The sequence below is a fragment of the Salmo trutta genome, chromosome 31 (genome assembly GCF_901001165.1).
Source record: "Salmo trutta chromosome 31, fSalTru1.1, whole genome shotgun sequence".
Taxonomy (NCBI): Eukaryota; Metazoa; Chordata; class Actinopteri; order Salmoniformes; family Salmonidae; genus Salmo; species Salmo trutta.
The window spans coordinates 43969340-44113518 of NC_042987.1; the positions used below are offsets into that span (position 1 = coordinate 43969340).

At 44.6% G+C, this 144179-nt stretch overlaps 4 protein-coding genes and 1 long non-coding RNA gene across 9 annotated transcripts; 1 reads left to right on the plus strand and 4 right to left on the minus strand.

Moving 5' to 3' along the window:
• Window positions 1-20296: 20296 nt before the first annotated feature.
• Window positions 20297-21821, minus strand: LOC115170250 (neuroblast differentiation-associated protein AHNAK-like). The gene is made up of 2 exons (XM_029726648.1): window positions 21552-21821; window positions 20297-21497 (listed from the first exon to the last, which is right to left on the minus strand). Exons 1-2 carry the CDS (start codon window positions 21681-21683, stop codon window positions 20304-20306), a joined length of 1326 nt encoding a protein of 441 aa, XP_029582508.1. The 5' UTR covers window positions 21684-21821; the 3' UTR covers window positions 20297-20303.
• LOC115170251 (FYVE and coiled-coil domain-containing protein 1) lies at window positions 21331-76469 on the minus strand. Its single transcript, XM_029726649.1, has 19 exons — window positions 76379-76469; window positions 75702-75826; window positions 74725-74831; window positions 74313-74438; window positions 70914-71020; window positions 70252-70395; window positions 67411-67495; window positions 67000-67338; window positions 65218-66867; window positions 59361-59447; window positions 58783-58901; window positions 55753-55920; window positions 49171-49326; window positions 48455-48663; window positions 46567-46702; window positions 46350-46454; window positions 36769-36979; window positions 23598-23707; window positions 21331-21898 (listed from the first exon to the last, which is right to left on the minus strand). The coding sequence occupies exons 2-19, from the start codon at window positions 75760-75762 to the stop codon at window positions 21829-21831; spliced, it is 3990 nt and encodes a 1329-aa protein (XP_029582509.1). The 5' UTR covers window positions 75763-75826; window positions 76379-76469; the 3' UTR covers window positions 21331-21828.
• LOC115170252 (uncharacterized) lies at window positions 27236-36042 on the minus strand. The gene is made up of 3 exons (XR_003871012.1): window positions 36003-36042; window positions 29800-30248; window positions 27236-27520 (listed from the first exon to the last, which is right to left on the minus strand). It is a non-coding gene; the product is annotated as an uncharacterized LOC115170252 (long non-coding RNA).
• A 21304-nt stretch (window positions 76470-97773) lies between the features above and the next one.
• LOC115170253 (chemokine XC receptor 1) lies at window positions 97774-114705 on the plus strand. 3 transcript variants are annotated; one of them, XM_029726650.1, is made up of 5 exons: window positions 97774-98363; window positions 98801-99018; window positions 101634-101791; window positions 103590-103868; window positions 112543-114705. In XM_029726650.1, the coding sequence occupies exons 2-5, from the start codon at window positions 98841-98843 to the stop codon at window positions 113059-113061; spliced, it is 1134 nt and encodes a 377-aa protein (XP_029582510.1). In that variant the 5' UTR covers window positions 97774-98363; window positions 98801-98840; the 3' UTR covers window positions 113062-114705. The 3 variants fall into 3 exon arrangements, with proteins under 3 accessions (XP_029582510.1, XP_029582512.1, XP_029582511.1); XM_029726652.1 differs by having other exon boundaries at window positions 98822-99018; XM_029726651.1 differs by having other exon boundaries at window positions 98839-99018.
• Window positions 114706-128496: 13791 nt separating this feature from the next.
• LOC115170254 (chemokine XC receptor 1-like) lies at window positions 128497-133612 on the minus strand. 3 transcript variants are annotated; one of them, XM_029726656.1, is made up of 5 exons: window positions 133525-133612; window positions 132786-132965; window positions 130197-130354; window positions 129591-129869; window positions 128497-129370 (listed from the first exon to the last, which is right to left on the minus strand). In XM_029726656.1, exons 2-5 carry the CDS (start codon window positions 132961-132963, stop codon window positions 128852-128854), a joined length of 1134 nt encoding a protein of 377 aa, XP_029582516.1. In that variant the 5' UTR covers window positions 132964-132965; window positions 133525-133612; the 3' UTR covers window positions 128497-128851. The 3 variants fall into 3 exon arrangements, with proteins under 3 accessions (XP_029582516.1, XP_029582514.1, XP_029582515.1); XM_029726654.1 differs by having other exon boundaries at window positions 132786-132982; XM_029726655.1 differs by having other exon boundaries at window positions 132786-133326.
• Window positions 133613-144179: the final 10567 nt, after the last annotated feature.

The window sequence follows — 144179 nt, forward strand, 5'->3', positions numbered from 1 at the left end:
CAACTGACTAGGTATCCCCCCCTTTCCCTGTACAACTGACTAGGTATCCCCCCTTTCCAACTGACTAGGTATCCCCCCTTTCCCTTTCCAACTGACTAGGTATCCCCCCTTTCCAACTGACTAGGTATCCCCCCCTTTCCCTTTCCAACTGACTAGGTATCCCCCCTTTCCCTTTCCAACTGACTGGGTATCCCCCTTTCCAACTGACTAGGTATCCCCCTTTCCCTTTCCAACTGACTAGGTATCCCCCTTTCCCTTTCCATCTGACTAGGTATCCCCCCCTTTCCAACTGACTAGGTATCCCCCTTTCCAACTGACTAGATATCCACCTTTCCCTTTCCAACTGACCAGGTATCCCCCCTTTCCAACTGACTAGGTATCCCCCTTTCCAACTGACTAGATATCCACCTTTCCAACTGACTAGGTATCCCCCCTTCCCCTTTCCATCTGACTAGGTATCCCCCTTTCCAACTGACTAGGTATCCCCCTTTCCCTTTCCAACTGACTAGGTACCCCCCTTTCCCTTTCCAACTGACTAGGTATCCCCCCTTTCCAACTGACTAGATATCCACCTTTCCAACTGACTAGGTATCCCCCCTTTCCAACTGACTAGGTATCCCCCTTTCCAACTGACTAGATATCCACCTTTCCAACTGACTAGGTATCCCCCCTTCCCCTTTCCAACTGACTAGGTATCCCCCCCTTTCCAACTGACTAGGTATCCCCCCTTCCCCTTTCCAACTGACTAGGTATCCCCCTTTCCAACTGACTATGTACCCCCCCTTCCCTTTCCAACTGACTAGGTATCCCCCTTTCCAACTGACTATGTACCCCCCTTCCCTTTCCAACTGACTAGGTATCCCCCCTTTCCATCTGACTAGGTATCCCCCCTTCCATCTGACTAGGTATCCCCCTTTCCAACTGACTAGGTATCCCCCCTTTCCAACTGACTAGGTATCCCCCATTCCAACTGACTAGGTATCCCCCTTTCCAACTGACAAGGTATCCCCATTTTCCCTTTCCAACTGACTAGGTATCCCCCTTTCCAACTGACTAGGTATCCCCTTTCCAACTGACTAGGTATCCCCCCCTTTCCCTTTCCAACTGACTAGGTATCCCCCTTTCCAACTGACAAGGTATCCCCCCTTTCCCTTTACAACTGACAAGGTATCCCCCTTTCCAACTGACTAGGTATCCCCCCCTTTCCCTTTCCATCTGACTAGGTATGCCCCCCATTCCAACTGACTCGGTATCCCCCCCTTTCCAACTGACTAGGTACCCCCCCCTTTCCCTTTCCAACTGACTAGGTATCCCCCTTTCCAACTGACTAGGTATCCCCCTTTCCAACTGACTATGTATCCCCCCTTTCCAACTGACTCGGTATCCCCCCTTTCCCTTTCCAACTGACTAGGTATCCCCCTTTCCCTTTCCAACTGACTAGGTATCCCCCTTTCCAACTGACTAGGTATCCCCCTTTCCAACTGACTATGTATCCCCCCTTTCCAACTGACTAGGTATCCCCCCTTTCCCTTTCCAACTGACTAGGTATCCCCCCCTTCCCTTTCTAACTGACTAGGTATTCCTCTGTTCCCATTCCAACTGACTAGGTATCCCCCCTTTCCCTGTACAACTGACTAGGTATCCCCCCTTTCCAACTGACTAGGTATCCCCCCCCTTTCCAACTGACTAGGTATCCCCCCCTTTCCAACTGACTAGGTATCCCCCCTTTCCCTTTCCAACTGACTAGGTATCCCCCCCTTTCCAACTGACTATGTACCCCCCCTTTCCTTTTCCAACTGACTAGGTATCCCCCTTTCTCTTTCCAACTGACTAGATATCCACCTTTCCAACTGACTAGGTATCCCCCCTTTCCAACTGACTAGGTATCCCCCCTTTCCAACTGACTAGGTATCCCCCTTTCCCTGTACAACTGACTAGGTATCCCCCCTTTCACTTTCCAACTGACTAGGTATCCCCCTTTCCCTGTACAACTGACTAGGTATCCCCCCTTTCCCTTTCCAACTGACTATGTATCCCCCTTTCCAACTGACTAGGTATCCCACTTTCCAACTGACTAGGTATCCCCCCTTTCCCTTTCACACTGACTAGGTATCCCCCTTTCTCTGTACAACTGACTAAGTATCCCCCCTTTCCCTTTACAACTGACTAGGTATCCCCCTTTCCAGCTGACTAGGTATCACCCTTTCCCTTTCCAACTGACTATGTATCCCCCCTTTCCCTTTCCAACTGACTAGGTATCCCCCTTTCCCTTTCCAACTGACTAGGTATCCCCCCCTTTCCAATTGACTAGGTACCCCCCCTTTCCCTTTCCAACTGACTAGGTATCCACCTTTCCCTTTCGAACTGACTAGGTATCCCCCCTTTCCAACTGACTAGGTATCCCCCCCTTTCCAACTGACTAGGTACCCCCCCCTTCCCTTTCCAACTGACTAGATATCCACCTTTCCCTTTCGAACTGACTAGGTATCCCCCCTTTCCAACTGACTAGGTATCCCCCCTTTTCCAACTGACTAGGTATCCCCCTTTCCATCTGACTCGGTATCCCCCCTTTCCCTTTCCATCTGACTAGGTATCCCCCCATTCCAAATGACTAGGTATCCCCCCCTTTCCAACTGACTAGGTACCCCCCCTTTCCAACTGACTAGGTATCCCCCTTTCCAACTGACTAGGTATCCCCCCTTTCCAACTGACTAGGTATCCCCCCTTTTCCCTTTCCAACTGACTAGGTATCCCCTTTCCCTTTCCAACTGACTAGTTATCCCCCCTTTCCCTTTCCAACTGACTAGGTATCCCCCTTTCCCTTTCCAACTGACTAGGTATCCCCCCCTTCCCTTTCTAACTGACTAGGTATCCCCTTTCCCTTTCCAACTGACTAGTTATCCCCCCTTTCCCTTTCCAACTGACTAGGTATCCCCCTTTCCCTTTCCAACTGACTAGGTATCCCCCCCTTTCCAACTGACTAGGTACCCACCCTTTCCCTTTCCAACTGACTAGGTATCCCCCCCTTCCCTTTCTAACTGACTAGGTATCCCCTTTCCCTTTCCAACTGACTAGTTATCCCCCCTTTCCCTTTCCAACTGACTAGGTATCCCCCTTTCCCTGTACAACTGACTAGGTATCCCCCCTTTCCAACTGACTAGGTATCCCCCCTTTCCAACTGACTAGGTATCCCCCCTTTCCCTTTCCAACTGACTAGGTATCCCCCCTTTCCTTTTCCAACTGACTAGGTATCCCCCTTTCCATCTGACTAGGTATCCCCCTTTCCAACTGACTAGATATCCACCTTTCCCTTTCCAACTGACTAGGTATCCCCCCTTTCCAACTGACTAGGTATCCCCCCTTTCCAACTGACTAGGTATCCCCCTTTCCAACTGACTAGGTATCCCCCTTTCCCTTTCCAACTGACTAGGTATCCCCCCTTCCCTTTCCAACTGACTAGATATCCACCTTTCCCTTTCGAACTGACTAGGTATCCCCCCTTTCCCTTTCCAACTGACTAGGTATCCCCCCTTTCCTTTTCCAACTGACTAGGTATCCCCCTTTCCATCTGACTAGGTATCCCCCCTTTCCCTTTCCTACGAGACTAGGTATCCCCCTTTCCAACTGACTAGGTATCCCCCTTTCCAACTGACTAGATATCCACCTTTCCCTTTCCAACTGACTAGGTATCCCCCCTTTCCAACTGACTAGGTATCCCCCCTTTCCAACTGACTAGGTATCCCCCTTTCCAACTGACTAGGTATCCCCCTTTCCCTTTCCAACTGACTAGGTATCCCCCCTTCCCTTTCCAACTGACTAGATATCCACCTTTCCCTTTCGAACTGACTAGGTATCCCCCCTTTCCAACTGACTAGGTATCCCCCCTTTTCCAACTGACTAGGTATCCCCCTTTCCATCTGACTAGGTATCCCCCCCTTTCCCTTTCCTACTGACTAGGTATCCCCCTTTCCAACTGACTAGGTATCCCCCCCTTTCCCTTTCCTACTGACTAGGTATCCCCCTTTCCAACTGACTAGGTATCCCCCTTTCCAACTGACTAGGTATCCCCCTTTCCAACTGACTAGGTATCCCTCTCTTTCCCTTTCCAACTGACTAGGTATCCCCCTTTCCAACTGACTAGGTATCCCCCCCTTTCCCTTTCCATCTGACTAGGTATGCCCCCATTACAAATGACTAGGTATCCCCCCCTTTCCAACTGACTAGGTACCCCCCCTTTCCAACTGACTAGGTATCCCCCTTTCCAACTGACTAGGTATCCCCCTTTCCAACTGACTAGGTATCCCCCCTTTCCAACTGACTAGGTATCCCCCTTTCCCTTTCCAACTGACTAGGTATCCCCCCTTCCCTTTCCAACTGACTAGGTATCCCCCCTTTCCCTTTCCAACTGACTAGGTATCCCCCCCTTTCCAACTGACTAGGTACCCCCCCTTTCCCTTTCCAACTGACTAGGTATCCCCCTTCCCTTTCTAACTGACTAGGTACCCCCCCTTTCCCTGTACAACTGACTAGGTATCCCCCCTTTCTAACTGACTAGGTATCCCCCTTTTCCAACTGACTAGGTATCCCCCTTTCCAACTGACTAGGTATCCCCAACTTTCCAACTGACTATGTACCCCCCCTTTCCTTTTCCAAATGACTAGGTATCCACCTTTCCCTTTCCAACTGACTAGGTATCCCCCCTTTCCAACTGACTAGGTATCCCCCTTTTCCAACTGACTAGGTATCCCCCCTTTCTCTGTACAACTGACTAGGTATCCCCCCTTTCCTATTCCAACTGACTAGGTATCCCCCTTTCAATGTACAACTGACTAGGTATCCCCCCTTTCCCTTTCCAACTGACTAGGTATCCCCCCTTTCCAACTGACTAGGTATCCCTCTTTCCAACTGACTAGATATCCCCCCTTTCCCTTTCCAACTGACTAGGTATCCCCCTTTCCCTGTACAACTGACTAGGTATCCCCCCCATTCCCTTTCCAACTGACTAGGTATCCCCCTTTCCCTTTACAACTGACTAGGTATCTCCCTTTCCAACTGACTAGGTATCCCCCCTTTCCCTTTCCAACTGACTAGGTATCCCTCTTTCCCTTTCCAACTGACTAGATATCCCCTCTTTCCAACTGACTAGGTACCCCCTCTTTCCCTTTCCAACTGACTAGGTATCCCCCCTTCCCTTTCCAACTGACTAGATATCCACCTTTCCCTTTCGAACTGACTAGGTATCCCCCTTTCCAACTGACTAGGTATCCCCCCTTTCCAACTGACTAGGTATCCCCCCCTTTCCAACTGACTAGGTATCCCCCTTTCCAACTGACTAGGTATCCCCCCCTTTCCCTTTCCAACTGACTAGGTATCCCCCTTTCCAACTGACTAGGTATCCCCCTTTCCAACTGACAAGGTATCCCCCCTTTCCCTTTCCATCTGACTAGCTATCCCCCCCATTCCAACTGACTAGGTATCCCCCCTTTCCAACTGACTAGGTATCCCCCCCTTTCCAACTGACTAGGTATCCCCCTTTCCAACTGACTAGGTATCCCCCCCTTTCCCTTTCCAACTGACTAGGTATCCCCCTTTCCAACTGACTAGGTATCCCCCTTTCCAACTGACAAGGTATCCCCCCTTTCCCTTTCCAACTGACTAGGTATCCCCCCCATTCCAACTGACTAGGTATCCCCCCCATTCCAACTGACTAGGTATCCCCCCGTTTCCAACTGACTAGGTACCCCCCCTTTCCCTTTCCATCTGACTAGGTATCCCCCTTTCCCTTTCCAACTGACTAGATATCCACCTTTTCAACTGACTAGGTATCCCCCCTTTCCAACTGACTAGGTATCCCCCTTTCCCTGTACAACTGACTAGGTATCCCCCCTTTCCCTTTCCAACTGACTAGGTATCCCCCTTTCCCTGTACAACTGACTAGGTATCCCCTTTTCCCTTTCCAACTGACAAGGTATCCCCCCTTTCCAACTGACTAGGTATCCCCTTTTCCCTTTCCAACTGACAAGGTATCCCCTCTTTCCAACTGACTAGGTATCCCCCCTTTCCCTTTCCAACTGACTAGGTATCCCCCTTTCCCTTTACATCTGACTAGGTATCCCCCCTTTCCCTTTCCAACTGACTAGGTATCCCCCTTTCCAACTGACTAGGTATCTCCCTTTCCAACTGACTAGGTATCCCCCTTTCCCTTTCCAACTGACTAGGTATCCCCCCTTTCCCTTTCCAACTGACTAGGTATCCCCCTTTCCCTTTCCAACTGACTAGGTATCCCCCTTTACAACTGACTAGGTATCTCCCTTTCCAACTGACTAGGTATCCCCCTTTCCCTTTCCAACTTACTAGGTACCCCCCCTTTCCCTTTCCAACTGACTAGGTATCACCCCTTCCCTTTCCAACTGACTAGATATCCACCTTTCCCTTTCGAACTGACTAGGTATCCCCCCTTTCCAACTGACTAGGTATCCCCCCTTTCCAACTGACTAGGTATCCCCCCCTTTCCAACTGACTAGGTATCCCCCTTTCCATCTGACTAGGTATCCCCCCCTTTCCAACTGACTAGGTATCCACCTTTCCCTTTCCAACTGACTAGGTACCCCCCTTTCCCCTTTCCAACTGACTAGGTATCCCCGTTCCAACTGACTAGGTATCCCCCCTTTCCAACTGACTAGGTATCCCCCCCTTTCCAACTGACTAGGTATCCCCCTTTACAACTGACTAGGTATCCCCCCTTTCCGTTTCCAACTGACTAGGTATCCCCCTTTCCTTTTCCAACTGACTAGGTATCCCCCTTTCCCTTTCCAACTGACTAGGTATCCCCCCTTTCCAACTGACTAGGTATCCCCCTTTCCAACTGACTAGGTATCCCCCCTTTCCAACTGACTAGGTATCCCCCCCTTTCCATCTGACTAGGTATCCCCCCTTTACAACTGACTAGGTATCCCCCTTTCCCTTTCCAACTGACTAGGTATCCCCCCCTTTCCCTTTCCAACTGACTAGATATCCACCTTTCCAACTGACTAGGTATCCCCCTTTCCATCTGACTAGGTATCCCCCTTTACAACTGACTAGGTATCCCCCTTTCCAACTGACTAGGTATCCCCCCTTTCCATCTGACTAGGTATCCCCCCCTTTCCCTTTCCAACTGACTAGGTATCCCCCTTTCCAACTGACTAGGTATCCCCCCTTTCCAACTGACTAGGTATCCCCCCTTTCCCTTTCCAACTGACTAGGTATCCCCCTTTCCCTTTCCAACTGACTAGGTATCCCCCCTTTCCAACTGACTAGGTATCCCCCCTTTCCCTTTCCAACTGACTAGGTATCCCCCTTTCCCTTTCCAACTGACTAGGTACCCCCCCTTTCCCTTTCCAACTGACTAGGTATCCCCCTTTCCAACTGACTAGGTATCCCCCCTTTCCCTTTCCAACTGACTAGGTATCCCCCTTTCCCTGTACAACTGACTAGGTATCCCCCCTTTCCAACTGACTAGGTATCCCCCTTTCCCTTTCCAACTGACTAGGTATCCCCCCTTTCCAACTGACTAGGTATCCCCCTTTCCCTGTACAACTGACTAGGTATCCCCCCTTTCCAACTGACTAGGTATCCCCCCTTTCCCTTTCCAACTGACTAGGTATCCCCCTTTCCAACTGACTAGGTATCCCCCCTTTCCCTTTCCAACTGACTAGGTATCCCCCTTTCCCTTTCCAACTGACTAGGTATCCCCCCTTTCCCTTTCCAACTGACTAGGTACCCCCCCTTTCCCTTTCCAACTGACTAGGTATCCCCCTTTCCAACTGACTAGGTATCCCCCCTTTCCCTTTCCAACTGACTAGGTATCCCCCTTTCCCTTTCCAACTGACTAGGTATCCCCCCTTTCCAACTGACTAGGTATCCCCCCTTTCCAATTTCCAACTGACTAGGTACCCCCCTTTCCAACTGACTAGGTATCCCCCCTTTCCAACCGACTAGGTATCCCCCCCTTTCCAACTGACTAGGTATCCCCCTTTACAACTGACTAGGTATCCCCCCTTTCCGTTTCCAACTGACTAGGTATCCCCCTTTCCCTTTCCAACTGACTAGGTATCCCCCCTTTCCAACTGACTAGGTATCCCCCTTTCCCTTTCCAACTGACTAGGTATCCCCCCTTTCCAACTGACTAGGTATCCCCCCCTTTCCATCTGACTAGGTATCCCCCCTTTACAACTGACTAGGTATCCCCCTTTCCCTTTCCAACTGACTAGGTATCCCCCCCTTTCCCTTTCCAACTGACTAGATATCCACCTTTCCAACTGACTAGGTATCCCCCTTTCCATCTGACTAGGTATCCCCCTTTACAACTGACTAGGTATCCCCCTTTCCAACTGACTAGGTATCCCCCCCTTTCCAACTGACTAGGTATCCCCCCTTTCCCTGTACAACTGACTAGGTATCCCCCCTTTCCAACTGACTAGGTATCCCCCCCTTTCCAACTGACTAGGTATCCCCCCTTTCCCTTTCCAACTGACTAGGTATCCCCCCCTTTCCAACTGACTATGTACCCCCCCTTTCCTTTTCCAACTGACTAGGTATCCCCCCTTTCCAACTGACTAGGTATCCCCCCTTTCCCTTTCGAACTGACTAGGTATCCCCCTTTCCCTGTACAACTGACTAGGTATCCCCCCTTTCCCTTTCCAACTGACTAGGTATCCCCCCTTTCCAACTGACTAGATATCCCCCTTTCCAACTGACTAGGTATCCCCCCTTTCCCTTTCCAACTGACTAGGTATCCCCCTTTCCCTGTACAACTGACTAGGTATCCCCCCTTTCCAACTGACTAGGTATCCCCCTTTCCCTTTCCAACTGACTAGGTATCCCCCCTTTCCCTTTCCAACTGACTAGGTATCCCCCCTTTCCAACTGACTAGGTATCCCCCTTTCCCTGTACAACTGACTAGGTATCCCCCCTTTCCAACTGACTAGGTATCCCCCTTTCCCTTTCCAACTGACTAGGTATCCCCCCTTTCCCTTTCCAACTGACTAGGTATCCCCCCTTTCCATCTGACTAGGTATCCCCCCCTTTCCCTTTCCAACTGACTAGGTATCCCCCTTTCCAATTGACTAGGTATCCCCCCTTTCCAACTGACTAGGTATCCCCCCTTCCCTTTCCAACTGACTAGGTATCCCCCTTTCCCTTTCCAACTGACTAGGTATCCCCCCTTTCCAACTGACTAGGTATCCCCCCTTTCCCTTTCCAACTGACTAGGTATCCCCCCTTTCCCTTTCCAACTGACTAGGTATCCCCCTTTCCCTTTCCAACTGACTAGGTACCCCCCCTTTCCCTTTCCAACTGACTAGGTATCCCCCTTTCCAACTGACTAGGTATCCCCCCTTTCCCTTTCCAACTGACTAGGTATCCCCCTTTCCCTGTACAACTGACTAGGTATCCCCCCTTTCCAACTGACTAGGTATCCCCCTTTCCCTGTACAACTGACTAGGTATCCCCCCTTTCCAACTGACTAGGTATCCCCCCTTTCCCTTTCCAACTGACTAGGTATCCCCCTTTCCAACTGACTAGGTATCCCCCCTTTCCCTTTCCAACTGACTAGGTATCCCCCTTTCCAACTGACTAGGTATCCCCCCTTTCCCTTTCCAACTGACTAGGTATCCCCCTTTCCCTTTCCAACTGACTAGGTATCCCCCCTTTCCCTTTCCAACTGACTAGGTACCCCCCCTTTCCCTTTCCAACTGACTAGGTATCCCCCTTTCCCTTTCCAACTGACTAGGTATCCCCCCTTTCCAACTGACTAGGTATCCCCCCTTTCCCTTTCCAACTGACTAGGTATCCCCCTTTCCCTATCCAACTGACTAGGTATCCCCCCTTTCCCTTTCCAACTGACTAGGTATCCCCCTTTCCCTGTACAACTGACTAGGTATCCCCCCTTTCCCTTTCCAACTGACTAGGTATCCCCCTTTCCCTGTACAACTGACTAGGTATCCCCCCTTTCCAACTGACTAGGTATCCCCCTTTCCCTTTCCAACTGACTAGGTATCCCCCCTTTCCCTTTCCAACTGACTAGGTATCCCCCTTTCCCTGTACAACTGACTAGGTATCCCCCCTTTCCCTTTCCAACTGACTAGGTATCCCCCTTTCCCTGTACAACTGACTAGGTATCCCCCTTTCCCTTTCCAACTGACTAGGTATCCCCCCTTTCCAACTGACTAGGTATCCCCCCTTTCCCTTTCCAACTGACTAGGTATCCCCCCTTTCCAACTGACTAGGTATCCCCCTTTCCCTGTACAACTGACTAGTTATCCCCCCTTTCCAACTGACTAGGTATCCCCCCTTTCCCTTTCCAACTGACTAGGTATCCCCCCTTTCCAACTGACTAGGTATCCCCCCTTTCCCTTTCCAACTGACTAGGTATCCCCCTTTCCCTGTACAACTGACTAGGTATCCCCCCTTTCCCTTTCCAACTGACTAGGTATCCCCCCTTTCCAACTGACTAGGTATCCCCCTTTCCCTTTCCAACTGACTAGGTATCCCCCCTTTCCCTTTCCAACTGACTAGGTATCCCCCCTTTCCAACTGACTAGGTATCCCCCTTTCCCTTTCCAACTGACTAGGTATCCCCCTTTCCCTTTCCAACTGACTAGGTATCCCCCTTTCCCTTTCCAACTGACTAGGTATCCCCCCTTTCCCTTTCCAACTGACTAGGTATCCCCCCTTCCCTTTCCAACTGACTAGGTACCCCCTTTCCCTTTCCAACTGACTAGGTATCCCCCCTTTCCATCTGACTAGGTATCCCCCTTTCCAACTGACTAGGTATCCCCCTTTCCAACTGACTAGGTATCCCCCCTTTCCATCTGACTAGGTATCCCCCTTTCCAACTGACTAGGTATCCCCCTTTCCAACTGACTAGGTACCCCCCTTTCCCTTTCCAACTGACTAGGTATCCCCCTTTTCAACTGACTAGGTATCCCCCTTTCCAACTGACTAGGTATCCCCCTTTCCCTTATCCTAATACCAGAAAGACAGTCACTACCCAGTCAGGCTCAACCAAACTCAGCAACGTAATCTGATTACTTTCAGTAACTTTCAGAGGCATTAGAAGACAAAACATATCATTTATACGCATAGTGGTCTCTGATTGGTGGTCACCATAGTGGTGTGTCATCATAGTGGTCTCTGATTGGTGTGTCATCATAGTGGTCTCTGATTGGTGTGTCATCATAGTGGTCTCTGATTGGTGTGTCATCATAGTGGACTCTGATTGGTTTGTCATCATAGTGGTCTCTGATTGGTGTGTCATCATACTGGTCTCTGATTGGTGTGTCATCATAGTGGACTCTGATTGGTGTGTCATCATAGTGGTCTCTGATTGGTGTGTCATCATAGTGGTCTCTGATTGGTGTGTCATCATACTGGTCTCTGATTGGTGTGTCATCATAGTGTTGTCTGATTGGTGTGTCATCATAGTGGTCTCTGATTGGTGTGTCATCATAGTGTTATCTGATTGGTGTGTCATCATAGTGGTCTCTGATTGGTGTGTCATCATACTGGTCTCTGATTGGTGTGTCATCATAGTGGTCTCTGATTGGTGTGTCATCATAGTGTTGTCTGATTGGTGTGTCATCATAGTGGTCTCTGATTGGTGTGTCATCATAGTGGTCTCTGATTGGTGTGTCATCATAATGTTGTCTGATTGGTGGTCATCAGGTGAACGTCAAGGCACTGGAGCAACAAACCGCCCTTGCTGTCTCTGCCTGGCCGGTTCCCCTCTCTCCACTGGGAGTCTCTGCCTCTGACCCTATTACAGGGGCTGAGTCACTGGCTTCCTAGTGCTCTTCGTCCCTTCGTCCCTAGGAAGGGTGAGTCACGTCGTGCCAGGATTTGTTTTTCTTCCCGCTATACTTGACTTAAGTCACTGACGTGATCTTCCTGTCTGGTTTTGTGCCCCCTTGGGCTCATGCAGTGGAAGGAGATCTTCGTGGACTATACTCAGCCTTGTATTAGGGTAGTAAGATGGTGGTCTGTTTATATCCCTCTAGTGGTGTGGGGTCTATACTCAGCCTGGTCTGTTGATATCCCTCTAGTGGTGTGGGGTCTATACTCAGCCTGGTCTGTTGATATCCCTCTAGTGGTGTGGGGTCTATACTCAGCCTGGTCTGTTGATATCCCTCTAGTGGTGTGGGGTCTATACTCAGCCTGGTCTGTTGATATCCCTCTAGTGGTGTGGGGTCTATACTCAGCCTGGTCTGTTGATATCCCTCTAGTGGTGTGGGGTCTATACTCAGCCTGGTCTGTTGATATCCCTCTAGTGGTGTGGGGTCTATACTCAGCCTGGTCTGTTGATATCCCTCTAGTGGTGTGGGGTCTATACTCAGCCTGGTCTGTTGATATCCCTCTAGTGGTGTGGGGTCTATACTTAGCCTGGTCTGTTGATATCCCTCTAGTGGTGTGGGGGTCTATACTCAGCCTGGTCTGTTGATATCCCTCTAGTGGTGTGGGGTCTATACTCAGCCTGGTCTGTTGATATCCCTCTAGTGGTGTGGGGTCTATACTCAGCCTGGTCTGTTGATATCCCTCTAGTGGTGTGGGTCTATACTCAGCCTGGTCTGTTGATATCCCTCTAGTGGTGTGGGGTCTATACTTAGCCTGGTCTATTGATATCCCTCTAGTGGTGTGGGGTCTATACTCAGCCTGGTCTGTTGATATCCCTCTAGTGGTGTGGGGTCTATACTCAGCCTGGTCTGTTGATATCCCTCTAGTGGTGTGGGGTCTATAGTCAGCCTGGTCTCAGGGTAGTAAGTTGGTGGTCTGTTGATATCCCTCTAGTGGTGTGGGGTCTATACTCAGCCTGGTCTGTTGATATCCCTCTAGTGGTGTGGGGTCTATACTTAGCCTGGTCTGTTGATATCCCTCTAGTGGTGTGGGGTCTATACTCAGCCTGGTCTGTTGATATCCCTCTAGTGGTGTGGGTCTATACTCAGCCTGGTCTGTTGATATCCCTCTAGTGGTGTGGGGTCTATACTTAGCCTGGTCTATTGATATCCCTCTAGTGGTGTGGGGTCTATACTCAGCCTGGTCTGTTGATATCCCTCTAGTGGTGTGGGGTCTATACTCAGCCTGGTCTGTTGATATCCCTCTAGTGGTGTGGGGTCTATAGTCAGCCTGGTCTCAGGGTAGTAAGTTGGTGGTCTGTTGATATCCCTCTAGTGGTGTGGGGTCTATACTCAGCCTGGTCTGTTGATATCCCTCTAGTGGTGTGGGGTCTATACTCAGCCTGGTCTGTTGATATCCCTCTAGTGGTATGGGGTCTATACTCAGCCTGGTCTGTTGATATCCCTCTAGTGGTGTGGGGTCTATACTTAGCCTGGTCTGTTGATATCCCTCTAGTGGTGTGGGGTCTATACTCAGCCTGGTCTGTTGATATCCCTCTAGTGGTGTGGGGTCTATACTCAGCCTGGTCTGTTGATATCCCTCTAGTGGTATGGGGTCTATACTCAGCCTGGTCTGTTGATATCCCTCTAGTGGTGTAGGGGCTGTGCTTTGGCAAAGTGGGAGGGGTTATATCCTGCCTGGTTAGTCCTGTTCGGAGGTATCTAACACCCCCCCTCTCAGCCTCCAGTATCTATGCTGCATTAGTTTGTGTGTCGGGGGGCTAGGGTCAGTCTGTTATATCTGGAGTATTTCTCCTGTCTTATCTGGTGTCCTGTGTGAACCCAAGTATGCTCCCTCTAATTCTCCCATCTCTCTCTCTCTCTCTCGCTCTGCAATTGGCATGCTGACTACAGGAATGCCCACTTGAGCTGTTGAGAATGTAATGTTAATTTCTCTACCATAAGCCGCCTCCAACGTCATTTTAGAGAATTTGGCAGTATGTCGAACCGGACTCACAACCGAAGAACATGTGTAACCATGGCAGCCCAGGACCTTCACATCCGTCTTCTTCACCTACAGGATCGTCTGAGACCAGCCACCCGGACACCTGATGCAACTGTGGGTTTGCACAACCAAAGAATTTCTACACAAACTGTCAGAAGCCGTCTGAGGGAAGCTCATCTGCGGGTCTTGACCATACTGCAGTTCGGCATCATTACCAACTTCAGTGGGAAGAGACCGTGGTCACCTTCGATGGCCACGGTCTCGCTGGAGAAGTGTGCTCTTCACGGATGAATCCCGGTATCAATTGTACCGGGCAGATGGCATACAGTGTGTATGCCATTGTGTGGGGCGAGCAGTTTGCTGATGTCAACGTTGTGAACAGAGTGCCCCATGGTGGCGGTGGGGTTATGGTATGACATAAGCTACGGACATGTCTCAAGGATCTGTACACAATTCCTGGAAGCTGAATATGTCCCAGTTCCTCCATGGCCTCCATACTCACCAGACATGTCACCCGTTGAGCTTGCTTTGCATTGTCGTGCACGACAGCGTGTTCCAGTTCCCACAGCCATTGAAGAGGAGGTGGGACAACATTCCCACAGGCCACAAACAACAATCTGATCAACTCTATGCAAAGAAGATTTGTCTTTGCTGCATGAGGCAAATTACAGATACTGACTGGTTCTGATCCACACCCCTACCATTTTTAGGGTATCTGTGAACAACAGATGTATATCTGTATTCCAATGTGAAATCCATAAATTAGGGCATAATGAATTTATTCAAATTGACTCATATCAAATGGAACTGTAACTCAGTAAAATCTTTGAAAATATTGCATGTTACATCTATATTTCTGTTCAGTGTAATAAAAACATGTAAGCTGAATAGTCAATAAGTATTCAACCCCTTTGTTATGGCCAACTTAGCAAGCTTATAAACACATGCTTAACAAGTAATAAGTTGCATGGACAGTTTCTAACATGCTTCTTCTGTATGAGGAGTCATCATTATTTCTGTACCCCACACATACAATTATCTGTAAGTTCCCTCAGTCGAGCAGTGAATTACAAACACAGATTCAACCACAAAGACCAGGGATGTTTTCCAATGCCTCGTGAAGAAGGGCACCACTTGGTAGATGGGTAAAAAAAAAGCAGACATTGAATATCCCTTTGAGCATGGCTAAGTTATTAATTACTGGATGGTGTATCAATACACCCAGTCACTACAAAGATACAGGCGTCCTTCCTAACTCAGTTGCCGGATCAGAAGGAAACAGCTCAGAGATTTCACCATGAGGCCAATGGTGACTTTAAAACAGTTACAAGGTTTAATGGCCGTCATTGGAGAAGTCTGAGGATGGATCAACAACATTGTAGTTACACCACAATAGTAACCATAGTAACCATAGTAACCAATAGTAACCTAATTGAAAGAACGAAAACAAGGCACTAACGTAGTACTGCAAAAAATGTGGCAAAGCAATTCACTTTTTGTCCTGAATACAAAGTGCTATGTTTGGGGCAAATCCAAGCTTTTACCACATTTTGTTACGTTACAGCCTAATTCTAAAATTGATTAATTATACATACAATACCCCATAATGGCTAAGTGAAAACAGGTTTAGACATTTTTGCAAATGTATTAAAAACAAAAATGCCACATTTACATAAGTATTCAGACCCGTTGCTATGAGACTCGAAATTGAGCTCAGGTCCATCCTGTTTCCATTAGTCATCCTTGAGATGTTTCTACAACTTGATTGGAGTCCACCTTTGGTAAATTCAATTGATTGGACATGATTTGGAAAGGCACACACATGTCTATATAAGGTCCCACAGTTGACAGTACATGTCAGAGCAAAAACCAAGCCATGAGGTCGAAGGAATTGTCAGTAGAGCTCTGAGACAGGATTGTGTCAAGGCACAGATCTGGGGAAGGGTACCAAAACATGTCTACAGCATTGAAGGTCCCCAAGAACACAGTGGCCTCCATCATTCTTAAATGGAAGAAGTTTGGAACCACCAAGACTCTTCCTTAAGCTGGCCGCCCCGTCAAACTGAGCAGATAAGGGCCTTGGTCAGGAAGGTGACCAAGAACCCGATGGTCACTCTGACAGAGCTCCAGAGTTCCTCTGTGGAAATGGGAGAACCTTCCAGAAGGACAACCATCTCTGCAGCACTTCACCAATCAGGTCTTTACGGTAGAGAGGCCAGACGGAAGTCACTTCTCAGTAAAAGGCACAGGACTGCCAGCTTGGAGTTTGGGGTGAAGGATAACCTTCCAACAGGACAACGACCCTAAACACACAGCCAAGAGAACGCAGGAGTGGCTTCGGGACAAGTCTGAATGTCCTTGAGTGGCCCAGCCAGAGCCCGGACTTTAACCCCTATCGAACATCTCTGGAGAGACCTGAAAATAGCTGTGCAGCAACGCTCCCCATCCAACCTGACAGAGCTTGAGAAGTTCTGCAGAGAAGAATGGGTGAAACTCCCCAATTACAAGTGTGCCAATCTTGTAGCGTCATCCCCAAGAAGACTCAAGGCTGTAATTGCTGCCAAAGGTGCTTCAACAAAGTACTGAGTAAAGGGTCTGAATACTTATGTAAATTTAATATTTCAGTAAAAAAAAAAAATGTTTTTTTGCTTTGTCATTATGGGATATTATGTGTAGATTGAGGTAAAAAAAACGATTTAATCCATTTTAGAATAAGGCTGTAAAGTACTAAAATATGGAAAAAGTCAAGGGGCCTGAATACTTTCCGAATGCACTCTAGTGGTGGCTGTGAGATGAATTCACATTTCAGCAGAACATTAACCTAAAACACAAGGGCAAATCTACACTGGAGTTGCTTACCAAGAAGACGGTGAATGTTCCTGAGTGGCCGAGTTACAGTTTTGACTTAAATCTGCTTGAAAATCGATGGCGAGACCTGGAAATGGTTGTCTAGCAATGATCAACAACCAATTTGACAGAGGTTGAATGTTGCAGAATCAACGTGTGGAAAGCTCTTAGAGACACAGCTGTAAATCGCTGCCAAAGGTGCTTCTACAAAGTATTGACTCAGGGTTGTGAATAGTTAAGTAAATTAGATATTTCTGTATTTGCCAACATTTATAAAAACATGTTTTCACTTTGTCATTTTGAAGGGGTGTAGAGAGACATTTTTTGATAAATGTTTTATGCTGTAACCCAACAAAATGTGGAATAATTCAAGTGGTATGAATACTTTCTGAAGGCTTCTGCACACTGCTACATTATAGCCCTCTGCACCCATAACACACTTAGAAAGGCTAATCAGGTAAAAAACAGAAAGGTCTGGGAAGGCTTTACACTAGATGTTGGCGCATTGCTGTGGGGACTTCCTTCCATTCAGCCACAGGAACATTAGTGAGGTCGGGCACTGATATTGGGCGATTAGGCCTGGATCGCAGTCGGCGTTCCAATTCATCCCAAAGGTGTTTGATGGGGTTGAGGTCAGGGTTCTGTGCAGGCCAGTCAAGTTCTTCCACACCGATCTTGACAAACCATTTCTGTATGGACCTCGCTTTGTGCACGGGGGCATTGTCATGCTGAAACAGGAAAGCGCCTTCCCCAAACTGTTGTCATAAAGTTGGAAGCACAGAATCATCTATAATGTCATTGTATGCTGCAGCGTTAAGATTTCCCTTCACTGGAACTAAGGGGCCTGAACCATGAAAAACAGCCCCAGACCAGTATTCCTCCTCCACCAAACTTTACAGTTGGCACTATGCATTGGGGCAGGAAGTGCTCTCCTTGCATCCGCCAGTACCCAGATTCATATATCGGACTGCCAGATGGTGAAGCATGATTCATCATTCCAGAGAACACGTTTCCACTGCTCAGCCGATGCTCCCAACGAAGAGTTATTGTGCTGACGTTGCTTCCAGAGGCAGTTTGGAACTCAGTAGTGAGTGTTACAACCGAGTTGTTGGTTGAGAGAATGAGAATTATTTGAGCTGTTCTTGCCATAATACGGATTTGGTCTTTTACCAAATAGGGCTATCTTCTGTATACCACCCCTTCCTTGTCACAACACAACTGATTGGCTCAAAAGCATTAAGATGGAAATAAATTCCACAAATTAACTTTTAACAAGGCACACCTGTTAATTGAAATGCATTCCAGGTGACTACCTCATGAAGCTGGTTGAGAGAATGCCAAGAGTGTGCAAAGCTATCATCAAGTTAAAGGGTGGCTACTTTGAAGAATCTAAAATATATTTTGATTTGTTTAACACTTTTTTTGGTTACTACATGAATCCATATGTGTTATTTCATAGTTTTCATATCTTCACTATTATTCTACAATGTAGAAAATAGTAAAAATAAAGAAAAACTATTGAATGAGTAGGTGTGTCCAAACTTTTGACTGGTACTGTACAGTGTATGAGACATTCTTTTTGGCAATACATTACCATGAAAAAAAAAACTACTTCTCATTTGGAAGAATGTATCAATATATACAGTAGTATATATATTTATGGTACTGTGTAGACGTGTTCTATCTGTAGTGTAGTTAATAAACTGTGGAGACGTGTTCTATCTGTAGTGTAGTTAATAAACTGTGTAGACGTGTTCTATCTGTAGTGTAGTTAATAAACTGTGTAGACGTGTTCTATCTGTAGTGTAGTTAATAAACTGTGGAAGACGTGTTCTATCTGTAGTGAGTTAATAAACTGTAAATATGGATGTATAGTAATTTACAATAATTTGATTAAAAAAGGTGAAATTATGCAATTGATCTATTTCAACTGCTGACTTTCATACATTCTTCCAAATGAGAAACACAATGTAGTGTTACAGCTAAGCTTTACACTATGTAGTGTTACAGCCACGCTTTACACTATGTAGTGTTACAGCCACGCTTTACACTATGTAGTGTTACAGCCACGCTTTACACTATGTAGTGTTACAGCCAAACTTTACACTATGTAGTGTTATTGCCACACTTTACACTATGTAGTGTTACAGCCACACTTTACACTATGTAGTGTTACAGCCACGCTTTACACTATGTAGTGTTACAGCCAAGCTTTACACTATGTAGTGTCACAGCCAAGCTTTACACTATGTAGTGTTACAGCCACGCTTTACACTATGTAATGTTACAGCCACGCTTTACACTATGTAGTGTTACAGCCACGTTTGACACTATGTAGTGTTACAGCTTTACACTAAGTAGTGTTACAGCCAAGCTTTACACTATGTAGTGTTACAGCCACACTTTACACTATGTAGTGTTACAGCTTTACACTATGTAGTGTTACAGCCACGCTTTACACAATGTAATGTTACAGCCACGCTTTACACTATGTAGTGTTACAGCCACGTTTGACACTATGTAGTGTTACAGCTAAGCTTTACACTATGTAGTGTTACAGCCACGCTTTACACTGTGTAGTGTTACAGCCATGCTTTACACTATGTAGTGTTACAGCTTTACACTATGTAGTGTTACAGCCACGCTTTACACTATGTAGTGTTACAGCCACGCTTTACACTATGTAGTGTTACAGCTTTACACGATGTAGTGTTACAGCTTTACACGATGTAGTGTTACAGCTTTACACGATGTAGTGTTACAGCTTTACACTATGTAGTGTTACAGCTTTACACTATGTAGTGTTACAGCCATGCTTTACACTATGTAGTGTTACAGCCAAGCTTTACATCTCCTTACACACTGAGTGTTTCCACTTCATGACCTTTCTCTGGGTACTATTGATCTAAACCAGACCAGTTCAGACCAGTTCAGACCAGTCCTGACCAGTTCAGACCAGTCCTGACCAGTTCAGACCAGTTCAGACCAGTTCTGACCAGTCCTGACCAGTCCAGACCAGTTCAGACCAGTCCAGACCAGTCCTGACCAGTTCAGACCAGTTCAGACCAGTCCTGACCAGTCCTGATCAGTGTTGGTGTTTGGTACAGGTAAACCTATTGACATAGCAGCTAAGAGAAACATTTTAACTCTGATTCTGCAAGTTACATGCTTTAATTTGATCAATAACATACCAGTGTTTTCATATGACCTTTCTCTGCCTACTATTTTCTAAACCAGTGCAGACCAGACCAGACCAGACCAGGCCAGGCCAGACCAGACCAGGCCAGACCACACCACACCAGATCAGACCAGGCCAGACCAGGCCAGGCCAGACCACACCAGACCAGGCCAGACCAGACCACACCACACCAGGCCAGACCAGACCAGACCAGACCTGACCACACCACACCAGACCACACCACACCAGACCAGGCCAGACCAGACCACATCAGACCAGACCAGGCCAGGCCAGACCAGACCAGACCCACACCAGACCAGACCAGACCAGGTCAGACCAGACCAGGCCAGACCAGACCTCCTGATACAGCAGCTGAGAGGAACGTTCTAACCCCGTGTTTTACATTACAACTCTCCAGTCTGTCTGGGTCCATTCAACTCTCCGGTCTCTCTGGGTCCATTCAACTCTCCAGTCTGTCTGGGTCCATTCAACTCTCCAGTCTGTCTGGGTCCATTCAACTCTCCAGTCTGTCTGGGTCCATTCAACTCTCCAGTCTGTCTGGGTCCATTCAACTCTCCAGTCTGTCTGGGTCCATTCAACTCTCCAGTCTGTCTGGGTCCATTCAACTCTCCAGTCTGTCTGGGTCCATTCAACTCTCCGGTCTCTCTGGGTCCATTCAACTCTCCGGTCTGTCTGGGTCCATTCAACTCTCCGGTCTGTCTGGGTCCATTCAACTCTCCGGTCTCTCTGGGTCCATTCAACTCTCCGGTCTCTCTGGGTCCATTCAACTCTCCAGTCTGTCTGGGTCCATTCAACTCTCCGGTCTCTCTGGGTCCATTCAACTCTCCAGTCTGTCTGGGTCCATTCAACTCTCTAGTCTGTCTGGGTCCATTCAACTCTCCAGTCTGTCTGGGTCCATTCAACTCTCCAGTCTGTCTGGGTCCATTCAACTCTCCAGTCTGTCTGGGTCCATTCAACTCTCCAGTCTGTCTGGGTCCATTCAACTCTCCAGTCTGTCTGGGTCCATTCAACTCTCCGGTCTCTCTGGGTCCATTCAACTCTCCAGTCTGTCTGGGTCCATTCAACTCTCCAGTCTGTCTGGGTCCATTCAACTCTCCAGTCTGTCTGGGTCCATTCAACTCTCCGGTCTGTCTGGGTCCATTCAACTCTCCGGTCTCTCTGGGTCCATTCAACTCTCCAGTCTGTCTGGGTCCATTCAACTCTCCAGTCTGTCTGGGTCCATTCAACTCTCCAGTCTGTCTGGGTCCATTCAACTCTCCGGTCTCTCTGGGTCCATTCAACTCTCCAGTCTGTCTGGGTCCATTCAACTCTCCAGTCTGTCTGGGTCCATTCAACTCTCCAGTCTGTCTGGGTCCATTCAACTCTCCGGTCTGTCTGGGTCCATTCAACTCTCCGGTCTCTCTGGGTCCATTCAACTCTCCAGTCTGTCTGGGTCCATTCAACTCTCCAGTCTGTCTGGGTCCATTCAACTCTCCAGTCTGTCTGGGTCCATTCAACTCTCCGGTCTCTCTGGGTCCATTCAACTCTCCAGTCTGTCTGGGTCCATTCAACTCTCCGGTCTCTCTGGGTCCATTCAACTCTCCAGTCTGTCTGGGTCCATTCAACTCTCCGGTCTCTCTGGGTCCATTCAACTCTCCAGTCTGTCTGGGTCCATTCAGCTGAAGGCACAGTTCATTTGACCTACAGATACACAGACCAGTCGTAGAACCATGACTGACACACATGACCTCTACTTTAACAACACAAACAAACCTCCCTCTCATATAACGACAACAGCCAGATGGAGAAAAGAGAACAGAGTTCTTCTCATTTTAGTCAGTCCCATTGTTTCAAACACCCTCTCATCTAACAACAACAGAGAGACTGTGGAAAAAGGACCAGAAGTCTTCTCCTCTCCTCTCCAGACAGTCAATGTGTTCCATCGTAGACCACTGGCTGCTCAACACTCAGACGATACAACACCTTCTTAGAGATGAACCTACACCACAGAGGACAGGATAGAGAGGAGACAGAACGGGGTGAGGGGGGATAGAGAGGAGACAGAACGAGGTGAGGAGGGATAGAGAGGAGACAGAACGGGGAGATGAGGGATAGAGGAGACAGAACGGGGTGCGGGGGGGTTGAGAGGAGACAGAACGGGGTGAGGGGGGGTTGAGAGGAGACAGAACGGGGTGAGGAGGGGATAGAGAGGAGACAGAACGAGGTGAGGAGGGATAGAGAGGAGACAGAACGGGATGAAGAGGGATAGAGAGGAGACAGAACGGGGTGTGGGGGGATAGAGAGGAGACAGAACGGGGTCAGGAGGGATAGAACATACAGACTGTTACATCCACCATGTTATAGATGTGTGTGGGTATAGATGTGTGTAGTATAGATGTGTGTTGGTATAGATGTGTGTGGTATAGATGTGTGTTGGTATAGATGTGTGTGGGTATAGATGTGTGTGGGTATAGATGTGTGTGGGTATAGATGTGTGTGGGTATAGATGTGTGTGGGTATAGATGTGTGTGGGTATAGATGTGTGTAGTATAGATGTGTGTGGGTATAGATGTGTGTGGGTATAGATGTGTGTGGGTATAGATGTGTGTAGTATAGATGTGTGTAGTATAGATGTGTGTGGGTATAGATGTGTGTAGTATAGATGTGTGTGGGTATAGATGTGTGTGGGTATAGATGTGTGTGGGTACAGATGTGTGTAGTATAGATGTGTGTGGGTATAGATGTGTGTAGTATAGATGTGTGTGGGTACAGATGTGTGTGGGTATAGATGTGTGTAGTATAGATGTGTGTGGGTACAGATGTGTGTGGGTATAGATGTGTGTAGTATAGATGTGTGTGGGTATAGATGTGTGTGTGTGTATAGATGTGTGTAGTATAGATGTGTGTGGGTACAGATGTGTGGGGGTATAGATGTGTGTAGTATAGATGTGTGTGTGGGTATAGATGTGTGTGTGTGTATAGATGTGTGGGTATAGATGTGTGTGTGTGTGTGTATAGATGTGTGTGGGTATAGATGTGTGTAGTATAGATGTGTGTGGGTATAGATGTGTGTGGGTATAGATGTGTGTGGGTATAGATGTGTGTAGTATAGATGTGTGTGGGTATAGATGTGTGTGGGTATAGATGTGTGTAGTATAGATGTGTGTGGGTATAGATGTGTGTGGGTACAGATGTGTGTAGTATAGATGTGTGTGGTTATAGATGTGTGTAGTATAGATGTGTGTGGGTACAGATGTGTGTGGGTATAGATGTGTGTAGTATAGATGTGTGTGGGTACAGATGTGTGTGGGTATAGATGTGTGTAGTATAGATGTGTGTAGTATAGATGTGTGTGTGTATAGATGTGTGTGTGTGTATAGATGTGTGTAGTATAGATGTGTGTGGGTACAGATGTGTGGGGGTATAGATGTGTGTAGTATAGATGTGTGTGTGGGTATAGATGTGTGTGTGTGTATAGATGTGTGTGGGTATAGATGTGTGTGTGTGTGTGTGTGTATAGATGTGTGTGGGTATAGATGTGTGTAGTATAGATGTGTGTGTTTGTTTAGAAGTGTGTAGTATAGAAGTGTGTGTGTGTATAGAAGTGTGTAGTATAGAAGTGTGTGTGTGTATAGAAGTGTGTAGTATAGATGTGTGTGTGTAGTATAGAAGTGTGTAGTATAGAAGTGTGTGTGTACCTGGAGAAGGAGTTGTCGAAGATGAGTGTGTATTCTCCAGTGTTTCTGACCATCAGCTCTCCTGTCATGGTCTCTTTGTGGGAGTGACAGCGAGTCAGAGGGATCAGTACCTGGAATACAGAGAGACAGGACAGAATACCTTAACCTTAGAACAACAGATTATTAAACCTAAACCTAACCCTTTAATAACACATTATTAACCCTATCATTTAGAACACATTAATCATAACCATATACATTATAACACATTAATCCTAATCCTAACCCTATACCTTAGAACACATTAAACCTAACCCTTGTCACCAAAAATGTCATACTTGTCGTTGAAGATGTCGTATGGTAGATAGAAGGACCAAGGCGCAGCGGAAGTGTGGATACTCATATTTATTACTGCAAAAAACATGTAAGGTATCCACTTGAAAAAACAAAACAATAAACAAAACAATGGACGGTACTCACAATGTGACGGTGTGGCAGGCTCAACCAAACAAAGCAGTGCTCACAACAATTCCCCACCACCCCAAAGACAAACACACACACCTATATAGGACTTCCAATCAAAGGCAACTATACACACCTGCCTTCAATTGGAAGTCCCAATCATCCAACCAACATATATAAACACAAACCTGCCACGTCCTGACCCCAAAACTAAAACCCTAGCTCCATCTGCTGGTCAGGACGTGACAGTACCCCCCTCAAGGTGCAGTCCCCGGAATGCACCTAAAAAGAAAAACACAAGAAAAACACAAGAAAATCCCCAATACCCCAACAAAAACCAACAAACAATAACCCCTAAACCATAAGGGAGGGAAGGGAGGGTGGCTGCCGTCACCGACGGCACTGTGCTACACCCTCCCTCCCCAACCCACCTATCATGGAGGTGGCTCCGGTTCTGGCCGTTCCAGGCAGTCGGGCCACTTTGGCAGTTCGGGGCAGTCGGGGCAGTCTGGCAGCTCGGGGCAGTCTGGCAACTCGGGACAATCTGGGCAGTCTGGCAACTCGGGACAGTCTGGGCAGTCTGGCCACTCCGGCAGTTCAGGGCAGTCTGGCCACTCCGGCAGTTCAGGGCAGTCTGGCCACTCCGGCAGTTCAGCGCAGTCTGGCCACTCCGGCAGTTCAGCGCAGTCTGGCCACTCCGGCAGTTCAGGGCAGTCTGGCCACTCCGGCAGTTCAGGGCAGTCTGGCCACTCCGGCAGTTCAGGGCAGTCTGGCCACTCCGGCAGTTCAGGGCAGTCTGGCCACTCCGGCAGTTCAGCGCAGTCTGGCCACTCCGGCAGTTCAGCGCAGTCTGGCCACTCCGGCAGTTCAGCGCAGTCTGGCCACTCTGGCAGTTCAGCGCAGTCTGACCACTCCGGCAGTTCAGCGCAGTCTGACCTCTCTGGCGACTGTTGACTGGCGGGCAGCTCTGACGACTGTTGACTGGCGGGCAGCTCTGACGACTGTTGACTGGCGGGCAGCTCTGACAACTGTTGACTGGCGGCAGCTCTGACGACTGTTGACTGGCGGGCAGCTCTGACGACTGTTGACTGGCGGGCAGCTCTGGTGACTGTTGACTGGCGGGCAGCTCTGACGACTGTTGACTGGCAGGCAGCTCTGACGACTGTTGACTGGCGGGCAGCTCCGTCACACAGCCCTTGTGCCCCCCCCCTAAAAAATTATTGGGGGTGCCTCTCGGTCTCCCAGTCCTTGCCAGCCTTCTTCCGCTGCTTGGTCCTGTGTTGGTGGGGAATTCTGTCACCAAAAATGTCATACTTGTCGTTGAAGATGTCGTATGGTAGATAGAAGGACCAAGGCGCAGCGGAAGTGTGGATACTCATATTTATTACTGCAAAAAACATGTAAGGTATCCACTTGAGAAAACAAAACAATAAACAAAACAATGGACGGTACTCACAATGTGACGGTGTGGCAGGCTCAACAAAACAAAGCAGTGCTCACAACAATTCCCCACCACCCCAAAGACAAACACACACACCTATATAGGACTTCCAATCAAAGGCAACTATACACACCTGCCTTCAATTGGAAGTCCCAATCATCCAACCAACATATACTAACACAAACCTGCCACGTCCTGACCCCAAAATTAAAACCCTAGCTCCATCTGCTGGTCAGGACGTGACAGTACCCCCCCCTCAAGGTGCAGTCCCCGGAATGCACCTAAAAAGAAAAACACAAGAAAAACACAAGAAAATCCCCAATACCCCAACAAAAACCAACAAACAATAACCCCTAAACCATAAGGGAGGGAAGGGAGGGTGGCTGCCGTCACCGACGGCACTGTGCTACATCCTCCCTCCCCAACCCACCTATCCTGGAGGTGGCTCCGGTTCTGGCCGTTCGGGGCAGTCGGGCCACTTTGGCAGTTCGGGGCAGTCGGGGCAGTCTGGCAGCTCGGGGCAGTCTGGCAACTCGGGACAGTCTGGGCAGTCTGGCAACTCGGGACAGTCTGGGCAGTCTGGCCACTCCGGCAGTTCAGGGCAGTCTGGCCACTCCGGCAGTTCAGGGCAGTCTGGCCACTCCGGCAGTTCAGGGCAGTCTGGCCACTCCGGCAGTTCAGGGCAGTCTGGCCACTCCAGCAGTTCAGGGCAGTCTGGCCACTCCGGCAGTTCAGGGCAGTCTGGCCACTCCGGCAGTTCAGGGCAGTCTGGCCACTCCGGCAGTTCAGCGCAGTCTGGCCACTCCGGCAGTTCAGCGCAGTCTGGCCACTCCGGCAGTTCAGCGCAGTCTGGCCACTCCGGCAGTTCAGCGCAGTCTGACCACTCCGGCAGTTCAGCGCAGTCTGACCTCTCTGGCGACTGTTGACTGGCGGGCAGCTCTGACGACTGTTGACTGGCGGGCAGCTCTGACGACTGTTGACTGGCGGGCAGCTCTGACGACTGTTGACTGGCGGGCAGCTCTGACGACTGTTGACTGGCGGGCAGCTCTGACGACTGTTGACTGGCGGGCAGCTCTGACGACTGTTGACTGGCGGGCAGCTCTGACAACTGTTGACTGGCGGGCAGCTCTGACGACTGTTGACTGGCGGGCAGCTCTGACGACTGTTGACTGGCGGGCAGCTCTGACGACTGTTGACTGGCGGGCAGCTCCTTCACACAGCCCTTGTGCCCCCCCCTAAAAAATTATTGGGGGTGCCTCTCGGTCTCCCAGTCCTTGCCAGCCTTCTTCCGCTGCTTGGTCCTGTGTTGGTGGGGAATTCTGTCACCAAAAATGTCATACTTGTCGTTGAAGATGTCGTATGGTAGATAGAAGGACCAAGGCGCAGCGGAAGTGTGGATACTCATATTTATTACTGCAAAAAACATGTAAGGTATCCACTTGAGAAAACAAAACAATAAACAAAACAATGGACGGTACTCACAATGTGACGGTGTGGCAGGCTCAACCAAACAAAGCAGTGCTCACAACAATTCCCCACCACCCCAAAGACAAACACACACACCTATATAGGACTTCCAATCAAAGGCAACTATACACACCTGCCTTCAATTGGAAGTCCCAATCATCCAACCAACATATACAAACACAAACCTGCCACGTCCTGACCCCAAAACTAAAACCCTAGCTCCATCTGCTGGTCAGGACGTGACAACCCTATACCTTATAACACATTAAACCTAATCCTAACCCTATACTTTAGAACACAGTAATCCTAAACCTAACCCTATACTTTAGAACATATTAAACTTAATCCTATACATTAGAACACATTAATCCTAATCCTAATCCTATACTTTAGAACACATTAATCCTAACCCTATACATTAGAACACATTAATCATAATCCTAACCCTATACTTTAGAACATATTAATCCGAATCCTAACCCTATACTTTAGAACACATTAATCCTAATCCTAACCCTATACATTAGAACACATTAATCCTAATCCTAACCCTATACATTAGAACACATTAATCCTAATCCTATACCTTAGAACACATTAATCCTAATCCTAACCCTATACTTTAGAACACATTAATCCTAATCCTAACCCTATACCTTAGAACACATTAATCCTAATCCTAACCCTATACCTTAGAACACATTAATCCTAATCCTAACCCTATACTTTAGAACACATTAATCCTAATCCTAACCCTATACTTTAGAACACATTAATCATAATCCTAACCCTATACATTAGAACACATTAAACCTAATCCTAACCCTATACCTTAGAACACATTAATCCTAATCCTAACCCTATACTTTAGAACACATTAATCCTAATCCTAACCCTATACATTAGAACACATTAATCCTAATCCTAAACTTTAGAACACATTAATCCTAATCCTAACCCTATACTTTAGAACACATTAATCCTAATCCTAACCTTTAGAACACATTAATCCTAATCCTAAACCTTTACATTAGAACACATTAATCCTAACCCTATACTTTAGAACACATTAATCCTAATCCTAAACCTTTACATTAGAACACATTAATCCTAACCCTATACTTTAGAACACATTAATCCTAATCCTAACCCTATACTTTAGAACACATTAATCCTAATCCTAACCCTATACTTTAGAACACATTAATCCTAATCCTAAACCTTTACCTTAGAACACATTAATCCTAACCCTATACTTTAGAACACATTAATTCTAATCCTAACCCTATACTTTAGAACACATTAATCCTAATCCTAACCCTATACTTTAGAACACATTAATCCTAATCCTAACCCTATACTTTAGAACACATGAATCATAATCCTAACCCTATACATTAGAACACATTAAACCTACTCCTAACCTTATACTTTAGAACACATTAATCCTAATCCTAACCCTATACTTTAGAACACATTAATCCTAATCCTAACCCTATACTTTAGAACACATGAATCATAATCCTAACCCTATACATTAGAACACATTAAACCTAATCCTAACCCTATACTTTAGAACACATTAATTCTAATCCTAACCCTATACTTTAGAACACATTAATCCTAATCCTAACCCTATACTTTAGAACACATGAATCATAATCCTAACCCTATACATTAGAACACATTAAACCTAATCCTAACCCTATACTTTAGAACACATTAATCCTAATCCTAACCCTATACCTTAGAACACATTAAACCTAATCCTATACTTTAGAACACATTAATCCTAATCCTAACCCTATACTTTAGAACACATTAAACCTAATCCTAACCCTATACTTTAGAACACATCAATCCTAATCCTAACCCTATACTTTAGAACACATGAATCATAATCCTAACCCTATACAACAGAACACATTAAACCTAATCCTAACCCTATACCTTAGAACACATTAATCCTAATCCTAACCCTATACTTTAGAACACATTAATCCTAATCCTAACCCTATACATTAGAACACATTAATCCTAATCCTAAACTTTAGAACACATTAATCCTAATCCTAACCCTATACTTTAGAACACATTAATCCTAATCCTAAACCTTTACCTTAGAACACATTAATCCTAACCCTATACTTTAGAACACATTAATTCTAATCCTAACCCTATACTTTAGAACACATTAATCCTAATCCTAACCCTATACTTTAGAACACATTAATCCTAATCCTAACCCTATACTTTAGAACACATGAATCATAATCCTAACCCTATACATTAGAACACATTAAACCTACTCCTAACCTTATACTTTAGAACACATTAATCCTAATCCTAACACTATACTTTAGAACACATTAATCCTAATCCTAACCCTATACTTTAGAACACATGAATCATAATCCTAACCCTATACATTAGAACACATTAAACCTAATCCTAACCCTATACTTTAGAACACATTAATTCTAATCCTAACCTTATACTTTAGAACACATTAATCCTAATCCTAACCCTATACTTTAGAACACATGAATCATAATCCTAACCCTATACATTAGAACACATTAAACCTAATCCTAACCCTATACTTTAGAACACATTAATCCTAATCCTAACCCTATACTTTAGAACACATTAATCCTAACCCTATACATTAGAACACATTAATCCGAATCCTAACCCTATACTTTAGAACACATTAATCCTAATCCTAACCCTATACCTTAGAACACATTAATCCTAATCCTAACCCTATACCTTAGAACACATTAAACCTAATCCTATACTTTAGAACACATTAATCCTAATCCTAACCCTATACTTTAGAACACATTGAACCTAATCCTAACCCTATACTTTAGAACACATCAATCCTAATCCTAACCCTATACTTTAGAACACATGAATCATAATCCTAACCCTATACATCAGAACACATTAAACCTAATCCTAACCCTATACCTTAGAACACATTAATCCTAATCCTAACCCTATACTTTAGAACACATTAATCCTAATCCTAACCCTATACATTAGAACACATTAAACCTAATCCTATACTTTAGAACACATTAATCCTAATCCTAACCCTATACATTAGAACACATTAATCCTAATCCTAACCCTATACATTAGAACACATTAAACCTAATCCTATACTTTAGAACACATTAATCCTAATCCTAAACCTTTACATTAGAACACATTAATCCTAACCCTATACTTTAGAACACATTAATCCTAATCCTAACCCTATACATTAGAACACATTAATCCTAATCCTAACCCTATACTTTAGAACACATTAATCCGAATCCTAACCCTATACTTTAGAACACATTAATCCTAATCCTAACCCTATACTTTAGAACACATTAATCCTAATCCTAACCCTATACATTAGAACACATTAAACCTAATCCTATACTTTAGAACACATGTGTTTCCGGTCACAACTTGCAGACTTGTTTACGCTGCTGTGCGTTTTTGTTGCCGTTTTTACTTTGCTACCTGACGGTTTTTACTTTTTCATTACCGTATATTTTTACTTTTTCCCTCACTCAACTTTTTTTTTCATTCAACTTTCCTATCCCGGAGGTTTTATCTGGACATGGTTCGTCAGGACTTCAAACAGCTGAAGCTAAGTAACATTAACATGATGCCTTCTAATTGCAGTCGTTGTACTCATAATATACAGGAGAACGATCGCCTTACGGCAAGGATAGCTGTGCTGCAAGCCCAGCTTCAGACGCAATCGTTAGGCAAGGGTCATTTCAGTGTAGGAAAGGATGAAACAGCGTCTGTGCCACCAGCAAGTACAGATAGTAACGTTAGTATAAACCCCCTCGCACGGTCCCCGCAGCCGGACATCTTTCTCATGGCGTCTGGAGGGAAACGCTGTAGGAATGCTCAACCGGTGTCGCTTATTCAGCTGACAGAAACTTTCAACCGGTTCTCCCCGTTAAGCGAGTCGGAGTCGGAGGCCGAGACTTCTCTGGTCTCTGCTCCTCCCGTTGTGGGGTCTGAGACGCCGACGGCTCCCACCATTAGCTCTGACAAATTGAAAACCCTAGTCATTGGCGATTCCATTACCCGCAGTATTAGACTTAAAACTAATCATCCAGCGATCATACACTGTTTACCAGGGGGCAGGGCTACCGACGTTAAGGCTAATCTAAAGACGGTGCTGGCTAAAGCTAAAACTGGCGAGTGTAGAGAGTATAGAGATATTGTTATCCACGTCGGCACCAACGATGTTAGGATGAAACAGTCAGAGGTCACCAAGCGCAACATAGCTTCAGCATGTAAATCAGCTAGAAAGATGTGTCGGCATCGATTAATTGTCTCTGGCCCCCTCCCAGTTAGGGGAAGTGATGAGCTCTACAGCAGAGTCTCACAACTCAATCGCTGGATGAAAACTGTTTTCTGCCCCTCCCAAAAGATAGAATTTGTAGATAACTGGCCCTCTTTCTGGGATTCACCCACAAACAGGACCAAGCCTGGCCTGCTGAGGAGTGACGGACTCCATCCTAGCTGGAGGGGTGCTCTCATCTTATCTACGAACATAGACAGGGCTCTAACTCCTCTAGCTCCACAATGAAATAGGGTGCAGGCCAGGCAACAGGCTGTTAGCCAGCCAGCCTGCCAGCTTAGTGGAGTCTGCCACTAGCACAGTTAGCGTAGTCAGCTCAGCTTTCCCCATTGAGACCGTGTCTGTGCCTCGATCTAGGTTGGGCAAAATTAAAAATGGCGGTGTTCGCTTCAGTAATCTTACTAGTATAAAGACCTCCTCCATTCCTGCCATTATTGAAAGAGATTGTGATACTTCACATCTCAAAATTGGGTTACTTAATGTTAGATCCCTCACTTCCAAGGCAGTTATAATCAATGAACTAATCACTGATCATAATCTTGATGTGATTGGCCTGACTGAAACATGGCTTAAGCCTGATGAATTTACTGTGTTAAATGAGGCCTCACCCCCTGGTTACACTAGTGACCATACCCCCCGTGCATCCGGCAAAGGCGGAGGTGTTGCTAACATTTACGATAGCAAATTTCAATTTACAAAAAAAAAAACAATGACGTTTTCGTCTTTTGAGCTTCTAGTCATGAAATCTATGCAGCCTACTCAATCACTTTTTATAGCTACTGTTTACAGGCCTCCTGGGCCATATGCAGTGTTCCTTACTGAGTTCCCTGAATTCCTATCGGATCTTGTAGTCATAGCAGATAATATTCTAATTTTTGGTGACTTTAACATTCACATGGAAAAGTCCACAGACCCACTCCAAAAGGCTTTCGGAGCCATCATCGACTCAGTGAGTTTTGTCCAACATGTCTCTGGACCTACTCACTGCCACAGTCATACTCTGGACCTAGTTTTGTCCCATGGAATAAATGTTGTGGATCTTAATGTTTTTCCTCATAATCCTGGATTATCGGACCACCATTTTATTGCGTTTACAATTGCAACAAATAATCTGCTCAGACCCCAACCAAGGAAGATTAAAAGTCGTGCTATAAATTCTCAGACAACCCAAAGATTCCTTGATGCCCTTCCAGACTCCCTCTGCCTACCCAAGGACGTCAGAGGACAAGAATCAGTTAACCACCTAACCGAGGAACTCAATTTAACCTTGCGCAATACCCTAGATGCAGTTGCACCCCTAAAAATTAAAAACATCTGTCATAAGAAACTAGCTCCCTGGTATACAGAAAATACACGAGCTCTGAAGCAAGCTTCCAGAAAATTGGAACGGAAATGGCGCCACACTAAACTGGAAGTCTTCCGACTAGCTTGGAAAGACAGTACCGTGCAGTATCGAAGAGCCCTCACTGCTGCACGATCATCCTATTTTTCCAACTTAATTGAGGAAAATAAGAACAATCCGAAATTTCTTTTTGACACTGTCGCAAAGTTAACTAAAAAGCAGCATTCGCAAATGGAGGATGGCTTTCATTTCAGCAGTAATAAATTTATGAACTTCTTTGAGGAAAAGATCATGATCATTAGAAAGCAAATTACGGACTCCTCTTTAAATCTGGGTATTCCTCCAGGGCTCCATTGTCCTGAGTCTGCACAACTCTGCCAGGACCTAGGATCAAGGGAGATACTAAAGTGTTTTAGTACTATATCTCTTGACATAATGATGAAAATAATCATGGCCTCCAAACCCTCAAGCTGCATACTGGACCCTATTCCAACTAAACTACTGAAAGAGCTGCTTCCTGTGCTTGGCCCTCCTATGTTGAACATAATAAACGGCTCTCTATCCACCGGATGTGTACCAAGCTCACTAAAAGTGGCAGTAATAAAGCCTCTCTTGAAAAAGCCGAATCTTGACCCAGAAATTCTAAAAAACTATCGGCCTATATCGAATCTTCCATTCCTCTCAAAAATTTTAGAAAAAGTTGTTGCGCAGCAACTCACTGCCTTCCTGAAGACAAACAATGTATACGAAACGCTTCAGTCTGGTTTTAGACCCCATCATAGCACTGAGACTGCACTTGTGAAGGTGGTAAATGACCTTTTAATGACGTCAGACCGAGGCTCTGCATCTGTCCTCATGCTCCTAGATCTTAGTGCCGCTTTTGATACCATCGATCACCACATTCTTTTGGAGAGATTGGAAACCCAAATTGGTCTACATGGACAAGTTCTGGCCTGGTTTAGATCTTATCTGTCGGAAAGATATCAGTTTGTCTCTGTGAATGGTTCGTCCTCTGACAAATCAATTGTAAATTTCGGTGTTCCTCAAGGTTCCGTTCTAGGACCACTATTGTTTTCACTATATATTTTACCTCTTGGGGATGTCATTCGAAAACATAATGTTAAATTTCACTGCTATGCGGACGACACACAGCTGTACATTTCAATGAAACATGGTGAAGCCCCAAAATTGCCCTCGCTAGAAGCCTGTGTTTCAGACATAAGGAAGTGGATGGCTGCAAATTTTCTACTTTTAAACTCGGACAAAACAGAGATGCTTGTCCTAGGTCCCAAGAAACAAAGAGATCTTCTGTTCAATCTGACAATTAATCTGGATGGTTGTACAGTCGTCTCAAATAAAACTGTGAAGGACCTCGGCGTTACTCTGGACCCTGATCTCTCTTTTGAAGAACATATCAAGACTGCTTCAAGGACAGCTTTTTTCCATCTACGTAACATTGCAAAAATCAGAAACTTTCTGTCCAAAAATGACGCAGAAAAATTAATCCATGCTTTTGTTACTTCTAGGCTCGACTACTGCAATGCTCTACTTTCCGGCTACCCGGATAAAGCACTAAACAAACTTCAGTTACTGCTAAATACGGCTGCTAGAATCCTGACTAGAACCAAAAAATTTGATCATATTACTCCAGTGCTAGCCTCCCTACACTGGCTTCCTGTTAAGGCAAGGGCTGATTTCAAGGTTTTACTGCTAACCTACAAAGCATTACATGGGCTTGCTCCTACCTATCTTTCCGATTTGGTCCTGCCGTACATACCTACACGTACGCTACGGTCACAAGACGCAGGCCTCCTAATTGTCCCTAGAATTTCTAAGCAAACGGCTGGAGGTAGGGCTTTCTCCTATAGAGCTCCATTTTTATGGAATGGTCTGCCTACCCATGTGAGAGACGCAGACTCAGTCTCAACCTTTAAGTCTTTACTGAAGACTTATCTCTTCAGTAGGTCCTATGATTAAGTATAGTCTGGCCCAGGAGTGTGAAGGTGAACGGAAAGGCTGGAGCAACGAACCGCCCTTGCTGTCTCTGCCTTGTCGGTTCCCCTCTTCCCACTGGGATTCTCTGCCTCTAACCCTTTTACAGGGGCTGAGTCACTGACTTACTGGTGTTCTTCCATGCCGTCCATGGGAGGGGTGCGTCACTTGAGTAGGTTGAGCCACTGATGTGGTCTTCCTGTCTGGGTTGGCGCCCCCCCCTTGGGTTGTGCCGTGGCGGAGATCTTTGTGGGCTATACTCGGCCTTGTCTTTGGACGGTAAGTTGGTGGTTGTAGATATCCCTCTAGTGGTGTGGGGGCTGTGCTTTGGCAAAGTGGGTGGGGTTATATCCTGCCTGTTTGGCCCTGTCCGGGGGTATCATCGGATGGGGCCACAGTGTCTTCTGATCCCTCCTGTCTCAGCCTCCAGTATTTATGCTGCAGTAGTTTATGTGTCGGGGGGCTAGGGTCAGTCTGTTACATCTGGAGTATTCTCTTGTCTTATCCGGTGTCCTGTGTGAATGTAAATATGCTCTCTCTAATTCTCTCTTTCTCTCTTTCTTTCTTTCTTTCTCTCGGAGGACCTGAGCCCTAGGACCATGCCTCAGGACTACCTGGCATGATGACTCCTTGCTGTCCCCAGTCCACCTGGCCATGCTGCTGCTCCAGTTTCAACTGTTCTGCCTGCGGCTATGGAACCCTGACCTGTTCACCGGACGTGCTTGTTGCACCCTCGACAACTACTATGATTATTATTATTTGACCATGCTGGTCATTTACGAACATTTTAACATCTTGACCATGTTCTGTTATAATTATCCACCCGGCACAGCCAGAAGAGGACTGGCCACCCCTCATAGCCTGGTTCCTCTCTAGGTTTCTTCCTAGGTTTTTGGCCTTTCTCAGGAGTTTTTCCTAGGGAGTTTTTCCCAGCCACCGTGCTTCTTTCACATGCATTGCTTGCTGTTTGGGGTTTTAGGCTGGGTTTCTGTACAGCACTTTGAGATTTCAGCTGATGTACGAAGGGCTATATAAATACATTTGATTTGATTTGATTAATCCTAATCCTAACCCTATACATTAGAACACATTAATCCTAATCCTAACCCTATACTTTAGAACACATTAATCCTAATCCTAACCCTATACTTTAGAACACATGAATCCTAACCCTATACCTTAGAACACATTCATCCTAATCCTAACCATATACATTAGAACACATGAATCCTAACCCTATACATTAGAACACATTGATCCTAATCCTAACCCTATACCTTAGAACACATGAATCCTAACCCTATACTTTAGAACACATTAATCCTAACCCTAGACTTTAGAACACATTAATCCTAATCCTAACCCTATACATTAGAACACATTAATCCTAATCCTAACCCTATACTTTAGAACACATTAATCCTAATCCTAACCCTATACTTTAGAACACATTAATCCTAATCCTAACCCTATACTTTAGAACATATTAATCCTAATCCTAACCCTATACATTAGAACACATTAATCCTAATCCTAACCCTATACGTTTGAACACATTAATCCTAATGCTAATCCTATACATTAGAACACATTAATCCTAATCCTAACCCTATACTTTAGAACACATTAATCCTAACCCTATACTTTAGAACACATTAATCCTAATCCTAACCCTATACATTAGAACACATTAATCCTAACCCTATACCTTAGAACACATTAATCCTAATCCTAACCATATACATTAGAACACATTAATCCTAATCCTAACCCTATACCTTAGAACACATTAATCCTAACCCTCTACATTAGAACATATTAATCCTAATCCTAACCCTATACTTTAGAACACATTCATCCTAATCCTAACCCTATACGTTAGAACACATTAATCCTAATCCTAACCCTATACGTTAGAACACATTAATCCTAATCATAACCCTATACTTTAGAACACATTATTTTAAACACTAATAACTGACCTACTCCAGCAGCGTGTTAAATATACCTTAGAACACATTAATGCTAATCCTAATCCTATACATTCGAACATATTAATCCTAATCCTATACTTTAGAACAGCAGTGTGTGTTAAATATACCTTAGCCTCGTCCAGAGGTGTGTGCGTGTCCTCTCTGTACAGCACACTAAATGAGATGCTCTTGGGATGTGAGGTGAACAGCCAGTGTATGGAAGCACCAGGGGTAGACCCAGTAATGGGGATGGAGCTGTAACAACCAGACCTGATGAACAGCTCCCTCAGATCGTCACCAAACACACTGATCTCCTCCTCACTGAACGGAACACACAGCCTGGAGAGGAGGACACACGCATCATAACAACAACACATTAATAACAAAACACCACAGACAGATTCACAGACAGATTAACAGACAGATTCACAGACAGATTAACAGACAGATTCCCAGACAGATTAACAGCCAGTACATGCAGCCAGAATCACAACCAGATTAACAGCCAGTACATGCAGCCAGAATCACAGCCAAATTAACAGCCAGTACATGCAGCCAGAATCACAGCCAAATTAACAGCCAGTACATGCAGTCAGATTAACAGCCAGTACATGCAGCCAGAATCACAGCCAAATTAACAGCCGGTACATGCAGCCAGATTCCCAGCCAGTACATGCAGCCAGATTCCCAGCCAAATTAACAGCCAGTACATGCAGCCAGAATCACAGCCAAATTAACAGCCAGTACATGCAGCCAGAATCCCAGCCAGTACATGCAGCCAGATTCCCAGCCAAATTAACAGCCAGTACATGCAGCCAGAATCACAGCCAAATTAACAGCCAGTACATGCAGCCAGAATCCCAGCCAGTACATGCAGCCAGATTCCCAGCCAAATTAACAGCCAGTACATGCAGCCAGAATCACAGCCAAATTAACAGCCAGTACATGCAGCCAGATTAACAGCCAGTACATGCAGCCAGATCAACAGCCAGATTAACAGCCAGTACATGCAGCCAGAATCCCAGCCAGTACATGCAGTCAGATTTCCAGCCAGATTCACAGCCAGATTCACAGCTAGATTCACAGCCAGAGGCAAAGATGAGAGAAAAAAAGAAGCCGCAGAAAGATAACTCCAGGGAGAGCCAGAAAGATAACTCCAGGGAGAGCCAGAAAGATAACTCCAGTGAAAGCCAGAAAGATAACTCCAGGGAGAGCCAGAAAGATAACTCCAGGGAGAGCCAGAAAGATAACTCCAGGGAGAGCCAGAAAGATAACTCCAGGGAGAGCCAGAAAGATAACTCCAGGGAGAGCCAGAAAGATAACTCCAGGGAGAGCCAGAAAGATAACTCCAGGGAGAGCCAGAAAGATGGGCTTGTTTTTGTCTCAAATGACACTACGTCTTTCCCCTTCTTTTGACTAGATCTTTATGGGAGGTGGTTCTGGTCATACAGGGTAACCAATTCAAATACCTCATTCACATTACCCATAAATCACTCTGTTACGTTGCGCCAGATGTCATTCACTTCAAACAGGAAGTTTCCAAACCACAGAAGATGAAAATGTGGTTTCGACGATGGGTTAATGGGGATAGCTGGCAACTTGTAAATAATTAGCCACTCCTATAAGTGAGTACTTTTTTAATAGTATGTTAAACATAATACACATTGCCTGTGTGGCTCAGTTGGTAGAGCATGGTGTTTTTTGCAACGCCAGGGTTGTGGGTTCGATTCCCACGGGGGACCAGTACGGGGAAGAAAAAATTATATTAAAAAATGTATGAAATGTATACATTCACTACTGTAAGTCGCTCTGGATAAGAGTGTCTGCTAAAAGACTAAAATGTAAAATGTAAATGAAATATCAGCCCATGCAGAGAAGCATGAGAATAAACTTCACTCAAGATTCTACAGTTTTCTCCTTTGACAGTATCAACGTTTAGCTCTACTTTGGGAATTGTGCTCAAATCAACACAATATCAGTCACTTTTAATGTAACATAATGAAAACAAAACAAACTACGCAAACTTAGTATACAAAACTAACTGTGCAAGAGATTTTCTTGTAGGCAGAGCACATTGGAGTAGGATTCTATTGCATTGACAGGCACAACAACACTCTACAAAGACAGGTGCACCATAACCAATCAGAGCTGCAGTAGGCCTATATGCAAATAGCCATTGTTATATATGGATCTGTGCCATTAACTTTGAACTGGACTGTGTTTACAGTATGAGTGGTCGCGACTAGATGCGCTTGTTTGAGATCAAAGCGAGAGCTGCATGTAGCCACCTGTGCCCATTTGTGACCGACCAGGCTGATGTTTTGTAGCAAAATTTTATTTTTTTAAAAATGTTTTATACATTGGATAAAAGTAGACACTCCAAGCTAGAAAGTGGTATATCATACACTACAGTTAAGGAACAATGGGGAAGTAATAATGCTTTCAAAGTTGATACATTTGTAACCTCACTTTGAGAAAATGGCCTTTGAATGTTTTGGTACCTACTGGAGAGCTCTTCTTTGTCTACACCCATTCAGCATCGTTCACACCCTCTTAAGCTTTAGCCGCACCCGTCTCTTTAAGGATTCAACCAAAGATTTCAAGACTAAAGGCTGGTTTATACTATGGGTGTGTTCGTAAATTGAATCTAGAGTGCCAGAATGTGCTCTAGTATAGTAGTATAACCCAGCCTTTAGTCTTGAAAGTACAGTATAGCTATAGCCTAGCTACAGTGAGGGGAAAAAAAGTATTTGATCCCCTGCTGATTTTGTACTTTTGCCCACTGACAAAGAAATGATCAGTCTATAATTTTAATGGTAGGTTTATTTGAACAGTGAGAGACAGAATAACAACAACAAAAAATACAGAAAAATGCATGTCAAAAAATTTTGTAAATTGATTTGCATTTTAATGACTGTATGTACAGTACCAGTCAAAAGTATAGATACACCTACTCATTCCAGGGTTTTTCTTTATTTTTACTATTTTCTACTTTGTAGAATAACGTAACGTTCGTCGTATGAGGTAGTTGAAGTGGACCAAGGCGCAGCGTGGTAAGTGTTCATGATTACTTTATTCATAAACACACTCAAACAAAAGCGAAAACGCACAGTTCCGTCAGGTACAGACACTAAACAGAAAACAACCTCCCACAAACACAGGAAGAAAACAGGCTGCCTAAGTATGATTCCCAATCAGAGACAACGATAAACAGCTGCCTCTGATTGGGAACCACACTTGGCCCAAAAACATAGAAACAGAAAACATAGACTTCCCCACCCGAGTCACACCCTGACCTAACCAAACATAGAGAATAATAAGGATCTCTACGGGGTGTGACAGACACACCTACTCATTCCAGGGCTTTTCATTATTTTGTAATATTTTCTACATTGTAGAATAATAGTGAAGACATCAAAACTATGAAATAACACATACGGAATCATGTAGTAACTGTCACACCCTGATCTGTTTCATCTGTCCTTGTGCTTGTCTCCACCCCCCTCCAGGTGTCGCCCATCTTCACTACTTATCCCCTGGGTATTGATACCTGTGTTTTCTGTCTGTGCCAGTTTGTCTTGTTTGTTCAAGTCAACCAGCGTTTTCCTCCTCTTTTTCTCGTCCTCCTGGTTTTGACCCTTGCCTGTCCTGACTCTGAGCCCACCTGCCTGACCACTCTGCCTGACCCTGAGCCTGCAGTCCTGTACCTTTGCTCCTACTCTGGATTATCGACCCCTGCCTGCCTTGACCTGTCGTTTGCCTGCCCTTGTTGTTGCAATAAACATTGTTACTTCAACACAGTCTGCACTTGGGTCTTACCTGAAACGTGATAGTAACCAAAAAAGTGTTAAATCAAAATATATTTTAGATTCTTCAAAGTAGCCAACCTTCGCCTTGATGACAGCTTTGAACACTCTTGGCATTCTCTCAACCAGCTTCATGGGGCAGTCACCTGGAATGCATTTCAATTAACAGGTGTGCCTTGTTAAAGTTAATTTGTGGAATTTCTTTCCTTCCTAATGTGTTTGAGCCAATAAGTTGTGTTGTGACAAGGTAGGGGTGCTATACAGAAGATAGCCCTATTTGGTAAAAGACCATGTCCATATTATGGCAAGAACAGCTCAAAAAAGCAAAGACAAACGACAGTCCATCATTATTTTATTTATATTTTATTATTTCACTGTAGAGCCTCTAGCCCTGCTCAATATGCCTTAACCAACCATGTTCTTCCACCTCCCACATATGCGATGACATCACCTGGTTTAAACGTCTCTAGAGACTATATTTCTCTCATCATTACTCAATGCCTAGGTTTACCTCCAATGTACTCACATCCTACCATACCTCTGTCTGTACATTATGCCTTGAATCTATGCTATCGTGCCCAGAAACCTGCTCCTTTTACTCTCTGTTCCGAACGTGCTAGACGGCCAGTTCCTATAGCCTTTAGCCGTACCCTTATCCTACTCCTCCTCTGGTCCTCTGGTGATGTAGAGGTTAATCCAGGCCCAGCAGTGCCTAGCTCCACTCCTACTCCCCAGGTGCTCTCATTTGTTGACTTCTTGTTTGAATTCTGGCTTTGGAAAACCACCAAAAACCATGATATCTCCATCCCTAACTTTAACATTTTCCGCCAAGATCGAACTGCCAAAGGGGGCTGCGTTGCAATCTACTGCAAAAATAGCCTGCAGAGTTCTGTCTTACTATCCAGGTCTGTACCCAAACAATTCGAGCTTCTACTTCTAAAAATTCACCTTTCCAGAAACAAGTCTCTCACTGTTGCCGCTTGCTATAGACTACCTTCTGCCCCCAGCTGTGCCCTGGACACCATATGTGAACTGATTGCCCCCCATCTATCTTCAGAGCTCGTGTTACTAGGTGACCTAAACTAGGACATGCTTAACACCCCGGCCATCCTACAATCTAAGCTTGATGCCCTCAATCTCACACAAATTATCAATGAACCTACCAGGTACAACCCCAAATCCATAAACACGGGAACCCTCATAGATGTCATTCCTAACTAACTCGCCCTCCAAATACACCTCTGCTGTTTTCAATCAAGATCTCAGCGATCACTGCCTCACTGCCTGCATCCGTAATGGGTCAGCGGTCAAACGACCTCCACTTATCACTGTCAAACGCTCCCTAAAGCATTTCTGCGAGCAGGTCTTTCTAATCGACCTGGCCGGGGTATCCTGGAATGACATTGACCTCATCCCGTCAGTAGAGGATGCCTGGTTATTCTTTAAAAGTGCCTTCCTCACCATTCCCCATTCAAAAATGTAGAACTAGGAATAGATATAGTCCTTGGTTCACTCCAGACCTGACTGCCCTTGACCAGCACATAAACATCCTGTGGCGTTCTGCATTAGCATCGAATAGCCCCCGTGATATGCAACTTTTCAGGGAAGTTAGGAACAAATATACACAGGCAGTTAGGAAAGCTAAGGCTAGCTTTTTCAAACAGAAATTTGCATCCTGTAGTACAAACTCAAAAAAGTTCTGGGACACTGTAAAGTCCAAGGAGAATAAGAGCACCTCCTCCCAGCTGCCCACTGCTCTGAGGCTAGGAAACACTGTTACCACCGATAAATCCACAATAATTGAGAATTTCAATAAGCATTTCTCTACGGCTGGTCATGCTTTCCACCTGGCTACCCCTACCCCGGTCAACTGCTCGGCACCCTCCACAGCAACCCGCCAAAGCCCCCACCATTTCTCCTTCACCCAAATCCAGATAGCTGATGTTCTGAAAGAGCTGCAAAATCTGGACCCCTACAAATCAGCCGGGCTAGACAATCTGGACCCTCTCTTTCTAAAATGATCTGCCAAAATTGTTGCAACTCCTATTACTAGCCTGTTCAACCTCTCTTTCGTATCGTCTGAGATTTGCAAAGATTGGAAAGCTGCTGCGGTCATCCCCCTCTTCAAAGGAGGGGATACTCTTGACCCAAACTGCTACAGACCTATCCTGCCCTGCCTTTCTAAGGTCTTCGAAAGCCAAGTTAACAAACAGATCACCGTCCATTTCGAATCCCACCGTACCTCCTCCGCTATGCAATCTGGTTTCAGAGCTGGCCATGGGTGAACCTCAGCCACGCTCAAGGTACTAAACGACATCATAACCGCCATCAATAAGAGATATTAATGTGCAGCCGTATTCATCGACCTGGCCAAGGCTTCGACTCTGTCAATCACCACATTCTTATTGGCAGACTCGACAGCCTTGGTTTCTCAAATGATTGCCTCGCCTGGTTCACCAACTACTTCTCTGATAGAGTTCAGTGTGTCAAATCGGAGGGCCTGTTGTCCGGACCTCTGGCAGTCTCTATGGGTGTGCCACAGGGTTCAATTCTCAGGCCGACTCTCTTCTCTGTATACATTAATGGTGTCTCTCTTGCTGCTAGTGAGTCTCTGATCCACCTCTACGCAGACGACACCATTCTGTATACTTCTGGCCCTTCCTTGGACACTGTGCTAACAAACCTCCAAACGAGCTTCAATGCCATACAACACTCCTTCTGTGGCCTCCAACTGCTCTTAAATGCAAGTAAAACTAAATGCATGCTCTTCAACCGTTCGCTGCCCGCACCTGCCCGTCCGTCCAGCATCACTATTCTGGACGGTTCTGACTTAGAATACGTGAACAACAACAAATACCTAGGTGTCTGGTTAGACTGTAAACTCTCCTTCCAGACTCACATTAAGCATCTCCAATTCAAAATTAAATCTAGAATCGGCTTCCTATATCGCAACAAAGCATCCTTCACTCATGCTGCCAAACATACCCTCGTAAAACTGACCATCCTACCGATCCTCGACTTCGGCGATGTCATCTATGAAATAGCCTCCAACACTCTACTCAATAAATTGGATGCAGTCTATCACAGTGCCATCCGTTTTGTCACCAAAGCCCCATACACTACCCACCATTGCGACCTGTACGCTCTCGTTTGTTGGCCCTCGCTTCATACTCGTCGCCAAACCCACTGGCTACAGGTTATCTACAAGTCTCTGCTAGGTAAAGCCCCGCCTTATCTCAGCTCACTGGTCACCATAGCAGCACCCACCCGTAGCACGCGCTCCAGCAGGTATATCTCACTGGTCATCCCCAAAGCCAATTCCTCCTTTGGTTGCCTTTCCTTCCAGTTCTCTGCTGCCAATGACTGGAACGAACTGCAAAAATCACTAAAGCTTCAGACTCATATCTCCCTCACTAGCTATTACCACCAGCTGTCAGAGCAGCTCACAGAACACTGCACCTGTACATAGCCCATCGGTAAACAGCCCATCTACCTACCACATCCCCATATTGTTATTTATTTATCCTGCTTCTTTGCACCCCTGAATCTCTACTTGCACATTCATCTTCTGCACATCTACCATTCCAGTGTTTAATTGGTGTATTGTAATTACTTCGCCACCATGGCCTATTTATTGCCTTAACTCCCTTAACTTACCTCATTTGCACTCACTGTATATAGACTTTTGTTTTCTTTTGTTCTACTGTATTATTGACGTATGTTTTGTTTATTCCATGTGTAACTCTGTGTTGTTGTATGTGTCAAATTGCTATGCTTTATCTTGGCCAGGTCGCAGTTGCAAATGAGAACTTGTTCTCAACTAGCCTACCTAGTTAAATAAAGGTGAAATAAAAAATAAATAAAAAATTATTTTAAGACATGAAGGACAGTCAATGTGGAAAATTTCAAGAACTTAAAGTTTATTCAAGTGCAGTCGCAACAACCATCAAGCGCTATGATGAAACTGGCTCTCATGAGGACCGCCACAGGAAAGGAAGACCCAGAGTTCCCTCTGCTGCAGAGGATAAGTTCATTAGAAAGGGAAAGGAGGATACCTAGTCAGTTGTACAACTAAATGCCTTCAACTGAAATGTGTCTTCAGCATTTAACTCAACCCCTCTGAATCAGAGAGAAACCCAACAACAACAACTTCGAAAGTTTAACTGTCAAGCGCTATGATGAAACTGGCTCTCACGAGGACCACCACAGGAAAGGAAGACCCAGAGTTACCTCTACTGCAGAGGATAAGTTCATTAGAGTTAACTGCACCTCAGATTGCAGCCCAAATAAATGCTTCACGGAGTTCAACATCAACTGTTCAGAGGAGGCGTGAATCAGGCCTTCATGGTCTAAGTGCTGCAAAGAAACCCCTACTAAAGGACACCAATAAGAAGAAGAGACTTTCTTGGGCCAAGAAACACGATCAATGGGGTTATATCCTGCCTGTTTGGCCCTGTCCGGGGGTATCATCGGATGGGGCTACAGTGTCTTCTGATCCCTCCTGTCTCAGCCTCCAGTATTTATGCTGCAGTAGTTTATGTGCCGGGGGGCTAGGGTCAGTCTGTTTCATCTGGAGTATTCTCTTGTCTTATCCGGTGTCCTGTGTGAATTTAAATATGCTCTCTCTAATTCTCTCTTTCTTTCTTTCTTTCTTTCTCTCGGAGGACCTGAGCCCTAGGACCATGCCTCGGGACTACCTGGCATGATGACTCCTTGCTGTCCCCAGTCCACCTGGCCATGCTGCTGCTCCAGTTTCAACTGTTCTGCCTGCGGCTACGGAACCCTGACCTGTTCACCGGACGTGCTTGTTGCACCCTCGACAACTACAATGATTATTATTATTTGACCATGCTGGTCATTTATGAACATTTTAACATCTTGACCATGTTCTGTTATAATATCCACCCGGCACAGCCAGAAGAGGACTGGCCACCCCTCATAGCCTGGTTCCTCTCTAGGTTTCTTCCTAGGTTTTTGGCCTTTCTAGGGAGTTTTTCCTAGGGAGTTTTTCCCAGCCACCGTGCCTCTTTCACATGCATTGCTTGCTGTTTGGGGTTTTAGGCTGGGTTTCTGTACAGCACTTTGAGATTTCCGCTGATATACGAAGGGCTATATAAATACATTTGATTTGATTTGAATGGACATTAGACAGGTGGAAATCTGTCATTTGGTCTGATGAGTCCAAGTTTGAGATTTTTGGTTCCAACCGCCTTGTTGTTGTGAGACGCAGAGTAGGTGAATGGATGATCTCCTCATGTGTGGTTCCCACCGTGAAGCATGGAGGAGGAGGTGTGATGGTGCTTTGCTGGTCACACTGTCTGTGATTTATTTATAATTCAAGGCACACTTAACCAGCATGGCTACCACAGCATTCTGCAGTGATACGCCATCCCATCTGGTTTGTGCTTAGTGGGACTATTATTTGTTTTTCAACAGGACAATGACCCAACACACCTCCAGGCTGTTTAAGGGCTATTTGACTAAGAAGGAGAGTGATGGAATGCTGCATCAGATGACCTGGCCTCCACAATCACCTGACCTCAACCCAATTGAGATGGTTTGGGATGAGTTGGACCGCAGAGTGAAGGAAAAGCAGCCAACAAGCGCTCAGTATATGTGGGAACTCATTCAAGACTGCTAGAAAAGCATTCCAGGTGAAGCTGGTTGAGAGTATGCCAAAAGTGTGCAAAGGGTGGCTACTATGAAGAATCATGTTTAACACTTTTTTGGTTACTACATGATTCCATATGTGTTTATTTCATAATTTTAAGGTCTTCACTATTATTGTACAATGTAGAAAACATTTTAAAAAATAACAAAAAACCTTTGAATGCTTGTCCAAACTTTTGACTGGTACTGTAATTCTGGCCATGGTGGTCATGGTGAATGTTGGTCTGACTCACGTGAGTTCTCCACTCCTCAGCAGACAGATCTCTGCATCCTGAACAGCTCCAGTCTGGTCATGTAGGTCCTCTGGTGTGGTGTCTGCTGTACTGGCACCACCGTTACTAGGCAAAACAAACAAACAAACAAACAAACAAACAAACAAACACACACAGTATCAAAAATAGCATCAGGCATGTGTTCTGAATGTGTATGTCTGTATGTGTGTGTACTCACGGCTCTGCTGCCCCCTGGGGTTTGGTGTGAGGAGAGCAGGTAGTGAAGGAGAGAGAGTGACTGTTGGAAACACCAATTACTTCCTCTTCTGTTATGATGTCATATGCAGCGTCATCTGCCCTTGGCACTGCCGGGTCTGAGAGTGAGAGAGAAGGAACATAACATTAGACCAATTAGGATCTGGCTAAAAAAAAAATACTTCAGTTATAGAACCCATTGCCCTTTATGGTTGTGAGGTCCGGTCACCAACCAAGAATTCACAAAATGGGACAAACACCAAATTGAGACTCTGCATGCAGAATTCTGCAAAAATAATCCTCTGTGTACAACGTAAAACACCAAATAATGCATGCAGAGGAGAATTAGGACAATACTCGCTAATTATCAAAATCCAGTTAAAAGCCAATAAATTCTACAACCAACTAAAAGGAAGCGATTCCCAAACCTTCCATAACAAAGCCATCACCTACAGAGAGATGAACCTGGAGAAGAGTCCCCAAAGCAAGCTGGTCCTGGGGCTCTGTTCACAAACACAAACAGACCCCACAGAGCCCCAGGACAGCAACACAATTAGACCCAAACAAATCATTAGAAAACAAAATGATACATACTTGACATATTGGAAAGAATTTACAAAAAAACTGAGCAAACTAGAATCCTATTTGTCCCTAAACAGAGAGTACACAGTGGCAGAATACCTGACCACTGTGACTGACCCAACATTAAGGAAATCTTTGACTATGTACAGACTCAGTGAGCATAGCCTTGCTATTGAGAAAGGCCGCCGTAGGCAGACCTGGCTCTCAAGAGAAGACAGGCTATGTGCAACACTGCCCACAAAATGATGTGGAAACTGATCTGCATTTCCTAACCTCCTGCCAAATGTATGACCATGTTAGAGACACATATTTCCCTCAGATTACACAGATACACAAAGAATTTGAAAACAAATTCAATTTTGATAAACTCCCATATCTATTGGGTGAAATACCACAGTGTGCCATCACAGCAGCAAGATTTGACCTGTAGCCACAAGAAAAGGGCAACCAATGAAGAACAAACACCATTGTAAATACAACCCATATTTATGTTTATTTATTTTCCCTTTTGTACTTTAACTATTTGCACATCGTTACAACACTGTATATAGACATGATATGACATTTGAAATGTCTTTATTCTTTTGGAACTTTTGTGAGTGTAATGTTTACTGTTCATTTTTATTGTTTATTTCACCAAGTGTTAATTATCTATTTCACTAAACATATGTTTCCCATGCCAATAAAGCCCTTAAATTGAAACGAGTGAGAGTGAGTGAGCGAGAGAGAGGATAGAGAGGAGAGAGAAGATAGAGAGGAGAGAGAGAGGAGAGAGAGGAGAGAGGGTAGAGAGAGGAGAGAGGGTAGAGAGAGGAGAGAGAGAGGGGAGAGAGGAGAGGAGAGGAGAGGAGAGAGAGAGGAGAGAGGAGAGAGAGAGGAGAGAGGAGAGAGAAGATAGAGAGGAGAGAGGAGAGGAGAGGAGAGGAGAGAGAGAGGAGAGGAGAGGAGAGGAGAGGAGAGGAGAGGAGAGGAGAGGAGAGGAGAGGAGAGGAGAGGAGAGGAGAGGAGAGAGAGAGGAGAGAGAGAGGGAGAGAGAGGAGAGAGAAGATAGAGAGGAGAGAGGAGAGGAGAGGAGAGAGAGAGGAGAGGAGAGGAGAGGAGAGGAGAGGAGAGGAGAGGAGAGGAGAGGAGAGGAGAGGAGAGGAGAGGAGAGGAGAGGAGAGGAAAGGAGAGAGCGAAAGAAAGAAAGAATATGAGTAAAAGAGAGATATTGAGTGAGTATGAAATAATGTTTGTGTAACCATCCGTCTAATTTAAGAGTGTGTGTCTGAGTGTGTATGTGGTCTCACCTGTGTTGCTGGGTTGCATGGTTCTGCCAGGTTGGGGCAGAGGGTTGAAGGGTGTGTGTGGTGCAGTACAGGTATCTTCCTGAGGATGGCGCTCTACCACAGCACTGTGCTGACTGTAGCAGACTGAGCAGCAGCGCTCTCTGGCGCCCCCCTCCATCAGGCTGACTGTGTTACTGCAGCAGTAGTAGCAGAACCCACGGCCACACAGTCTAGGGAGAATACAGAATACAGAGAGAGACAATGAGACAGTGAGAGATACCTGACACCAGCTGAATGGACTGCTGCAGGAGAGACAGTGAGAGTTACCTGACACCAGCTGAATGGACTGCTGCAGGAGAGACAGTGAGAGTTACCTGACACCAGCTGAATGGACTGCTGCAGGAGAGACAGTGAGAGATACCTGACACCAGCTGAATGGACTGCTGCAGGAGAGACAGTGAGAGATACCTGACACCAGCTGAATGGACTGCTGCAGGAGAGACAGTGAGAGTTACCTGACATCAGCTGAATGGACTGCTGCAGGAGAGACAGTGAGAGATACCTGACACCAGCTGAATGGACTGCTGCAGGAGAGACAGTGAGAGTTACCTGCAGGTGTGTCTGTGAAGCCACCAGCTGAATGGACTGCTGCAGGAGAGACAGTGAGAGTTACCTGCAGGTGTGTCTGTGAAGCCACCAGCTGAATGGACTGCTGCAGGAGAGACAGTGAGAGTTACCTGCAGGTGTGTCTGTGAAGCCACCAGCTGAATGGACTGCTGCAGGAGAGACAGTGAGAGGTATTGCTACAGGTATCTCTCTCTGTCTGCTCTTCCGCTCTCAACTTCTGCTCAAACTCCAGAGCATCAGACTTCTGCCACAAGGCATCCTTCTCCCTGGATAATACACACACGGTATAATTCACACAGGGCATGCACACGTCTGTCCCAATCCATCCTTCTCCCTGGAAAGACACGACACACACACAGATCTTCACAGGTCCACCTGTACCCAAATACTCCAGGACCCGATCCATGACCCGACTGGGTCTGGATCCAAAATAATGTCTCAGGTCTGGGTCGGATCTGATCTGTCACAGGTCTCGGGTACGGCGCTTTTTAACTGACTTCTTCGGAAAGGCACGTACAGATCCGAACGCGACTGCTGCTGCTGCTCTTGGCTTTTCATGAGAGTGGAGCGTGGCACATGTAGCAAGGTGTTGGCCATCTATTTTTTTTATTTTTTATTTATTTTACCTTTATTTAACTAGGCAAGTCAGTTAAGAACAAATTCTTATTTTCAATGACAGCCTACCGGGGAACAGTGGGTTAACTGCCTTGTTCAGGGGCAGAACGATGGATTTTTACCTTGTCAGCTCAGGGATTCGAACTTGCAACCTTTTGGTTACTAGTCCAACACTCTAACCACTAGGCTACCCTGCCGCCCAATGAGTCAAAGCTGCAGTAGGCTACAGTTCTAGAGCCTCCGTGTGATAAAAGTTAGGAGAAATCTAATCAATGGAAGATGGCATTAAAAGTTAAAGGAGAAGGACAGGCTACAGTTCTAGAGCCTCCGTTAGTTAGGAGAATCTAATCAACTAGAGCTCTTCTAGCTGGGCCGTTGGGGAAGATGGCATTAAGAGTTAAAGGAGAAGGACAGGCTACAACCAAGAGCCAACAGGTCGGCTGCTCCTTTATATTCTGAATGGAGTTGTTGTTATCTGGAACTGTAGGATTAGAAAACACATGCACTGCAGCCTCAGTTAGCCTAGCTAGCTAACGGTAGCTAGCTTAACTAGCTTCTCCCGGTTTGATGCAGTCAAGACAAGTACTTCGTAATCATCGTTTAAGGTAAATAATCTAGCTATGGCAGCTACACTACATGGTCAAAAGTATGTGGACACCCCTTTCAAATTAGTGGATTCAGCTATTTCAGCCACAGTATAAAATCAAGCACACAGCCATGCAATCTCTATAGACAAACGTTGGCAGTAGAATGGCCCGTACTGAAGAGCTCAGTGGCTTTCAACGTGGCACCATCATAGGATACCACCTTTCCATTAAGTCAGTTCGTCAAATGTCTGCCCGGCTAGAGCTTCCCGGTCAACTGTAAGTTCTGTTCTTGTGAAGTGGAAAAGTCTAGGAGCAACAACGGCTCAGCCGTGAAGTGGTAGGCCACACAAGCTCACAGAACGGGACCGCCGAGTGTTGTAGCATGTAAAAATCATCTGTCCTCAGTTGCAAGACTCCACTACCTAGTTCAAAACTGCCTCTGGAAGCAACATCAGCACAATAACTGTTTCTCGGGAGCTTCATTAAATGGGTTTCCATGGCCGAGCAGCCGCACACAAGCCTAAGATCATACACAATGCCGAGCGTCGGCCGCCATTGGACTCTGGAGCAGTGGAAACGCGTTCTCTGGAGTGATGAATCACACTTCACCATCTGGCAGTCTGACGGACTAATCTGGGTACTGGCGGATGCCAGGAGAACGATACCTGCCCCAATGCATAGTTACAACTGTAAAGTTTAGTGGAGGATGAATAATGGTCTGGGGCTGTTTTTCATGGTTCTGGCCCCTTAGTTCCAGTGAAGGGAAATCTTAACGCTACAGCATACAATGACATTCTAGATGATTCTGTGCTTCCAACTTTATGACAACAGTTTGAGGAAGGCCCTTTCCTGTTTCAGCATGACGATGCCCCCATGCACAAAGCGAGGTCCATACAGAAATGGTTTGTCGAGATCGGTGTGGAAGAACTTGACTGGCCTGCACAGAACCCTGACCTCAACCCCATCAAACACCTTTGGGATGAATTGGAACGCCGACTGAGAGCCAGGCATAATCGCCCAACATCAGTGCCCGACCTCACTAATGCTCTTGTGGCTGAATGGAAGCAAGTCCCCTGCAGCAATGTTCCAGCATCTAGTGGAAAGCCTTCCCAGAAGAGAGGAGGCTGTTATAGCAGCAATGTACCAACATCTAGTGGAAAGCCTTCCCAGAAGAGTGGAGGCTGTTATAGCAGCAATGTTCCAACATCTAGTGGAAAGCCTTCCCTGAAGAGAGGAGGCTGTTATAGCAGCAAAGGGGAGACCAACTCCACTCTGCTCGTTTTGGACGAGCAGGTGTCCACATACTTTTGGCCATGTAGTGTATTTGTGTACTATAGTGTAAGTCAGCTTGGTTGGTTGTCTCTCTTCTCTCCCTCCCTGCTCCCCAGTATGGCCCCTCCCCTCCTGCTAGAGCAGTCTCTGGTTAGTAAAGCAGCTTCACCCAGAACAGAACAGGCTATAATAATCTATATGGAATTGTTTTAAGGTCATACCAAGGGTCATTTAGCTAGTTGAGTTTGAATTTTAAGACCCCTCGTAGTATAATATATATGTTTGAGGAAAAAACGCATTGAATAACAGATAGTCCTTACTGCTATTAGCCCATAGAAACCCATTGAATAACAGATTACTGCTATTAGCCCATAGAAACACATTGAATAACAGATTACTGCTATTAGCCCATAGAAACACATTGAATAACAGATTACTGCTATTAGCCCATAGAAACACATTGAATAACAGATTACTGCTATTAGCCCATAGAAACACATTGAATAACAGATTACTGCTATTAGCCCATAGAAACACATTGAATAACAGATAGCCCCCCCCAAAAAAAATCTGAAGGACGTTTGTTCTGAAGTGTCAGAGATATAAGAAAGATCAGGAAACATTTATATTTTTCACATTATTTAACCCCTTATTTTTCAGTACTAAACAGTCTCCATCTATACTGTACTTCCATAAATGTTTTCAACAAGTACAGGGGAACTTCAGACGAGTTGTGTGAGTCTGGTGGGCATCCTAGAGCAAAACAACCAACATGTACGTATTTGTGAGAGTCTCACCTTTCCACAGAGGGGTCTTAAAGTGCCTTCGGAAAGCATTCTGACCCCTTGACTTTTCCCACATTTTGTTACAACCTTATTCTAAAATCGATTCAATAAAACCATTTCCAGAAATACCTTATTTATAATACCTTTGCTATGAGAATCAAAATTGAGCTCAGGTGCATCCTGTTTCCATTGATCATCCTTGAGATGTTTCTACAACTTGATTGGAGTCCACCTGTGGTAAATTCAACTGATTGGACATGATATGGAAAGGCACGCACCTGTCTATATAAGGTCCCACAGTTGACAGTGCATGTCAGAGCAAAAACCAAGCCATGAGGTCGAAGGAGTTGTCAGTAGAGCTCCGAGACAGGATTGTGTCGAGGCATAGATCTAGGGCATTGAAGGTCCCCAAGAACACAGTGGCCTCCATCATTCTTAAATGGAAGAAGTCTGGAACCACCAAGACTCTTCCTAGAGCTGGCTGCCCGGCCAAACGGAGCAATCAGGTGAGGAGGGCCTTGGTCAGGGAGTTGACCAAGAACCTGATGGTCACTCTGACAGAGCTCCAGATTTCTGTGGAGATGGGAGAACCTTCCAGAAGGACAACCATCTCTGCAGCACTCCACCAATCAGGCCTTTATGGTAGAGTGGCCAGACAGAAGCCACTCCTCAGTAAAAGGCACATGACAGCCCGCTTGGAGTTTACCAAAAGGCACCTAAACGATTCTCAGACCATGAGAAACAAGATTCTCTGGTCTGATGAAACCAAGATTGAATTATTTGGTCTGAATGTCAAGCGTCACGTCTGGAGGAAACCTGGCACCATCCCTACGGTGAAGCATGGTGGTGGCAGCATCATGTTGTGGGGATGTTTTTCAGCGGCAGGGACTGGGAGACTAGTCAGGATCGAGGCTAAGATGAATGGAGCAAAATACAGAGAGATCCTTGATGAAAACCTGCTCCAGAGCGCTCAGTACCTCAGACTGGGGTGAAGGTTCACCTTCCAACAGGACAACGACCCTAAGCACACAGCCAAGAGAGCGCGGGAGTAGCTTCGGGACAAGTCTCTGAATGTCCTTGAGTGGCCCAGCCAGAGCCCGGACCTGAACCTGATCAAACATCTCTGGAGAGACCTGAAAATATCTGTGCAGCGACACTCCCCATCCAACCTGACAGCGCTGGAGAGGATCTGCACAGAAGTATGGGAGAAACTCACCAAATACAGGTGTGCCAATCTTGTAGGGTCATACCCAAGAAGACTCGAGGACGTAATCGCTGCCAAAGGTGCTTCAACAAAGTACTGAGTAAAGGGTCTGAATACTTATGTAAATGTTATTTCAGTGTTTTATTTTTAATAAATTAGGAAAAAAATTATAAAAATAGGTTTTTGCTTTGTCATTATGGGGTATTGTGTGTAGATTGATGAGGAATAAGGCTGTAACAACGTGGAACAGGTCAAGAGATCTGAATACTGTATATCTATATATCTATCTATCTATATATATATATATATATATATATCTATATATGTGTATTAGTATGCAGCCCAAACTGTTGGGATGCTACAGACAGAAGTTGGCAGATCGGCTGCCGACTTCAGACAAGTTCCAAGATGCTTGTGGGGGTCGTAGAGCAAAACAGAGATCACCATCGTGTTTGTGAGACTCATATTCCCAGTTCATAATAGGTTCAAATGTCACAGACCATTTTGTGAGAAGACTGATTTTCGGGAATGTCTCACGGTCTAACAAACACAGCTCTAGCTCTGTCACCTTTCACCGCAGATGCAGGAAGTGTTACATAGGCAGATGCAGGAAGTGTTATATAGGCAGATGCAGGAAGTGTTACATAGGCAGATGCAGGAAGTGTTATATAGGCAGATGCAGGAAGTGTTACATAGGCAGATGCAGGAAGTGTTACATAGGCAGATGCAGGAAGTGTTACATAGGCAGATGCAGGAAGTGTTACATAGGCAGATGCAGGAAGTGTTACATAGGCAGATGCAGGAAGTGTTATATAGGCAGATGCAGGAAGTGTTACATAGGCAGATGCAGGAAGTGTTATATAGGCAGATGCAGGAAGTGTTACATAGGCAGATGCAGGAAGTGTTCCATAGGCAGATGCAGGAAGTGTTCCATAGGCAGATGCAGGAAGTGTTCCATAGGCAGATGCAGGAAGTGTTCCATAGGGAGATGCAGGAAGTGTTACATAGGCAGATGCAGGAAGTGTTACATAGACAGATGCAGGAAGTGTTACATAGGCAGATGCAGGAAGTGTTCCATAGGCAGATGCAGGAAGTGTTACATAGACAGATGCAGGAAGTGTTCCATAGGCAGATGCAGGAAGTGTTACATAGGCAGATGCAGGAGGTGTTACATAGGCAGATGCAGGAAGTGTTCCATAGACAGATGCAGGAAGTGTTACATAGACAGATGCAGGAAGTGTTACATAGACAGATGCAGGAAGTGTTACATAGGCAGATGCAGGAAGTGTTCCATAGGCAGATGCAGGAAGTGTTACATAGGCAGATGCAGGAAGTGTTACATAGACAGATGCAGGAAGTGTTACATAGGCAGATGCAGGAAGTGTTACATAGGCAGATGCAGGAAGTGTTACATAGGCAGATGCAGGAAGTGTTACATAGGCAGATGCAGGAAGTGTTACATAGGCAGATGCAGGAAGTGTTACATAGGCAGATGCAGGAAGTGTTACATAGACAGATGCAGGAAGTGTTACATAGGCAGATGCAGGAAGTGTTACATAGGCAGATGCAGGAAGTGTTACATAGGCAGATGCAGGAAGTGTTACATAGGCAGATGCAGGAAGTGTTACATAGACAGATGCAGGAAGTGTTCCATAGGTAGATGCAGGAAGTGTTCCATAGACAGATGCAGGAAGTGTTACATAGGCAGATGCAGGAAGTGTTACATAGGCAGATGCAGTGGTTTGAGACGCATCTAACGTAAAACAACATATCTCTAGTTTAAACTGACAGATTTTTATGGGGATTTTTTTTATTACGTTAATTAAATTCCAGCTGGGGGCGCGGACATCGACCTTAGGGGGTTAAAAATGACTTTTTTCCCCCAGTTCCGGAGCCGACCAGGTCTATATGGAACGGGTCTTGTTGTCCCCGTTCGGAACTGGTCTTTAAAATGATTTAATTAGTTCATGCACATTGGGTCCTGGTGGGAAAACCCCAGGTCCGTTTCGGAACGGGTACAACTTTTTGGACCCATGAAGACCTCTAAAACACACGCACGCATGCACACACACACAGGGGACGCCACACACCACAGTTACAAATAATTACTGATGATAGATCGAGATCGATTGATCAGCAAATCAGCTGACTGATTGATTGATTGATTTGTTGATTGACTGATTGATTGATTTGTTGATTGATTGATTGATTGACTGATTGATTGATTACCTGATGAGTTCTATGAGTCTTTCCTCCAGATTGATCTTGGTGCGGTACAGGTCGTCCAGTTCAGCTGAGGTCCGAAGCTCATAGCTCTGTTTGTCCTGACAGGCTTTCCGTAGTCCCTCCCTCAGCTCCTCACAGGACCTCTGAGACACAACCAGGCTCTCTTCACTCCTGATACCACAGAGACATTGATATAATACTACAACTATATAATACATGAGTATAATACAATCCTTACACCTAAAGACAGCACACACACAACAGAGACATACTGTATAATGTCTTCACTGTGACTGACAGGAAAGACTCACGTGGTCACAAAAGACACACAGAACTATATGTGACCGACCGCCTTGATTCAGTCTTATGTAGCAAAATTTGAAATTGTGATTTTTACATTGGATAAAAGCAGAGAGACAGAGCTACAAAATGGTATATCATACACTGCATTTGAGGAACAATGGGAAAGTAATTCTGCTTTGACAGTTGATAAACTTGTAACCTCACTTTTGAGAAAATGGCCTTTGAATGTTTTGGTACCTACTAGAGAGCTCTTCTTTGGCCCCACCCATTCAGCATCGTTCACACCCTCTTAAGCTTTAGCCCCACCCATCTCTTTAAGGGTTGTCTCCGAGCGTTCTGTACTAACAACAGCAGTCAAGCACCCAAGCTAACTTACTAGCTACTTTCAGACACAAATGAGAGAACAGCTCACTGAACATTACTCTCCCTAGCAGAGCTGGTTAGGCTGTTATGTTATCCAGAGTGTTGGTGACTGCAACTGTGCTGTCAGATTGTCCGTTGGTAAATTCAGAGCGTTTCGCTCTTGGAGCATTCAGAGCGCACACTGGACACTCTGGCCGACGAGTAGGGTTGATCCGAGCATTCTGACCTCACAACGGCAGTCAAGCACCCAAGCTAACTGGCTAATGTTGGCAGGCTTGCTAGCTACTTCCAGACAGAAATTAGATAACAGCTCACTCTGACCATTTTACTCTCCCTAGCAGAGCTGGTTAGGCTGTTTTCATGTTATCCAGAGCGTTGGTGACTGTAACTGTGCTGCTGGCAACAATTTAATTAGCAATATTTTGCTGATGTTTACTGACATCGGCCATATTCAACGGGTGTTGAGCGTTCGTAAATTCATCAGTTATTCTGCGCTCTGGTCTGGTACCCTCACACGAGACGAGAGTGCTCTGAAATCGGAGTAGATGGCCAGACTGAATTTACGAATGCACCCGAAATGGTTACTTGCATATTGGAGTATTTTGTTAAGACGTGTAGCTAGCTAGCTAGCTCTGCAGGTAGCTAACCAACCAGGTTCAATGTTAGCTAGCTAGCTAACAGTACATTTTAACTTGAAATGAAAACAACTTTGTCAAAATTAGAAACGTGTAATATCTGAAAATGTAGCTAGCTAGACTATCTTACCCGTATACATCATGATTGGACGTTTCTCCCTGTCACAGATGCCACGCTTGCCCTTAGTTTGAAGATGTAATCCGGAGACAGGTGTTTTCTCAATCTCCTTAGCTATCGTACTCTAATTCCACTGATTTCAAAACTCAGTCCTCCAGAAAGTGGAGAGCAACACTTATGCAGTTTTAATACACGATACATTAAAAAAAGCTGTGTTAGACAGGATTACCTAGAGATACTGACCAGCTCAAATAGACAGAAGCATGCAATATGGCAGACCAATCCCAACTCATCTCTCGGCATGTCCAGCCCACTCATTATCTCAGCCAATCATTGCTAGCGGGAAAGTTGCTGTCCTTTTTCTGTGGCTAAAACCAACTAGGCTCGTAATTTAACAAATGTATTGGTATTTACAGATGGCATACAAGTTTGTTATTAAGGCACATGAAAGTTCACATGTTCCAGAAAGCATTTCTGCCAAAAAACGCATTTTGATAAAAAAAAGAAAAAGATTACGTTCAAATGGCTCTCGTGTGAAATAGTGATCCTCAACATTCGCCTAGTTTCCTGAATCAAGTCACATATATAACAACAAACCTATATACAGTCACCTGGTGAGGTTGTCTACTACCTATATAACACCTATATACAGTCACCTGGTGAGGTTGTGTACTACCTATATAACACCTATATACAGTCACCTGGTGAGGTTGTATACTACCTATATACAGTCACCTGGTGAGGTTGTATACTACCTATATACAGTCACCTGGTGAGGTTGTGTTCTACCTATATAACACCTATATACAGTCACCTGGTGAGGTTGTATACTACCTATATAACACCTATATACAGTCACCTGGTGAGGTTGTATACTACCTATATAACACCTATATACAGTCACCTGGTGAGGTTGTATACTACCTATATAACACCTATATACAGTCACCTGGTGAGGTTGTGTACTACCTATATAACACCTATATACAGTCACCTGGTGAGGTTGTGTACTACCTATATAACACCTATATACAGTCACCTGGTGAGGTTGTATACTACCTATATAACACCTATATACAGTCACCTGGTGAGGTTGTATACTACCTATATAACACCTATATACAGTCACCTGGTGAGGTTGTGTACTAACTATATACAGTCACCTGGTGAGGTTGTATACTACCTATATAACACCTATATACAGTCACCTGGTGAGGTTGTATACTACCTATATAACACCTATATACAGTCACCTGGTGAGGTTGTGTACTACCTATATACAGTCACCTGGTGAGGTTGTATACTACCTATATAACACCTATATACAGTCACCTGGTGAGGTTGTGTACTACCTATATAACACCTATATACAGTCACCTGGTGAGGTTGTGTACTACCTATATAACACCTATATACAGTCACCTGGCGAGGTTGTGTACTACCTATATAACACCTATATACAGTCACCTGGTGAGGTTGTATACTGCCTATATACAGTCACCTGGTGAGGTTGTGTACTACCTATATACAGTCACCTGGTGAGGTTGTGTACTACCTATATAACACCTATATACAGTCACCTGGTGAGGTTGTATACTACCTATATACAGTCACCTGGCGAGTTTGTGTGTCAAGTGCTGCATCTCCTCCTCTCTCTGTTGTATTAGCTTCTGTGATGTGGCGATCCAACTGGTGTTATCCTCTAGAAGGTGATGGAAGCCCTGCTTCTCACTCTGCACAACAACAACAACGTGCTCAGTTGTTAGAAGGTCTAGTAGGGTCGAGGTTAGGAAGGAGTGAGAAGATTAAAAAAATGTGTCTGTGTGTGTGTGTGTGTGTGTGTGTGTGTGTGTGTGTGTGTGTGTGTGTGTGTGTGTGTGTGTGTGTGTGTGTGTGTGTCTGTGTCTGTGTGTGTGTGTGTGTTTGTGTCTGTGTGTGTGTCTGTCTGTCTGTCTGTGTGTGTGCATGTGTGCGCGCGTGTGCGTGTCTGTGTCTGTGTGTGTGTGTGTGTGTGTGTGTGTCTGTGTGTGTGTCTGTGTGTGTGTGTGTGTGTGTGTGTGTGTGTCTGTGTGTGTGTGTGTGTGTGTGTCTGTGTGTCTGTGTGTGTGTCTGTGTGTGTGTGTGTCTGTGTGTGTGTCTGTGTGTGTGTCTGTGTGTGTGTCTGTGTGTGTGTCTGTGTGTGTGTGCCTGACCTCCAACTCGTCCAGCTTGGTCTTCAGGTATATCTTCTTCTCCTGCTCCACTTCAGACCTCACAGCCTTCAGCTCCTCAGACAGAGCCTAGTGGTAGATAAACAATCTCTAACTAGAACAATGTTGTTAGAATCATTTGTATGTGTTAGGATAAAGACTTAAGTGTTCCACTCTGTTATTATAGAATAGGGGGAAATGTTAGATAATTATGAGAAGATAAAACCAGGATGTGGGTAGATCTGGTAGTAGTGTAATACTATGATGGTATATTCTTTAGTAGGGATGTAAACAGAGTGAAGTTGTAGAGTAGATAATAGAAAATCATTAGAGGGTTTCAAACCAAGAGGTTCCCAACAGGGGAGGGGAGGTGGAAGCCTTGAAGAATGTGGCAACTTTTATGGTTCTTTGTGGTTAGTGGAAAAGTACTGGTTGTTTGAGAAGGGAGTGGTCTCAAGATAGGAATGTATGTGTGTATTATAAAAGGACTGAGTCCTAATTTTGGACTTTAGAGCTCTCGTGAATAAAGCCCGTTGAACCTTTTCTTAGAAATCTGAGACTTTGCCCAATTATTAGTGAATCAAGGGACTTACAAACTTCGTTGAATTGGTTAAAGATTAAATGCATTATTGGGATAAAAAATTCCTTTAACAATTGGAATTTAACAATACCCGTTGACTGTCGTTCCAGGGGACACTGAAAACCGTGCACGGACGGATGAAACATCCGTAATTAACAAAGACCTGCCCTCTAATATTAAGGGTTAATTTCAGGCCGGTGACGAACTGGAACACGACAGTAAACGGTGACGAGATCTAACCAAAATTATAACTCAGCTGCAAGGAAAAGTTCAGTAATTTTTATTCATTAGTTTGGGGGTTAAGTTAAAAAACTCGCTTAAAAAAATTGACTTTGCAGTAGTCAAAATAGAGTGGGAAAAGGCTTAATTCTTAAACCAAACGGGATTGAATGGTATCTGGTATACCGTCCATATAATCGAACATAGGGAAAGTCTAATTACAAAAGTATCTATGTTAGTGGTGGCGGCACTGGGTAACAGATCATTGAAAGGAGTTGAACGGAGACGGACAGGTCCGTAATGACTTGTAGTAGTTGAGGCCATTACTAAAAATAAAATACCCTGTGTTGAAAAAGTATTCAGGAAGAGGTATTAAAACCTATGGGACAAAGGAGTACTATGAAAACGTAATATAGAAGGCGAAATATAAAGGAATAACGATCGAAAGTATAGTAGGAGGGAAACCTAAAATAGAGCGTGTGAGATATGGGATATTAATAACCGAGTCAAAAGTCATAAGAAGCGTGAAATCGTATGCGTTTAAGACCTAATAATCTATTGTCTACAAGTAGAGATAGATATATTAATCAGCCAGACACATAAACGTTAATTCGCTCACGCGTGAGACTAATATTCGATAAAAGATCACCTCTATAGATACGTTTCAATAAAGTAGGTCAGAGACATAATGGTATGACTATAGATCGCCTATCGAAATACGTTTCAGGGGGATAGTCGAGATCTTCCGGAGGCACACAAATAGGTCTGACTATTCCGAGAGGGAGGAATTAAAGGTTAATAGTCGAGATCTTCCGGAGGCACACAAATAGGTCTGACTATTCCGAGAGGGAGGAATTAAAGGTTAATGATTTGAGTAGGTCAGAGGTGAGACCTAATGTTCTATAAAAAGTCATAAAAATAATTATTCTGAATTCCTAAGGGAAGTAAAAACGGGAAGAGTTAACTAATAATAGATAGTAAAACCTCCAAAGAGGTCCCAGAATTAACCGGGGATGAGAGATATAGAATCTGAGAAAAAGGAAGTAGCCAAGAAAGAAGAAGGAAGTAGCCAAGAAAGAAGAAGGAAGTAGCCAAGAGTATCTAATGGCCACTCTAGCAGAGATAGCCGAGAAGGGTGGAGGGGAGAAAAGACAAAGGACCCATAAGAGAGTTGTAGTAAGTGGTGTAGGGGGAATAGTACACCCAAAGACAGAAATAGAGGGATTTAGGGGGGACATGACCGAAAGTTTTAAACTAAATACCGGGGAGCTGGAACGAAAAGTTAGACAGATAGTGGGAAAAGATTGGGCAGCCGTGAAGGGAGACTGGACCCCAGGACAGGGGGACAGAGTTGTTCTGCAGTGGACTGCAGAGGGAAATTATCAGGATAAACTCAATCAGCTATGCAAAAATCTTAGGGATTATTATCACAGGTATGATGATTTTTTCAAAAATCCAGGAATGTGGACAGGGGGACAGTGAGACAGTTAGTCAATATTTGGAAAGATTGAGAGATGTGTTTAATAGAAATTGTGGACTGATCCAACCTGGCCCTGGGAGGAGGAGGAGATGGGCCATATCACCAACAGCTAAAAATAGCTTTCTTTAGTGGTATGAGACCTGAAATTTGCCAAGCAATAAAAAAAGACTCTGGTTGGGTGGGGAACAGCTACATTGGCCGAAGTAAAGAGGTATGCGATTCACCATGAACAGAATGAAAGGGAGAAGAAAAGGAAGAGAGACCAGAAAGGAGCAGAGTAACTTAAAGAAAATGGACAGGGTCTGATAATAGGAGGTGTTATAATTGCGATAAAACAGGACATTTTGCGCGTGAGAGTAAGGGGCCGTGTTGAAGATGTAATAAAAAGGGACATATCTCACGAAGAAAAGAAAAGTATGAAAGAACAGACAGGAACTCTTGGGGAAATTGCAGGAAAGAGCAGGAACATTTTTAAAGAGAAAGGGGGAAACAGGGAGAGTAGAAAATGGATAGAACCAGACGATAGAAAATATTACAATTGCAATAAGACAGGACATTTCGCCCGGGAGTGTAAGGCACCCTGTAAACACTGTGACCGAGTAGGAAACAACACAAAAATTGCAACCCTAAGCATTAGCATTGGTGGTTCAGAGGTAGAATTCATGCCTGCCATGCGGGAGGCCCGGGTTCGTTTCCCAGTTTATGCACCAGTGGATTAAAATTTGAGTTACTGATTGTCATTCAACTATTGGTATATTTTGCCTACTGGAAAGAATAGGTGAGTTAGTCGCGCGCGCTTGGCTATATATTGGCTGTAAAGCAATTCAGGTTTGGATAGTTGAATCTTAAAAGTTTTGTGATAGTTCTTGGTTATTGATTCTTGGTTTGATTGTTTAGTAACACCGGTGAACTGAACAGGAAGTTAATGTTGTAAAGCAAGCTTGGGTCAAATTAGTCAAGTAGTATGTTAAATAGGGGAGTTTCAACGATTCGAAGTACAGTATAGTATCTAAGGGTAACACATGTTCAATTAAGTACACATAATCATTGAGGAAGTTTAAAACTAATGATTAATGATTTGAGGGGGTTACAGTGGAATTATTATTAGGTTTTGTTTATAGTCAACGTTTGGGTTTTTGAATTGGTGTAGTATAATGAAATGCTGACCAAGTGGTTGTTTTTTTCTGGGAACAGGAGTGCTTCATTATCTCTCTTAGGAATGTTTCCTAGAGCCACAATATCTTAAAGGGGTATACACACATTGCATTTTAGAAGTTTTCTTTTCTGAGTTTTAATTAAAAAGGTAAATTATTTTGATAAGGGAATGTTCTGGGAACCTGGGATACAACATGTAGAAAATGTTTGACGGTTTTTCTTTAATTTGTCTAATAAAGTAAGAAACACATTGTTAAAAGTGTGGTATGACTTTTGACCTCTATCATGGCATTCCTTTGTGGTCTGACCAGCCTCATGGGAGGGCCATTTGGATAGCGAATTTAAGGTGATTTGTGATACTGATTTTAAGGAAATTTGTATAACTGATAATTATGATGGATTACTGCAACTCGCTGTTGGCTGGGCTCCCTGCCTGTGCCATTAAACCCCTACAACTCATCCAGAACGCCGCAGCCCGTCTGGTGTTCAACCTTCCCAAGTTCTCTCACGTCACCCCGCTCCTCCGCTCTCTCCACTGGCTTCCAGTTGAAGCTCGCATCCGCTACAAGTCCATGGTGCTTGCCTACGGAGCTGTGAGGGGAACGGCACCTCCGTACCTTCAGGCTCTGATCAGGCCCTACACCCAAAAAAGGGCACTGCGTTCATCCACCTCTGGCCTGCTCGCCACCCTACCTCTGAGGAAGCACAGTTCCCGCTCAGCCCAGTCAAAACTGTTTGCTGCTCTGGCACCCCAATGGTGGAACAAGCTCCCTCACGACGCCAGGACAGCGGAGTCAATCACCACCTTCCGGAGACACCTGAAACCCCACCTCTTTAAGGAATACCTGGGATAGGATAAAGTAATCCTTCTAACCCCCCCCAAAAGATTTAGATGCACTATTGTAAAGTGGTTGTTCCACTGGATATCATAAGGTGAATGCACCAATTTGTAAGTCACTCTGGATAAGAGCGTCTGCTAAATGACTTAAATGTAAATGTAAATGAGTTTAAAGTTCTTAGACATATCTGTAATTTAAGCACATGAGATGGCAGTGTAAGAAATTGAACACAACAAGGCTGCGAAAATTGATATAATAAGTATTATTATATTTTGTTATTGAGTTAGCAAGAATGAGTTTAAATAATTGTAGACTTATTTTAAGTATTTAGGATATATTTTAAGTCTGAAGGAGTAAGAACAAATGAGGAAAAGATTTTGGTTGTTCAGCTTCCGGACATCAGACAATGGGAAGACTGTCTGCTCAATTGGTTATGAAACAGGGGATGTCAGGAGAGCAGGCATGCATTCCAATGCTGAACTCCAGGTTATGTGTAGATAATCTGTGGAATGATTCTGTTGAATGTAGTTGTCACCCCCACAGAAAGCTGAGGCCATAAAAGAGATTACTCCCACCTTTGAAGACTTGGTAGAGGGGGGTGTAATTAGAGAAAGTGATGCATAGTGCAATTCTCCAAGGTTTTGGCAAAGAGAACAGCCCCAGATGGGAATTCTTGCACAAGAGGAATGGTAACTACTTCTGGTAAACCTATTACACATGCTCAGTTGATTTTGAACTTATTAGATGCTGTACTTTTACCAGAAAAGTTAGCTATTTGTAAGTGTGAGGTTCCTATTAAAGAGATGGATAAAATTAGCAATGGCAACAGAAAGGCAGATGAAGAAGAGAAAAAGACAAGCTTTAAACCACAGACACACACACAGCAATATTTGAAAGAGGAAGTAAACAGAAAAAACCCTACTAAAAGATAGTCAGTCTAAAGCACCAGTAAAGGATATTTCTAAATGGGAAAAAAGATGGTATTTGATATCAGGGTAATTTACCGATATTACCAAAGTCTCTGTTTTGGTATGCAGCAATGTTGATACATGGGCAGAGCCATGTATCAACAGGGGGGATGATGGAACTAATTCGGAAACATTTCGTAGCATACGTGATAACAAATTACTTAAAAAAAAATTTTTTTTACAAAATGTGTTATTTGTATAGAATAATCATCAAGCTAGAGGAAGAGCACCACTGGGGGAATACCCCCCAGGTAGAATATCCATTCCAACTATTGGAAATGGACTTCATTGATATATTTTATAACCTATCCTGAAGTGAGGGAAAGAAGTGGTGTTTAGCAATAATAGATAAGAATAGTAAATGGGTAGAAGCGTTCCCAACTTACTTGGTCGACATGATTATGGTAACTAAAATATTAGGTCAAGATATTATCCCTAGAGTTGGTTTACTAGGATCTATTTCTTTAAATAATGGATGACATTTTAGCTAATCAGGTAGAGCCTATAGAATGCCAGAGTTAGGGAGATTAGAACAAGCAGACATAGAAGTTAAAGATATACTAGCAGAACACATGAGAAGACTGAACAACTGTGACTATGTCTGTAGTTCAGTACTGACCTGTAGCTGTGTCTGGTGATTTATGGTCTGGTTGCTGAGCTGATAGAGGAGCGCCTGGATCTCCTCCTGCTGTGCCTCCTTCTGAGCCCTGACCTCTCCTTGCTCTTCTTCCCCCAGCCTCCCCTTCTCCTCCCGCTCCTTCAGCAGCTGCTCCTGCAGGCCGAGGTTTTCCTGCTGCAGGGAGGTCATGCTGGTGTTCAACTCCTCCTGAAACCTGGCGGACAGCGCCTCCCATCGCTCTCGCGCCTCCTCATTCTGGGCGGTGAGCCTGCAGATGTGGACCCCGAGCTCTGCTGTCTCTCTGTTGGCGTGGTCCAGGGCCAGGCCCTCGTAGCATGTCTTCAGGCTGTGGAGTTCCTCCCTGGCGGAGGCCAGCTCCAGGACTAGGCCTTGTGAAGCCTGAGCCTTGCGGTGCTGCTCCTGCCCCAGAGCCTCTTCCCTCTCCTGGGCCAGCAGCAGCACCTCTACCTGCTGTCTGTTGAGCCTCTCCACCTGACTCCTTATCTGCAGCTCTGCTCCCAGCTGCAGCCGGGCTCTCAGCTCCACAACCTCCCTCTGCAGCCGCAGCACTTCCCCCTGGCTCAGCTGCAGGGTCTGGGGACAGGGGGAGAGGTCCTGGGTCTGGGGACAGGGGGAGAGGTCCAGGGTCTGGGGACAGGGGGAGAGGTCCTGGGTCTGGGGACAGGGGGAGAGGTCCTGGGTCTGGGGCTCAGACTTAGAGGAAAGGTGCTGGTTCTTCTCCATAGACAGTCCCTCTGCAGAACCAGCCTTATGTAGATTACTATGAGAACACTCTGCAGTCTCTTTCTCTGTCCCTAGCTTCTCCTTCTCTCCATCCATCTCTCCCTTCTCTCTCTCCTGCCCCGCCCCAGTCAGTCTGTCAGTGTTCTCCTCCTCCAATTGTCTGATCTTCTCTCTACTCTCCGTCAGTTCTCTGTCCCTGGACCTCAGCTGCTCCCTCAACTCCTGAAGCTGCTTCTCCATCGCCTTCCTCTCCTGTTCCTCCCTCTTCTCATTCCTCTCCTTTCCCTCCCTCTCCTCCTGTACCTCCCTCTTCTCCTTCCTCTCCTCTCCCTCCTTCTCATCCTGCACCTCCCCCTTCTCCTCCCTCTCCTCTCTCTCCTGCAGAACCTGGGTCTGTTGTAGCGCTGCGTTCCTCTCCTCCTCCTCCTGCAGAACCTGGGTCTGTTGTAGCGCTGCGTCCCTCTCCTCCTCCTCCTGCAGAACCTGGGTCTGTTGTAGCGCTGCGTCCTTCTCCTCCTCCTGCAGAACCTGGGTCTGTTGTAGCGCTGCCTCCCTCTCCTCCTCCTCCTGCAGAACCTGGGTCTGTTGTAGCGCTGCCTCCCTCTCCTCCTCCTCCTGCAGAACCTGGGTCTGTTGTAGCGTTGCGTCCCTCTCCTCCTCCTGCAGAACCTGGGTCTGTTGTAGCGCTGCGTCCCTCTCCTCCTCCTCCTGCAGAACCTGGGTCTGTTGTAGCGTTGCGTCCCTCTCCTCCTCCTGCAGAACCTGGGTCTGTTGTAGCGCTGCCTCCCTCTCCTCCTCCTCCTGCAGAACCTGGGTCTGTTGTAGCGTTGCGTCCCTCTCCTCCTCCTGCAGAACCTGGGTCTGTTGTAGCGCTGAGTCCCTCTCCTCCTCCAGCCTCGCCTTCTCCTGCACATCAATATCAAAGTAACGTTCACTTTTTACACTTTGCTTTAGTGACATGAAATACAATACTAGGTGCATACAGCTGAAATGTATTAATAATGACCCATGTCCTAGTAGCAGACAAACGTTTGGTACCTGGCTGTCTAGTTTAGACAACAGATCCATGTTGTTGAGGTTGGCTGTCACAGCTTCCTGGTTGTGAGCCAATAGCTTCCCCTGTAGCTCTCTGACCTTGTCCCTCAGCTCCTCTGCCTCCTGGTCTAGCTCTCTGACTCGCTGTAGCAATTTCGCCTGTCTCGCCTCTGATTGGTGTAGCAGCTCCTGCTGTCTGAGCTCTGAACGGTCAACCTGGATGCGTAGGTCGTCTGCGGCAGTGCAGGGTGTGGGGACTCCAAGTAGCTCCTCCCCCAGCTCCCCTAACTCCTCCCCCAGGTCAGCCAGCAAACTGGAACCGTATTCTTGAGCTTTGAACTCCTGCAACCAAAGAACCGTCAATCAGTCAGTCAGTCAGTCAATCAATCAATCAATCAATCAATCAGTACGTACCCCTGAGTAGCTGACCAGGCTGTTGACACTGGAACAGTGAGTGGGAGGTTTCCAGAGGTGGGCGGAGTTAGACCCCAGAGTCCTCCTAGAGTTACAGACACAACAGAGTGAACTATAGTCATGTATATCACAACAGAGTGAACTATAGTCATGTATATCACAACAGAGTGACCTATAGTCATGTATATCACAACAGAGTGAACTAAAGTCATGTATATCACAACAGTTAGACCCAGAGTCCTCCAATAGACAGAAAGACAAGATCAACTACAAGACAAACATACCCATACATCACCAAGGAGGTAACGGACTAGATCACCAGTAGACAGACCCATACATCACCAAGGAGGTAACAGACTGGATCACCAGTAGATATACCCATACATCACCAAGGAGGTAATGGACTGGATCACCAGTAGACAGACCCATACATCACCAAGGAGGTAACAGACTGGATCACCAGTAGATATACCCATACATCACCAAGGAGGTAACAGACTGGATCACCAGTAGACAGACCCATACATCACCAAGGAGGTAACAGACTGGATCACCAGTAGACAGACCCATACATCACCAAGGAGGTAACGGACTGGATCACCAGTAGATATACCCATACATCACCAAGGAGGTAATGGACTGGATCACCAGTAGATATACCCAAGCATCACCAAGGAGGTAATGGACTGGATCACCAGTAGACAGGCCCATACATCACCAAGGAGGTAATGGACTGGATCACCAGTAGACATACCCATACATCACCAATGAGGTAACGGACTGGATCAACCACAAGAGGCAAGCATTCAAAAACCAGGACCAACAACAACTGAAATGTGTGTAAAATGAGCTCCACCAAAAGCTCAGGGAGGAAACAACACAAAGAATTAATGGAAGAGTTCCTTACAATGAACTGCAATGAACTGTGAGAGTCAATGAGAACAATCACCAACATGAACCCTGCAAAACATCCACACACACAAGATTAGCTGACCGAAGCCATTGAACAAATAGTTTTTTATGCAAGAGTTGATGTACGAGACTTCTGTGTTGAGTGGGATAATGTGATTGACTCCATTGTTATGGATGATTTTGTTCATAGGTTGGAAATCAACCCTATAGTATTCACTAGTGTCTTTAAACAACCTGTATGAATAAGGCATACGGTCCTGATGGCATCTCTGCTTTACTTCAGACAACATGTGCAGAGGAACTGACTCCGGCTTGGTGCCCTATCTTTTCCAAGGAACTGACTCCGGCTTGGTGCCCTATCTTTCAGAGGAACTGACTCTGGCTTGGTGCCTTATCTTTCAGAGGAACTGACTCAGGCTTGGTGCCCTATCTTTCAGAGGAACAGACTCCGGTTTGGTGCCCTATCTTTCAGAGGAACTGACTCCGGCATGGTGCCCTATCTTTCAGAGGAACTGACTCAGGCTTGGTGCCCTATAGCTGAAGGCTCCGGGCTGCAGACCGCCGCTGAAGGCTCCGGGCTGAGGAGCGTCGCTGGAGGCTCCGGACTGGAGAGCGTCTCTGTAGGTTCCGGACCGGGGACCTTTGCTGCAGCCTCTGTGCCTGGAGGGAGAGTGTGGGAAGCAGGCACAGGACTTCCTGGATTCTGGAGGCGTACTGGAGGGAGAGCGCGAGAGGCAGGCACATGCTCACCACAATAAGCACGGGGAGTTGGCTCAGGGCTCACCCCTGGCCCAGCCAAACTAACCGTGTGCCCCACCAAAATAATATTTTGGGGGCTGCCTCTCGTTCTTCCCCGGTAGGCTCCGATATCTGTCAATGACTTGCCCCCAAGTCCAGTTTCTCCTCTCCATCCATTCCATGTGTGACCAGGTGTCCATCTCTGCCTGGGCACGCTGCTTGATCCAGTCATGGTGGGTGGTTCTGTAACGTTGGTCGTAGAAAGGGGACCAAGGCGCGGCGTGTAAAGTGCTCATATTTTACTTTAATTGAAAACACGAAATCAAAACAACAAAAACGACCGTCAACAGTTCCGTCAGGTTACAAGGAACAAAACAGAAAACAACTACCCACAAAACCCAAAGGAAAAACAGGCTGCCTAAGTATGGTTCCCAATCAGAGACAACGATAGACAGCTGCCTCTGATTAGGAACACTACTCGGCCCAAAACAAAGAAATACAACACATAGAATGCCCACCCCACACACCCTGACCTCACCACATAGAGAAACAAACCCTCTCTCTCAGGTCAGGGCGTGACAATAGGGACTTTTTCTTTGTATCATTTAGTAACCCAAATATCTACTATTTGTTATGTAATTCTGTGTGATTATTTAGTTAGTAAATAAATAATTATGCCAATTTGTATCGCTGATTCATGATTTAGGCTAGGGTACGTGCAGATATTCAAGGGTTTGTGACGTTCAGTAATGAGAACTGATGAGGTAATAATAATAATACATTAATGAAAATGACTAATCGATCAGCTATTAAAATATCTGAAGAGTTATATTGGGAAAATTATAACTGTGTAAATCTCAACATTTTCCGTGGTTCCCCAACTTCCTAGTTAATTAATGTTTACATGAATAGTTTAATCACGTAATAATTCAACCTAGAGAACTGATTTGATATAAATAAGTCTTCACATTTAATGTGTCCAGACACGACACTTGTAAGTAAGCATTTCACGGTAAGGTCTACCTACACCTGTTGTATTCGGCGCATGTGACAAATACAATGTTATTGGATTAGATGTTTTGATGTACCTTTAGCTGGTACCATTCTATGGGAAACTAGGAAGTGATCACCAGGAGATACCGTGGGGTGATTACTGACCACTCCTATTAAGGGTAAACAAAAGTGTATTACCTGGCGAATGTGGGCCAATCAGCATCGAGGTCGTGACCTCTGGATGCCACGTCAAACTGGACCTCGTTGAGAACATACAGGTGACTGATGATGTCACTGCTGAGGTGAGACTTCAGGAAGGGACTGCGAGCAAAGTACCACTCACTGGAACACACACACACACACACACACACACACACACACACACACACACACACACACACACACACACACACACACACACACACACACACACGCTATTAGAAAAGAAAGAGACTGACAAATGGGATGACATTTGTCTTTGGTGGGATATGAGAGAGGAAGACAGACTACAGTGTACTCTTACATTAAGGAAGTAAAACTAAACTAGAGGAAGGGAAACATCACAGTTATAAAATACTTTATATACAATAATAAACTGGGTGGTTCGAGCCCTGAATGCTGATTGGCTGACAGCCATGGTATATCAGACCGTTATACCACGGGTATGACAAAATATTTATTTTTAGTGCTCTAATTACGTTGGTAGCCAGTTTATAACGGTTTATAATGGTATACTGTACTAGGTCATCTTTTTATCCAGCTGGGCAAGGGAGCCAAATGGTGTGTGTGTGTGTGTGTGTGTGTGTGTGTGTGTGTGTGTGTGTGTGTGTGTGTGTGTGTGTGTGTGTGTGTGTGTGTACCTGGTAACCTTGTGGTTGAGTAGACACTGTTGTAGGGTATCAGCCAGACGCTGATGGACCAGAGAATAACGGAGAAACGCTCTACCTTTACCCAGGGACGTCTTTAACTGTAACACAACAGAAGACAGGATGGATTCATGATAGAGTTCAAGTTCAAAGCTTTTAGGAATTGTTTAGTACAGACATCAAACTCTGTCTCAGAACTGGAAGGTCCTTCAATGGCACATCTATATACATATATACACATCCTGCCACCAGGCAGCCAGAACAGTCCAGTCATTTTTTATTTATTTTTTATTTCACCTTTATTGAACCAGCTAGGCTAGTTGAGAACAAGTCCTTTATTTAACCAGCTAGGCTAGTTGAGAACAAGTCCTTTATTTAACCAGCTAGGCTAGTTGAGAACAAGTCCTTTATTTAACCAGCTAGGCTAGTTGAGAACAAGTCCTTTATTTAACCAGGTAGGCTAGTTGAGAACAAGTCCTTTATTTAACCAGCTAGGCTAGTTGAGAACAAGTCCTTTATTGAACCAGCTAGGCTAGTTGAGAACAAGTCCTTTATTGAACCAGCTAGGCTAGTTGAGAACAAGTCCTTTATTGAACCAGCTAGGCTAGTTGAGAACAAGTCCTTTATTGAACCAGCTAGGCTAGTTGAGAACAAGTCCTTTATTGAACCAACTAGGCTAGTTGAGAACAAGTTCTCATTTACAACTGCGACCTGGCCAAGATAAAGCAAAGCAGTTTGACACATACAACAACACAGAGTTACATATGGAATAAACAAAACATACAGTCAATAATACAGTAGAAAAAGTATATATACAGTGTATGCAAATGTAGTAAGATTAGGGAGGTAAGGCAATAAATAGGCCATGGTGGCGAAATAATTACAATTTAGCAATAAACACTGGAGTGATAGATGTGCAGAAGATGATGTGCAAGTAGAGATACTGGGGTGCAAAGGAGCAAAAATAAATAAATAACAATATGGGGATGAGGTAGTTGGATGGGCTGTTTACAGATGGGCTATGAACAGGTGCAGTGATCTGTAAGCTGCTCTGATAGCTGATGCTTAAAGTTAGTGAGGGAGATATGAGTCTCCAGCTTCAGTGATTTTTGCAGTTCGTTCCAGTCACTGGCAGCAGAGAAATGGAGTCATGTGTTACCTAGTCAACATGTGATTCAGGTTCAATTCCCTTGAGCACCAGATGGACAGGAGGATTACACTGAGTGGACAGCATGGCTCTAACCTGGTCATAACATTACCACAACCTTAACATAACCTGGTCACAACCTTAACCTGGTCACAACATTACCACAACCTTAACATAACCTGGTCACAACCTTAACCTGGTCACAACATTACCAAAACCTTAACATAACCTGGTCACAACATTACCAAAACCTTAACATAACCTGGTCACAACCTTAACCTGGTCACAACATTACAACAACCTTAACATAACCTGGTCAAACCTTAACCTGGTCACAACATTACCAAAACCTTAACATAACCTGGTCACAACCTTAACCTGGTCACAACATTACCAAAACCTTAACATAACCTGGTCACAACCTTAACCTGGTCACAACATTACAACAACCTTAACATAACCTGGTCACAACCTTAACCTGGTCACAACATTACCAAAACCTTAACATAACCTGGTCACAACCTTAACCTGGTCACAACATTACAACAACCTTAACATAACCTGGTCAAAACCTTAACCTGGTCACAACATTACCAAAACCTTAACATAACCTGGTCACAACCTTAACCTGGTCACAACATTACCAAAACCTTAATATAACCTGGTCACAACATTACCACAACCTAGTCCAAATGTTAACATAACATGTTGAATAACCTATTCACTTCACAACATTAACAAAACTATGCACCTACTATACTAACCCTGGTAATATGACTGGTGAATAGAACAGGCTGGGAACCTCTAACCCTGGTAATATGACTGGTAAATAGAACAGGCTGGGAACCTGTAACCCTGGTAATATGACTGGTAAATAGAACAGGCTGGGAACCTCTAACCCTGGTAATATGACTGGTAAATAGAACAGACTGGGAACCTGTAACCCTGGTAATATGACTGGTGAATAGAACAGGCTGGGAACCTCTAACCCTGGTAATATGACTGGTAAATAGAACAGGCTGGGAACCTGTAACCCTGGTAATATGACTGGTGAATAGAACAGGCTGGGAACCTGTAACCCTGGTAATATGACTGGTAAATAGAACAGGCTGGGAACCTGTAACCCTGGTAATATGACTGGTAAATAGAACAGGCTGGGAACCTGTAACCCTGGTAATATGACTGGTAAATAGAACAGGCTGGGAACCTGTAACCCTGGTAATATGACTGGTAAATAGAACAGGCTGGGAACCTGTAACCCTGGTAATATGACTGGTAAAAAGAACAGGCTGGGAACCTGTAACCCTGGTAATATGACTGGTAAATAGAACAGGCTGGGAACCTCTAACCCTGGTAATATGACTGGTAAATAGAACAGACTGGGAACCTGTAACCCTGGTAATATGACTGGTAAATAGAACAGGCTGGGAACCTCTAACCCTGGTAATATGACTGGTAAATAGAACAGGCTGGGAACCTGTAACCCTGGTAATATGACTGGTAAATAGAACAGGCTGGGAACCTGTAACCCTGGTAATATGACTGGTAAATAGAACAGGCTGGGAGCCTGTAACCCTGGTAATATGACTGGTAAATAGAACAGGCTGGGAACCTGTAACCCTGGTAATATGACTGGTAAATAGAACAGGCTGGGAACCTGTAACCCTGGTAATATGACTGGTAAACAGAACAGGCTGGGAACCTGTAACCCTGGTAATATGACTGGTAAATAGAACAGGCTGGGAACCTGTAACCCTGGTAATATGACTGGTAAATAGAACAGGCTGGGAACCTGTAACCCTGGTAATATGACTGGTAAACAATGGGCTGCCTGGTATTGTGATGCAATCATTTCAATGGTAATGTAGAATGTTCCTTTATATGATGTTAACTGATGTGGCTCATCCAATGGGATGTCTATTTTGTAATGTCAGTTGAGATGAATCTTATTTTAGCACATATTTCACTTCCTGCTTTGCTCCTATGTTTACACTTGCAATGGCCGCCAGTCCACACATTATGCCATTATTGACTTGAATGGGGACGGCTGTTTTATTCATTCTATTTTCTGACTGCAGCACATGCAGTCAGAAAATGTACAATAAAAAAATAAAACCTTCGAACAGCAAAAAAAAAAAATACGTATTTAAAAAAAATACAAATTGCTATTTGAATGGATAATACGGTGACCACGGCCATTTTGCTGGACAATTGCCTTCATCGGTTTGTGTATGAGTGAGGATTACCTCTGGGATAGCCTTGACAAACCGCAGGCCATCATTACCTCCTCTGGTCTTGGCAAGACACTCTCTGAAGTAATCCCAGTACTCCTTCCTGCTGCCTAGGAAATCCGCCTTCTCTTTCTGGTCAAACTGATGTAAACACACAAAAACAGCTCAGATTCACAGGTCCTGGAGGTTTTCCCAGGAAAACCTTGAGGTCCTATCTAGAATAATTTAGCTTTCCAGTATCCTAGCAGTTTATGAGAGAGAGAGAGAGAGAGAGAGAGAGAGAGAGAGAGAGAGAGAGGAGAGAGAGAGAGAGAGAGAGAGAGAGAGAGAGAGAGAGAGAGAGAGAGAGAGAGAGAGAGAGAGAGAGAGAGAGAGAGAGAGAGAGAGAGAGAGAGAGAAAGAGAGAGAGAGTTTCTGTGTGTATTACCTGTAGAAGGTATTCTAGTTTGTAGGACAGTTTATGCAGGTTGGGGCTGTCATCTGTGATTGGTTCACCCGTCTCTCTGTGTTCCTTACTCAGCTCAGTCACTGCTTCTACAAGGTTCAGATACACAACACACACAAGCTATAGCTCCATCCCTCCAACCTTGCTGCACCACACACCTACACGGATGCACACAAAATAAGTTAGAGGTCAAAATGACTGACACTCCTAAAAAGGTTCTTAGAAATAAAATAGCATTTTTATACATGACCCTAAGCTTGTTAATTACTTAATTAACTCAGAAATCACAACATGCTTTCAATATAAAAAAAAGAAAGGAGGACCAAGGCACTCTTCATATAATTCATTAAAATGCCTTTATTTGTACGGCGTGTTCAAATAGAAACAAGGTTTTAAAATAAAACGCGTTTCGGCTGCGTGGCCTTCGTCGTCTTTCACCAAAGAGCACCTTCTGTCTACCAACATGTACTATTGTGTACCTTAGTAGCGCTTCCCTTCCTCCTCTTTCTACTATGCTTTCAATATACTTTGTATCCCTCATTTACTCAAGTGTTTTCATTATTTTGGCAGCGATTTATGCATCAGTGGAGGCTGTGGAAGGGAGGACGGCTCATAGTAACGGCCGGAATGGAGTGAACGGAACCAACCACGTGTTTAACTCCGGTCCATTGACTCCGGGTCATTGACTCCGGTCCAGTGACTCCGGGTCCATTGACTCCGGGTTCATTGACTCCGGTCCATTGACTCCGGTCCATTGACTCCGGGTCCATTGACTCCGGGTCCATTGACTCCGGTCCATTGACTCCGGTCCATTGACTCCGGTCCATTGACTCCGGTCCATTGACTCCGGGTCCATTGACTCCATTCCAGCCATTACTATGAGCCGTCCTCAGCAGCCTCCACTGATGTGGATCCACACAGACACATGTATCTAGTATAGAGAACTGCACAGCAGATACCGTGTAGATCTCTGATGATCCTCTGGAGTTGGTTCTCTCCTACTGATGTCGTGTTACACATGATGATGGTGGTGGTGAGATCAGTAGTAAGGATGGGGGGGGACGGTCAAGGAGTCTGCAACCGGCTACAAAGAATCACACAAAGAAGAGCATTGGCACAGTTTATAATGTAGACTACAATAACAACCTCTGTTAATAATCCTAAACATGATCCAGATCCCAGCATCCCCATCCTGTCACTACTACTGTTGTTGTTGTCTCTATTCATGGGCCCTGCAACTAAACAAATACTTCCAAATCGATTGTACTCATCATCATCATCATCATCATCATCATCATCATATCGACAGACAGAAGAACAAAACGGCGACAACAAAGTATTCAGTGATCCTCGTCTCCTAATAATGACGTCACATCACACAGCACTTTGGTACAACAAAATCACAAGCGTATTAAAAGCTCTTATCGTTGTTGGTATTTTGGACAACATTTCACTAAAGTGTCGTCGGGCTACGTTGCTAAATAAACAAGAGATATTAGACTGAAACTTGTACCTGCTGTTCCCGAGGCTACAAGCTCTGGCAGCCAACAGCTGATACAAATATAACTAAAACGTCTATCGGTTGTCATTAATACAGACAAACTAGTTTATTAGATATAATCAGAAGTAGACCTACTTGTAGAGATTCTCAGGCAGTTCCTAGTTTACAGCAGGGGAGATAGCATGCTACCGTTAAGGCTGGGCGTTCATAATGATTGACACCTTCATTAGCCAATAGCTGCGCGCAATATCGTTCCAACCAGCATAGTTAGGTTGCAGAATATTAGGTAAATAAACCAGCGGACTGAAGTCATGTGACCTGTCACAACTCAACACAATTGAAACCAATAGAATGTCATTGAAAATCAGACACACCAATAACATCAATTAATAATAGAGGATTAAAATGTATTGATAAAAAAAAAAAACATTTGTAAGAAAGGTACAAACAAAAATAAAACATTCAAAAGAGCTTGTAAACAATAGATTATGTAATAATTCTTGCATATAAAAAAAAATATTTAGTTTTATTGTCATTATCAAAAAAGCTGTTACTCTGTTATTTGTTGTCTCTGGTGACGTTACAACACACAGAAACAATAACAACATGCAAAAAAAAGATACTTGCAAATTGATTTAGCGGTTTTATAAGTGTTTCTTTATTTCCAGAGTAGATGCTGCTATTCAGTGTCCCACTCAGCCTGGAATAAAACAGGTTAATAAACCTACTACCTTCCTAACTCCACTCCACACTGTAATGACCAATCAGAAAAGCCAACTGACATTTACTCATGAGGTGCTGACCTGTTGCATCCTCTACATGGAAAATGCTCGGAGTGAAAAGTCAATTATTTGTATTTTTTGAAAATGTAGTGAAGTAAAAGTCAAAGTTGTCAAAAATCGAAATAGTAAAGTAAACTACAGATATCCCCCCCCAAAAAACGACTTAAGTAGTACTTTAAAGCATTTTTTACTTATTTACTTTGCACCACTGATTATAAGGCGTCAAAAAGGACGTATGAAGCATTACATGTCTGAACATGAGAAAGAGTTAATAAACATTTTTGTTAGTTTATGTATATTTGCTCCTCTGTTCATGCATCTTGGTTATAGAGCAAAGTACCCTAGTTACAGTTTGAGGGGAAATCTGCTACTCTTAATGAACCTCAGAAAATACTGCCTGCAAAAAGATTCCCACCTGTTAGTCGGTGGTCTCTGAAGGCGTGTCGTTTTCCATAAAGTCTTCTTAACCTACAAGTTTCAAGGTGGGCATATAGCCTACATCAGGGTTTTGAAGTCAATTTCCATTGTCCTCTAAAGACTTGTTCACATTGGCAGTTTGAAGTGATTTTGTTGTTGTTGCATATCCGATTTGAATGTGTTCTTTATCCTGCAGTCCGAACGGCCAAAAAGCACATGGAATCTGATATTTCAAGCCACATTTCAAACCCCCTTTCGTAGGTGATTTGAAGTCAGATACAAATCTGATTTCAGGCCATGTGACTTGTGTCTGAATGGTTGAATATGATTTATTTGCCCAAAAGCGTTTTTTTTTTTACTGTTATTTGGCATATCTTGTTGCTTGCTACAGTAACTACTCTGTTGACAGTTTGACAAGAACATGTGGTAGCTAACTAGCACGCTAATTGTTTACAAACAAATGATTGAATGTGCGCCAGAAGCTAAACAGCTACCAAGTTAGCTAGTTGACTGCTGTGGCTAGCTAGTTGACTGCTGTGGCTAACTAGTTGACTGCTGTGGCTAGCTAGTTGACTGCTGTGGCTAGCTAGTTGACTGCTGTGGCTAACTAGTTGACTGCTGTGGCTAGCTAGTTGACTGCTGTGGCTAACTAGTTGACTGCTGTGGCTAGCTAGTTGACTGCTGTGGCTAGCTAGTTGACTGCTGTGGCTAACTAGTTGACTGCTGTGGCTAGCTAGTTGACTGCTGTGGCTAACTAGTTGACTGCTGTGGCTAGCTAGTTGACTGCTGTGGCTAACTAGTTGACTGCTGTAGCTAGCTAGTTGACTGCTGTGGCTAGCTAGTTGACTGCTGTGGCTAGCTAGTTGACTGCTGTGGCTAACTAGTTGACTGCTGTGGCTAGACTAAAATGACTTGTTTTGAAAGTGGGATAATGTTTGAGGCTTTAAAAGTGTTCTTACACTATCATTTTGAACATTCAGAGCGACTGGGAAACGTCCATGGCAACCATTGTTGTCACCTTAGCTTCTGATTGATAGGAAGCATGAGCACCACCACCAATCAGCCTACACCACTGAACACACACCTGTCATTACCATGACAACTAGCGTATAGACATGTCAGCAAATAAGCTGCTGTCTGAACACACACAAAGTCGATTTGTTCACTTGTAACCTGCTGTTTGGACGGTCAGTATTCAAAAACAGATTTGAAAGCAAGATGTCTTGACCACCCTCTGGCTGTTCTCTAGACAGATGCCTTGACCAACCTCTGGCTGATCTCTAGACAGATGTCTTGACCACTGGCTGATCTCTAGACAGATGTCTTGACCACCCTCTGGCTGTCCTCTAGACAGATGTCTTGACCTCTGGCTGTTCTCTAGACAGATGTCTTGACCACCCTCTGGCTGTCCTCTAGACAGATGTCTTGACCACTGGCTGATCTCTAGACAGATGTCTTGACCACTGGCTGTTCTCTAGACAGATGTCTTGACCTCTGGCTGTTCTATAGACAGATGTCTTGACCACCCTCTGGCTGTTCTCTAGACAGATGTCTTGACCACTGGCTATTCTCTAGACAGATGTCTTGACCACTGGTTGTTCTCTAAACAGATGTCTTGACCTCTGGCTGTTCTCTAGACAGATGTCTTGACCACCTTCTGGCTGATCTCTAGACAGATGTCTTGACCACCCTCTGGCTGTTCTCTAGACAGATGTCTTGACCTCTGGCTGTCCTCTAAACAGATGGCTTGACCTCTGGCTGTCCTCTAGACAGATGTCTTGACCTCTGGCTGTCCTCTAGACAGATGTCTTGACCAGCCTCTGGCTGTTCTCTAGACAGATGTCTTGGCCACTGGCTGTCCTCTAGACAGATGTCTTGACCACCCTCTGGCTGTTCTCTAGACAGATGTCTTGACCACTGGCTGATCTCTAGACAGATGTCTTGACCACCCTCTGGCTGTTCTCTAAACAGATGTCTTGACCACTGGCTGTCCTCTAGACAGATGTCTTGACCACCCTCTGGCTGTTCTCTAGACAGATGTCTTGACCACTGGCTGTCCTCTAGACAGATGTCTTGACCACCCTCTGGCTGTTCTCTAGACAGATGTCTTGACCTCTGGCTGTTCTCTAGAAAGATGTCTTGACCTCTGGCTGTTCTCTAGACAGATGTCTTACATTTACATTTACATTTACATTTAAGTCATTTAGCAGACGCTCTTATCCAGAGCGACTTACAAATTGGTGCATTCACCTTAAGATATCCAGTGGAACAACCACTTTACAATAGTGCATCTAAATCTTTCGGGGAGGGGGGGGGTAGAAGGATTACTTTATCCTATCCCAGGTATTCCTTAAAGAGGTGGGGTTTCAGGTGTCTCCGGAAGGTGGTGATTGACTCCGCTGTCCTGGCGTCGTGAGGGAGCTTGTTCCACCATTGGGGTGCCAGAGCAGCGAACAGTTTTGACTGGGCTGAGCGGGAGCTGTGCTTCCTCAGAGGTAGGGAGGCGAGCAGGCCAGAGGTGGATGAACGCAGTGCACTTGTTTGGGTGTAGGGCCTGATCAGAGCCTGAAGGTACGGAGGTGCCATTCCCCTCACAGCTCCGTAGGCAAGCACCATGGACTTGTAGCGGATGCGAGCTTCAACTGGAAGCCAGTGGAGAGAGCGGAGGAGCGGGGTGACGTGAGAGAACTTGGGAAGGTTGAACACCAGACAGGCTGCGGCGTTCTGGATGAGTTGTAGGGGTTTAATGGCACAGGCAGGGAGCCCAGCCAACAGCGAGTTGCAGTAATCCAGACTGGAGATGACAAGTGCCTGGACTAGGACCTGCGCCGCTTCCTGTGTGAGGCAGGGTCGTACTCTGCGAATGTTGTAGAGCATGAACCTACAGGATCGGGTCACCGCCTTGATGTTAGTGGAGAACGACAGGGTGTTGTCCAGGGTCACGCCAAGGTTCTTAGCACTCTGGGAGGAGGACACAAGGGAGTTGTCAACCGTGATGGCGAGATCATGGAACGTGCAGTCCTTCCCTGGGAGGAGGAGCAGCTCCGTCTTGCCGAGGTTCAGCTTGAGGTGGTGAGCCGTCATCCACACTGATATGTCTGCCAGACATGCAGAGATGCGATTCGCAACCTGGTTATCAGAAGGGGGAAAGGAGAAGATTAATTGTGTGTCGTCTGCGTAGCAATGATAGGAGAGACCATGTGAGGATATGACCGAGCCAAGTGACTTGGTGTATAGTGAGAATAGGAGAGGGCCTAGAACAGAGCCCTGGGGGACACCAGTGGTGAGAGCATTTGGTGCGGAGACAGATTCTCGCCACGCCACCTGGTAGGAGCGACCTGTCAGGTAGGACGCAATCCAAGCGTGGGCTGCGCCGGAGATGCCCAGCTCGGAGAGGGTGGAGAGGAGGATCTGATGGTTCACAGTATCAAAGGCAGCAGATAGGTCTAGAAGGATGAGAGCAGAGGAGAGAGAGTTAGCTTTAGCAGTGCGGAGAGCCTCCGTGACACAGAGAAGAGCAGTCTCAGTTGAATGCCCAGTCTTGAAACCTGACTGATTAGGATCAAGAAGGTCATTCTGAGAGAGATAGCAGGAGAGCTGGCCAAGGACGACACGTTCAAGAGTTTTGGAGAGAAAAGAAAGAAGGGATACTGGTCTGTAGTTGTTGATATCGGAGGGATCGAGTGTAGGTTTTTTCAGAAGGGGTGCAACTCTCGCTCTCTTGAAGACGGAAGGGATGTAGCCAGCGGTCAAGGATGAGTTGATGAGCGAGGTGAGGTAGGGGAGAAGGTCTCCGGAAATGGTCTGGAGAAGAGAGGAGGGGATAGGGTCAAGTGGGCAGGTTGTTGGGCGGCCGGCCGTCACGAAACGCGAGATTTCATCTGGAGAGAGAGGGGAGAAAGAGGTCAAAGCACAGGGTAGGGCAGTGTGAGCAGGACCAGCGGTGTCGTTTGGCTTAGCAAACGAGGATCGGATGTCATCAGCCTTCTTTTCAAAATGGTTGACGAAGTCATCCGCAGAGAGAGAGGAGGGGGGGGAGGGGGAGGAGGATTCAGGAGGGAGGAGAAGGTAGCAAAGAGCTTCCTAGGGTTAGAGGCAGATGCTTGGAATTTAGAGTGGTAGAAAGTGGCTTTAGCAGCAGAGACAGAAGAGGAAAATGTAGAGAGGAGGGCGTGAAAGGATGCCAGGTCCGCAGGGAGGAGAGTTTTCCTCCATTTCCGCTCGGCTGCCCGGAGCCCTGTTCTGTGAGCTCGCAGTGAGTCGTCGAGCCACGGCGCAGGAGTGGAGGACCGAGCCGGCCTGGAGGATAGGGGACAGAGAAAATCGAAGGATGCAGAAAGGGAGGAGAGGAGGGTTGAGGAGGCAGAATCAGGAGATAGGTTGGAGAAGGTTTGAGCAGAGGGAAGAGATGATAGGATGGAAGAGGAGAGAGTAGCGGGAGAGAGAGAGCGAAGGTTGGGACGGCGCAATACCATCCGAGTAGGGGCAGAGTGAGAAGTGTTGGATGAGAGCGAGAGGGAAAAGGATACAAGGTAGTGGTCGGAGACTTGGAGGGGAGTTGCAATGAGATTAGTGGAAGAACAGCATCTAGTAAAGATGAGGTCAAGCGTATTGCCTGCCTTGTGAGTAGGGGGGAAGGTGAGAGGGTGAGGTCAAAGGAGGAGAGGAGTGGAAAGAAGGAGGCAGAGAGGAAAGAGTCAAAGTAGACGTGGGGAGGTTAAAGTCACCCAGAACTGTGAGAGGTGAGCCATCCTCAGGGAAGGAACTTATCAAGGCATCAAGCTCATTGATGAACTCTCCAAGGGAACCTGGAGGGCGATAAATGATAAGGATGTTAAGCTTGAAAGGGCTGGTAACTGTGACAGCATGGAATTCAAATGAGGAGATAGACAGATGGGTCAGGGGAGAAAGAGAGAATGTCCACTTGGGAGAGATGAGGATTCCAGTGCCACCACCCCGCTGGCTCGATGCTCTAGGGGTATGCGAGAACACGTAGGCAGACGAGGAGAGAGCAGTAGGAGTAGCAGTGTTATCTGTGGTAATCCATGTTTCCGTCAGCGCCAGGAAGTCTAGGATGCAGACCGAGGCTCTGCATCTGTCCTCGTGCTCCTAGATCTTAGTGCCGCTTTTGATACCATCGATCACCACATTCTTTTGGAGAGATTGGAAACCCAAATTGGTCTACATGGACAAGTTCTGGCCTGGTTTAGATCTTATCTGTCGGAAAGATATCAGTTTGTCTCTGTGAATGGTTCGTCCTCTGACAAATCAATTGTAAATTTCGGTGTTCCTCAAGGTTCCGTTCTAGGACCACTATTGTTTTCACTATATATTTTACCTCTTGGGGATGTCATTCGAAAACATAATGTTAAATTTCACTGCTATGCGGACGACACACAGCTGTACATTTCAATGAAACATGGTGAAGCCCCAAAATTGCCCTCGCTAGAAGCCTGTGTTTCAGACATAAGGAAGTGGATGGCTGCAAATTTTCTACTTTTAAACTCGGACAAAACAGAGATGCTTGTCCTAGGTCCCAAGAAACAAAGAGATCTTCTGTTGAATCTGACAATTAATCTGGATGGTTGTACAGTCGTCTCAAATAAAACTGTGAAGGACCTCGGCGTTACTCTGGACCCTGATCTCTCTTTTGAAGAACATATCAAGACTGCTTCAAGGACAGCTTTTTTCCATCTACGTAACATTGCAAAAATCAGAAACTTTCTGTCCAAAAATGACGCAGAAAAATTAATCCATGCTTTTGTTACTTCTAGGCTCGACTACTGCAATGCTCTACTTTCCGGCTACCCGGATAAAGCACTAAACAAACTTCAGTTACTGCTAAATACGGCTGCTAGAATCCTGACTAGAACCAAAAAATTTGATCATATTACTCCAGTGCTAGCTTCCCTACACTGGCTTCCTGTTAAGGCAAGGGCTGATTTCAAGGTTTTACTGCTAACCTACAAAGCATTACATGGGCTTGCTCCTACCTATCTTTCCGATTTGGTCCTGCCGTACATACCTACACGTACGCTACGGTCACAAGACGCAGGCCTCCTAATTGTCCCTAGAATTTCTAAGCAAACGGCTGGAGGTAGGGCTTTCTCCTGTAGAGCTCCATTTTTATGGAATGGTCTGCCTACCCATGTGAGAGATGCAGACTCAGTCTCAACCTTTAAGTCTTTACTGAAGACTTATCTCTTCAGTAGGTCCTATGATTAAGTATAGTCTGGCCCAGGAGTGTGAAGGTGAACGGAAAGGCTGGAGCAACGAACCGCCCTTGCTGTCTCTGCCTTGTCGGTTCCCCTCTTCCCACTGGGATTCTCTGCCTCTAACCCTTTTACAGGGGCTGAGTCACTGACTTACTGGTGTTCTTCCATGCCGTCCATGGGAGGGGTGCGTCACTTGAGTAGGTTGAGCCACTGACGTGGTCTTCCTGTCTGGGTTGGCGCCCCCCCCCTTGGGTTGTGCCGTGGCGGACATCTTTGTGGGCTATACTCGGCCTTGTCTTCGGACGGTAAGTTGGTGGTTGTAGATATCCCTCTAGTGGTGTGGGGGCTGTGCTTTGGCAAAGTGGGTGGGGTTATATCCTGCCTGTTTGGCCCTGTCCGGGGGTATCATCGGATGGGGCCACAGTGTCTTCTGATCCCTCCTGTCTCAGCCTCCAGTATTTATGCTGCAGTAGTTTATGTGTCGGGGGGCTAGGGTCAGTCTGTTACATCTGGAGTATTCTCGTCTTATCCGGTGTCCTGTGTGAATGTAAATATGCTCTCTCTAATTCTCTCTTTCTTTCTTTCTTTCTCTCGGAGGACCTGAGCCCTAGGACTACCTGGCATGATGACTCCTTGCTGTCCCCAGTCCACCTGGCCATGCTGCTGCTCCAGTTTCAACTGTTCTGCCTGCGGCTACGGAACCCTGACCTGTTCACCGGACGTGCTTGTTGCACCCTCGACAATTACTATGATTATTATTATTTGACCATGCTGGTCATTTACGAACATTTTAACATCTTGACCATGTTCTGTTATAATATCCACCCGGCACAGCCAGAAGAGGACTGGCCACCCCTCATAGCCTGGTTCCTCTCTAGGTTTCTTCCTAGGTTTTTGGCCTTTCTCAGGAGTTTTTCCTAGGGAGTTTTTCCCAGCCACCGTGCTTCTTTCACATGCATTGCTTGCTGTTTGGGGTTTTAGGCTGGGTTTCTGTACAGCACTTTGAGATTTCAGCTGATGTACGAAGGGCTATATAAATAAATTTGATTTGATTTGATTTGATTTGATTTAGCATAGGCTGAGATGAACTCAGCCTTGTTGGCCGCAGACGGGCAGTTCCAGAGGCTGCCGGAGACCTGGAACTCCACGTGAATCGTGCGCGCTGGGACCACCAGGTTAGAGTGGCAGCGGCCACGCGGTGTGAAGCGTTTGTATGGCCTGTGCAGAGGGGAGAGAACAGGGATAGCCAGACACATAGTTGACAAGCTACAGAAGAGGCTACGCTAATGCAAAGGAGATTGGAATGACAAGTGGACTACACGTCTCGAATGTTCAGAAAGTTAAGCTTACGTTGCGAAAATCTTATTGACTAAAGTGACGAAAATGCTAGCTAACTAACACAACACTACACTAATCAAGTCGTTCCGTTGTAATGTAATAGTTTCTACAGTGCTGCTAGTCGGTAGAGGTTGGCTATTATACAAAAGCAACTTTGTAGCTAGCTAACATAACATAACACTAATCAAGACGTTCCTTTGTAATGTATTTAGTTTCTACAATGCTGCTCGTCGGTAATATTTGGCTGGGTATGGAACAATGGCGTCGCGGGGGACGGAAATAGCTGGCTAGCTAACCTAGCTAACCTAGCTAGTCTTGTGGTAACAGTTCACAAAGGTTAAGTTTTGTATGACAGATATCAATAAAACACAGCAGGCAGTAACTGCTATGTCAACAGGGTTCATTATATAGACCAGTATCTGGTCTCCTTAGAACCGTCCCTCCATGGTACAGTATTGAACATAACTATTTCATCCAATGGCATATATCAATTGTCAACTCTAGATACTCCCATCTCAAGCAAACCCCCTCTTGACCCCACTCCTGGACAGGCTCACTGGGGGGAGTGAGCCTCTAGGCCATATATTATCACAGGATAAGTGTGAGATCTAAGAGAGGACATACAAGGGTCCATTTACTGCCATAATCCTCCCCACAATAAAGAAAAGGAGGGAGTGACTTGCTCACAGACATTGTGGAGACAAGTCATTGGTTCCCCATTCATCCCTTCACATGGTTTAAGAAATAGGTAAAGACACATTCCCATGACGACAAGTCTGACCTCTCCTCTCTCTGGGCCCCAAGTGTCTGAGCCCCAGCTAAGGTAGACATGCAACTGAAAAGACACCAGAGTCCAATGGACACTTCCTAATGACAAGTTCCTCAAATAAGCATATTATACTAATAAAACATCTTAATTATCTATGTTACCCAACTAATTCTGATTTGTCCACGACACCAGTCACTACCACTACTATAACCAGTCACTACCACTACTATAACCAGTCACTACCACTACTATAACCAGACACTACCACTACTATAACCAGTCACTACCACTACTATAACCAGTCAATACCACTACTCTAACCAGTCACTACCACTACTATAACCAGACACTACCACTACTATAACCAGTCACTACCACTACTATAACCAGTCGCTACCACTACTAAAACCAGACACTACCACTACTATAACCAGTCACTACCATTACTACTGTAGACACTACCACTACTATAACCAGTCACTACCATTACTACTGTAGACACTAGCACTACTATAACCAGACACTACCACTACTCTAACCAGTCACTACCACTACTATAACCAGTCACTACGACTACTATAACCAGTCACTACCACTCTATAACCAGACACTATCACTACTATAACCAGTCACTACCACTACTATAACCAGTCACTACCACTACTATAACCAGTCACTACCACTACTATAACCAGTCACTACCACTACTATAACTATAACCAGTCACTACCACTACTATAACTAGACACTACCATTACTATAACCAGTCACAACCACTACCATTATTATTACCAGTAACTACCACTACTATAACCAGTCACTACCACTACTACTGTAGACACTACCACTACTATAACCAGTCACTACCAATACTATAACCAGTCACTACCACTACTATAACCAGTCACGACCACTACTATAACCAGTCACTACAGCTACTATAACCAGTCACTACCACTACTATAACCAGTCAATACCACTACTATAACCAGTCACTACCACTACTATAAATAGTCACTACCACTACTATAACCAGTCACTACCACTACTATAACCAGTCACTACCACTACTATAACCAGTCACTACCACTACTATAACTAGTCACTACCACTACTATAACTAGTCACTACCACTACTATAACCAGTCACTACCACTACTATAACTATAACCAGTCACTACCACTACTATAACCAGTCACTACCACTACTATAACCAGACACTACCACTACTATAACCAGTCACTACCACTACTATAACCAGTCACTACCACTACTATAACCAGTCACTACCACTACTATAACCAGTCACTACCACTACTATAACCAGTCTATACCACTACTATACCCAGTCACTACCACTACTATAACTATAAACAGTCACTACCACTACTATAACCAGTCACTACCACTACTATAACCAGTCACTACCATTACTATAACCAGACACTACCACTACTATAACCAGTCACTACCACTAATATAACCAGTCACTACCACTACTATAACCAGTCACTACCACTACTATAACCAGTCACTACCACTACTATAACCAGTCACTACCACTACTATAACCAGTCACTACCACTACTATAACCAGTCACTACCACTACTATAACCAGTCACTACCATTACTATAACCAGTCACTACCACTACTATAACCAGTCACTACCACTACTATAACCAGTCACTACCATTACTATAACCAGTCACTACCACTACTATAACCAGTCACTACCACTACTATAACCAGTCACTACCACTACTATAACCAGTCACTGCCACTACTATAACCAGTCACTACCACTACTATAACCAGTCACTACCACTACTATAACCAGTCACTACCACTACTATAACAATTCACTACCACTACTATAACCATTCACTACCACTACTATAACCAGTCACTACCACTACTATAACTATAACCAGTCACTACCACTACTATAACCAGTCACTACCACTACTATAACCAGTCACTACCACTACTATAACTATAACCTGTCACTACCATCACTACTGTAGACACTACCACTACTATAACCAGTCACTACCACTACTATAACCAGTCACTACCACTACTATAACCAGTCACTACCACTACTATAACCAGTCACTACCACTACTATAACCAGTCACTACCACTACTATAACCAGTCACTACCACTACTATAACTAGGCACTAACACTACTATAACCAGACACTACCACTACTATAACCAGACACTACCACTACTATAACCAGTCACTACCACAACTATAACTATAACCAGTCACTACCATTACTACTATAGACACTACCACTACTATAACCAGTCACTACCACTACTATAACCAGTCACTACCACTACTATAACTATAACCAGTCACTACCACTACTATAACCAGTCACTACCACTACTAAAACCAGTAACTACCACTACTATAACCAGTCACTAACACTACTATAACCAGTCACTACCACTACTATAACCAGTCACTACCACTACTATAACCAGTCACTACCATTACTACTGGAGACACTACCACTACTATAACCAGTCACTACCACTACTATAACCAGTCACTACCAATACTATATCCAGTCACTACCACTACTATAACCAGTCACTACCATTACTACTGCACACACTACCACTACTATAACCAGTCACTACCACTACTATAACCAGTCACTACCATTACTATAGCCAGACAGTACCACTACTATAACCAGTCACTACCATTACTACTGTAGACACTACCACTACATTAACCAGTCGCTACCACTACTACTGTAGACACTACCACTACTATAACTATAACCAGTCACTACCATTACTACTGTAGACACTACCACTACTATAACCAGTCACTACCACTACTTTTACCAGTCACTACCACTACTATAAATATAACCAGTCACTACCACTACTATAACCAGTCACTACCACTACTATAACTATAACCAGTCACTACCACTACTATAACCAGTCACTAACACTACTACTGTAGACACTACCACTACTATAACCAGTCACTACCACTACTATAACCAGTCACTACCACTACTATAACCAGTCACTACCATTACTATAACCAGTCACTACCACTACTATAACCAGTCACTACCACTACTATAACAATTCACTACCACTACTATAACCATTCACTACCACTACTATAACCAGTCACTACCACTACTATAACTATAACCAGTCACTACCACTACTATAACCTGTCACTACCACTACTATAACCAGTCACTACCACTACTATAACCAGTCACTACCACTACTATAACTATAACCTGTCACTACCATTACTACTGTAGACACTACCAATACTATAACCAGTCACTACCACTACTATAACCAGTCACTACCACTACTATAACCAGTCACTACCACTACTATAACCAGTCACTACCACTACTATAACCAGTCACTACCACTACTATAACCAGTCACTACCACTACTATAACCAGGCACTAACACTACTATAACCAGACACTACCACTACTATAACCAGACACTACCACTACTATAACCAGTCACTACCACAACTATAACTATAACCAGTCACTACCATTACTACTATAGACACTACCACTACTATAACCAGTCACTACCACTACTATAACCAGTCACTACCACTACTAAAACCAGTAACTACCACTACTATAACCAGTCACTAACACTACTATAACCAGTCACTACCAATACTATATCCAGTCACTACCACTACTATAACCAGTCACTACCATTACTACTGCACACACTACCACTACTATAACCAGTCACTACCACTACTATAACCAGGCACTAACACTACTATAACCAGACACTACCACTACTATAACCAGACACTACCACTACTAGAACCAGTCACTACCACAACTATAACTATAACCAGTCACTACCATTACTACTATAGACACTACCACTACTATAACCAGTCACTGCCACTACTATAACCAGTCACTACCACTACTATAACTATAACCAGTCACTACCACTACTATAACCAGTCACTACCACTACTAAAACCAGTAACTACCACTACTATAACCAGTCACTAACACTACTATAACCAGTCACTACCACTACTATAACCAGTCACTACCACTACTATAACCAGTCACTACCATTACTACTGGAGACACTACCACTACTATAACCAGTCACTACCACTACTATAACCAGTCACTACCACTACTATAACCAGTCACTACCACTACTATAACCAGTCACTACCACTACTATAACCAGTCACTACCACTACTATAACCAGTCACTACCACTACTATAACCAGTCATTACCATTACTATAACCAGTCACTACCATTACTACTGCACACACTACCACTACTATAATCAGTCACTACCACTACTATAACTATAACCAGTCACTACCACTACTATAACCAGTCACTACCATTACTATAGCCAGACAGTACCACTACTATAACCAGTCACTACCATTACTACTGTAGACATTACCACTACATTAACCAGTCGCTACCACTACTACTGTAGACACTACCACTACTATAACCAGTCACTACCACTACTATAACTATAACCAGTCACTACCATTACTACTGTAGACACTTCCACTACTATAACCAGTCACTACCATTACAATAACCAGTCACTACCACTACTATAACCAGTCACTACCACTACTATAACCAGTCACTACCACTACTATAACCAGTCACTACCATTACTACTGTAGACACTACCACTACTATAACCAGTCACTACCACTACTATAACCAGTCACTACCACTACTATAACCAGTCACTACCACTAATATAACCAGTCACTACCACTACTATAACCAGTCACTACCACTACTATAACCAGTCACTACCACTACTATAACCAGTCACTAACACTACTATAACCAGACACTACCACTACTATAACCAGACACTACCACTACTATAACCAGTCACTACCACTACTATAACTATAACCAGTCACTACCATTACTACTATAGACACTACCACTACTATAACCAGTCACTACCACTACTATAACCAGTCACTACCACTACTATAACTATAACCAGTCACTACCACTACTATAACCAGTCACTACCACTACTAAAACCAGTAACTACCACTACTATAACCAGTCACTACCACTACTATAACCAGTCACTACCACTACTATAACCAGTCACTACCATTACTACTGGAAACACTACCACTACTATAACCAGTCACTACCACTACTATAACCAGTCACTACCAATACTAAATCCAGTCACTACCACTACTATAACCAGTCATTACCATTACTACTGCACACACTACAACTACTATAACCAGACACTACCACTACTATAACTATAACCAGTCACTACCACTACTATAACTATAACCAGTCACTACCACTACTATAACCAGTCACTACCACTACTGTAACCAGTCATTACCAATACTATAACCAGTCACTACCACTATTTTTACCAGTCACTACCACTACTATAACCAGTCACTACCACTACTATAACTATAACCAGTCACTACCACTACTATAACCAGTCACTACCACTACTATAACCAGTCACTACCATTACTACTGGAGACACTACCACTACTATAACCAGTCACTACCACTACTATAACCAGTCACTACCAATACTATATCCAGTCACTACCACTACTATAACCAGTCACTACCATTACTACTGCACACACTACAACTACTATAACCAGTCACTACCACTACTATAACTATAACCAGTCACTACCACTACTATAACCAGTCACTACCACTGCTATAACCAGTCACTACCACTACTATAACCAGTCACTACCACTACAATAACCAGTCACTACCACTACTATAACCAGACACTACCACTACTATAGCCAGATAGTACCACTACTACTGTAGACACTACCACTACTATAACAAAAACCAGTCACTACCATTACTACTGTAGACACTACCACTACTATAACCAGTCACTACCACTACTATAACCAGTCACTACCATTACTACTGTAGACACTACCACTACTATAACCAGTCACTACCAATACTCTAACCAGTCACTACCACTACTACTGTAGACACTACCACTACTATAACTATAACCAGTCACTACCACTACTATAACCAGTCACTACCACTACTATAACCAGTCACTACCACTACTTTTACCAGTCACTACCACTACTATAACCAGTCACTAGCACTACTATAACCAGTCACTACCACTACTATAACTATAACCAGTCACTACCACTACTATAACCAGTCACTACCACTACTACTGTAGACACTACCACTACTATAACCAGTCACTACCACTACTATAACCAGTCACTACCACTAAAATAACTATAACCAGTCACTACCACTACTATAACCAGTCACTACCACTACTATAACCAGACACTACCATTACTATAACCAGTCACTACCACTACTATAACCAGTCACTACCACTACTATAACCAGTCACTACTACTACTATAACCAGTCATTACCATTACTACTGTAGACACTACCACTACTATAACCAGTCACTACCACTACTATAACCAGTCACTACCACTACTATAACCAGTCACTACCACTACTATAACTAGACACTACCACTACTATAACCAGTCACTACCACTACTATAACCAGACACTACCACTACTATAACTATAACCAGTCACTACCACTACTACAACCAGTCACTACCATTACTATAACCAGTCACTACCACTACTATAACCAGTCACTACCACTACTATAACCAGTCACTACCACTACTATAACCAGACACTACCACTACTATAACCAGTCACTACCAATACTATAACCAGTCACTACCACTAGTCTAACCAGTCACTACCACTACTATAACCAGTCACTACCATTACTACTGTAGACACTACCACTACTATAACCAGTCACTACCACTACTATAACTATAACCAGTCACTACCACTACTATAACTATAACCAGACACTACCACTACTATAACTATAACCAGTCACTACCACTACTACAACCAGTCACTACCATTACTATAACCAGTCACTACCACTACTATAACCAGTCACTACCACTACTATAACCAGTCACTACCACTACTATAACCAGACACTACCACTACTATAACCAGTCACTACCACTACTATAACCAGTCACTACCACTACTATAACCAGTCACTACCACTACTATAACCAGTCACTACCACTACTATAACCAGACACTACCATTACTATAACCAGTCACTACCACTACTATAACCAGTCACTACCATTACTACTGTAGACACTACCACTACTATAACCAGTCACTACCACTACTATAACCAGTCACTACCACTACTATAACCAGTCACTACCACTACTATAACCAGACACTACCACTACTATAACCAGTCACTACCATTACTATAACCAGTCACTACCACTACTATAACCAGACACTACCATTACTATAACCAGTCACTACCACTGCTATAACCAGTCACTACCATTACTATAACCAGTCACTACCACTACTATAACCAGTCACTACCGCTACTATAACCAGTCACTACCATTGCTATAACCAGTCACTACCATTACTATAACCATTCACTACCACTACTATAACCAGTCTCTACCACTAGTATAACCAGTCACTACCACTACTATAACCAGTCACTACCACTACTATAACCAGTCACTACCACTACTATAACCAGTCACTACTATAACTATAACTAGTCGCTACCATTACTATAACCAGTCACTACCATTACTACTGTAGACAGTCTTACACTAGCCCAAGCCAATGGAATGTTCCAGATGCTCAGCAGGCTCTGCTCACACTTGCTGGCCTGAGGCCGAACAACATAACTAACAACATTGGACCCTTTATTGAACACAAAGCCTTCACTATCTCATCCTGGAATATCCATGGCCTGAGGTCATCTGTTTTTGGCCTAAAGAGCAGGAACCTGGACTTCACCAAAGAAATCAGGAATACAGGCATTGTCATCCTACAAGAAACATGGTATAGAGGAGACGGACCCACTGGTTACCCTCTAGGTTACAGAGAGCTGGTAGTCCCATCCAGCAAACTACCAGGTGTGAAACAGGGAAGAGACTCAGGAGGTATGCTAATTCGGTAAAGAGCAGACCTTACGCACTCTATTAAATTAATAAAAATTGAACATTTTGCATTTGGCAAGAAATTCAAAAGGAAAGGATCTCAGCAGAGAAAAATGTCCTCCTGTGTGCTTCCTTATATCCCACCACTAGAATCCCCAACCTGGAGAGGGGATAGTCAACTTCGACTCCTACGGTAGGTACACCTACAGTGCCTTCGGGAAGTATTCAGACCCTGTGACGTTTTCCACATTTTGTTACGTTACAGCCTCATTCTAAAATTCATTCAATGGTTTATTTTCCCCTCATCAATCGACACACAACACCCCATATCGACAAAGCAAAAACTGTTTTTTTTATATTCTTTTGCTAATTTATAAATAAAAATAAACAATCAAATATCACGCTACATGCATGGCACACCTGTATTTGGGGAGTTTCTCCCATTCTTCTCTGCAGATCTTCTCAAGCTCTGTCTGGTTGGATGGGGAGCATCGCTGCACAGCTATTTTCAGGTCTCTCCAGAGATGTTCACTCGGGTTCAAGTCCGGCTTCTGGGGCTGGGCCACTCAAGGATATTCAGAGACTCTTTCAGCAGGCCACTGTGATAACTGAAAGGATAGTTCCAGGAGCCACTCTTTCAGCAGGCCACTGTGATAACTGAAAAGACAGTTCCAGGAGCCACTCTTTCAGCAGGCCACTGTGATAACTGAAAAGACAGTTCCAGGAGCCACTCTTTCAGCAGGCCACTGTGATAACTGAAAAGACACTTCCAGGAGTCACTCTTTCAGCAGGCCACTGTGATAACTGAAAATACACTTCCAGGAGTCACTCTTTCAGCAGGCCACTGTGATAACTGAAAAGTTCATCAACTGTGTTGTCACTGCTTCTTTCAGATCTGGATTAAATTTCAGCTTGATTATTGACATTTGATATTTGTTTTCTTTTTTGCTCTTGGTGACTCCGTTTCTGAAGGCCAGATGGCTGCAGCCAGAATAGTGACAGGTCAGCGTCTGTGGTTGTTGGTTCTGTGTTTGGATATCAAACCGCTTCTGTTTCTCGGTGGCAGATGTGAAATCTTCTGGTGGACTATGTCTGTGTATTGCGTCCTGCACTGAAACCATGCCAAATGAATAAGGTGTAGCTGTTATGATGGAGGCATCTAACGTCTGTAAAAATTCAGAACATGGCCTGTCTCCAACTGCACTTTGAGTCACATTTCTTCTGTTCACCATGTTCCTTAATTAGTACATTTCCCATTTCTCTATTGGACGTTGTCTTGTAGAACCCCCTGTATATAAGGTCAGTCATGTTCATTGCGCAGTGGAAGTCCGCAACATTAGGCAATACGCCTTCCACTTTGTCCATGGGCTCAATGGCATTTTTCAATTGCAGCATCTGCATTATGTTTTGTCAAACTGATCACCTGTTAATGTCAACTTCACAAGCTGGGTCTGAGAGGTCTTGCTATCTACATCTATGGAAGAATATGATACATAATGTTCTTTAAGTAGTTTGATTGTCCTCATCATGTCTTTTGACTGTCTTTCGTCTTCATCCAGTAGACCTAAAGGAATTATATCTGATTTCCTTGCCATTACATCTAAGTATTTGTGAGGTAGGTGCCATTTAACATTAGACTTGTAGTGCTCAAATTGTGGTAACTGTCTCACAATGACACATCCTAAAAGCTTTTTGAATTAGTTCCTGAGGTATTGTTTGTCTTCAGTGTTTGGCAGAAATTGGGATATATGAATTTCAAGGAATGTTGTGGGAGGTGATCTGCACCAAAAGGTTCCATTATGAATGTTGTGGGAGGTGATCTGCTCCAGAAGGTTCCATTATTAATGTTGTGGGAGGTGATCTGCACCAAAAGGTTCCATTATGAATGTTCTGGGAGGTAATCTGCTCCAGAAGGTTCCATTATGAATGTTGTGGGAGGTGATCTGCACCAAAAGGTTCCATTATGAATGTTGTGGGAGGTGATCTGCTCCAAAAGGTTCCATTATGAATGTTGTGGGAGGTAATCTGCTCCAAAAGGTTCCATTAGGAATGTTGTGGGAGGTGATCTGCACCAAAAGGTTCCATTAGGAATGTTGTGGGAGGTGATCTGCACCAAAAGGTTCCATTATGAATGTTGTGGGAGGTGATCTGCACCAAAAGGTTCCATTATGAATGTTGTGGGAGGTGATCTGCACCAAAAGGTTCCATTATGAATGTTGTGGGAGGTGACCTGCACCAAAAGGTTCCATTATGAATGTTGTGGGAGGTGATCTGCAGCAAAAGGTTCCATTAGGAATGTTGTGGGAGGTGATCTGCTCCAAAAGGTTCCATTATGAATGTTGTGGGAGGTGATCTGCAACAAAAGGTTCCATTATGAACGTTGTGGGAGGTGATCTGTACCTAAAGGTTCCATTATGAATGTTGTGGGAGGTGATCTGCTCCAAAAGGTTCCATTATGAATGTTGTGGGAGGGGATCTGCACCAAAAGGTTCCATTATGAATGTTGTGGGAGGTGATCTGCACCAAAAGGTTCCATTATGAATGTTGTGGGAGGTGATCTGCTCCAAAAGGTTCCATTAGGAATGTTGTGGGAGGTGACCTGCACCAAAAGGTTCCATTATGAATGTTGTGGGAGGTGATCTGCAGCAAAAGGTTCCATTATGAATGTTGTGGGAGGTGATCTGCTCCAAAAGGTTCCATTATGAATGTTGTGGGAGGTGATCTGCTCCAAAAGGTTCCATTATGAATGTTGTGGGAGGTGATCTGCTCCAAAAGGTTCCATTAGGAATGTTGTGGGAGGTGATCTGCACCTAAAGGTTCCATTATGAATGTTCTGGGAGGTGATCTGCTCCAAAAGGTTCGTCGAAGGGCATAGTGGGATTTCTTATAAGCTTCCAGGTTAGAGTCCCGCTCCTTGAAAGCGGCAGCTCTACTCTTTAGCTCAGTGCAAATGTTGCCTCTAATCCATGGCTTCTGGTTGGGGTATGTACGTACAGTCACTATGGAGACGACGTCCTCGATGCACTTATTGATAAAGCCAGTGACTGATGTGGTGTACTCCTCAATGCCATCGGAAGAATCCTGGAACATATTCCAGTCTGTGATAGCAAAACAGTCCTGTAGTTTAGCATCTGCTTCATCTGACCACTTTTTTATAGACCGAGTCACTGGTGCTTCCTGCTAAAATTTTTGCTTGTAAGCAGGAATCAGGAGGATAGAATTATGGTCAGATTTGCCAAATGGAGGGCGAGGGAGAGCTTTGTATGCATCTCTGTGTGTGGAGTAAAGGTGGTCTAGAATTGTTTTTCCTATGGTTGCACATTTAACATGCTGATAGAAATTAAGTTTCCCTGTGTTAAAGTCCCCGGCCACTAGGAGCGCCACCTCTGGATGAGCGTTTTCCTGTTTGCTTATGGCGGTATACAGCTCATTGAGTGCGGTTTTAGTGCCAGCATCAGTTTGTGTTTGTATGTAGACAACTACGAAAAATACAGATAAACTCTCTAGGTAGATAATATGGTCTACAGCTTATCATGAGATACTCTACCTCAGGCAGGCAAAACCTCGAGACTTCCTTAGATATCGTGCATCAGCTGAACAACAGCTGCACAGGCCCCCGCCCCGTGTCTTACCAGAAGCTGCTGTTCTGTCCTGCCGATGGAGTGTATAACCCGCCAGCTGTATGTTATTAATGTTGTCGTTCAGCCTCGACTCGGTGAAACATAAGATATTACAGTTTTTAATGTCGTCGTTCAGCCTCGACTCGATGAAACATAAGATATTACAGTTTTTAATGTCCCGTTGGTAGGATATACCTGCTTTCAGCTCGTCCCATTTATTTTCCAGCGATTGAACATTAGCTAGCAGGACGGAAGGCAAGAGCAGATTAGCCACTCGTCGCCTGATCCTTACAAGGCACCCTGATCTTTTTCCACAAAATCTCAGTTTCCTTCTCCAGCGACTCACGGGGATCTGGGATTGGTCGGTTGCCTGTAGTAGTATATCCCTCCCATCCGACTCATTGAAGAAGAACTTCGTCCAGTTTGAGGTAAAACTCTTGGTCCAGATTGAGGTAAAACTCTTGGTCCAGTTTGAGGTCAGTAATCCCTGTTCTGATGTCCAGAAGCTGTTTCCGGTCATAAGAGACGGTAGCAGCAACATTATGTACTAAACAAGTTACGAACAACGTGAAACAACAAACAAAATAGCATGATTGGTTCAGAGCCAATAAGACGGCAGCCTTCCCCCTCAGGCGCCAAGAACGGATACTCATACGTTAGACTAAATAATCTGTCCACTCATCCATTTTTGACTAAATGTGAAACTGAATTGAAAATGAGGAACAACACAGTCTGTCCATTTATCCATGTTCAACTAAATGTGAAACTGAGGTGAAAATGAGGAACAACACGTAGTCTGTCCAGACCACCCTAGAACAGTGGTTAACAGTTTTCTCACTAACAACATCTTAACACTGAGAACCGGTTCACATGGTAGGTTGATGTTAACATTATTATGTTATTATAGAGAGGCTATCAATTTGTGGCTATCTAAATCACCTCTATTCTCTGTGATCTGTACTGGTGGCTCTCTGTCATTCTATAGTATAAATCACCTCTATTCTCTGTGATCTATACTGGTGGCTCTCTGTCATTCTGTAGTATAAATCACCTCTATTCTCTGTGATCTGTACTGTAGTGGCTCTCTGTCATTCTATAGTATAAATCACCTCTATTCTCTGTGATCTGTACTGTAGTTGCTCTCTGTCATTCTATAGTATAAATCACCTCTATTCTCTGTGATCTGTACTGTAGTGGCTCTCTGTCATTCTATAGTATAAATCACCTCTATTCTCTGTGATCTGTACTGTAGTTGCTCTCTGTCATTCTATAGTATAAATCACCTCTATTCTCTGTGATCTGTACTGTAGTGGCTCTCTGTCATTCTATAGTATAAATCACATTGCAGCTATGAACCTGAGTGAGTCCTGGAAGACCATGGTGAATGAGACCAGCTCTGTGAATGACAGCGACTATACTTATGAAGAATATGGTGATAAACATTTAATCCTGCTGTGTGACGAGGTCGGAGGGTTAGAAGAGGTCACGGCTGGTTGCTTCCTGGTCATCTTCCTCCTCAGTGTCACAGGTAACATATCAGTCAATGCTTTCGGTCAACGGATGAAACCTAGTGAATACCACCTATTAAAACACAACAATGTGTATTAATATCTTTATCCCCCCAGGTAATGAACTGGTATTGTTCTGTGTTGTCTAGGTAATGAACTGTTATTGTTCTGTGTTGTCTAGGTAATGAACTGTTATTGTTCTGTGTTGTCTAGGTAATGAACTGTTATTGTTCTGTGTTGTCTAGGTAATGAACTGTTATTGTTCTGTGTTGTCTAGGTAATGAACTGTTATTGTCTAGGTAACAGTATGTTCTGTGTTGTCTAGTTAACGGTATGTTCTGTGTTGTCTAGGTAACGGTGTGTTCTGTGTTGTCTAGGTAACGGTATGTTCTGTGTTGTCTAGGTAACGGTATGTTCTGTGTTGTCTAGGTAACAGTGTGTTTTGTGTTGTCTAGGTAACGATTGATTGATGTTATTGCGAAATGCTTGTGTTAACGGTGTGTTGTCTAGTTAACGGTGTGTTGTCTAGTTAATGGTGTGTTGTCTAGTTAACGGTGTGTTGTCTAGTTAACGGTGTGTTGACTAGTTAACGGTGTGTAGTCTAGTTAACGGTGTGTTGTCTAGTTAACGGTGTGTTGTCTAGTTAACGGTGTGTTGTCTATTTAACGGTGTGTTGTCTAGTTAACGGTGTGTTGTCTAGTTAACGGTGTGTTGTCTAGTTAACGGTGTGTTGTCTAGTTAACGGTGTGTTGTCTAGTTAACGGTGTGTAGTCTAGTTAACGGTGTGTCGACTAGTTAACTGTGTGTTGTCTAGGTAACGGTGTGTTGTCTAGTTAACGGTGTGTTGTCTAGTTAACGGTGTGTTGTCTAGTTAACGGTGTGTTGTCTAGTTAACGGTGTGTTGACTAGTTAATGGTGTGTTGTCTAGGTAACGGTTTGTTGTCTAGTTAACGGTGTGTTGTCTAGTTAACGGTGTGTTGTCTAGTTAACGGTGTGTTGTCTAGTTAACGGTGTGTTGACTAGTTAACGGTGTGTTGTCTAGTTAACCTGTTACATCTAGGGGGCAGTAATTTCACGGCTGGATAAAAAACGTACCCGATTTAATCTGATTATTAGTCCTGCCCAGAAACTGGAATATGCATATAATTATTAGCTTTGGAGAGAAAACACTCCAAAGTTTCTGAAACTGTTTGAATGGTGTCTGTGAGTATAACAGAACTCCTATGGCAGGCAAAAACCTGAGATGCTTCTGTTCAGGAAGTACCCTGTCTGAACATTTCTTGCCCTTCTTTATTATCTCTGTCGTTTACAAAGGATCTCTGCTCTTACGTGACACTTCTCACGTCAACAATGGAGTCTCACAGCCCGGGAAAAACAGGAATGATGTCATTCAAAGCCCTGGCTGAAGCACACGAGAGCAAATGCTGAGTGGTCAGTCAATGGACTAAGCCTTAGGCGCGTGACACGCCCCGCCCCCGGCTTTTGGTTTTTTCCTCAGTTTACAGACAGGCAGATTCCCGGTCGGAATATTATCGCTTCTCTACGAGATAAATTGCATAAATATTGGTTTTAAACAGCGGTTGACATGCTTCGAAGTACGGTAATGGAATATTTCGAAATTTTTTGTCATATTTTGCGTCATGCTCGTGGCCGAGATTTAGCGTTGGGATAGTGTCTAGAACGCACGAACAAAACGTCGCTGTTTGGATATAACGATGGATTATTTGGGACCAAACCTACATTTGTTATTGAAGTAGAAGTCCTGGCAGTGTATTCTGATGAAGAACAAGCAAGGTAAGAACATTTTTCTTATAGGAAATGTGATTTTGGTGAAGGCTACACTGGGTGGGTGTCTAAATAGCTAGCCCTGTAACGCCGGGCTATGTACTTACATTATTGCAAAATGTGCTTCATCCGAAAAGCTATTTTAAAATCGGACATATCGAGTGCATAGAGGAGTTCTGTATCTATAATTCTTAAAATAATTGTTATGCTTTTTGTGAACGTTTATCGTGAGTAATTTAGTAAAATCACCGGAAGTGTTCGGTGGGAATGCTAGTTCTGAACGTCACATGCTAATGTAAAAAGCTGGTTTTTGATATAAATATGAACTTGATTGAACAGACATGCATGTATTGTATAACACAATGTCCTAGGTGTGTCATCTGATGAAGATCATCAAAGGTTAGTGCTGCATTTAGATATGGTTTGGGTTTATGTGACATGATATGCTAGCTTGAAAAATGGCTGTGTGATTATTCCTGGCTGGGTACTCTGCTGACATAATCTAATGTTTTGCTTTCGCTGTAAAGCCTTTTTGAAATCGGACAGTTTGGTTAGATAAAGGAGAGTCTTGTCTTTAAATAGCTGTAACATAGTCATATGTTTGAAAAGTGTAAGTTTTCGGATTTAGAGGAGTTTGAATTTCGCGCCCCGCCCATCATTGGATATTGGAGCAGACGTTCCGCTAGCGGAACGTGTAGATGTAAGAGGTTAAACGGTGTGTAGTCTAGTTAACGGTGTGTTGTCTAGGTAACGGTGTGTTGTCTAGTTAACGGTGTGTTGACTAGTTAACGGTGTGTTGTCTAGTTAACGGTGTGTTCTGAAGTTAAACGGTATGTTCTGTGTCGTCTAGGTAACGGATTGTTGCTGGTTGCCTTGTGTCGTTATGAGGACCTAAGGAGGGTCACCAACCTGTTCATCCTCAACCTGTTGTTCTCTGACCTCCTATTTACCCTGACCCTGCCCTTCTGGTCCGTCTACCAAATCTCCCACTGGATGTTCGGTGACCTGGTGGGTATGACCAACCCTAACCTCTGACCTTTAACCTCTAACCCTAACCTCTGACTCCTAACATCTGATCTCTAACCTCTAACCCTAAACCTAACCTCTAACTCTTAAGGAACTTTAAGAAAATTAAACATTTGCCACTTTAATAATGTCTCTTTATCTTGCAATACTCATCAATCAAATGTATTTATAAAGCCCTTCTTACACCAGCTGATGTCACAAAATGCTGTACAGAAACCCAGCCTAAAACCCCAAACAGCAAGCAATGCAGGTGTAGAAGCACGGTGGTTAGGAAAAACTCCCTAGAAAGGCTATGAGGGTTGGCCGGTCCTCTTCTGGCTGTGCCGGGTGGAGATTAAAACAGAACATGGCCAAGATGTTCAAATGTTCATAGATGACGAGCAGGGTCAGATAATAATAATCACAGTGGTTGTAGAGGATGCAACAGGTCAGCACTTCAGGAGTAAATGTCAGTTGGCTTTTCAAAGCCGATCATCCTAACCTAACCTCATTCTAACCTAACCCCTAACCTCTAACCCTAAACTCTGATCTCTAACCCTAACCTCTAACCTCTAACCCTAACCTCTGATCTCTAACCCTAACCTCTGACTCATAACCCTAACCTCTAACCCTAACCTCTGACCTCTGATCTCTAACCCTAACCTCTGACCCTAACCCTAAACTCTGACTCATAACCCTAACCTCTAACCCCTAACCTCTGACCCTAACCCTAACCTCTGATCTCTAACCCTAACCTCTGACCTCTAACCCTAACCTCTAACCTCTAACCCTAACCTCTGACCTCTAACCCTAACCTTTAACCCTAACCTCTAACCCTAACCTCTAACCTCTAACCCTAACCTCTGATCTCTAACCCTAACCTCTGATCTCTAACCCTAACCTCTGACCCCTAACCCTAACCTCTGACCCCAGGCCTGTAAGCTGTTGACAGGGGCATACTTCACCGGTCTCTACAGCAGTATGATGCTGCTGACCCCAAACCCTCACCTCTGACCCCTAACCCTCACCTCTGACCTATAACCCTAACCTCTGACCCCTAACTCTAACCTCTGACCCCAGGCCTGTAAGCTGTTGACAGGGGCATACTTCACCGGTCTCTACAGCAGTATGATGCTGCTGACCCCTAACCCGAACCTCTGACCCCTAACCCTAACCTCTGACCCCTAACCCGAACCTCTGACCCCTAACTCTAACCTCTGACCCCAGGCCTGTAAACTGTTGATGGGGGCATACTTCACCGGTCTCTACAGCAGTATGATGCTGCTGACCCCAAACCCGAACCTCTGACCCCTAACACTAACCTCTGACCTATAACCCTAACCTCTGACCCCTAACTCTAACCTCTGACCCCAGGCCTGTAAACTGTTGATGGGGGCGTACTTCACCGGTCTCTACAGCAGTATGATGCTGCTGACCCCAAACCCGAACCTCTGACCCCTAATCCTAACCTCTGACCCCAGGCCTGTAAGCTGTTGACAGGGGCATACTTCACCGGTCTCTACAGCAGTATGATGCTGCTGACCCCTAACCCTAACCTCTGACCCCTAACTCTTACCTCTGACCCCTAACCCGAACCTCTGACCCCTAACTCTAACCTCTGACCCCAGGCCTGTAAGCTGTTGACGGGGGCATACTTCACTGGTCTCTACAGCAGTATGATGCTGCTCACCCCTAACTCTAACCTCTGACCCCAGGCCTGTAAGCTGTTAACGGGGCGTACTTCACCGGTCTCTACAGCAGTATGATGCTGCTCACCCCTAACCCTAACCTCTGACCCCAGGCCTGTAAGCTGTTGACGGGGGCATACTTCACCGGTCTCTACAGCAGTATGATGCTGCTCACCTCCATGACGGTGTACCGCTGTGTAATAGTTGTCGCGTCCCGCTGGACCGCCGTTCCCCGGAGACGACTGAGGTACGCATTGGCCGCCTGCACGGCATCATGGGTAGTCAGCCTGGCCGCCTCCCTCAGTGATGTCATAGCCTCCCAGGTACAGGAAGTGGAAAACGGGACAAGAATATTCACCTGTGAGGTCTTACCTGGAACTACGGACGAGGAGGTGGGTTACAGTAACGTAGAACAAAAGAGAAATGTCCGCTCACTGTTTACTGCTCCTAGTAGGGATCTTTGTTTAAGCTTTCAGTGATACACATTTCCACTGACATGGTCTTTATATGTACTTTGTGTTTCAGTAAACAGTGAGCGGACATTCCTGTTTCTAATTGTGTCCAGCTCCTTTTCCAATGTTGGATATTTCATATATAACCCCTCTCTCTCTCTCTCTGTCCCCCAGAAGCTGGATACTCATATATAACCTCTCTCTCTCTCTCTCTCTCTCTCTGTCTCTCTGTCTCTCTGTCTCTCTGTCTCTCTCTGTCTGTCTGTCTCTCTCTCCCAGAAGCTGGATATTCATATATATCCCTACCTCTCTCTGTTCCCCAGAAGCTGGATTTAATTTTTTATAATTTTTATTTCACCTTTATTTAACCAGGAAGGTCAGTTGAGAACAAGTTCATACAGGTCGCAGTGGTGGGTAGTATATGGTGCTTTGGTGACAAAACGGATGGCGCTGTGATAGACTGCATCCAGTTTGCTGAGTCGACTGTTGGAGGCTATTTTGTAAATGACATCACCGATGTCAAGGATCGGTAGCGAACTGTCTCCCCCTTTGACGAGGACCGCGGCCGCTTTCCAATCTTTAGAAATCTCAGACAATACGAAAGAGAGGTTGAACAGAGTAGTAATAGAGGTTGCAACAATGGGGGCAGATAATTTTGGGAAGAGAGGGTCCAGATTGTCTAGCCCGGCTGATTTGTAGGGGTCCAGATTTTGCAGCTCTGTGTCCCAGAACCTTTTGGAGTTTATGCTACAGGATGCAAATTTCTGTTTGAAAAGCTAGCCTTTGCATATATGAAGGGCACTCTTCGGCATTTGCTGTATGATTGATGAGAAACTCCATATTGCAAATGTACGATCCCTTACTAGACGTCCGCGAATGTTTGTAAAATTCGGAGATGGCGACAGGCTGTGCACCGGGGCCAGATCTTCCGGGAAGTCATCGAACGGTCTCTCGAACATTCGGTTTCCGTTTTATCAAATTTTCAAATTTTGGTCATTTTCCGCTGTCCCGGTAAATTCCAGCAGATGGCGAATGGAATCTTATTGCAAATGTACAAAACATCACCAATCACGACATGGCCATTTCTCCAAAATGGAAAAGTCTTCGAAGACGAAACTTGGTGAGCGTAGGTTTGGCATAATGGGCAGTTAGCCCCAAACAAAATGGCGTCGAGGCCTCAACACTTTTTGAGTTAAGGCCATTTTTCTGGGATTAACCTCTTACATCTACACGTTCCGCTAGCGGAACGTCTGCTCCAATATCCAATGATGGGCGGGGCGCGAAATTCAAACTCCTCTAAATCCGAAAACTTACACTTTTCAAACATATGACTATTTTACAGCTATTTAAAGACAAGACTCTCCTTTATCTAACCAAACTGTCCGATTTCAAAAAGGCTTTACAGCGAAAGCAAAACATTAGATTATGTCAGCAGAGTACCCAGCCAGAAATAATCACACAGCCATTTTTCAAGCTAGCATATCATGTCACATAAACCCAAACCATAGCTAAATGCAGCACTAACCTTTGATGATCTTCATCAGATGACACACCTAGGACATTGTGTTATACAATACATGCATGTCTGTTCAATCAAGTTCATATTTATATCAAAAACCAGCTTTTTACATTAGCATGTGACGTTCAGAACTAGCATTCCCACCGAACACTTCCGGTGATTTTACTAAATTACTCACGATAAACGTTCACAAAAAGCATAACAATTATTTTAAGAATTATAGATACAGAACTCCTCTATGCACTCGATATGTCCGATTTTAAAATAGCTTTTCGGATGAAGCACATTTTGCAATAATCTAAGTACATAGCCCGGCGTTACAGGGCTAGCTATTTAGACACCCTGCAAGTTTAGCCTTCACCAAAATCACATTTCCTATAAGAAAAATGTTCTTACCTTGCTTGTTCTTCATCAGAATACACTGCCAGGACTTCTACTTCAATAACAAATGTAGGTTTGGTCCCAAATAATCCATCGTTATATCCAAACAGCGACGTTTTGTTCGTGCGTTCTAGACACTATCCCAACTCTAAATCTCGGCCACGAGCATGACGCAAAATATGACAAAAAAATTCTAAATATTCCATTACCGTACTTCGAAGCATGTCAACCGCTGTTTAAAACCAATATTTATGCAATTTATCTCGTAGAGAAGCGATAATATTCCGACCGGGAATCTGCCTGTCTGTAAACTGAGGAAAAAACCGAAAGCCGGGGGCGGGGCGTGTCACGCGCCTAAGGCTTAGTCCATTGAGTGACCACTCAGCTTTTGCTCTCCTTTGTTTCAGCCAGGGCTTTGAATTACGTCATTCCTGTTTTTCCCGGGCTATGAGACCTCATTGGAGACGTGTGAAGTGTCACGTAAGAGCAGAGATCCTTTGTAAATGATAGAGATAATAAAGAAGGGCAAGAAATGTTCAGACAGGGTACTTCCTGAACAGAAGCATCTCAGGTTTTTGCCTGCCATAGGAGTTCTGTTATACTCACAGACACCATTCAAACAGTTTCAGAAACTTTGGAGTGTTTTCTCTCCAAAGCTAATAATTATATGCATATTCCAGTTTCTGGGCAGGACTAATAATCAGATTAAATCGGGTACGTTTTTTATCCAGCCGTGAAAATACTGCCCCCTAGCCATAACAGGTTAAAGGTCAAAAACGAAAATAGAGCGCTAATTTGACAGCTTCATGTCAAAGTACATGAACCTACGGTGTCAGGAAAAAAAGAACCAGACATTTATCTATCGTCATTTAAGAGAAATCGTACAATGTACAATTGGTGATGCTCAAAGAAAAGTGTTTTTTTCCCAAAAAAGTTACAGATCCAGTTGCGGCATGTTCAGATTAATCCTTTAAGGTTGGTTTTGGGAACTCTATGTGATTTCTGTGATTTTCTGTGATTTTCTGAAATAACACTCAATCATTCAACCCTCTGTATATAAGTCAGTTCTTAACGTAAAGACTTAAAACTCAAAATTCTGTAAGAGCTTACCCCTAGAAGGATATGTGTTCAATTTCAGCTTCCTGTGTCAACCGGAAGTGCCTTAAATTGAGGTCATAGGGGCTGTTTCGAAAGGTTAAAAAGGTCACATCTTTCCAAAACTTCATATGTGTGATTAGGCAACCCTCATGAACTGTAAATCAGTCATTTCTCCCAACAGATGTCAAAGAAAAAACTCTCTCTCTCTCTCTAACACACACACACACACACAGGAAGGAGTGACACAGTGCGGTGCTTAAAGACACGCAGAGCCTGCAATGGCATTACCATAATCTCAAGGCTGTGCTCGGTCTAAGCGCAGCAACCGTGAAAAAAAAGTAGGCTCAAAATGAAGCCTGGCCCTAAATTTCAGGTGCTTTTGGGTGACAGCAGGAGAACTGTTAGTGTTAGAAGCACATTTCGACCTCAGGAACGTTCCTGAGGTCCTCCAGATCTGTGCAAGCCTAGCCTTGACCGTGTGACGTTAACCTTTAACAGTTAAAAGAAGGTGTTTACATCAAACAGTTTACAATGACTTCTCTCCCCATAGGAATACATTGCCTATTCCCCTTAATTCAACCTGAAGCCTATGTGGGTTATGAATGCCTTATGAACCTGTCTTCAATGACTATCCATCAGGCCACTATGAGGTCTGCCTGTGTCAATTCTAAACTTCCTGGAGCAACCGGAAGTGGTTAAATTCACCCTAAAGGTGTTTTGATATAACCAACCTGCAGATTGTGAAAATCACTACATTCAACCCTGTGTAGACCAGTCAATTCTTAATGTAAAGACTTTAAACTCAGGATTCTGTAAAAGCCTACCCCAATTAGGATATGTGTTCACTTTTAGCTTCCTGTGTCAACCGGAAGGGCCATAAATTGGGGTCATAGGGGCTGTTTCAAAAGGTTAAAAAAGTCACATCTTTCCAAAACTTCACGTGTGACTAGGTAACCCTCATGAACTGTAAAGCAGTCATTTCTCCCATCAGATTTCCAAGAAAAGCTCACACACAAACACAGCAAGGACGGAGTGACATAGTGTGGGGCTTACAGACACACAGAGCCTGCAATAGTTACCTTTGTTCAAACTATCAAAGAACCGTCAGACCTAGAGCTCGCAATCTTTAGAAACCTGTTCTAGACCTCAAGTCGATAGTGCACGGTGAGTTATGTGGCTCTAGAAGGTTCTCCGACTGAGAAACAGCCTCGTACATTTGCAATAACTTCAATTCATTTTGACCATCACGAAAATGACAACATTTAGAAAAGTCCCAGAGTTGCAAGACTAGGTGCATTGAAACTGCCTCGGCCCATAGAGACGGACGTTTCTGTCCAATAGCTCATTCAAGGACCCCGTAGCAATGCCCGGAAAATGTGGATTTTCAGCATCAATTAAGATCGCTGCTCAGGCTCAAAATGACCTATCGAGCCGAAACTTGGGATTCGGGGTCGCCTCAGCTAGGCCTACACATAATGTCAGAACTGGACCCGCAACTAGAACGTAACTACGTGTTTTATGTTTTTATTATGGTTTAATCTCTCTAGGGGATGTGGGACGCTAGCGTCCCACCTGCAGGACACACTCGCCAACAGCCAGTGAAATAGCAGGGTGCCAAATTCAAAACAACAAAAATCTCATAATTCAAATTTCTCAAACATACAACTATTATATCCCATTTTAAAAGATACACTTCTCGTTAACCCAACAACATTGTCCGATTTCAAAAAGGCTTTACGGCAAAAGCATAACATTAGATTATGTTAGGACAGCGCCTAGACAAGAAAAACCACACAGCCATTTTCCAAGCAAGGAGAGGCATCACAAAAACCAGAAATACAGCTAAAATGATTCACTAACCTTTGATAATCTTCATCAGATGGCACTCATAGGACTTCATGTTACACAATACATGTATGTTTTGCTCGATAAAGTTCATATTTATATCCAAAAACCCCATTTTACATTGGCGTGTAATGTTCAGAAATGTTTTGCCTCCCAAAACTTCCAAACTTCCGGTGAATGAGCACATCAATTTACAGAAATACTCATTATAAACGCTGATAAAATATACAACTGTTGTTCAAAGAATTATAGATACACTTCTCCTTAATGCAACCGCTGTGTCAGATTTCAAAAAGCTTTACAGCGAAAGCAAACTTTGCAATAATCTGAGTACAGCGCTCAGATATCAAAACAAGCCATACCAGATATACCCACCATTTTGGAGTCAACAGAAGTCACAAATAACATTATAAATATTCACTTACCTTTGATGATCTTCATCGGAATGCACTCCCAGGATTCCCAGTTCCAGAATAAATGTTTGTTTTGTTCGATAAAGTTTATCTTTATGTCCAAATACCTTTATCTTTATATCCAAATCCACTGTGCTTGCGCAGTAACTTCAGACAAAAAGTCAAAAAAGTTATATTACAGTTCGTAGAAACATGTCAAACGATATATAGAATCAATCTTTAGGATGTTTTTAATCATAAATCTTCCATAATATTCCAACTGGACGATTCCTTTGTTTTCAGAAATGAAAAAGAACACACCTAACTCTCACGGGAGCATGCGCGATTGAGCTCATGTCATTTTCTCAGTCATCTGACTCCATATGCTCTTATTCTCGCCCCATTCACAGTAGAAGCATGAAACAACATTCTAAAGACTGTTGACATCTATTGGAAGCCTTAGGAATAGCAAAATGACCCCACAGACACTGTGTATTAGATAGGCAATCACTTGAAAAACTACAAACCTCAGATTTCCACACTTCCTGGTTGGATTTTTTTCTCAGGTTTTTGCCTGCCATATGAATTCTGTTATACTCACAGACACCATTCAAAGAGTTTTAGAAACTTCAGAGTGCTTTCTATCCACATCTACTAATAATATGCATATCCTATCTTCTGGGCCCGAGAAGCAGGCAGTTTACTACGGGCACGCTTTTCATCCGGACGTCAAAATACTGCCCCCTACCCAAGAGAGGTTAAACAGAAGGCGCTGTGAATTTTGGGCCTGCTCTGAAATATGTGATAGTTGGCTTCTAAACGAGTTGGAAAAAGTGGGTGTGGTGTTAGATGGTATCAGTTTGGTGTCAGAATGATATCTAATTGACTGATGGATGGTGACTTGTTGGCTGACTTTTGTCCATTTGCAATATGTTGAAACAGTGATAGACCATCACCAAATGGACATGATGAAATCAACACCAACGAGCGATGGAGAGGAACCGCTATTACTGCCCGGCCATCCCAAGTTCATCGGGCCAGTCAATTTAGCATTTCTACAGTTTTTATGAGCATGTCAAATTTGTGATGGTAAATGCCCATTGAAACATATTGCAAATGGACAGTCATGTACAGTGATAGACCATCACCAAATTGACATTCTGAAATCAACACCATCAAGCGATGGAGAGGAACCAGAATCACTGCCCGGCCATCCCGAGTTCATCGGGCCAGTCATCAGGATGTTACCAGGAGCACATTTTAAACATGTTTTTTAATGCCTTTAGAGGGGAGCAAGGGGTCAACGGTTGGGTAGGGAGCACCCCCCACCTGTGCCCATCCAATAGGGGGCGCCCCTGGTCATTTTGGACGTTTTTCAAAAAAACTTTAAAAAACAACAGAGTCCCACTTCTCCCTCATCATTCATGACATAGTGCTATATATCATTTGGGCAGTATAAATGCCATTTGGCCATGGTTCACTGACTTTTGGGTTTGGAAACTGACTTCCTATGATCGTACATGGCAAATGGACATAACATCCTGTTTTGGCACTTTCAATACTTTCATATTGCATTTGGACATTTCACTGACTTTTGACTACGACTTTTGACTTCCTATGAAATCATATTGCAAATGGACAAAACATATGCCTTATGGACAAGTAAAAAAAATAAAAAATAATGACAATAAAATATACATTCTAGTCATTTAGCAGACGCTCTTATCAGAGCGACTTACAGTAGTGAATAGATTTCATACATTTCTTTTTTTTGTACTGCCCCCCCGTGGGAATCGAACTCACAACCCTGGCGTTGCACACACCATGCTGGCGTTGCAAACACCATGCTTATTTAAGATGGTGAGGAAAGCACTTTTAAAGAACAACCAGGCATTCTCTACTGACAGGATGAAGTCAATATCCTTCCAGGACACCCGGGCCAGGTTGATTAGAAAGGCCTGCTCGTAGAGGTGTTTTAGGGAGCGTTTGACAGTGATGAGGGGTGGTCGTTTGACCGCGGACCCATAACGGATGCAGGCAATGAGGCAGTGATCGCTGAGATCCTGGTTGAAGACAGCAGAGATGTATTTAGAGGGCAAGTTGGTCAGGATGATATCTATGAGGGTGCCTGTGTTTACAGATTTGGGGTTGTACCTGGTAGGTTCCTTGATCATTTGTGTGAGATTGAGGGCATCTAGCTTAGATTGTAGGATGGCCTGGGTGTTAAGCATATCCCAGTTTAGGTCACCTAACAGTACAAACTCTGGAGATAGATGGGGTGCAATCAATTCACATATGGTGTCCAGGGCACAGCTGGGGGCTGAGGGGGGTCTATAACAAGTGGCAATGGTGAGAGACTTATTTCTGGAGAGATGGATTTTTAAAAGTAGAAGCTCGAACTGTTTGGGCATAGGCCAGGATAGTATGACAGAACTCTGCAGGCTATCTCTGCAGTAGATTGCAACTCTGCCCCCTTTAGCAGTTCTATCTTGACGGAAAATGTTGTAATTGGGGATGGAAATGTCCGAATTGTCCGAAGCCAGGATTCAGACATGGCTAGGACATCAGGGTTGGTGGAGTGTGCTAAAGCAGTGAATAAAACAAACTTAGAGAGGAGGCTTCTGATGTTAACATGCATGAACCCAAGGCTTTTATGGTTACAGAAGTCTACAAATGAGAGCGCCTGGGGACACACAGGGCCTGGGTTAACCTCTACATCACCAGAGGTACAGAGGAGGAATAGGATGAGGGTACAGCTAAAGGCTATAGGAACTGGTCGTCTAGTGCGTTGGGAACAGAGAATAAAAGGAGCAGATTTCTGGGCGTGGTAGGATAGATTCAGGGCATAATGTGCAGACAGGGGTATGGTAGGGTGTGAGTACAGTGGGGGTAAACCTAGGCATTGCGTGATGATGTGAGAGATTGCATCTCTGGAGGCGCCAGTTTAGCTCGGTGAGGTCTCTGCATGTGTGGGGGGTGGGACAAGGGGGCATGTTGAGCAGGACTAGGGGCTGCGCAGTATAATAAAACAATGAGAGCAGCCCTAAACAACAGTATACAAGGCATATTGACATTAGAGAGGCATAAAGCAATCACAGGTGTTGGTTTTGAGAGCTAAGACAACAATGGGTAAGACAACAACGGGTAAGACAACAATGGGTAAGACAACAATGGGTAAGACAACAACGGGTAAGACAACAACGGGTAAATGGCGATGAATGGGCAGAGAGGGAAAGTTAGCTACACACGGGGCCTGAGTTCGAGAATGGGGCCTACAGATAAACAAAATTAAGTACCGATATTCTCTCTCTCTCTCTCTCTCTCTCTCTCTCTCTCTCTCTCTCTCTCTCTCTCTCTCTCTCTCTCTGTCCCCCAACAGCTGGGCTACCACCTGCAGGTGTTCCTGCTCTTCGTTCTCCCTCTAATCATCATCATCCTCTGCTACAGTGCCATTCTCAGAACGGTCCTGATAACTGCGACCAGGAGACGACACCGCACAGTGCTGGTGGTCTTCTGTATCGTGGTTGCGTTCTTCGTCTGCTGGGCGCCGTACAACCTATTCATGTTCGTCTCGTCCGTCTACACACCTGTAGACTGTGGGGTCAAGGAGCGGCTGCATGTCGTGTACGTTGTGTGTCGTATTGTGGCCTACGCCCACTGCTTCCTGAACCCTGCTCTCTACATGCTGTCTCACTCCTTCAGACGACATCTCTGGTCGCTGTTGTGCTGTCTGATGGGGGAGGAGAGGGGAGGGCAGGGGGGAGGAGGGGAGAGGAGTGTGGGACACAGTTCATCCAATGTCACATCTAGACCAAATGGACCAGCTTTGGTGCTTCAGGACCCTAGAGAGAATAACTATACAGCTACATGGACGGAGCTAAGATCGGAGCAGGAATGAACTATGGAACTTTCTCAATGACCTTCTATTGGCAAAGGGGTTTTTCCTGCCCTTTCTAATGGTTAGAAAAGGCCATGTTTAAAGCTTTGGATCTGAGGAATGAGGAAGTGAGATTAGCAAAAACAAAAACGTTTTAATCCCTGATTATGATTCTGTGATACACAGAATGTGAACACTGTGTTCAGTCCAGAAATGATTCTGTGAATAAGTCTATGCTATCTTCATACAATATGAAGACAATATATTTTTAATGTAGAATATGTGAAATACTATATTGTCAATGGGGGATGTAAAACTGTAAAGAAATGCTATGTGTGGTTTGTGGTGGTATGCTGAGTAAATAAAAAGCTGTGTGTGCAGAAGTAGCAGTTGTGTTAAATTTGCCTGTGGCTTGGGTTAGGGTTAGACTGGATCTGTCTAGATGCTGGCTTGGGTTAGGGTTAGGGTTAGACTGGATCTGTCTAGATGCTGGCTTGGGTTAGGGTTAGACTGGTTCTGTCTAGATGCTGGCTTGGGTTAGGGTTAGGGTTAGACTGGATCTGTCTAGATGCTGGCTTGGGTTAGGGTTATGGTTAGACTGGATCTGTCTAGATGCTGGCTTGGGTTAGGGTTAGACTGGATCTGTCTAGATGCTGGCTTGGGTTAGGGTTAGGGTTAGACTGGATCTGTCTGGATGCTGGCTTGGGTTAGGGTTATAGGGTTAGACTGGATCTGTCTAGATGCTGGCTTGGGTTAGGGTTAGGGTTAGACTGGATCTGTCTGGATGCTGGATTGGGTTAGGGTTATAGGGTTAGACTGGATCTGTCTAGATGCTAGTTTGGGTTAGGGTTAGGGTTAGACTGGATCTGTCTGGATGCTGGCTTGGGTTAGGGTTATAGGGTTAGACTGGATCTGTCTAGATGCTGGCTTGGGTTAGGGTTAGACTGGATCTGTCTAGATGCTGGCTTGGGTTAGGGTTAGACTGGATCTGTCTGGATGCTGGCTTGGGTTAGGGTTAGGGTTAGACTGGATCTGTCTGGATGCTGGCTTGGGTTAGGGTTATAGGGTTAGACTGGATCTGTCTAGATGCTGGCTTGGGTTAGGGTTAGGGTTAGACTGGATCTGTCTGGATGCTGGCTTGGGTTAGGGTTATAGGGTTAGACTGGATCTGTCTAGATGCTGGCTTGGGTTAGGGTTAGGGTTAGACTGGATCTGTCTGGATGCTGGCTTGGGTTAGGGTTAGGGTTAGACTGGACCTGTCTAGATGCTGGCTTGGGTTAGGGTTAGGGTTAGACTGGGCCTGTCTAGATGCTGGCTTGGGTTAGGTTTAGGGTTAGACTAGACCTGTCTAGATGCTGGCTTGGGCCATGTTTATAGCTTTGGATCTGAGGAATGAGGAAGTGAGATTAGCCAAAACAAAAACGTTTGAATCCCTGATTATGATTCTGTGATACACAGAATGTGAACGCTGTGTTCAGTCCAGAAATGATTCTGTGAATAAGTCTATGCTATCTTCATACGATATGAAGACAATACAATAAATATTTTTTATGTAGAATATGTGTAATACTATATTATCAATGGTGGATGTAAAACTGTAAAGAAATGCTATGTGTGGATTGTGGTGGTATGCTGAGTAAATAAAAAGCTGTGTGTGCAGAAGTAGCAATGTGTTTTTTTGCCTTTGGCTTGGGTTATGGTTAGACTAGACCTGTCTAGATGCTGGCTTGGGTTAGGTTTAGGGTTAAACTAGACCTGTCTAGATGCTGGCTTGGGTTAGGTTTAGGGTTAGACTGGATCTGTCAAGATTCTGGCTTGGGTTAGGTTTAGGGTTAGGGTTAGACTAGACCTGTCTAGATGCTGGCTTGGGATAGGGTTAGGGTTAGACTAGACCTGTCTAGATGCTGGCTTGGGTTAGGTTTAGGGTTAGACTAGACCTGTCTAGATGCTGGCTTGGGTTAGGTTTATGGTTAGGGTTAGACTAGACCTGTCTAGATGCTGGCTTGGGTTAGGGTTAGGGTTAGACTAGACCTGTCTAGACGCTGGCTTGGGTTAGGGTTAGACTAGACCTGTCTAGATGCTGGCTTGGGTTAGGTTTAGGGTTAGACTAGACCTGTCTAGATGCTGGCTTGGGTTAGGTTTAGGGTTAGGGTTAGAGTAGACCTGTCTGGATACTGGCTTGGGTTAGGTTTAGGGTTAGGCTGGACCTGTCTGGGTGCTGGCTTGGGTTAGGGTTAGGCTGGACTTGTCTGGACGCTGGCTCGGGTTAGGGTTAGCGTTAGGCTGGACCTGTCTGGACACTGGCTTGGGATAGGGTTAAACTGGACCTGTCTGGATGCTGGCTTGGGTTAGGTTTAGGATTAGGCTGGACCTGTATGGACGCTGTCTTGGCTTAGGGTTAGGGTTAGGCTGGACCTGGCTGGATGCTGGCTTGGGTTAGACTGGACCTGTCTGGATGCTGGATTGGGTTAGGTTTAGGATTAGGCTGGACCTGTATGGCCGCTGTCTTGGGTTAGGGTTAGGCTGGACCTGTCTGGATGCTGGCTTGGGTTAGAGTAGACCTGTCTGGATGCTGGATTGGGTTAGGGTTAGGGTTAGGCTGGACCTGTCTGGATGCTGGCTTGGGTTAGGGTTAGGCTGGACCTGTCTGGACGCTGGCTTGGATTAGGGTTAGGCTGGACCTGTATGGCCGCTGTCTTGGGTTAGGGTTAGTCTGGACCTGTCTGGATGCTGGCTTGGGTTAGAGTAGACCTGTCTGGATGCTGGATTGGGTTAGGGTTAGGCTGGACCTGTCTGGACGCTGGCTTGGGTTAGGGTTAGGCTGGACCTGTCTGGACGCTGGCTTGGGATAAGTTTAGGGTTAGGCTTGACCTGTCTGGACACTGGATTTGGGTTAGATTTAGTGTTAGGCTGGACCTATCTGGATGCTGGCTTGGGTTAGGGTTATTTCTTTTTGATACTGTTGCAAAGCTAACTAAAAAGCAGCATTCCACAAGAGATGGCTTTCACTTCAGCAGTGATAAATTCATGAACTTCTTTGACGAAAAGATCATGATCATTAGAAAGCAAATTACAGACTCCTCTTTAAATCTGCGTATTTCTCCAAAGCTCAGTTGTCCTGAGTCTGCACAACACTGCCAGGTCCTAGGATCAAGGGACACACTCAAGTTTTTTAATACTATATCTCTTGACACATTGATGAAAATAGTCTTGGCTTCTAAACCTTCAAGCTGCATACTGGACCCTATTCCAACTAAACTACTGAAAGAGCTGCTTTCTGTGCTTGGCCCTCCTATGTTGAATATAACAAATGGCTACCTATCCACCGAATGTGTACAAAACTCACTAAAAGTGGCAGTAATAAAGCCTCTCTTGAAAAAGCCAAACCTTGACCCAGAAAATATAAAAAATTATCCGTGTATATCGAATCTCCCATTCCTCTCAACATTTTTAGAAAAAGCTGTTGTGCAGCAACTCACTGCCTTCCTGAAGACAAACAATGTATACGAAACACTTCAGTCTGGTTTTAGACCCCATCATAGCACTGAAACGGCACTTGTGAAGGTGGTAAATTACCTTTTAATGACGTAAGACCGAGGCTCTGCATCTGTCCTCGTGCTCCTAGATCTCAGTGCTGCTTTTAATACCATCGATCACCACATTCTTTTGGAGAGATTGGAAACCCAAATTGGTCTACACGGACAAGTTCTGGCCTGGTTTAGATCTTGTCTGTCGGTAAGATTTCAGTTTGTCTCTGTGGATGGTTTGTCTTCTGACAAATCAACTGTACATTTCGGTGTTCCTCAAGGTTCTGTTTTAGGACCACTATTGTTTTCACTATATATTTTACCTCTTGGTGATGTCATTTGGAAACATAATGTTAACTTTCACTGCTATGCAGACGGTACACAGCTGTACATTTCGATGAAACATCATGAGCCCCCAAAATTGCCCTCCCTGAAAGCCTGTGTTTCAGATATAAGGAAATGGATGGTGGCAAATGTTTTATTTTTTAAACTTGAACAGAACAGAGATGATAGTTCTAGGTCCCAAGAAACAAAGAGATCTTCTGTTGGATCTGACAATTAATCTTGATGGTTGTACAGTCATCTCAAATAAAACTGTGAAGGACCTTGGCGTTACTCGGCGTTACTCGAATAGTCCCTGCGATATGCAACTTTTCAGGGAAATCAGGAACCAATACACGTAGTCAGTCAGGAAAGCAAAGGATAGCTTTTTCAAACAAAAATTTGCATCCTGTAGTTCTAACTCCAAAAAGTTTTGGGACACTGTAAAGTCCATGGAGAATAAGAGCACCTCCTCCCAGCTGCCCACTGCTCTGAGGCTAGGAAACACTGTTACCACCGATAAATCTACTATAATTGAGGATTTCAATAAGCATTTCTCTACAGCTGGCCATGCTTTCCACCTGGCTACCCCTACCCCGGTCAACTGCCCGGCACCCTCTACAGCAACCCGCCAAAGCCCCCACCATTTCTCCTTCACCCAAATCCAGACAGCTGATGTTCTGAAAGAGCTGCAAAATCTGGACCCATACAAATCAGCCGGGCTAGACAATCTGGACCCTCTCTTTCTAAAATTATCTGCCAAAATTGTTGCAACCCCAATTACTAGCCTGATCAAACTCTCTTTCGTATCGTTTGAGATTCCCAAAGATTGGAAAGCGGCCGCGGTCATCCCCCTCTTCAAATGGGGTGACACTCTAGACCCAAACTGCTACAGACCTATATCTATCCTACCCTGTCTTTCTAAGGTCTTCGAAAGCCAAGTTAACAAACAGATTACCGACCATTTCGAATCCCACCGTACCTTCTTCGCTATGCAATCTGGTTTCAGAGCTGGTCATGGGTGCACCTCAGCCACGCTCAAGTTCCTAAACGACATCATAACTGCCATTGATAAGAGACATTACTGTGCAGCCGTATTCATCGACCTGGCCAAGGCTTTCGACTCTGTCAATCACCACATTCTTATTGGCAGACTCGACAGCCTTGGTTTCTCAAATGACGTCCTGGCCAGTATAAGGTATAATTGTTATTGTAGTTTGGTCAGGACGTGGCAGAGGGTATTTGTTTTATGTGGTTCAGGGTGGTGTTTTTGTAGTAAGGGCATTTGATTTAGTATTCCGGGGGTTTTTGGGCACTGTTTGAGATTCATGTATTCTATGTTTAGTCTAGGTAGTCTGTTTCTATGTTGAGTTAATTGGGGTGGACTTCCAATTGAAGGCAGCTGTGTGGTGTTGCCTTTGATTGGAAGTCCTATATTAGTTGGGTGTGTTTGTCTGTGTGTTTGTGGGAGATTGTTCTGAGTTTAGCCTTGTCAGACTGTTTGTTGATCGGTCGTTCTCTTTTTTGTTATTTTGGTGTTCATTTTGGAATTTATTAAAAGTCAAGATGAGCATACATATACCAGCGGCATTTTGGTCCTCCTTAACCAACGACAACCGTGAAAGGCAGACTTGACAGCCTTGGTTCTCCATGGACTTTACAGTGTCCCAGAGCTTTTTGAGTTAGTACTACAGGATGCAAATTTCTGTTTGAAAAAGCTAGCCTTAGCTTTCTAACTGCCTGTGTATATTTGTTCCTAACTTCCCTGAAAAGTTGCATATCACGGGGGCAATTTGATGCTAATGCAGAACGCCACAGGATGTTTTTGTGCTGGTCAAGGGCAGTCAGGTCTGGAGTGAACCAAGGACTATATCTATTCCTAGTTCTACATTTTTTGAGTGGGGCATGCTTATTTAAGATGGTGAGGAAGGCACTTTTAAAGAATAGCCAGGCATCATCTACTGATGGGATGAGGTCAATGTCATTCCAGGATACCCCGGCCAGGTCGATTAGAAAGGTCTGCTCGCATAAGTGTTTTAGGGAGCGTTTGACAGTGATGAGGGGTGGTTGTTTGGTCGCAGACCCATTACAGATGCAGGCAATGAGGCAGTGATCGCTGAGATCCTGGTTGAAAACAGCAGAGGTGTATTTGGAGGGCAGGTTGGTTAGGATGACATCTATGAGGGTGCCCGTGTTTACGGATTTGGGGTTGTACCTGGTAGCTTCATTGATAATTTGTGTGAGATTGAGGGCATCAAGCTTAGATTGTAGGATGGCCGGGGTGTTAAGCATGTGCCAGTTAAGTCACCTAGTAGCACGAGCTCAGAAGATAGATGGGGGGTAATCAATTCACATATGGTATCGAGGGCACAGCTGGGGGCAGAGGGGGGTCTATAGCAAGGGGCAACAGTGAGAGGCTTCTTTCTGGAAAGGTGAATTTTTAGAAGTAGAAGCTCGAATTGTTTGGGTACAGACTTGGATAGTAATACAGAACATCTTTGCAGTAGATTGCAACACCGCCCCCTTTGGCAGTTCTATCTTGGCAGAAAATGGTACAGTTAGCGATGGAGATTTCAGGGTTTTTGGTGGTTTTCCTGAGCCAGGATTCAGACACGGCTAAGACATCCGGGTTGGCAGAGTGTACTAAAGCAGTGAGTTAAACAAACTTAGGGAGTAGGCTTCTAATGTTAACATGCATGAAAAGAGGTAGTTGTTTGGGCTAAATTATAGCTGGGCTATGTACAGGTGCCGTAATCTGTGAGCTGCTCTGACAGCTGGTGCTTAAAGCTAGTGAGGGAGATAAGTGTTTCCAGTTTCAGAGATTTTTGTAGTTCGTTCCAGTCATTGGCAGCAGAGAACTGGAAGGAGAGGAGTCCAAAGGAGGAATTGGCTTTGGGGGTGACCAGAGAGATATACCTGCTGGAGCGCGTGCTACAGGTGGGTGCTGCTATGGTGACCAGCGAGCTGAGATAAGGGGGTAATGGCGGAACCCATCCAACTTGAAGGAGCTTGAGCAGTTTTTCCTTGAAGAATGGGTGAAAATCCCAGTGGCTAGATGTGCCAAGCTTATAGAGACATACCCCAAGAGACTTGCAGCTGTAATTTCTGCAAAAGGTGACTCTACAAAGTATTGATTTTGGGGGGTGAATAGTTATGCACGCTCAAGTTCTGTTTTTTTGTCTAATTTATTGTTTGTTACACAACAAAAAATATTTTGCATCTTCAAAGTGGTAGGCATGTTGTTTAAATCAAATGATGCAAACCCCCCAAAAAATCAATTTTAATTCCAGGTTGTAAGGCAACAAAATAGGAAAAATGACAAGGGGGTGAATACTTTCTCAAGCCACTGTACACAGCGTTGCATGAGATCTTCAGTTTCTTTGCAATTTCTCGCATGGAATACCCTTAATTTCTCAGAACAAGAGTAGACTGACGAGTTTCACAACAAAGTGCTTTGTTTCTGGCCTTTTTGAGCCTGTAATCGAACCCACAAATGCTGATGCTCCAGATACTCAACCAGTCTAAAGAAGGCCAGTTTTATTGCTTCTTTAATCAGAACAACAGTTTTCAGCTGTGCTGACATAATTGCAAAATGGTTTTCTAATGATCAATTAGGCTTTTAAAATGATAAACTTGGATTAGCTAACACAACGTGCCTTTGGAACACAGATGTGATGGTTGCTGATAATGGGCCTGTGTACGCCTATGTAGATATTCCATAAAAAATCTGCTGTTTCCAGCTACAATCGTCAATTACAACATTAACAATGTCTACAATGCATTTCTGATCAACTTGTTCTTTTTAATGGACAAAAAATCTGCTTTTCTTTCAAAAACAAGGACATTTCTAAGTGACCCCAAACTGTTGAACGGTAGTGTAAGTATTCAGACCATTTACTCAGTACTTTGTTGAAGCACCTTTGGCCGCGACAACAGCCTCAAGTCTTCTTGGGTATGACGCTACAAGCTTGGCACACCTGTATTTGGGAAGTTTCTCCCATTCTTCTCTGCTGATCCTCTCACCATCTGTCAGGTTGGATGTGGAGAATCGCTGCACATCTATTTTCAGGTCACTCCAGAGATGTTCGATCGGGTTCAAGTCCGGATTCTGGGGCTGGGCCACTCAAGGATATCCTGCGTTGTGTTGGCTGTGTGCTTAGGGTCGTTGTCCTGTTCGAAGGTGAACCTTCACCCCTTTTGGAGCTCCTGAACAATCTGGAGGATGTTTTCATCAAGGATCTCTGTATTTTGCTCCATTCATCTTTGCCTCAATCCTGACTAATCTCCCAGCTCCTGCATCTGAAAAACATCCCCACAGCATGATGCTGCCACCACTATGCTTCACCATAGGGATGGTGCCAGGTTTCGTCCAGACGTGACGCTTGGCATTCAGGCCAAATAGTTCAATCTTGCTTTCATTAGACCAGATAATCCTGTTTCTCATGGTCTGAGAGTCTTCAGGTGCCTTTTGGCAAACTCCAAGGCCCTTCTCCCCCGATTGCTCAGTTTGGCTGGGCAACCAGTTCTAAGAAGAGTCTCGATGGTTCCAAACTACTTCCATTTAAGAATGATGGAGGCCACTGTGTTCCTGGGGACCTTCAATGCTGCAGACATTTTTTGGTACACTTCCCCAGATCTGTGCCTCAACACAATTCTGTCTCTGAGCTCTACGACAATTCCATCGACCTCATGGCTTTTGCTCTGACATGCAGTGTCAACTGTGATACTTTATAGGGGCTCCCGAGTGGCGCAGCAGTCTAAGGCACTGCATCTCAGTGCTAGAGGCGTCATTACAGACCCTGGTTTGATTCCAGGCTATATCACAACCGGCCGTGATTGTCGTCCCATAGGCCCAGCGTCATCCGGGATTGGTCGGGGTAGGAATTGTAAATAAGAATTTGTTCTTAACTGACTTGCCTAGTTAAATAAAGGACGAATAAAATAAATATAGACAGGTGTGTGCCTTTCCAAATCATGTCCAATCAATTGAATTTACCACAGGTGGACTCCAGTCAAGTTGTAGACACATCTCAAGGATGATCAATGGAAACAGGATGCACCTGGGCTCAATATCAAGTCTCATAGCAAAGGTAAATCATTTAATTCATTGTAGATTAAGGCTGTAATGTAACAAAATGTGAACATGACAAGTGGTCTATATACTTTCAGAAGGCACTGTATGTTCTTGTTTTTAGGAAGTGGTATGGTTGGCGAGCTGCGGCCACTCCTACCAGTTCCACTTTCTGTATTGGCCGTCACAGCTACAGCTTCCAAGGCCACAAGGAAGAGCATGATGAAGCATCTGGGCATGCAGCAATGTGTTGAGGTGGTGAACACTGGGCATGCAGCAACGTGTGGAGGTGGTGAACACTGGGCATGCAGCAACGTGTGGAGGTGGTGAACACTGGGCATGCAGCAGTGTGTTGAGGCAGTGAACACTGGGCATGCAGCAACGTGTTGAGGTGGTGAACACTGGGCATGCAGCAACGTGTTGAGGTGGTGAACACTGGGCATGCAGCAATGTGTTGAGGTGGTGAACACTGGGCATGCAGCAATGTGTTGAGGTGGTGAACACTGGGCATGCAGCAATGTGGTGAACACTGGGCATGCAGCAATGTGTTGAGGTGGTGAACACTGGGCATGCAGCAACGTGTGGAGGTGGTGAACACTGGGCATGCAGCAGTGTGTGGAGGTGGTGAACACTGGGCATGCAGCAATGTGTTGAGGTGTTGAACAGTCCTGACAGGGACAACAGCAGATTGCCAGCGAAGAAGGTTTCATCTGACCCTGTAGAGATGTTTTCATGAGTTGGAGTCAAAAGGCCCTGAGACCCTGAGGACTGTCACATACTTTAAGAGAACTGAAGACTCTTTGCTGTTCAACAAGATTTTTTTCAGCATTTCCTCGGGGAGAAATCTGTGCATCCAGGAGGAGCAGAGGACACACTGGACATGTACCATTCACACCGAAACAACTGCACATCATCGCAGCCTTGAAAGAGGAGTCATCTAATCTCAGAGTTGTGATGGCTACTTCAGGAATGGGGGGTAGAACCCTAACCCCAACTATGGCCCACCTCAAGACCTTGAGTCCTACATGCAGGCATATGGCAGCAGGAGCTCACATTCACTTATCCTGTACCATGGAAGACATCTTGTTGCATTTTCAGAGAAGATGAGACTGCATGAATCAAACGTTACCAGCTGAAGGCGGGTGAAACTGTTACATCTCTTTGAGGATGAGGTCATGCAACCAATATCACCCAAACATCATGCAACTCCAAAAATATATGTGAGGGCAATTCAAGTCTTATGTAGAGGCGTGAAGGATAACAATTACAACCAAGACTGGCTGGTCAGTGAAGAGCATTGGCAATACCTGAGAGAGAAATTACCTGACAGCACTTGAGATGGAGCACACAGGTGATCATAGAAGTGTCTCTCTTTATTGCACATCAGCCAATGAGGGTAACCCTGACAAAATCACCATCATCAACATTCATCAGCGCAATTCTGAAAGAGTCATCCTGGAAAGGAACTGTTTCAGTTGTTGGATTCGAACATTTTGAACATTGAGATATTAAAGACATGATAGATCAGACGCATAGTATATTAATGTTGAGGACAGACGTTCCGCTAGCGGAACCCCTAGCCAACAGCCAATGGAATAGCAGGGCGCGAAATACAAAACAACAAAAATCTCATAATTCAAATTCCTCAAACAATCAACTATTTTACACCATTTTAAAGATAAACTTCTTGTTAATCCAACCACATTGTCCGATTTCAAAAAGGCTTTACGGCGAAAGCATAACATTAGATTATGTAAAGGAATTACAAAAGTCAGAAATAGCGATAAAATGACTTACCTTTGATGATCTTCATATGATTGCAGTCACAAGAGTCCATGTTACACAATAAATGTTTGTTTTGTTCGATAAAGTCCCTCTTTATGTCCCAAAAACTCTGTTTTGTTGGTGCGTTTTGTTCAGTAATCAAAATCAAATCAAATGTATTTATATAGCGCCTTCTTACATCAGCTGATATCTCAAAGTGCTGTACAGAAACCCAGCCTAAAACCCCAAACAGCAAGCAATACAGGTGTAGAAGCACGGTGGCTAGGAAAAACTCCCTAGAAAGGCCAAAACATAGGAAGAAACCTAGAGAGGAACCAGGCTATGAGGGGTGGCCAGTCCTCTTCTGGCTGTGCCGGGTGGAGATTATAACAGAACATGGCCAAGATGTTCAAATGTTCATAAATGACCAGCATGGTCAAGTAATAATAATCATAGTAGATGTCGAGGGTGCAACAAGTCAGCAACTCAAGAGTAAGTGTCAGTTGCCTTTTTCATCGCCGATCTTTGAGAGTATCTCCTGCTGTCTCTAGAGATTTGAAAATAGCAAGTCTGGGACAGGTAGCACGTCCGGTGAACAGGTCAGGGCTCCATAGCCGCAGGCAGAACAGTTGAAACTGGAGCAGCAGCACGGCCAGGTAGACTGGGGACAGCAAGGAGTCATCATGCCAGGTAGTCCTGAGGCATGGTCCTAGGGCTCAGGTCCTCCGAGAGAGAGAATCCACTGGCTCAAAGGCGGTCACGATATGCAGACAAAAACATCCTAATGGTACCTCTAAAGTTTGTCGAAACATGTCAAATGATGTTTATAATTAATCCTCAGGTTGTCTATTGTCTAAATAATTGGTAATATTTCAACTGGCCTTCAATAGAAAAGAAAAACAATGAACGGCGCACATCGGTCATGCGCTCAAAACAGCTCTGGTTCATTTAGAGTCCACTGAAAGAATGTTCTCATTCTTCCTCGTTTTTCAGAATACAAGCCTGAAACAATGTCTAAAGACTGTTGAATTCTAGTGGAAGCCATAGGAACTGCAATTTGGGTCCTATCCAAATACATACTGTATAGGCATTCAATAGAAAAGTACCCTCATCAAAAATATCCCACTTCCTGGATGGATTTTCCTCAGGTTTTCGCCTGCCATATCACTTCTTTTATACGCAGAGACATTATTTAGAGTGTTTTATATGCAATATTACCATGCATATGCATATCCTAGCTTCTGGGCCTGAGTAACAGGCAGTTTACTTTGGGCACGTTTGTCATCCAAACTTCAAAATACTGCCCCCTAGCCATGAGAGGTTAAAGCTAAACATGGCTGCTAGAAACTTGACTAGAACCAAAACATTTGACATATTACTCCAGTGCTAGCCTCTCTACACTGGCTTCCTGTTAAGGCTAGGGCTGATTTCAAGGCTTTACTGCTAACCTACAAAGCATTATATGGTTATGCTCCTACCTATCTTTCCGATTTGGTCCTGCAATACATACCTTGCGTGCTGCTGCAGCATTCTGTGGCATGTCATTTAATTATCAGCCATTTTTTCTATTACTGCAAGTTATTTCTAGTTTGACCACCAGAGGGCATCTTTGAGAACATTTGATAGTATTCCGTCCGTATTGGCATTACTAGAAAATTTAAAACCTTTTTTGTAATAACATAGTATATGGGATTGATTTCAAGAAATGTGGCTTAATTAATTAGATTAATATTGTGGTGTTTCTGTTCAGAGAACAATGAAAAACGAAACCCTCAGGGTTTCCGTTGGGATGTAATGGAAAATATGGCGCTGTACAACTTGACGGTTGGGAGTAGGCTACAGGATTGGAGGATTCTAAATTGTTTGCCTTCAATAGACAACTTTGTTCCAAATTTTCTCTAAATCAGTGATATTTATTCCCATAGTAAGTCGTTATGGATCCATAACTAAATCAACATCTGCATTTTGAATGAGTATTTTTTATCATTATTTAACGAAATGTGTTTATTTGTTTATTAGGCTACGGTGCAGTCTACAATACATACTGTAGTAAACATGGGAAAGTGCCTTATTCCTTACATAAGGGAGAGCAGGCCATGTCTGTACTACAGAATACGGGGCACGCGGGAGACCAGTGTTATTTCATAGTTGTGACGTCTTCACTATTCTACAATGTAGAAAATAGTAAAAATAAAGAAAAATCTTGGAATGAGTAGGTGTGTCCAAACTTTTGACTGGTAACGTTACTTGCTTCATTAATTTGATTAATATTATGGTTTCTATTCCATGAAAAATTAAAAACCTTCTGGGTTTCCGTTAGGATGGAACAGAAAATATGGCGCTGTACAACGTGACGCTCATAAATTCAAAGCCAGATTGTCAGTTTGTAAATTCAGACCGTTTCGCTCTCGGAGCGCACACTTGAATTTCGGGCCAAGGATTAGGGTTGATTTGAGCATTCTGGCCTTACAACGGCAATCAAGCACCCAAGCTGATGTTATCTAGCTACTTCCAGATACAAATGAGACCACTCTGACCATTTTACTCGCCCTAGCTGAGCTGGTAAGGCAGTTTTTGTGTTAACCAGAGTGTTGGTGACTGTAAAGGTGCTGTAGTAGTTAATATAGTTAATATACTGGCAAGTTTGATGTATAACTACTAACGTTAGGTAGCTAGCTAACATACTGGTACATACTGATGTAATGCTACGTGGTTGGTAAGGACAGCGTAGCTAACAAATTGTCAGCCAACATAACGTGTAAGGTAACTTATTTGAAGTCATGACTTTATTACATTGAGTAGCAAGCTACCCTTTGGTCGTTAGGGCAAATCTGGCCTGTGATAGGAGGGTGGTTTTTCACACCTAGATCGGCTATTAGACTATTCTTTAGTAAAGTTTGAATAGTCTGTTGTTCAGCTATTAGCCCCCTCCCCAACTTGCAACAAATTGTTGTTGTTACCATCTCGTTCCTTTCCCTTATTCAATTGTGTTCTGACCACTCCTAACATACACACGTGCTGAGTGCCCGCACAAGCTCGTTAGTCCTATAAATAAATGCCTATAAACTCTAGTTCATAATGACTGTAGCCCCGGCCTATAGGCTTTGGTGATTAAGACAATGGCCCTGTGAACTAAATTAGGTGAGCCATCGTAGATGAAGAAAAGACGCTGGGAAAGGCGCCGGAAAAGAGGCCGCAGATCGGGCTTCTTCTTCCTTCTGAGAGTCCGAAGGCGAGCGAGTCAACTCCGATTGCCTTCCATTCTTCTTGCTAATGTGCAATCATTGGAAAATATAATTGATGACCTACGATTAAGATTGTCCTACCAACGAGACATTAAAAACTAACATCTTATGTTTCACCGAGACGTGGCTGAATGAAGATACGGACAATATAGAGCTAGCTGTTTTTTGATATAAATATGAACTTGATTGAACAAAACATGCATGTATTGTATAACATAATGTCCTAGGACTGTCATCTGATGAAGATCATCAAAGGTTAGTGCTGCATTTAGCTGTGGTTTTGCTTTTTGTGACATTATATGCTAGCTTGAAAAATGGGTGTCTGATTATCTCTGGCTGGGTACTCTGCTGACATAATCTAATGTTTTGCTTTCGTTGTAAAGCCTTTTTGAAATCGGACAGTGTGGTTAGATTAACGAGAGTCTTGTCTTTAAAATGGTCATATGAAAATACTGCCCCTTAGCCTAGAGAGGTTAATAGTACAAGTGGGTACAACATCTCCTATACATTTCCTGATAAACTCAGTTACCGTTTCAGTGTATACATCAATATCATTCTCGGAAGCTACCTGGAACATATCCCAGTCCGTGTGTCAAAACAATCTTGAAGCGTGGATTCCGATTGGTCAGTCCAGCATTGAATAGTCCTTAGCATGGATACTTCCTGTTTGAGTTTCTGCCTATAGTTAGGGAGGAGCAAAATGGAGCCGTGGTCAGATTTGCTGGAAGGAGGGTGGGGGAGGGCCTTGTATGCATCCCGGAAGTTGGGCCTAGTGTTTTAGGAGCGCGAGTATTTCAGTCAATATGCTGACAGAATTTAGGCAGCCTTATCCTCAAATTTGCTTTGTTAATTCATCTCACACCTGAAGCCTTTGTGCCCAGCCGTGGACAAAAACACCTGTGGGCTAGCAGTGCTAGCATTAGCCTGCTCTGTTTTCATGCTGGCTAGCAGTGCTAGCATTAGCCTGCTCTGTTTTCATGCTGGTTAGCAGCTAACTGCTACACAAACTTGCGGTCCCAGCCTTAATGGCTGACCGCGTTGCGGAATCCATAGAAATACAAACTTTAGCTATAATTAAAAACGAGTTCATGAAAACAACAAACTGAGTGCAGACGTTGTTCTTTTGCTCTGATGATGTTAGCAGAACAGTCTAGGCTCCAGACAGGCCAGCGTCCAGACAGGTCCACCCTAACCCAAACCAAAGCAAAGCCAGCATCCAGAGAGGTCCAGCCTAACCCTAAACCTAACCCAAGACAGCGTCCAGACAAGTCCAGCCTAACCTTAACCCAAGCCAGCATCCAGACTAACCCTAAACCTAACCCAAGCTAGCATCCAGACAGGTCCAGCCTAACCCTAAACCAAGCCAGCATCTAGACAGGTCCAGTCTAACCCAAGCCAGCATCTAGACAGGTCTAGTCTAACCCAAGCCAGCATCTAGACAGGTCTAGTCTAACCCTAAACCTAACCCAAGCCAGCATCTAGACAGATCCAGTCTAACCCAAGCCACAGGCAAAAAAAACACATCTGCTACTTCTGCACACACAGCTTTTTATTTACTCAGCATACCACCACAAACCACACATAGCATTTCTTTACAGTTTTACATCCACCATTGATAATATAGTATTTCACATATTCTACATTGAAAATATATTGTCTTCATATTGTATGAATATAGCATAGACTTATTCACAGAATCATTTCTGGACTGAACACAGCGTTCACATTCTGTTTATCACAGAATCATAATCAGGGATTCAAGCGTTTTTGTTTTGGCTAATCTCACTTCCTCATTCCTCCGATCCAAAGCTTTAAACATGGCCTTTTCTAAGAAAGGGAAGGAAAAACCCCTTTGAGAAACCCCATTGGGAAAGTTCCATAGTTCATTCCTGCTCCGATCTTAGCTCCGTCCATGTAGCTGTATATTTATTCTCTCTAGGGTCCTGAAGCACCAAAGCTGGTCCTTTTGGTCTAGAGGTGATGTGGTGCATACTGTGTCCCACACTCCTCTCCCCTCCCCCCCCCTGCCCTCCCCTCTCCTCCCCCATCAGACAGCACAACAGCGACCAGAGATGTTGTCTGAAGGAGTGAGACAGCATGTAGAGAGCAGGGTTCAGGAAGCAGTGGGCGTAGGCCACAATACGACACACAACGTGCACAACATGCAGCCGCTCCTTGACCACACAGTCTACAGGTGTGTAGACAGATGAGACAAACATGAATAGGTTGTACGGCGCCCAGCAGACGAAGAACGCAACCACGATACAGAAGATCACCAGCACTGTGCGGTGTCGTCTCCTGGTCGCAGTTACCAGGACCGTTCTGAGAATGGCACTGTAGCAGAGGATGATGATGATTAGAGGGAGGACGAAAAGCAGGGACACCTGCAGGTAGTAGCCCAGCTGTTGGGGGACAGAGAGAGAGAGATTATATATGAAATATCCAACATTGGAAAAGGAGTTGGAACAGGAATGTCCGCTCACGGTTTACTGAAACACAAAGTACATATAAAGACCATGTCAGTGGAAACGTGTATCACTGAAAGCTTAAACAAAGATCCCTACTAGGAGCAGTAAACAGTGAGCGGACATTTCTCTTTTGTTCTACGTTACTGTAACCCACCTCCTCGTCCGTAGTTCCAGGTAAGACCTCACAGGTGAATATTCTTGTCCCGTTTTCCACTTCCTGTACCTGGGAGGCTATGACATCACTGAGGGAGGCGGCCAGGCTGACTACCCATGATGCCGTGCAGGCGGCCAATGCGTACCTCAGTCGTCTCCGGGGAACGGCGGTCCAGCGGGACGCGACAACTATTACACAGCGGTACACCGTCATGGAGGTGAGCAGCATCATACTGCTGTAGAGACCGGTGAAGTACGCCCCTGTCAACAGCTTACAGGCCTGGGGTCAGAGGTTTAGGTTAGGGGTCAGAGGTTAGGGTTAGGGGTCAGAGGTTAGGGTTAGAGATCAGAGGTTAGGGGTCAGAGGTTTAGGTTAGGGGTCAGCAGCATCATACTGCTGTAGAGACCGGTGAAGTATGCCCCCGTCAACAGCTTACAGGCCTGGGGTCAGAGGTTAGAATTAGGGGTCAGAGGTTAGAGTTAGGGGTCAGCAGCATCATACTGCTGTAGAGACCGGTGAAGTATGCCCCCGTCAACAGCTTACAGGCCTGGGGTCAGAGTTAGGGGTCAGAGGTTAGGGTTAGAGGTTAGGGTTAGTCATACCCACCAGGTCACCGAACATCCAGTGGGAGAGGTAGTATACGGCCCAGAAGGGCAGGGTCAGGGTGAATAGGAGGTCAGAGGCCAACAGGTTGAGGATGAACAGGTTGGTGACCCTCCTTAGGTCCTCATAACGACACAAGGCAACCAGCAACAATCCATTACCTAGACAACACAGAACATATCGTTAAGTAGACAACACAGGGGCCTCCAGAGTGACGCAGCGGTCTAAGGTACGGCTCTGACGCAGCCGGCCTCGACCGGGAGACCCATGGGGCGGCGCACAATTGGCCGAGCGTCGCCCGAGTTAGCGGAGGGTTTGTCCGGCAGGGATGTTCTTGTTCCATCGCACTCCAGCGATTCCTGTCGAGGGCCGGGCGCAATGCACGCTGACACGGTTGCCAGGTGTACAGTGTTTCCTCCGACACATTGGTGCGGCTGGCTTCCGGTTTAAGCGGGCATTGTGTCAAGAAGCAGTACAATACAGAGGACACTGTTCATTGCCTGGACAACACGGAACAGACTGCTAACTAGACAACACAAAACAAACCGTTACCGAGACAACACAGAACACACTGTTACCTAGACAACACAGAACATACTGTTAACTAGACAACACAGTACATACTTGTCACGGTTGTCGTCGGTGAAGGAGGACCAAAACGCAGCAGGCATGTGTAAGCTCATCTTGACGTTTATTAACTTCCAAAATGCACACCAAAATAACAAAAAGAGAACGAACGATCAACAAACAGTCTGGTAAGGCGCAAGGCTAAACACAGAACAATCTCCCACAATTAAACAGACAAACACACCCAACTAATATAGGACTTCCAATCAAAGGCAACACCACACAGCTGCCTTCAATTGGAAGTCCACCCCAATTAACCAAACATAGACATACAACTAACTAGATCAACATAGAAATACGTGAAACTCAAACAGTGCCCAAAAACCCCGGAATACTAAATCAAATGCCCTTACAACAAAAACACCACCTGAACCACATAAAACAAATACCCTCTGCCACGTCCTGACCAAACTACAATACCAATTAACCCTTATACTGGCCAGGACGTGACAATACTGAACCTGTTGGGGCTAGGGGGCAGTATTTGCACGGCCGGATAAAAAACGTACCCAATTTAAACTGGTTACTACTCTTGCCCAGAAATGAGAATATGCATATAATTAGTAGATTTGGATAGAAAACACTCTAAAGTTTCTAAAACTGTTTGAATGGTGTCTGTGAGTATAACAGAACTCATATGGCAGGCCAAAACCTGAGAAGATTCCATACAGGAAGTGCCCTGTCTGACAATTTGTTCTCCTTCTGTGGCATCTCTATCAAAAATACAGCATCTCTGCTGTAACGTGACATTTTCTAAGGCTTCCATTGGCTCTCATAAGGCGCCAGAAAGTGGAACGACGTCTCTGCAGTCTCTGGGCGAAAAACAGCAGGAGTTTTTGTGAGTGGTCAGGCAGGGAACAATGACACTGGAGATGCGCGTCCACGAGACGACTCCATTTTTTTCTTTCAGTCTTTGAATGAATACAACGTTGCCCGGTTGGAATATTATCGCTATTTTACGAGAAAAATAGCATAAAAATGTATTTTAAACAGCGTTTGACATGCTTCGAAGTACGGTAATGGATACTGACCTGAACGCACGAACAAAACGGAGCTATTTGAATATAACTATGGATTATTTGGAACCAAAACAACATTTGTTGTTGAAGTAGAAGTCCTGGGAGTGCATTCTGACGAAGAACAGCAAAGGTAATTCGATTTTTCTTATAGTAAATCTGAGTTTGGTGAGGGCCAAACTTGGTGGTTGTCAAATTAGCTAGACGTGATGGCCGGGCTATCTACACAGAATATTGCAAAATGTGCTTTCGCCGAAAAGCTATTTTAAAATCTGACACCGCGATTGCATAAAGGAGTTCTGTATCTATAATTCTTAAAATAATTGTTATGTATTTTGTGAACGTTAATCGTGAGTAATTTAGTAAATTCACCGGAAGTTTTCGGTGGGTATGCTATTTCTGAACATCACATGCTAATGTAAAAAGCTGTTTTTTGATATAAATATGAACTTGATTGAACAAAACATGCATGTATTGTATAACATAATGTCCTAGGAGTGTCATCTGAAGATCATCAAAGGTTAGTGCTGCATTTAGCTGTGGTTTGGTTTTTGTGACATATATGCTTGCTTTGAAAATGGCTGTGTGATTATTTTTGGCAGTGTACTCTCCTGACATAATCTAATGTTTTGCTTTCGCTGTAAAGCCTTTTTGAAATCAGACAATGTGGTTAGATTAACGAGAGTCTTGTCTTTAAAATGGTGTAAAATAGTCATACGTTTGAGAAATTGAAGTTATAGCATTTATGAGGTATTTGTATTTCGCGCCACGCGATTCCACTGGCCCAGGGAGGCAAGCGTCCCACCTTGCCCAGGGAGGTTAACTAGACAACACAGAACACACCGTTACCTAGACAACACAGAACAATCCGTTACCTAGACAAAACAGAAAAGACAGTTACCAAGACAACACTGAATACACTGTTGATGACGAAGAGCAAACAGGTTACCTGTGACACTGAGGAGGAAGATGACGAGGAAGCAACCAGCCGTGACCTCTTCTAATCCTCCGACCTTGTCACACAGCTTGACATACTTTTTGTCATCATATCCTTCATCAGTGTAGTCGCTGTCATTCACAGAGCTGGTCTGATTCACCATGGTCTTCCAGGACTCACTCAGGTTCATCGCTGCAACGTGATTTATACTATAGAATGACAGAGAGCTACTACAGTACAGATCACAGAGAATAGAGGTGATTTATACTATAGAATGACAGAGAGCTACTACAGTACAGATCACAGAGAAGAGGTGATTTATACTATAGAATGACAGAGAGCTACTACAGTACAGATCACAGAGAATAGAGGTGATTTATACTATAGAATGACAGAGAGCCACTACAGTACAGATCACAGAGAATAGAGGTGATTTATACTATAGAATGACAGAGAGCCACTACAGTACAGATCACAGAGAATAGAGGTGATTTATACTATAGAATGACAGAGAGCCACCAGTACAGATCACAGAGAATAGAGGTGATTTATACTATAGAATGACAGAGAGCCACCAGTACAGATCAGAGAATAGAGGTGTTAGGACTTATTACAACGTGTTACGTGTGAGACACTTTCCAAGATGTGGAAATGACATGAGTTCCATCAAATACTAAACAGCGTTTTGATCAATTTGACCACATATTGATAGCCTCTCTATAATAACATAATAATGTTAACATCAACCTACCATGTGAACCGGTTCTCAGTGTTAAGATGTTGTTAGTGAGAAAACTGTTAACCACTGTTCTAGGGTGGTCTGGACAGACTACGTGTTGTTCCTCATTTTCACCTCAGTTTCACATTTAGTCGAACATGGATAAATGGACAGACTGTGTTGTTCCTCATTTTCAATTCAGTTTCACATTTAGTCAAAAATGGATGAGTGGACAGATTATTTAGTCTAACGTATGAGTATCCGTTCTTGGCGCCTGAGGAGAAGGCTGCCGTCTTATTGGCTCTGAACCAATCATGCTATTTTGTTTGTTGTTTCACGTTGTTCGTAACTTGTTTAGTACATAATGTTGCTGCTACGGTCTCTTATGACCGGAAACAGCTTCTGGACATCAGAACAGGGATTACTGACCTCAAACTGGACCAAGAGTTTTACCTCAATCTGGACCAAGAGTTTTACCTCAATCTGGACCAAGAGTTTTACCTCAAACTGGACCAAGAGTTTTACCTCAATCTGGACCAAGTTCTTCTTCAATGAGTCGGATGGGAAGGAGATACTACTACAGGCCCCCGACCAATCCCAGATCCCCGTGATTCGCTGGAGAAGGAAACTGAGATTTTGTGGAAAAAGATCAGGGTGCCTTGTAAGGATCAGGCGACGAGTGGCTAATCTGCCATTGCCTTCCGTCCTGCTAGCTAATGTTCAATCGCTGGAAAATAAATGGAACGAACTGAAAGCATCTATATCCTACCAAGGGGGACATTAAAAACTGTAATATCTTATGTTTCACCGAGTCGTTGCTGAACGACGACATTAATTTATCGGCAGGACAGAACAGCAGCTTCTGGTAAGACACGGGGCGGGGGCCTGTGCATATATGTGAACAACAGCTGATGCACGATATCTAAGGAAGTCTTAAGGTTTTGCTCGCCTGAGGTAGAGTATCTCATGATAAGCTGTAGACCACATTATCTACCTAGAGAGTTTATCTGTATTTTTCGTAGCTGTCTACATATCACCATGGTCGATGCTGGCACTAAAACCGTGCTCAATGAGCTGTACACCGCCATAAGCAAACAGGAAAACGCTCATCCAGAGGTGGCGCTCCTAGTGGCCGGGGACTTTAACACAGGGAAACTTAATTTCTATCAGCATGTTAAATGTGCAACCATAGGAAAAACAATTCTAGACCACCTTTACTCCACACACAGAGATGCATACAAAGCTCTCCCTCGCCCTCCATTTGGCAAATCTGACCATAATTCTATCCTCCTGATTCCTTCTTACAAGCAAAAATGAAAGCAGGAAGCACCAGTGACTCGGTCTATAAAAAAGTGGTCAGATGAAGCAGATGCTAAACTACAGGACTGTTTTGCTGCACAGACTGGAATATGTTCCAGGATTCTTCCGATGGCATTGAGGAGTACACCACCTCAGTCACTGGCTTCATCAATAAGTGCACCGAGGACGTCGTCCCCACAGTGACAGTACGTACATAGCTGTAACGGCTGTCTGAAGAGAGAGTAGGTGCAGCGGAGTTAGTGTTCATCATAGACGTTTAATTGACGAAAGAACACTATACCAAAAAAAAACAGGAAAAACCGACAGCCAAACAGTACTGCCAGGTAACACACTGAACAGAAACAATTACCCACAAAACCCAAAGGAAAAAAATGCTCCTTATGTGTGACTCCCAATCAGCAACAACGAACTTCAGCTGTGCCTGATTGGGAGCCACACACACACGGCCCAAAACAAAGAAATACAAAAACATACAAAAAGGAACATAGAACGCCCACCCAATGTAACACCCTGGCCTAACCAAAATAAAGAACAAAAAGCCCTCTCTATGGCCAGGGCGTTACAATACCCCAACCAGAAGCCATGGATTACAGGCAGCATTCGCACTGAGCTAAAAGGCAGAGCTGCCACTTTCAAGGAGCGGGACTCTAACCCAGAAGCTTTTAAGAAATCCCTCTATGCACTTTGACGAACCATCAAACAGGCAAAGCGTCAATAAAGTACTAAGGTTGAATCGTACTACACCGGCTCCGACGCTCGTCGGATGTGGCAGGGCTTGCAAACTATTACAGACTGCAAAGGGAAGCACAGCCGAGAGCTGCTCAGTGACACAAGCCTATCAGACGAGCTAAATAACTTCTATGCGCGCTTCGAGGCAAGTAACACTGAAACATGCATGAGAGCATCAGCTGTTCCGGGTGACTGTGTGATCATGCTCTCCACAGCCGATGTGTGTAAGACCTTCAAACAGGTCAACATTCACAATGCTGCAGGGCCAGACGGATTATCAGGACGTGTATTCCGAGCATTCGCTGACCAACTGGCAAGTGTCTTCACATTTTCAACCTCACCCTGTCTGAGTCTGTAATACCAACATGTTTCAAGCAGATCACCATAGTCCCTGTGCTCAAGAACACTAAGGTAACCTGCCAAAATGACTACTGACCCATAGCACTCACGTCTGTAGCCATGAAGTGCTTTGAAAGGTTGGTAATGTCTCACATCAATACCATTATCCCAGAAACCCTAGACCCACTCCAATTTGCATACCGCCCCAACAGATCCACAGATGATGAAATCTCTATTGCACTCCACACTGCCCTTTCCCACCTGGACAAAAGGAACACCTATGTGAGAATGCGATTCATTGACTACAGCTCAGTGTACAACACCATTGTGCCCTCAAAAAGAGTTGGCATGGGTCCTCAGATCCTCAAAAGATTTTACAGCTGCACCAACAAGAGCATCCTGGCGGGTTGCACCACTACCTGGTATGGCAACTGCTCGGCCTTCGACTGCAAGGTACTACAGAGGGTAGTGCGTGCGGCCCAATATACCACCGTGGCCAAGCTTCCTGCCATCCAAGACCACTATACCAGGCGGTGTCAGAAGAAGGCCCTAAAAATTGTCATAGACTCCAGCCACCCCAGTCATAGACTGTTCTCTCTGCTACCGCACGGCAAGCGGTACCGGAGCGCCTAGAGGCTTCTAAACAGCTTCTACCCCCATAAGACTCCTGAACATCTAATCAAAGGGCTACCCAGACTATTTGCATTGCCCCCGGAACGCTGCTGCTACTCTCTTTTATTATCTATGCATAGTCACGTTAATAACTCTAAACACATATATATATTACCTCAATTACCTCGACACCGGTTCCACCGCACATTGACATTTTGACATTGACTCTGTTTAAAGCCCCACTATTGTTATTTACTGCTGCTTTTTAATAATTTTTTATTCTTATCTCTTACTTTTTGGGGGTATTTTCTTACAACTACATTGTTGGTTAAGGAGTTGTAGTCAGCATTTCACTGTGAGGTCTACACCTGTTGTATTCAGCATTTCACTGTGAGGTCTACTACACCTGTTGTATTCAGCATTTCACTGTAAGGTCTACTACACCTGTTGTATTCAGCATATCACTGTGAGGTCTACTACACCTGTTGTATTCAGCATTTCACTGTAAGGTCTACCCCTGTTGTATTCAGAAGACTTAAGAACATTAAACAATGATTAAATATTTACACAATTGTCAACATTTACAACATTTAAATGTTAACAATAAAAAAGATATACTGATTATATAAAACCCCAACAAGGGATGAGACAGCATTGAGAGAGCGCCAACAGCCGAGTCACATGGAGTAGTCCAACTTGCTGCTGGCTCCACACTCACCTCTTGTTGTGTGCCTGACTCAGCACTGCCAACACTGCCATCTTGTCTCTTGTACACCACCAGAGTCCTGAGGAAGATGAGCATTTTTATGGCGCCTAGCCCACAAAGAACACCAGGCCCAAGATCAGTCCTCTGACTCCTCCTGTCAATATTTTCCTGGTAGACGTATGCAACTTATGCTGGTCGCCACTAGCAGGGCGCTAGAGTCACTAAGCCCATCAGGGTTGTTAGGGTCAACAGGGTCTTTCAGATGGTTTGTGATGTGAAGATGAGAGCAGGTGGTCCAGCAGACTTGAGAGTGGGAGGGACCTGAAACCAGGTGAGACAGGGGACAGATGAGGCGTCATGAGGATGAGGAAGAGACCACTGCTGTACTAGCCAGCTTAGAACAGGAAGTTAACAGGTGATGTAACTGTATCTACAGCCAATCAGATGATAGGAGAGACAGAAGGTAAAGACCAGGTCAGAGACAGCCAGGTTCATTGGCCAGCGACCTGGGAGAGAAACAACAGTGTTTTAATTCAACCCAAAACACACAGAAAAAACACAACACATCGCTATGGTATTAGCCACGTGGAGAACCAGTCTTCCTTAAAACAGGAAACATGGGGAAGTCCATGGTACAAAATCAGCTAAAAAAGGGTGGGAAACCAGTGCTTCATTCCATGGCTAGAGGACATCTGATATCTCCAGGAGTGATAAGTATCATTTTTGTCTTTGTGGTCTAGTACTGTCTTTTTGCTAGCAAGGGTCATCTACTTTAAGCACTGTCTGTCTTCCCAGTCGCCTACTTGGTGTATGAACTGCTGACAACTTACATTTGATTGTTGACACATCAACCAGGATCAAGAGGCAGGGCAATTTGTGACTTATTTTTGGTAATCAGTGGCTGTGTTGGAGGGGGAGTGGTTTCTCCTTTCGTAGGTAATCAGCAGGGAAGTGTGGTCTTCACCTCTGATAGGCAATTAGGGGGATGCCTAGTCAGTTGTTCAACTGAAATGTGTCTTCCGCATTTAACCCAACCCCTCTGAATCAGAGAGCTGCGTTAATCAACATCCAAATCTTCAGCGCCTGGGGAACAGTGGGTTAACTGCCTTGCTCAGGGGCAGAATGACCAATTTTTTACTTGTCAGCTCGGGATTATATCCAGCAACCTTTCGGTTACCTTCCCTTTAGGCCTACATGAAAATAAAACCCCTGTATGTTTCAATATGAACATCTCCACAGGACCTATCTTCCCTTTAGGCCTACATGAAAATACAACCTGTAAGAGGTGCGTGACTGGCTGCAGGGAAGTCAGGCGCAGGAGAGCAGAACTGGGTAATAACCGGAGCAGTTTAATATGCAAAAACCAACGGCACCCAGAACAACAAAATATGGGTACAAATAACCCGTCGCGAACCAGTCAGAAGTGCACATACACTTTACAACAAACAGTTCCACACACAGACATGGGGGGAACAGAGGGTTATATACACGACGAGTAATGAGGGAATGTAAACCAGGTGTGTGGGGAAACAAGACAAAACAAATGGAAAATGAATGGTGGATCGGCGATGGCTACAAGACCGGTGACGTCGACCGCCGAACGTCACCCGAACAATAGGCCTACATTAATATACAACCACTGTTTGTTTCAATATGAACATCTCCACAGGACCTATCTTCCCTATAGGCCTACATTAAAATACAACCACTTTTTCAATATGAACATCTCACCAGGACCTATCTTCCCTATAGGCCTACATTAACATATAACCACTGTTTGTTTCAATATGAACACTTCCACAGGACCTATCTTCCCTATAGGCCTACATTAAAATAAAACCACTGTTTGTTTCAATATGAACATCTCCACAGGACCTATCTTCCCTATAGGCCTACATTAATATACAACCACTGTTTGTTTCAATATGAACATCTCCACAGGACCTATCTTCCCTATAGGCAGATATTAAAATACAACCCCTGTTTCAATATAAACATCTCCACAGGACCTATCTTCCCTATAGACCTACATTAAAACACAATCAACATTCAAACAATACAGTTCTAAACATTTGATATGTTTTAGTTTCTTCACTGAGGCTGCGTGTCAGTCTGAATAATTTGTCATATTTCCCCCCTTTCAGGGATATAACATTACAACTGTATAGCTAATAGGCTATGTGTTTGTAGATGGACTGAGTTACCGGATGCTGGAGTGAGTAGTTGTGCTGTTCTTCGCTCCGCGGGTAATATTACATTTCCTTACATTCCTTACATTACAACGGAACGATTTGATTAGTGTAATGTTAGCTAGTTAGCTACATAGTTGTCTTTGCATCAAGGATAAAGGTGTAGCTAAAGGTGTAGGTGTAGCTTTGAGAAACTAACTTTGAGAAACTAACAAGGTTAGCTAGCCAGCTGTATTCGTTCGTTCGCGCATTTTTCAAACGGCGTCAACATCACAACACAACAGCCACTGCTAGCTAGCCAACTTTACCAACCAGCGGTACTGTAGAAACTAAATACATTACAACGGAACGATTTGATTAGTGTAATGTTAGCTAGCTAAATAGTTGTCTTTGTATCAAAGATAAAGGTAAACACAGCCACTGCTAGCTAGCCAACTCTACCAGCTAACAGCTAGCAGTACTGTATCATTTTTAGTCAATAAGATTTTTGAAACGTAAGCTTTCGAGTTATGTAGTCCACTTGTGTAGCTAGCAGGACTGACTTTGTGTTAGCTAGCCAACGTTTAATTACTTCTGCGTTATGAAAGGAACTAGACACGGACACGAATGATCCATTGGTAGTTTGTTGTAACCAAGTATTGGTGCTAACCGTGTGTTATTGGATGCTAGCATGCTAGTTAGCTACGGCGTCATAGGACACGGTGCACTGGGTGGGTTTCACGGAAGAATACTGTACCAAGTTATCTAGCTGAATAAACTAAGTTTGAGCCTATTCCTGGAAACATTGAACCACTGTAGTTTACATCAATTATCATTTCTAAGTGGAAGTTGGAATAGTTATATTTGAGTGTTTCAGCGAATGGTTAGTGAGGGAGGCCCTGCTCTCTCGCTTCCCTAGTTGTTTAGTTAATTTTCTTTCCAATCTCCTTTGCATTAGCGTAGCCTCTCCTGTAGCCTGTCAACTATGTGTCTGTCTATCCCTGTTCTCTCCTCTCTGCACAGGCCACACAAACGCTTCACACCGCATGGCCGCTGCCACTCTAACCTGGTGGTCCCAGCACGCATGACCCATGTGGAGTTCCAGGTCTCCGGCAGCCTCTGGAACTGCCGGTCTGCGGCCAACAAGGCAGAGTTCATCTCAGCCTATGCTTCCCTCCAGTCCCTCGACTTCTTGGCGCTGACGGAAACATGGATTACCACAGAAAACACTGCTACTCCTACTGCTCTCTCCTCGTCTGACCACGTGTTCTCGCATACCCCGAGAGCATCTGGTCAGCGGGGTGGCGGGACTGGAATCCTCATCTCTCTCAAGTGGACATTCTCTCTTTCTCCCCTGACCCATCTGTCTATCTCCTCCTTTGAATTCCATGCTGTCACAATCACTAGCCCATTCAAGCTTAACATCCTTATCATTTATCGCCCTCCAGGTTCCCTTGGAGAGTTCATCAATGAGCTTGACGCCTTGATAAGTTCCTTTCCTGAGGATGGCTCACCCCTCACAATTCTGGGTGACTTTAACCTCCCTACGTCTACCTTTGACTCATTTCTCTCTGCCTCCCTCTTTCCACTCCTCTCCTCTTTTGGCCTCACCCTCTCACCGTCCCCCCCTACTCACAAGGCAGGCAATACGCTTGACCTCATCTTTACTAGATGCTGTTCTTCTACCAATCTCACTGCACTACCTTGTATCATTTTCCCTCTCGCTCTCCTCCAACACTACTCACTCTGCCCCTACTCAGATGGTATTGAGCCGTCGCAACCTTCGCTCTCTCTCTCCTGCTACTCTCTCCTCTTCCATCCTATCATCTCTTCCCTCTGCTCAATCCTTCTCCAACCAATCTCCTGATTCTGCCTCCTCAACCCTCCTCTCCTCCCCTTCTGCATCCTTTGACTCTCTATGTCCCCTATCTTCCTGGCCGGCTCGGTCCTCCCCTCCTGCTCCGTGGCTTGACGACTCATTGCGAGCTCACAGAACCGGGCTCCGGGCAGCCGAGCGGAAATGGAGGAAAACTAGCCTCCCTGCGGACCTGGCATCTTTTCACTCCCTCCTCTCCACATTTTCTTCCTCTGTTTCTGCTGATAAAGCCACTTTCTACCACTCTAAATTCCAAGCATCTGCCTCTAGGAAGCTCTTTGCCACCTTCTCCTCCCTCCTGAATCCTCCCCCCCTCCTCCTTCTCTGCGGACGACTTTGTCAACCATTTTGAAAAGAAGGTTGACGACATCCGATCATCGTTTGTTAAGTCAAACGACATTGCCCTACCCTATGCTTTGACCTCTTTCTCCCCTCTCTCTCCAGATGAAATCTTGCGACTTGTGAAGGCCGGCCGCCCAACAACCTGCCCACTTGACCCTTTCCCCTCCTCTCTTCTCCAGACCATTTCCGGAGACCTTCTCCCTTACCTCACCTCGACCATGGTGCTTGCCTACGGAGCTGTGAGGGGAACGGCACCTCCGTACCTTCAGGCTCTGATCAGTCCCTACAACCAAAGATGGGCACTGCGTTCATCCACCTCTGACCTGCTCGCCTCCCTACCTCTGTGGAAGCACAGTTCCCACTCAGCCCAGTCAAAACTGTTCGCTGCTCTGGCACCCCAATGGTGGAACAAGCTCCCTCACGACGCCAGGACAGCGGAGTCAATCACCACCTTCCGGAGACACCTGAAACCCCACCTCTTTAAGGAATACCTGGGATAGGATTAAGTAATCCTTCTAACCCCCCCTACCCTCCCCCCAAAAAATATATAGATGTACTATTGTAAAGTGGTTGTTCCACTGGATATCATAAGGTGAATGCACCAATTTGTAAGTCGCTCTGGATAAGAGCATCTGCTAAATGACGTAAATGTGAATGTAAATGACTGAGGTGATGAACCTACAGCAGCCAACGTGATAATGGCTGTCTGTTCAGGAAAGCACTGAGAGCCTGGTGAGACAAGGCATATTCAGGGACCCAGACCCAGGCCCGGTGAGACGAGGCCTATTCAGGGACCCAGACCCAGGCCCGTCTAGACGAGGCAGGGATCCAGACCCAGACCCGGTGAGACGAGGCCTGGGTCTGAGGTCACAGTTATTTCTGGTGCAAAGCCACGGACACGTCTTCACAGACCTCACAGTGAAATGCTTGCTAACGAGCCCCTAACCAACAATGCCGTTTAAAAAATTACAGATAAGAATAACAAGTAAATGTAACAAGTTATTAAAGAGCAGCAGTAAAATAACAATAGTGAGACTATATACAGGGGAGTACTGGTACAGAGTCAATATGGAGGCTATATACAGGGGGTACCGGTACAGAGTCAATGTGGAGGCTATATACAGGGGGTGCCGGTACAGAGTCAATGTGGAGGCTATATACAGGGGGTACCGGTACAGAGTCAATGTGGAGGCTATATACTGGGGGGTACCGGTACAGAGTCAATGTGGAGGTTATATACAGGGGGGTGCCGGTACAGAGTCAATGTGGAGGCTATATACAGGGGGTGCCGGTACAGAGTCAATGTGCGGGGGCACCGGTTAGTTGAGGTAGTATGTACATGTAGGTAGAGTTATTAAAGTGACTATGCATAGATGATAACAACAGAGAGTAGCAGCAGTGTAAAAGAGGGGGGAGGGGCAATGCAAATAGTCTGGGTAGCCATTTGATTAGATGTTAAGGAGTCTTATGGCTTGGGCGTAGAAGCTGTTTAGAAGCCTCTTGGACCTAGACTTGGCACTCCGGTACCGCTTGCCGTGCGGTAGCAGAGAGAACAGTCTATGACTAGGGTGGCTGGTGTCTTTGACAATACCAAAGTATTTGATGCAAATGTAGTAGAGTGATGTTGTTCCCCTAGATTATGCACCAAGTTGCACGCAAGGACAGTTCAAGTAGGCCAGGGCAAGAGGGGATGTTAATAAGTTAATAACAATAATAATAATTCAATGTGTTTTCTTTATTTAATTACAGCAGCATAGTTAATGTTATTTTTCAGTGTACAAACATTTTTTGATATCTATATTGTAAATACACCTAATTGTAAAAGTTTGTATATTTTGGTTTGGTCCATCGCGGGTTATCCGTACTTGCGGACCCTGTTATCGTTCTCTTTTGCCGGACCTTCAGCTAGCAAGGTATGTTGTCCTTGGCGCCGTAATTTGGCAATATAAAACTGTGGTAAAGTTACATAAAGTGCTGTTACTCAATTATGGGGTTTGTTACAATGTGAACAATTATAACGATTTATGTTAACTTTCACCAGCTCGCTAATTAGGGTACCTATTGTAACTCGGGAGTATTTGGGACCGTGTTTGAGTGAGTTGCTATGTGGTCACGCAGGTGCCCGAGAGCTGTGACTGCACCGAGGGCTAACCTATTGTGTGTTGTCTCTTCGTGTGCAGGTATGTCTTTTATTTTGTTCAGAATATGTTGTATATAATTTTAACTGTATTGTATAGTGTGCTGATGGGCACTGAATGTATGTATGCAGTTCCCGCTCTTTTGCCGGACCTTCAGCTAGCAAGGTGCCCGAGAGCTGTGACTGCACCGAGGGCTAACCTATTGTGTGTTGTCTCTTCGTGTGCAGGACCAATAAACATGATTCAACCATCATAATTCCAGTTGTGGCAGTGTCCTGATTAAAAGTACACAACGCAGAACGAACCACGCTACAAACTGGTGCCGTGACCTGCCGACTGGTCAGCTCGAGGCGACCCCCGGGAGCTGTGCATGTGGCTGAGGCGCACGACCTGCGCATGCGCATTTGTTGATGGTTTGCTGAAAGCTAATATATACTGTAAACAGTGAATGTGAGTGT

Excerpts from the sequence above, each read along its gene's own strand:
- LOC115170250 (XM_029726648.1), bottom strand. The coding sequence starts at position 21,683 with ATGAGAGGGAGGTTTGTTTGTGTTGTTAAAGTAGAGGTCATGTGTGTC. Across the intron at positions 21,498-21,551 it reads GACCCAGACAGACTGGAGAG|TTGAATGGACCCAGAGAGAC; the intron begins TTGAATGGACCC and ends CAGACTGGAGAG.
- LOC115170251 (XM_029726649.1), bottom strand. The coding sequence starts at position 75,762 with ATGTGTAACACGACATCAGTAGGAGAGAACCAACTCCAGAGGATCATC. Across the intron at positions 67,339-67,410 it reads GCCTGGTCAGCTACTCAGGG|GAGTTCAAAGCTCAAGAATA; the intron begins GTACGTACTGAT and ends CTTTGGTTGCAG. Across the intron at positions 36,980-46,349 it reads CTGAGGAGTGGAGAACTCAC|GCTGTGTGTTCCGTTCAGTG; the intron begins GTGAGTCAGACC and ends CCTCCTCTCCAG.
- LOC115170253 (XM_029726650.1), top strand. The coding sequence starts at position 98,841 with ATGAACCTGAGTGAGTCCTGGAAGACCATGGTGAATGAGACCAGCTCT. Across the intron at positions 99,019-101,633 it reads CTTCCTCCTCAGTGTCACAG|GTAACGGATTGTTGCTGGTT; the intron begins GTAACATATCAG and ends TGTGTCGTCTAG. Across the intron at positions 103,869-112,542 it reads CTGGAACTACGGACGAGGAG|CTGGGCTACCACCTGCAGGT; the intron begins GTGGGTTACAGT and ends GTCCCCCAACAG.
- LOC115170254 (XM_029726656.1), bottom strand. The coding sequence starts at position 132,963 with ATGAACCTGAGTGAGTCCTGGAAGACCATGGTGAATCAGACCAGCTCT. Across the intron at positions 129,870-130,196 it reads ACTGGATGTTCGGTGACCTG|GCCTGTAAGCTGTTGACAGG; the intron begins GTGGGTATGACT and ends CTCTGACCCCAG. Across the intron at positions 129,371-129,590 it reads CTGGAACTACGGACGAGGAG|CTGGGCTACTACCTGCAGGT; the intron begins GTGGGTTACAGT and ends GTCCCCCAACAG.